The sequence below is a fragment of the Pinus tabuliformis genome, chromosome 4_2 (genome assembly GCF_031772625.1).
Source record: "Pinus tabuliformis cultivar Carrire ecotype Pingquan chromosome 4_2, CPIR1, whole genome shotgun sequence".
Lineage (NCBI taxonomy): Eukaryota > Viridiplantae > Streptophyta > Pinopsida > Pinales > Pinaceae > Pinus > Pinus tabuliformis.
The window spans coordinates 1,022,903,579-1,023,047,757 of NC_142304.1; positions in this window are offsets into that span (position 1 = coordinate 1,022,903,579).

Consider the following 144,179-nt stretch of genomic DNA (forward strand, 5'->3'; position numbering starts at 1 on the left):
TTCCTCCTACAAGTTGGTGCTTGCATAAATCCAAGGAGATGCAAGTCGGTGCTTGCAGCAAATCCATGAGGTTGGTTCTTCCGAGGGTGCCTATGGTAGGATGATTGGGTGTTTGCAACAGGAGGGAGTTGGTGCTTCCTGCTAGTGGATTCCATAAAATAATCGAAGGGAGTTGGTGCTTCTTGTGAGTGGTGGATCACAAACAAATTTACGTAATGGAGTAGGTGCTCTTATTTTTACATCAATAACAAAAACAAGCTTGGTGGTTTTTCTTGTGGAAGGGTTTCCACGTTAAACCTCTCTGTCATATCTCTCATGATGTGTATGCTTGTGTTGATTCATATGGCTATTGTTATGGTTTGTTAATGGTTTCTCTCGTTTAATGGATTCCAAGTTTGAATGAGTAAATATAAATTGGCATAGAAGTTTAAATTAGCCTTAATACTGATTCACCCCCCCTCTCAATATTAACATTGTTTCCAACAAGTGGAATCAGAACAAGGTTCCTTCAGGAATAAATTCATTGCTAGAAGGAAGATCCAAGGGAAACAATGGGTAATCAAGTTTGGCTAATAGTAGAAGGGGTACCATTTCTAAATGGATTAGACTATGAGCTCTTGAAGACTTCCATTTCTAAATGGATTAGACTATGAGCTCTTGAAGACCAGAATGTAGGCCTACTTGATGGTAGTCAATGAAGACATTTGGTTGTCTGTGATATATGGAGTGAGGAATGAGTTCTATAGAGAAGGCAAGGAAATCATCATGAAAGGGTTGTCTAAGTTACATGCTGATACAGTGAGGCATTATGAGTTAGAAAAGGAAATGTTGGACAAATTGTAATGTCTATATGGAGGATAAATCTACAAAACTCAAGAGGAAGCCGAAGAACCTTACTGCTCGAGCAGTGACCCTGAATCTGTGAAGGCTACTAAATAATGAGAAGAAGAGAAGGAAGAAGAAGACAAAGGCATCTCAAAGGAAATATGTTAAAAATATTGAAGATCCTTCTTCCAATAAGGAAGTTGTTGCCCATCACTCTTGAGTTGATGATGATGAAGAATCATATGAAATTCCATGTTGCTCAGGAGGTAAGTTATTTCTTTGTGATAAATGTAAAGAAATAGGTCATTCATTATCTATATGTTCATGTGAATCACTTGAAGATAGAGACAGTCATGAATCTAGTAGTAGTAATGAAGATAGACCCACTTTAGTAAAAATAGAAAATGAGGGATCCTCTAAAAAAGAAGAGAGTCATTAGAGAAATTTTGAGGTCTAAAATGGGCCTCCTAAGAAAAATGTACAACCAAAATAAACTTTATAAGAACCAATAGGATTCAAGATGATGATGTCAACCATCGGGGACAATTCACCATTTTTGGAGTAAAAAAGTAAACATATTAAAAAATAATAAAATAATAAAACTACTTTTTCAACTTATCTCCCTAAGGTTTACTCAACTTTAAAGCAGGAGTACTCTTTGGATGCAAAATTTATTTCCTCATCCAAGTAGTACCCATGTTGCATACTATCGATGGACCCTGCTACACGAAAAATGAGAAATACATGAAAAAAACATGATTACAATCACATTTTTCATGTATTTCTCCTTTTTCATATAGCACTGTCCATTGAAAGTATGCAACATGGGTACTCCTTGGATGAAGAATCAAATTTTGCATCCAATGAGTGTTCTTGCTTGAAATTTGAGTAGACCCATAGGAAGAAAAGCTGAAAATACGAGTTGAATTGAAATTTGAGTAAACCCATAGGAAGAAAAGTTGAAAATACGAGTTGAAAATTTATCTTTTCTTTTTTCCCTCTAAAATTTGATGATGTAATCTAATTTTATTTTATTATTTTCACTATTATTTTATAATTTACTTAGGAGGCCCATTTTAGACTTCAAAATTCCTCTAATTTATATCCTGTGAAGAGAATAGGGGTATCACTAGAAGTGATGAAGATGGAACACTCCTCATACTTGTGGAAGATTCCATGGACACAGACATGGGTATAGATCTCTGTGTTGGCTCAGCTAGCACCTTTGATAGCGAAGAAAAGGATCTATTTTATGAATAAGTTGATCTCTTCTCTAAAAGAGATCAAGGAGATATCAAAAGAAAATCTCAATCACAATTTTCATCCTTAGACTTCTAATTAATTTCTTTTACAACTTAGAGCCTCACTCTACTTATGGAATCCCATGGTCCGCAGACCATGGGTAGATATCTATAGCTGACCTTAGATTACAAAATTGAGGGCAGACAACCTTATGACTCATTTACAAGCTACGCACTCCGCGCCCACAAAATGCGGAGTCTTCACATCGAAGTTACAACTTCTGACCAAAATATGGGCTTTAAGCCCCAAAACTTCCCTTGGGGGATCCCGCACCCAACAGCTTGTGTTAATTCATATGGCTACTATTATGATTTTTTAATGGTTTCTCTCATTTAGTTGATGCCAAGTTTGAATGAGTAAAGATAAATTGGCATAATAGTTTAAATTAGCCTTAATATTGATTCACCCCGCCCCCCTCAGTATTAAAATTGTTTCCAAAATTACATACCCAATAGGAAAAACTTCCTAAAGGAGATGTCAAGATGTAAGGAAATACTAAAAATGTGGTGTAAATAAATATTGACGACCAAAATCTTGAATTTTCATCACCTCAATATTAACGTCATTGGAGATTCAATGTGGCACTATGGAACAACTTCAATCCAAATATCAATATGAGGAAATTTAATGGTAATGATGCTACAACATTGATATTCCAAATGGAGCAATTCTTTAATCTACACCAAGTGATCGCATTACAAAAGGTAAATATTGCATCCATGTTTTTAGAAAAAGATTGATTTTTATAGTGTCAATGGCTTTGTGAAAATAAAAAGAATTATATTGTATCTTGGTCCATTTTACAATGGAATTGATGGTACATTATGGGGATATTAAGAGCAATACATCTTTTGGTCAATTGGTAATCTTCAACAAAAAGGTCAAGTTATAGAGCACATTCAATAATTCCAAAAGTTGAGTCTCAAGGTAAAAAACATTTAAGAAGATAATTTTTAATACCTATTGATAGGAACTTTGAAGGAAAACATCCAAAATTAGGTGCATCCCTTTGATCTTATATCCCTAGAGCATGTTTTTAGTCTAGAAAGGAAAGTTGAATGTAAAAGTATGGCTTTGAGAAGAGTGGTCATTAATAACTATAAATAACATCATGCTCTCTCTCATAACCTCACTCAACTGAAAAGATTAACACCTCAAAAAATGGATGAAAAAAGAGCAAAGGAAATATGTTTCAATCATGAAAACAAGTATAGTAAGGGGCATAAATGTTGTGAGAAGAAATTATTCCACATAAGTTATGAAGAGAAATAAGATCAAGAATTAGAACCATCACAAGATATAGAGATAGAAGAGACTACTCCAACAATATCTTATCATGCCTTAGCCAACATTACTACTCCACAATGTTAGGTAAACTTGACTCCAGGAGGGAGTCAGAGTTGACTAGGTCAAATGCTAGAGGTTTTCGGCAAACATTATTTATTTGCCATGTTTTTGTGCCAATGGAACTCATTTACTAAAGTATTTAAAAGGATATGTGAATACCCTATTGTATGTAGGCCAAGGGATGTGAGTAGTGAAAGATCACTTTGCCATCTTGGCTGGATTTTTGGCCAAAAAATATAATGGAATTTCGTTAGCTGAGTTTTTCATTGGAGTTAGGGTTTTCCCAGTGTAATGCTAATGTTTGAATGTTATGTGTTATATTTTTGTGTTATTTTTTCTGTCATGGTAATGTTTTCACAATTGGTTTCAAAGTAAAATGTTGGCTTTAAGGGGACACATCTATTTCCAAGGGTTTATTTGGCTTGGCTGATGGAGATATTAACAAAAATCCTATTCATATATCTAGGTATAGGTAGTGTGGTGTGAGAAAATGACATCAAGGGGCAGGCCCAGGATGAGTAGCTATGGGCATGCTAGTTTGTGGAGTTATTTCATGTATAATAACAAAGAGGAATATGCTACCATGTAATCCCAAGCCTCATGCTTCCAAGTGAAGGCCACATAGAGGATGGAAGCCATATGGAGGTTGTAGAAATTGACAAGAAATAGTGCGTGGGAATTCCAAGCATAAGGTTGGTTTTAATGACAACTTGATATTTTTCTTGTGCCAGAAACTATGCTCATAAGAATCAACCTAATCCTAATAATGACGGGAAAAGATTGGTTAAGTCAAATGTGGATTCAAGGAATTTTGTCACTAATGGTTTCCCAGTGTCCATTAGAAAGTGCCACTCCTATGATTGGGGGAAGCTTCCATTGGAAAAAAATTATTCAAAATACATGTTTCTATATGGGGTTCTATTTTTGCTATGACAAACACCCTCCAAAAGTTTTCCTACGCTTGAATTTTGGAGCCTCCTTGTGATCTTACGATCTGTCATTTTGAATTGGTCATAGTCACTTCATGGTTAGTTCATGTTTTCAAAGTGTTTTAGTCTTATTTTGGTGTGCCCAACTGTCAAAACCACTTGCTTACACATCCATATCAGTGATCCTCTTCCTAGGAATCCCAGTAATCAATGTGTATCCTTGTATAAAAAAATTGTTTATTTCTTGAGAATAGTTCTTACGCAGTTCCTAATAACAGTTCCTCGTAGTATTAAGAAACTGCACATTGCGTAATCCTCTTAGATAGTGCACTGTGAAACCTATGCTGAAAGTTAATGCATAATATTATTTGGCAGAACCTCTCACTTTGGTTGCAATTGTACTACTATTACATTGAGTTCTCTCAACTATCTCTTTTGCGCACCTTTGCTTTTTTAAGTGTCGCTTTCACTTTCACGGTTGTCATTTTTTCTTGCTTTCACTTTAACAAGTGTCCTTTTCACTTTATCTTTGCTCTGGCATGTGTCGCTTCCACTTTCTTTAGCTTTTGCAAGTGTTGTTTGCACTCACTCGTTGTCACAAGTGTTGTTTTGATTGTTTTCACCCTTGCATGTGTCGCACTTTGGCATATTACTAGAGGAAACTCTAGCCCACTCTTTTTAATTTTTTGATCTTATATATCATAAGAATATGTGCTAGGCACTCTCTCAAATCTTATCGTACTTTCTAGTTTCATTTGACACTTGTTTCCCAACTTTTATTCTAAGTGTCACATTTCTACGTTTTAATTGTCGCACTTAGAAATAAGTGTTGCATTATCATCATTTCAAGGTACGCATGATGATTTCGAGTATTGTGAAATCTCTTGGATTGTGTTTGATGGTCTACAAGTGTGTGTTCATGTTCCATAAATTGTTTGAATGTCTTGTTTCCTCTTGTTTCACTAGCCCCACATTTAGCAATTTTGGGACTTCTCCTGTCCTCACATTTTTCACACCATGACTGTATAAATCCATCTGTATATTTGCAACTTCTCATGAATTTGTAATCAAAATCACTAGACACAAATCTACACTACTACTTTGCGAACATTAATTCACAATTTAGAAAAAAACTAGACATGCAAGAAGGAATAGCACACATGCAACAAGTATTTTTATTTGGGGAAAGAAATCTGCTAAAAACCAGAATTCCTCTTGCATTAAAAAAATGAAATATATATGTATTACAAATGCTTTTCTCAACTGAGATCACCCTGCAAGTGCACAACTTATCTGTCTTCTCACTAAAGGCCTCTGACCCAGACTTAGTCAACTTTTCCCTCAGCTTGAGCTGCTATTTCCTTGCATTGTGCCTTGAGGAATTAGCCCCTATTATTAAGGAAATTCCCTCAATTGAATTGCATAATTACTTTAGGTTGAACATATGACTACATGCAACACCTCTATACTCAATACTAGTCTACAACTGATGTGACATTTGCCTTGGAATCTCCACCTCAAATGGGTAACTCGAATTCTATACATGCACTAGTTATTTTGGGTTGATTGATCAGTCAACTGGATGATCATTGAGTTTGACTGAAGTCCCATTGTTTAACTGACCTTCCAATAGTTCCTCCAAAAGTTGGAACTAAACTTGAGATAACTAACCTTGATTGCTACAAATTAGCAATCACACATGTAGAATTGAACTCTAACTCCTCCAACTCGAATTTATTCAGTAAAATAGGTGAAAAAGGCCATGTCACACAAGTTGAAATCATCCAAGTTTTTTTCTAATGTGGGAATTCAAATTTTCTCAATTTAATAAAGACAAAAGCAAATTGAGAATTTCTTGTTGCATTTTTCAACACTCCCTCTCAACAAGAAAGGGATTATCAACCAACCCTATCCTGAACATGTGGAACTCAAACTTCCCTCTTGACAAGGCCTTTGTCAAAATATCAACATCTTGTTCCTCTCTCATAATGTACTACAAAAATATTATCCTCCTCTGTATACAATCCATTACATGGTGAAACCGAATATCCATATGCTTGGATCGGTTGTGAAAACTAGGATTTTCAAAGAGCTTGATGCAACTCTGATTATCACAGTAGATCATAGTTGGATCCATCATCTAACCAAAGAATAAAATAAGTATATTTCTCATCTAGATCACCTCACATCATGCTTGATTGGAAGCCTATATTATGCTTCTGCCAAACTAAGTGACACAGATCTTTGCTTCCTGTTATACTAAGAAACAACTACAGACCCAACACTAAAAATTCCACGTGATGTACTCTTTTGGTCTTATGGACTCCCAACCAAATTTTCATCTGTGAAGCCATATAGCTTCACTCCCTTTGTCCATATGTACCATATTCCAATCTGGGTAGTGCCTTTAAGGTATTGTAGAACATGCTTAGGTATCCTCCAAAATAATTTGGTTGGCCTAACCATAGCTTGGCTCAGCTAGTTGACTACATAGCACATATCTAGTCATGTGTTCATAAGATACATTAGTGAACCCACCAACTATCGGTAAATAGTAGAATCCACTTCCTCACCTGAAGTGGCATCCTCTTTCCTCCAGTTAGTTTCTAGAGGTGTCTCCATGGGTTTGCAACTATCCATGCAGAATATCTGAATTATCTCATTGGCATACTTTCCCTAAGAGATAAAAAATTGCCCATCACCTTGTCATACTTCCAATATCAGGAAGTAGTGCACAAGACCCATGTCATTCATTCTGAACTCTCATGCAAGGCCCTCCTTACAAGATCTAATAAGCTTCTCATCACTAGTTAAAATAAAGTCATCAACATATAAGACAATAATCAACAATTTACCTTCTACCAAGATATGATAGAGGTTTGCATCCACTTCACTTTTGGTGAAGCCCAAACTGGTGAGATAGTTATCAATCCTGGTGTACCAAGCATGACCTGCTTTCTTGAGACCGTAAAATGCTCGCTTGAGTCTACACACATAAGACTCCTGATCAAAAGTCTCTAATCCTTCTGGTTACTCTATGTACACCTCCTTGTCAATAACTCCATTGAGAAATGTTGTTTTCACATCCATCTAGTGGATCTTCCACCCATATCTGTAGCCAGAGAAAGAATTGATCTAATGGATGAGTATCGCGCTACATGAGAAAAGGTCTCCTCATATGCAATCCCCTCCACTTGACAGCACCCGTTGGCCACAAATCTATCTTTTTAATTTTCTATGCTTCCATCTGTTGCATTCTTTACCTTGAAGATCCATCTTGAACCCAAAACGAATTTATCTATTGGTATTACGACTTGTTGTAGTTGCTACAATGCACTGGAAAATGGAATTTTATTGAAACATTCAGCTAATTATTATCTGCAGGAGAATGGTCTTGTTGAATCCATGAATAAGAACCTAATTCACATTATCAAACCTTCCATAAACACCTCCCCTTACCTCCTGGTATACGAAAAAGAACCCATCCTCTCACCCAACTTCGACTTGTCTGCACTCTCAATAATTCCAAGGCAAGTCGTGTCTATTAGTGTAGCGTAGGATGGACACCTTTCATAAGCTATAGGAAAAATCGTTGAAATCAAAAGAAAAATTTTCACTTCACCATAATCGTATCTGTTAGGGTCCTATAATTCATAGGATCTCAAGGTGATTGAGCATTTCACAGTTTGCAAGTTTCAAATTGTTCATAGATTTCAATATTCAATTGATTTCACAAAAAAAAATAAAAATGAAAAGAGGGTATATGAAAAAAGAAGAAAAAAGAAAACCCCAAAAAGTTGTTCAAATCATATAGTCTAAGCATGATTGAACAAATTTCAATTTCTGTTGATAGGTTAGAAAAGAAAGATCTGCCAAACAGTTTAATCTTGGAAAATCAGTAGCTAGGTAGAAATAAAATTGGTTCAACTATTTAATATGGGCCAAGGGAGAAATAAGTGATAGAGTAGGTTAGAATTTAGAAGAAATAAAAAGAGATAAAAAAGAAAGGGTTTGCTAGTCCAAGTACACCCTGCATAAGAAAATGAGAAAGAAAATGCTAGATTAAAGAATAAGGGTAGGTAGATTGAAGAAAATTCAAAGAAAGAAAAAAGACATGAAAAAAAAACATTTTTAGAAAGGTTGAAAGACATTTTAATGTTGTCCTAAGGTAGGGAGAAAAAAATCAAAAGAAAAGGAAAGGTCTTATGTTACTTTCCAACATTATTTCTCCAAACCTTACCTCATACCCTCTTAACCTATAGTCCACGCCCCTCATTTATTCCCTACCCCACCACACACTCACCTGTCAAATCATATCTAATCTACCCATCATCTATTACTCCATCCCCACACACTCTATCTGATCAGACAACCCTTTTCCCTTTCCGACACCCCCCCCACCCTCTGAAAGTTAATTCCACTTGGGGGGGGGGGGTCCGAAGTGGGCGGTTTCCACCCTCTTACGTGTCACTCCCTCACGAGTTCACACCCCCCTCCCTCTCATACCACTTACCGCTCCCCAGGCCCCCCGAAAATATTTTTACTCCAACTAATCAAACCGCTCACCAATATGACCTTTGGATACTTCCGCCTCCTCATGGCGCCAACCCATCCCATCGCCCAATCATCTTTGTTCCCGACGTTGAGCAATCAATGGGTTGGAATGTTAGCCAATGGGCCCGTGCCAATTCAAACCAACCCAACGACATCATTCCAAAGTCATAAAACCACCAGTTCACGCCAATTTCAAATTTTAATTTCTATCTTCACTTGTAAGCGTCTTCCTATTCAGCCATACATAGAGAGTGTGCAGTGTAGATAAATAACAATAGTACTATGTAGGATAACTTATTTTCCTACAATAATCACAATTCCATTCTTGAATCCCACTTTTGATTAATCCCTTTTTCTTCCCCCCTCACTGAATTCCCTCTTATTCTCATCCCCTTTCTGTTTTAGATTCAAGGCAGGACCGCTTACAGAGATCAGTTTCAGAGAATACAACCATGGCAAGAAAGAAGAAGGAACAAGAATTCTTTAATCCAAAGGTGCAACCACCATTGAATTTAGATCACCTACCATTGGTTGACAAAGATTTTAAAATAAATGAAACACTATCAAAATTTGATTTGTTTGACATATATAGCTGGTGGCAGGACAAATTTGTAGAGGAAACGGATTACATAGGCCTCTGGGACACTAATCTGCCTTTATATATTTTTCCTAAGACAAACAGTTTCCTAGAACTAATCAAGAAATGTCATTCATGTTACAACCCACAACAAAGGGCAGTGATGGCCCCAATAGGACATATTTTGTTTACAATTGATTCCAAGTCCATCATGAAGATGATGCAGGCCTCGATTATTGAAGGAATTACTCCCTTTTCTAATGAGGTCCTCACTGAAATGTATCAAAAGCTTGATTTTTCTAAGAGAGCCAGAACATTAGAACTTTTTATGACTGAGAACACACCTCTTCCAAGAAAGAATCCTCCTTATTCCTCCTCCGTTTTCAATGAAAAAACTAGACACATTGTCATTATTCTTTCCTATTTACTTGGCTATTATTTAGATCAATGGCTTGATGAAGCTATCATAGCTTTCTTGTATATTTTGTCAACAGAATCCAAGCCCTCTATCCTCTTCAATTTCAGCCAATTTTTAGCAGATGCCATCCATGAGAAACTTGTCAATTTCTTCACAGATGAAGTGTTTCATTATTCCTTAGTATTGGTATATATGTTTGTGTATTTTCAGGTAGACAGGTTTTAGTTTTCAGTCAGAAAAATGAATGAAGAAGGTGAACCCCAATCAGTGATATTCTGGACAACATTGGTGATGAAAGAACCAAAATATTTAATCTAAAACACATTTGTGGAGATGTTTGTTCACCCAGTAATGAGCCTCTTCAGTGGGATTGCAGAACCTAGGATCAATGAAGAAATAAGGAGAATTATGCAGCTGTCAGACCAAGCCAGAACAGGTGATTTGTACTTGTACCAAAATTACACTGAAATAAGAGTGTATGGTTGTGAGTTGGCCCCATACAAGCTTCCAAAGTTCTTCCCCATGAGCATCTTTGCACTGGATTTAGACAAATGATTAATGCAGATGAACTGCATTTTGTATCAACTACGAAAAAAGTCCCAATTCAAAATCAAATCTCAGATTGGTCCCTTCATTTGTAACAAGAGAGCAGCAGGGGAGGAGGCAGATTAAAGATTGAAAGAAATGAACTTTACCCACATATTCACATGGTCTTATGATCCATGGGTATCATTTCCAAGGAGAGGCTAGAAAACAAGTCAACAACCTATATCCACACTCAAAGGCCTGATATTGAAAAATGCATGAACCAGATTGAGTGGATGCCTGATACATTGCAGGAGGCCAAGGTACAAACTCCAAGACAACAGGAAAAGCAGAAAACAAAAGACAGAATAGAAAAAGGAAAAGAACAAGAGCATGGAATAACAGGGAAAAGGAACAAAGAAGATCAGTCTCCAGAAACTGATACTTCTATAAGGGGATTCAAGTTGAAATATAGGAAAAAGTCCAGAAATAACATGGAAATAGACAAAGGATCACCACAGCCAACAACAATCAACATAATTGATATTCCAGATTCATCCCCAGTTGGAGGGAATTCTTTTCCTACCACTCCAATTTCAGAAAGGCAACAGCCTCTTCAAGTGTCCTCATCTTCAAAGGTGACTGAAGAAAAAGAAGAGACAATCTTTGATACATTTAGAGAGATCAAAATAAGAAATGAAATACTGAAAAAGAACACCTATAATCAATTTTGGAAGCAGAGTACAACTGCACAAGGCAGACTTCTCTCTGCCTTTGATTCAGAAACGAGAAAAATGCATATGGCATTTCTGGAGGTACAGACAACAGAGCCTAAAACTCCAGCAAACTATAAGCAAACTTATTTTGAGTTTGATGCCAGAAATGTCCATCCAATAGATCAGCTAGAAATTCACAAACAAATGGGGGAAATGATTTCATCTACTCTAACAAGCACTTCCGTGAATTTGTTTAAAATGCAGGTGGCACTATCAAATGCTCAATCCCAGTTGAAAATGGAAAGGACTTCATCACAGTCAAAGGACAATAAAATCAAGTCTTTGGAAGACTCAGTAGTGAAGATTGGGTATGATCCCTCAGATATAAAAGAAGCTGAAGAAGTGATAAAGAAAAAAGAGTTAGATATTGCAGCCCTGAAGATGCAACTCAAGATGCCTGCTACACATGACCCACTGATCAAGGAAATAGAGGAAATAGAGAACTTGAAGGTTGATATGATGAAATTAATAGTGGAGCAGTCTATCCAGATAAAAAACATGGAAACAAAGATGGAGAAGATGGTGCAAGAGAAAGAAAAGGCAACACAGATGGCCAACACAATAATGGAGGCCCTTCCCATAACAACCCTTCCCATAACTACTCCCTCAAGTACAGTCACAGGAGCACGAAGTAGTACAGAACAGTTGGCTAGATCAATGGAAGGCATGAATCTGCAAACTAAGGAGATAAAAAGACTGGAAACCCAAGTCAATGTGCTGCAAGACCAAATCAAAAGAGCTGAAAGCAATCACTTGGTGGAAATGCAAAGGGAAAAGGCATTAATTGAGGCACTACAAAAATCAAAGAAAGAATCATCTATTGGAAACACTCTAGGGAGAGTTAAGGAAATTATTTGGCACAATATAATCAATGGTATGAATGAAATTTGGCCTAGCATCCAAATTATCTTTGAGCATAAAGAATTAGTGGAGAAGGCTAAAGAAGCCATTTCAGCTACTAATGTAGAGTTGGGAGACATGCCAGCAACAACTAACATGATAATCAAGTTTTTGACTGTAAGAAACAAGTATGAGCTAGAAGAGTTTGAAGTGGCAGATAGAACAGAGACTATACTACAAGACAAGAAGGTGCTGACCAAGAAGAGCCTAAATGTGCAACTAGAAGAAAAATGTCAAGTTCTAGACCTGACATTCAATAGGTTCTTTAAAAGAATGGAACCTTTACATGAGAAAGGTCTACCCTCTCTATTTGTTATAAGTGAAAAACTCATGGACAGAGGAGATTATGCCAAGAGACTCCAGGGCATAGCCACAAATGCTGCAAATCTGTCCAACATCAAAGGCAGTATAACAGGAAAGGCATTGTTGGAAGCTATCAGCGATTTAATTTACATTGAGCATGAACTTAAGCACATATTTCTGGTCAAGCCAACATTTTCTAAGTACACCGAGGCTGACGAAATATACCGAAGATTAACTAAAAACAAAGTTCTAGATGAGGAAGCGTGGAGTGAGCTATGTGATTATCAAGAGGAACGAGACAAGGATGATTAGAGTGCCAACACAGACCTGAGTCAGCACCAGCCACATCAACAGAACCGTTGCAGTCAAATTAATGTTTCAAGAAATAGAATCCCTAAAAAAGAGGACCACCTGTCCCAGTTTTCTTAGCATGGCCACTTTGTGGTTACATTTGTCATTTTTCCTTTCACTGTAATAAATAATAGATTGCCAAGTGTACAAGGCAAATTGTTGTAGGTTTTGTTTAAATACTCCATGTATTGGGAGTATTAGGGGTTGGACCCTAGTCATTTTGAATTATCTTTTCTTTGGAGCATTGTAATTTCGAGTTGGACATCAATAAAAGGACCATTTGCAAGATACTTGACCTGTTTTGACCTGGTGATGTCCTTCTTTCTATGTTGAATGTATCTCTGTTTATCAATTCATACATCTTTGATTCTTATTGTAAAGCAGAAATTATAGTTTAAGATATGTTGTTGGAGCACCTTACTACTATATGTGTTTACAATCTAAATGTTTTCCTCTGAAGTATGATTAAAAATACTTAACTTCTTTTTAATCCTGACTAATATCACTTTTCTATCATTTCATTTCTCACTCTACTTTTAGATCCAGTAAAGACAGTTAGCTTTCCTTGCAAACGCTCTATAAAATTGATGTTACCACCTAGCTTTGACTCCATAGCCCAATGGAAAATATTCTATAACGAATTGCCCCAACAAAACAAACAAACAACCAAGCAACCAAGTTACAAATCTCTTTATTTTTATATCTAGCCTAACACATTAAAACATTGAAATTAAAGTTAAATCATAAATATACAGAGAGAGCCCTCTCTGAGTCTAGGAAGGCTAGGTCCTAGACTCATAAGCGATTTAATGTATCTTTTATGAATTTTGTCTTGCTGATCTTCAAAATCACAGAACGATAACTTAGTGTTGACCATACTAGGGACACATTGAAAAATTTATCTTTTCATTCGAATTCCAAGTACCTAGTTAAATAGCTTTGTATGATATTATAACTCCTAAGATTGGTTTATCTGTTGTTTTTTAATATTCAATCTGTCAGTGTGTTAGATATGAACACTTGCTCCTAAAAGAATCTCTACTAGATCCCATCTAGATCCAAATCCTCCTACCATGGTGGACAATCTTGAAAAGATCTCAAGGAAAACCCCTGGAACTGAGAGTCAGACAAGTCACAAATTTCTTCATAGAGCCAAATGACCAAGGATTATTCAGGACCAAATTAGAGAATTGGAAAGATCATATTATCTTTGATCTATCAATCTTCCCAAAAAGCCCAGCAAGAGAACTTTCCTCACAGGATGAATCAGATCTTCAGCTCTTACAACATTTTGATACATTGCAAGATGTAGTGATAGATATCACCTCAGAAATTGACGATGCTTACCTTAAACAGTTAGTAGAATTAACTGCTTTAAACCTATCAACCTCTTCTCTCACATCTCAGCCTGCACATATTTAGTCACCAAGTCCTACTGCCTCCATAATTCCCACCCCTTCCTTCATTCTTCAACACAAGGTTACTCAAATTCCTTTAATTTCATTTCCACCTAGTAGTCCAACCCATCCATTGTTTAGCTCCCTCCAACTGGTCCCCTGCCACTGCCAATCATGGCAGCCATATATGCTCCTTTGGTGTTGCTCGCACCATTGGCTAATATGCCACAAGACTTTCTATATAAAATCACCCTATTTGCTGGTATTGGGCCCTTGACAGCTCAACAACATGAAGATAAAATGAATGATTGTTTCGACTTACAAGAGATAGATGATGAAAGTATTAAGCTCAGAATGTTTGCTCAAAGTCTAGGAGGGGAAGTTAGAAAATGGTTTAAGTCTCTGCCTGCAAATAGTATAAATGACCTCCATGCATTTCACCAAAAAAATTTTAATAGATGGGAAATAAAAGAAGACACCTCTGCAGATTTTATCAGAATATGAAAATATTAAAAGAGAAGTAGGTGAAAGTGTTCATGACTATTGTGCTAGATTTAACAACACATACAATGCTATACCTATAAATCTTAAACCACCTCAGGACTTAGCTTTGATAAAATTCCCAGATGGCTTTGATATAGATATGTCTTAGTAGCTTAGAGAAAGGAATTCTCCAACATTAGAAGCAATGCAAAGAGATGTTGTGAGTGTAGAGGCCAACCTACAAGCTAAAAGAGCAAGGATGAGGACTGAAAAAAGAGTGACTTTTAGAGAAGAAGCATCAACTTCTGCAGCAGAAGCCAAGATTGATTCCTTAGTAAGGACTATGGAAATAATGATGGAAAGGATAGATATAAATGATAGGAATGTTCCTAGGGAGAACCCACCTGTCCAACAGAACTGAAATCCAAACCCTAGGAGAAACAATCCACAAATCAGACAAAGAGATCAAAGAGGCCCAAATCAACAAATTAGGCCACCATTTCAAGAAAATTATGTTGATGATACAAGTGTAGTTGAAGAAGTTGAGGAAAATCAGATAAATTTAATGGGTACAAATGAAGATAATTCTGTTTTTCTTACTCAAGAGGAGCAGGAACTATTTTTATTAACTCAAACAGAACTGGAATCTGAAGAATCTGATGACTATAAACATGGTTTTGAAAATGCTATCTTAGAAGTCCACAAACAATATAATCTCAAGAGCAAGAAAAACAATGATAACTTAAGCAAAAAGGATTCAAATAATTCTGCCAAGAAAACTTTAGAGCTTGATCCTAAGAAAACAACAGAAAGCTCTAAGAGAAATGACAACAATCAAGAAAGGAAGAATACAGAAAGTGTTGCTAAGAAGACCATTGATGTCTCAACAAAAGCTGTCCAAACTGAAGCGCCTACTACAAGTAAACAAACAGAGTTCATAACAAAGACCATAGCTGAAAAGATTGATTTCTCAAACCTGCTTAAAAACCAAGCACCCTTCAGCATTGAGAATGAAATTGCTAAACTCAAGATCTCTATTCCTCTTACTGAATTGGTAAACAAAAATGTGTATAGGTCCCAGGTTCTAAAAGCACTCAATGTAGGGGAAAACACTGATACAGTGAATTTGAATGATGACCAGCCTGAACTGTTGTTTGGGCTAGAAGTTGATGGAAAACCTCAAGAAGGGGGTGTTCCTCCATTTTATGTCAGCCTCAATATTCATGACAAGATCCTTCATAATGTTATGTTAGATTCAGGTGCATCACATAATCTCATGCCAAAAATTGTTATGAAAAAACTTGGACTTGAAATCACTAGGCCATACAAAGATCTATATTCATTTGATTCCAGCAAGATTAGATGTCTAGGTCTCATTTGTCAGGCTAGGCAGTAACTCCATAAGGCAAAAATGGTTCGTGTGTCATATTCCATCAGGTAGGTCTTCATTATATACATGAGGGAGAGACTATTCAGTTCATCTCCCGATGACTGTTCATATTTCTTATTTATCTATTTACATATATTCACCCAATCATAAGGATTAGGTGTCAACATTCCCCCCCTTAATCTGAAGGGATGTTGGTGAGTCCAAGCATCATTCTGAATCGTTCAAGATTTTCTCTTCCAAGCGCTTTGGTGAAGATGTCTGCAATTTTCTCATTTATGGAACAATGATGGAGATGGATTGTTTTGGCCTCAACATCATGTCGAATCAGATGATATTTAGTATTGATGTGCTTCATTCGATCATGGAACTTTGGGTTCTTGGCCAACTTTATTGCAGAGGTATTGTCAATCATGAGTGGAGTTGATTGTACTTGTTTTACCTGCAACTCTTCAAGAATTTTCCTGAGCCACACAATTTCTTTTGTTGCTTCAGCTGTTGCCACGTATTCTGCTTCTATTGTGGAATCTGCTGGAACTGATTGTTTGCGTGATCTCCAAGAGATAGCTCCTAATCCAAGACTCATAGCATATCCTGAAGTAGATACCCTAGTTTCTTTGTCTCCATCGAAGTCTGAATTAGAGTATCCAATCAAGTTGAAGTCGTCCACCTTTGTATACTTGATTCCAAAGTCTTGAGTTCCCTTCAAGTACCTTAGAACTCTTTTTGTAGCAGACCAATGTCCCTCACAAGGCTTTTGCATAAACCTGGAGAGGATTCCAACAACAAACGAAATGTCTGGTCTGGTAGTAGTTAGGTAGTTGAGACCTCCTACAAGCTGTCTATACTTTGTTGCATCCTCAAATTCTTTTCCTTCAATAGATGTGAGCTTTAAGTTTTGTTCCATTGGAGTAGTAAGAGGATTGCACTCTGTCATGCCAAACTTGTTCAACAGATCTCCAATGTATTTCTTTTGAGAAAGAAATATGGACTTCGGATGTTGGGTTACTTCAATGCCAAGATAGTAATGAACATAGCCCAAATCAGACATTTCAAAACTTTTCCCCAATTCCTTCTTTATGGATGCAATGTAGCTTTCATTGTTCCCTATCATCAAAATATCATCTACATATACCACAAGATATAAAACTGTTTTGCCAACTTTCTTGACAAATAAAGTTGCATCATCAAGATCATAATGTTTGAAATTGAGTTTTAGAAGATGCTCAATTAGTTTTTCATACCAGGCTCCTGGTGCTTGTTTGAGGCCATACAAGGACTTCGCCAGTTTGCATACTTTATGTTCATATCCTTTCATAGCAAATCCTTCAGGTTGGGACATAAAAACATTCTCTTTTAGATCTCCATTTAAGAAAGCAGGTTTTACATCCATTTGGTGGACTTTCCAACCGTTATGAGCTGCTAGTGCAAAGAGTGTCCGGATGGTAGCCCATTTTGCTGTGGGGCAAAAGTCTCCTCATAATCGAGCCCTTCCTTCTGTGCAAAACCTTTTGCCACAAGCCTAGCTTTGTGCTTGTCAAGTGAGCCATCAGCTTTATACTTGTTCTTGTAGACCCACTTGCAGGCAATTGGTTTGGTTCCTAATGGAGGATCAACCAGCTTCCAAGTGTTGTTCTTTATGAGGGAATCATACTCCTTTTGCATTGCTTCTTTCCATTCATCATGAGAAGTAGCTTCTTTGAAGGAAGTTGGTTCAAAATTTGTAGACAATTTCAATTCACAATCATAAGAAACATCCATATCAACAGGTGAATTAGAGTCATCCACATCACCTCCATTTTGTCGGTTTGAATTTATAGTTCCTGTCTTTCCAACCTCATCAGGATGAACACTTTCAAGTGTCTTTGTCAGCCACTTTAGGGGACCTTTTTCAGATGGTCTAGGATGTTTCGTTGATTGAGTTGGGACTGAATCAAGATTGAGTCTCCCAATTCTATCATGCACATCAATTAAAGCATCATCCATTGTCGGAGTTTCATGTGGGGGAGAGTGTTCTTCAGAATAAGATTCCACATGTTGATCTAGTATAGGGATCCCCCCTTCAAGATGTGGAATCTGATTATCAAATTCTTGAAATGATTTTTCTTTTGCGAATCTATCCAAACGATCAAGTTGCCGCTCAACAACATTGTCAGTTTTGGATGATTCAAGAAAAAATACATTTCTAGATACAACAAACTTCTTATTTACTTCATCATAGAGGCGGTATGCTTTGGAGGCGTTTGAATACCCTAGAAAGATACACTTACGACTTCTAGCACCAAGTTTGTTTCTATGTACCTTTGGTATCAAGGCATAACAGGTGGAACCAAAGACCCTAAGATGCTTTACTGAAGGAACATGTCCATACCACATTTCATATGGGGTCTTGTTTCTTATAGCAATAGATGGACATCTATTCTTTATATATGCAACACATAGAACAACATCAGCCCAAAACATTATCTTTACATTTTTGAAGAAGAGCATGGATCGTACCATATTTAAGATTGTCATATTCATTCTTTCAGCTACATTCTGTTGGGGATTATAAGGCACAGTTGTTTGATGTTTGATCCCATGTTGGTGAAGATAGTTTTCAAATTCATTTGATGTGTATTCTTTTCCATTATCAGTGCGAATAGACCCAATATGAGATTTTGCATCATTTTCAATCCATTTATGAAAATTATTGAATGTTTGAAAAGCATCATATTTTTTCTTCAATAAATAAACCCAACACATTCTGGTGTAGTCATCAATAAATGTCATGATATATTTATTTCCATTTGCAGAAGGAACAGACATTGGACCACATAAATCTGAATGAATGAGTTAAAGTTTTCTATGTGCTCTTGAATGTGAATCATGAAAAGATTGTTTGCTATGCTTTCCTAGAATGCAAGCATCACATTGCTTAAGTTTCCTAGGAATTGTAGGCAAACCAGCAACACCATTTTTCTTCAACAAGCGGAGACTGTCATAGTTCAAATGTCCAAATCTAGCATGCCATAATAAACTTGATGGAAGTGTACCTTCTTCATGATGAGAATTGTATGAGAAATGTTGTGCACGAGTAGAGGTTCCTTGCAGCTTGAGAAGCCTTTCTTCTTCTATTCCCCTCATGACAAGTGAGTGGTCAGATGCTTTTCTTACCTCAAGCTTGCCATCAAACATATGAATGGAGTGACCTTGCTGGCAGATGTGGACCAAGGACAACAAGTTTCTCTTGAGTTGTGGGAGATATAGAACATGATGCAGAAGAAAGTCTGGAAGACTAGGCAGTTTAAGCCTGATTGTGCCAAGCCCTGATGGCTTGATTTTTATTGGTCTGCAAAGTATACTGCTCCATCAACATTGTCAGTGAAATCTTCAAAAGAATCTTTTCTACGAGTCATGTAGCAGGTTGCTCCTAAATCAAGCAACCAATCATTTTTCCAAGAAGCAAGTGAAGCATTAAATAAATCTTCATTTACTCCAATGTTACATTGTGCCACAACATAGTGAGCGGATTCAGGTGCTTTACCTTTGTCTGTATCATCAGTTTTACCTTTTTGTTGGTTTCTTTTCTGCTCAATTTTTTCCCATGGTAGCTTGCATGTAGAGGCATCATGTGATCCATTTCTTTTGTAGCGTATGCAGTGCAAATCTGCCTTTTCTCCTTGAGAATGTCTGCCCCCTGCCTCTGAAATATCTTCCTCTTCCTCTTCGACCACCTCTTCCTCTTGTAGAATCTTGAGTAGGATGCTTTTCTTTATGAGCAAGGCACACAACCTCTTTAGAAGATTCAGGGGTTGTCTTCTTTCCAAAATATTTCTCTCTTTCAGCAAACTTTTTCACAAGAGAGTCAAAGGTTATATCTATGAGATTTCCATTTGCTTGCAATGACTCAAGATAATTGGAGTAAGTAGGATAAAGTGCCTTGAGAAAAGCGATAAGAGGAATATCCAATTCAACCTTAGTGGATTTGATATCATGCATTATAGACTTTACTTCAGATGCAAGAGCAAGAGGATCATTATTTTGCAGTTCAAGAGTGAAGAGTTTAATCATGAGTTGAAAAACTTCAAGTGCAGAATGTGAGTCATAGAGTTCTTTCAGCTTTTGTAAGGCTTCAAAGGCAGTTGAATATGACAAAATATGGTGACTCACCTCTTCATTTACAGATGTTGTGATTAATGCATAAGCTTTGTTGTTTTTGTTTTCCCAAATGACGAGCTCTCTCTCTGAGGTAGGCTGTACTGGTTCATTTTCTCTGTCTCCGACACACACTCCTTTCCACAACTCATTGAAAATAATGGTGTGTTTTATCATCCGAGACCATTCAGAATAGTTCTCCTTGCCAGTGAGAACTATTCCCACCATGGATATGATTGAATGCATTCTGTAAAAAAAAATATTTCTGTTGATAGAAAAATACTTCTGCCAATATACAGTAAAATTGTACTCAAAAGGGCATTCTCTCCATGTACTGTCTTTGTCTTTAATGAAAATATAAAACATAGATTAGCTATGCATTCTCAAAAAAAATTCAAATCTCTTCCTCATCATTTTTCTGCAACGTTGTTGAATTGTTTTACATGAAAAGGCAACAAAGTTATCTGAATTTGGTCTTCACCAATCTAATCTCAACATATATACTATAAAATTCAATAGAATACATGACATATCCATACTAGAAGTAGCACTCAGCTCCACCTATCACTCAAGATTCATGTCAGATTCATCTCCTTTGATATCGGCCCCCAAGGAACGCGTTTATTTGAATCGATGATAATATGGAACATCAGGCCGCGGTTTATTGTGTGGGCATTTTTTTTTTGTGCGGTGGAAGAAGCACACAGCCAAGGAAATAGCAGCAAAAATTGATGCAGCAACTACAAGCAGAGGGGGAGGAAAGGCGGGTTTAGTTGATCGGCCAATGTTATGTGAAAAACTTCAAAGCATCATTCACGCAGCAGCGTTCTGTCAGTCTAGCGTTAAAAAATACCGGAGCAGCATATGTGTGACAAACATGAAACAACGTTTATATGGAGCATTGATTCGAAAGTGTAAAGATTACCCAAAAAAGGAACCCTTTCCAGAATAGTTAGAACCTTGGCTGAGGCGATGGCTTTCAGTGGTGGCGGCAGCTCGACTCACGCACCAGCGTTCCTCAAATGGATTGCATGGGCTCACGATAATGGCGGAGGCGATGGCTTTCAGTGGAATAAGTTGCCCAGAAGGAACAATCCTGGTTAGGAGGACCACTGTTAATGACTTAATGTGCTTTGATTCCCTTGAACAGTATGGCAGAAAACGTTTATGGACAGTCCAGAGAGCCAGAGAGTGCAGGTAGTGTAGCAGACAAGCGTACAAGCACTGAATTATATGGACAACGAATTATATGGAGGAGCAACGCTTCTATATGGAGAGCAGACTAGGGAGTTACAAGGGACATAAAAGCTAAAAAAAGAAGGAGCTGGCTCTGATACCATGTCAGGCCAGGCAGTAACTCCATAAGGAAAAAATAATTCGTGTGTCATATTCGATCAGGTAAGTCTTCATTATATACATGAGGGAGACACTGTTCAGTTCATCTCCCGATGACTGTTCATATTTCTTATTTATCTATTTACATATATTCACCCAATCACAAGGATTAGGTGTCAACATCATTAAAGACCTTTGTGTCACGCTAGCTCAGATACCAACAAAAAGTCTAGTGATGGATATTGTAGTAGCAGACATCCCTCCTAAGTATGGTATGTTATTATCAAGATCTTGGGGAGCTAAGTTACAAGGGACACTTCAAATTGATATGACATATGCCACAATACTAGTATTTGGTCAAGAAAGAAGGCTGTATAGAGAAACCTTAATGAAGTATATGGTGAGTAGTCAAGAAAATCCTGACAACTACCCCCTCTACTCAGTCCATACTGATCTTGATTCCTTCATACTGTATAATGACAATGATGGAGACATAGATACACAGGTCAAACAAGAAGAAAATGAACTTGATGAAGAATAGGACACACAAATACCCATTAAGCAGTAGAACCCTGAAACAGAACCTCTTTGGAATATGAATTTTGATGGCTCATGTGGTAAAATAGGATCAAGAGCAGGAGTTTGGTTATATAATCCAATGACTAATCAGGCTCAAGGTTATTCTTATAAACTGAATTTTCTGTGTACAAACAACATAGCAGAATATGAGGCATTATTATTAGGCTTGAATTTGCTTTAAAAGGTAGGTGCTAAAAGAATTTCTGTCCAAGGAGACTCTGAACTCATCATCAAACAAATCAAAGGAAAATATTCTGCAAAACATCCAAGATTGAGAGAATACCGAAATGTTGTGATGGATTTTCTTAAAACCTTTGAAGAGTATGACCTTGCTATTATCCCTAGGCTCCAGAATGCCCTAGCCAATGGACTATATTTTTTAGCCAATACCTACAAGTTACCTCACCCAAATGTAAAACATCATCCTACAGTACTTGATAACATGAGATACTGGCAAGTTTTTGGAAGTGATAAGCAGATTGAAATTTTTTTGCAATCAAAAGACGAATTTGAACACAACAACATAGATTTGGAAGATGAAATAGATAGTCAAACTGATGTACATATTGAATTAGATCAAACTGTTGTTTCTGATGAGAAAATTTCTATAAATAAAATTGTACAAAGAACTGAAATACATAAAGATACAAAAAAAGAAGAATTCAAAATACTACAACTCAAAGATAATGTTTTACCTAGAGGGCTTGCCTCTTTAGAAGAATTGTTTGACTTTAATGATGTTGCTAGAAAGCCAAAAATGGAACCAATAGGAACAAACATTGAGGAATGCAACATAGGTAGTGAACTAAACCCCAAAATCATAAAATTGTCAAAATCACTACCTCTCATGGCTAAAAGAAAGTATATAGCTCTGTTCAAAGAATTCATAGATGTATTTGCCTGGAGCTATGAGGATTTAAAAGCCTATGATACTAGCATTATACAACACAAAATTCCGATCAAAGAAGACCAAAAGCCCTTTAAACAGAAACTACGTAGGATAAACCCTATCCTAATGCCTTTGGTAGAAAAGGAAATCAAGAAAATGTATGATGCTAAGATCATAGTCCCAATTAGATATTCTAAATGGGTATCCAATATTGTGCCTACAAGAAAGAAAAGTGGTGAGATAAGATTGTGCATTGACTTTAGGAATTTAAACAAGGTTTCCCTTAAGGACAACTATCCCTTACCAAAGATGGATCACATATTGCAAAGGGTAGTGGGTTCTAGTAGGATTTCCTTGCTAGATGGTTTTTCAGGCTACAATCAAGTTTTAGTACACCCTGATGATCAAGATAAAACTGCTTTTACTACTCCTTGGGGAACTTTCATGTATGTTAAAATGCCCTTTGGATTAATGAATGCAGGTGCTACTTTCCAGAGAGAAATGGACATTGCTTTTTCAGAAGAGATTGGATATTTCATTGTGATTTACCTTGATGACATCATTGTATTTTAAAAAACTGATGAAGAACACTTAGCACATCTGAGAAAAGTATTTGAAAAATGCAGAAAGTTTGGTATTTCACTCAATCCTAAGAAATCATTGTTTGGTCTTGAAGAAGGAAAGTTGTTAGGCCATATCATCTCCAAAGATGGAATTAGAATTGACCCCAACAGGATTGAAGGCATCCTGAAAATCAGTCATCCCAGAAACATGAAAGAACTTCAGTCTTTTATTGGAAAGATCAATTTTTTAAGAAGATTCATACCAAATCTTGTTGAACTACTCAGGAATATAACAAATATGCTCAAGAAAGACACATAAATCAAATGGAATATTGAAGCCAAACAATATTTTGATCTAGTCAAACATGCATTGCAAAAGCACCAGTTTTAATCAACCCAGATTTCACTAAAGACTTCATTATTTTTTCTTTTGCATCTGAACATACTATTGTTGTTGTGTTATTACAGAAAAACAATGAAGGACATGAACAACCAATAGCATTATTTAGCAAAGCTCTAAGAGATGCTTCCCTGAAGTACAATATCATGGAAAAACAAGCATTTTCTCTAGTTAAAGCAATAAAATATTTCAGGGTTTACGTTTTACATTCTCATATCATTTCTTATGTGCCTAATATAGTGGTCAAAGATATTCTCACTCAAAATGGACCAGATGGGAAGAGAGGAAAATGGATAGCTGTGATATTGGAATATGATATAGAAATCAAGCCCACCAAGTTGATTAAAGGACAAGGATTAGCCAAATTGATGGCTGAATCAAATTTCAATGCATTAGACATCAACATGGTGTTTGCTTTGGATGATCTTGAGGAATTGGTGACTCCACCAATCGATGAGGCATATCTAAATTCTCCTTGGTATGCAGACCTTTTATATGTTCTTTTCAATTTAAATTCTCCTCCTGGATTATCCAAAACAAAAGCTAGATTTCTTAAATTGAAAGCAGTCAAATTTTGTATTGTTGATGGTATATTATATTGGAAAGATGTTGGAGGTGTCTTACTCAGATGTTTGTTAAAGGATGATGCTGACAAAGTTATGTAGGAATTCCATGAAGGTGACTGTGGAGGCCATCTTTATTGGAAAAAACTGCTAATAAAATCCTTAGAGCTAGTTATTATTGGCCTACACTATTCCCAAACATCCATAAGATGGTAACTACTTGCCACACATGCCAAATCTTTAAAGAGAAGAGAAAATTATTACCTTTTCCCCTAAAACCCATCTCCGTTGAAAGTCCTTTCCAACAGTGGGGATTAGATTTCATTGGTCAAATTCATCCTCCATCCTCTACTCAGCACAAATGGATCCTAACTGCCACAGACTATTTTACCAAATGGATAGAAGCCACCCCTTCAAGAGCTACTACTGATTCTGTTATAATAAAGTTCCTTGAAACCAATATCCTTTCTAGATTTGGTTGTCCTAGGAAATTGATCACTGATAATGCTGCGACTTTCAAATCAAAGAAGATGGTGGATTTCTGTCATAAATACCATATTTCTTTGGGGCATTCAACAACTTATTACCCTCAAGGTAATGGGTTGGCTGAATCTACCAACAAAAGTTTGGTAAACATCATTAAGAAGATACTAGAGGACAACAAGAAGTCACGGCATAACAAATTGATCTACGCATTATACGCTGATAGATTGACTACAAAGAAATCAATTGGCATGTCCCCATTTCAATTAGTTTATGGAATAGATGCAGTTTTTCCCTCTTCCATGGGAGTGCCAGTTATGAAGATTATTCAGGAGGTACAAAGTGAACCAAATGATATTCAAAGAAGGATATATTAGACAATCCAATTGTAGCAGTCCAGAGAAGAGGTATACAACAAAACTCAAGTTGTCCAGGAAAATATAAAGAAAATTTTTGATAAAAGAACCAAAGATGATGGTTTTAACATGGGAGACAAAGTATTAAAGTGGGACTCAAGAAGAGAAGACAAAGGAAATCATGGTAAATTTTAAAATATTTGGATGGGTCCATATATTATTTAGCTTTCAAAGGAATAATGCATTTTTTCTGAAAGAGTTAGATGGAACAGAATTACCAGGAGGTCTTGTCAATGGTAGGATTTTGAAACATTATTTTTCATGAGAACACAGATCCCCTCACTCCATTGTAAATATCACAATTTTCAACTTTTAGTTGGTTAGTTCATTTGACAAAAAAGAAACCAGATGGAAGGCAAGGTAGATTTGAAGGACTCAAGGCTACTGGTCATGTGTTCTTGACATTTTAAGCTAAGAAGTGTCATCCCCAGCTATAGCCACTGTTAGGGTCCTATAATTTATAAGATCACAAGGTGATTGAGAATTTCATAGTTTGCAGGTTTCAAATTGTTCATAGATTTCAATATTCAATTGATTTCACAAAAAAATGAAAATGAAAAGAGGGTATATGAAAAAAGAAGAAAAATAACAAAAGAAAACAAAAAGAAGGAAAAAGAAAACCCCAAAAAGTTGTTCAATTCATACAGTGTAAGCATGATTGAACAAATTTCAATTTCTATTGATAGTTTAGAAAATAAAGATCTGCCAAATAGTTTAATCTTGGCAAATAAGTAGCTAGGTAGAAATAAAATTGGTTCAACTATTTAATCTGGACCAAGGGAGAAATAAGTGATAGAGTAGGTTAAAATTTAGAAGAAATAAAAAGAGATAAAAAGGAAAGGGTTTGCTAGTCTAAGTACACCCTGCACAAGAAAATGAAATAAAATGCTAGATTAAAGGATAAGGGTAGGTAGATTGAAGAAAATTCAAGGAAAGAGAAAAGACATGAAAAAAAACCTTTTAAAAAGGTTGAAAGACATATTTTAATGTTGTCCTAAGGTAGGGAGAAAAAAATCGAAAGCAAACGAAAGGTCTTATGTTACTTTCCAACATTATTTCTCCAAACCTTACATTATACCCTCTTAATCTATAGTTTGTGCCCCTCATTTATTCCCTACCCCACCACACACTCACCCATCAAATCATATATAATCTACCCATCATCTACCACTCCATCCCTGCACACTCGGTCTGATCTAACGGCCCCTGTCCCTTTCCGACCCCCCTCACCCTCCGAAAGCTAATTCCGCCGGGGGGGGGGTTCCGAAGTGAGTGGTTTCCACCCTCTTACGTGTCGCTCCCTCATGAGTTCACACCCACCCCCCCCTCATACCACTTACCGCTCCCCAGGCCCCCCGAAAAGATGTTTACGCCAACTAATCAAACCGCTCACCAATATGACCTTTGGATACTTTCGCCACCTCACGCCGCCAACCCATCCCATTCGCCCAATCATCTTTGTTCTCGACGTTGAGCAATCAATGGGTTGGACTGTTAGCCAATGGGCTCGTGCCAATTCAAACCAACCCAACGACATCAGTCCAAAGTCATAAAACCACCAATTCACACCAATTTCAAATTTTAATTTCTATCTTCACTTGCAGGCATCTTCTTATTCAACCATACACAAAGAGCATGTAGTGCAAGTAAAGAACATCAGTACTGTGTAGAATAACTTATTTTCCTACAATAATCATAATTTCCCATTCTTGAATCCCCTTTCTATTTCAGATTCAAGACAGGACCACTTATAGAGATTAGTTTAAGAGAAGACAACCATGGCACCGAAGAAGAAGGAATAAGAAGTCTTTAATCCAATGGTGCACCCACCATTGGATTTAGATCACCTGTCATTGGCTGATAGAGATTTTAAAATACATGAAACACTATCAAAATTTGATTTGTTTGACATATATATCTGGTGGCAGGACAAATTTGTAGAGGAAATGGATGACATAGGCCTCTAGGACACTAATATGCCTTTTTATATTTTTCCTAAAACACACAGTTGCCCAGAACTGATCAGGAAATGCCATTCATGTTACAACCCATAGGAAAGGGCAGTGATGGTCCCAACAAGACATATTTTGTTACAATTGTTGCCAAGTCCATCATGGATATGATGCAGGCCCTAGTTATTGAAGGAACTACTCCCTTTTATCATGAGGTCCTCATTGAAATGTATAAAAAGCTTGATTTTTCTAAGAGAGATAGAACATTATAACTTTTTATGACTGAGAACACACCTCTGCCAAGCAAGAATCCTCCTTATTCCTCCTCTATTTTCCCTGACGTAACTAGACACATTGTTATTGTTCTTTCCTATTTACTTGGCTATTATTTAGATCAATGGCTTGATGAAGCTATCATAGATTTTGTTGGGAACGGGATCCCCCAAGGACAGTTTTGGGGCTAAAAGCCCATGTTTTGGGTCAAGTTTTGTAATAAAGTTGTAAAGTCTCCGCATTTTGTGGTCACGGAGCGCGAAGGTGTCATGAGTCATAAAGGGTTGTCCACGCTTATTTTGTAAAGTATAAAGTCAGCTAAAGATCTACCCATGATCCGTCGACCATGGGATTGTATAAAAAGAGCTAAGTAAGCTCTAGGTAGTGATAAGTTTTTGGGAGTAGAATACAATGCTTGGAGTCTTGGTAGAGAAGTCTAAGTTTCGGTTCTTAGCATAGGTAGAGGCTCTATAACTAAGTGTGCAGAGGCCTAGGGTAGAAGTCCGCAGCTGAGTGCGTGGACCTTTGCAGCTGTGTGCGCAAGGTGGATAGAATCTATAATAATATGAAGATATCAATAAAGAGAAGTATTCCACAATTTTTGTGTATTTATTTCCTGTTAATACATCTTGTCAAATTGTGTATTGATTTCATTTACAATGCTTATGGGATGCACAAATGTATGTAATTATGTTGGTTAATTGAACACAAGTAAGAATATCTATTTACACGGTGCTAACTCTGATTGTTTAGTAAGCTAAGTAAAACTCCTAAGATGACTTGGGAACCTATACAATACTTTGTCATAGCAGCATGAAAGTACTTGGACCATAGGTTAAGGCTGCGTGAAGGTCAATCGTACTCCTTCCCAGAGGTACTGAAGGGCAGAATAAAGGGCTAGACTGACAGGGCCTGAGAGCTTAGCGACCTGTGTGAAAGTAGGAACAGAGGGTATAAACCAACATCACAACTATCTCAGGGTGCGGAAACTTGGTTCCAGCATCCCCCCCATACTGCTTCGAGTGAGACTTCGGTTTGTGCTCTATGGGATAATGCCTAAAGGGCCAGTAGTGTAGGGATTTATTGGGCTAACTAACGCTAAACCTGGGTTAGGCCCCACGCAGCCAAAAAATTGTTCCGTTGCCGGGACCAGAATCTGCATAAGAGATGTGTGATGTCGTATCACTGGAATCCAACTAAGAAAGAGATCAGAGATTGGTTGGATAGGAAGATCCATGAATTCACGGCGCAGGAGGACAAAAATCCGCGACTGACAAAGGAATAGTGGCTGGACAGGTAATTGTATACAAAAATTCACGAGATCTTTTTCTATTCCTTTCCAGTTGAGCTATACGATTGGATCACGAAGCTAGCAGATAGCTAAGGAAGGTGGAGACTCGATAGTCCTATTGTCTGGACCCCAGAGTTAGTACAGACACTAGAAGCCTATGAGGATAAAATTGCCCGCGTTGTTGATCATTGGCTCGATCGCATGATAGGAGGATTTGTGACTGAATTCATGGTCGATACCTCAGTTAGTTATAGTGAGGCGGCACGGTGCTTTTTCAAAGGTCCACGAGGTAAGTACTTGAAGTCTTTGAACACCTGGATTAAGATGTTATTGTGTGAAAAACGGGTTATGAAACTACCTTGATGTTCAGAGCTACGCGAAGTGGGAATACTTACAGGAACGAAGGAAGGAATGGTCTTGAATATAGTCCATTTATTTCACCTCCATTTGGTGATGAAGAGGGAGTAGCGCAGGCTTCTCCACGAAGTGAAATTTAGTCGATAAGACAAGGATTCCCATGACTGCCACCTCCACCCACACCACCTTTGACTTCACCACCATCACCTGCGACTTCACCCATACCACCACCACCTCCACTGCAGTTCAGAATGGAAAATTCAGTGAAGTTGCCTTTGTTTAAAGACATGGGAAATGAGGAGCCGAACCAGTTTTGGTTCGTTGTGAAAGATATATGGGAAGCTCATGGCGTTACAGATGATCACATGAAGAAGGCAACATTGCTTAATGCTTTGTAGGATGGCGCTAACCTGTTACATCAAGTACTCTAATGATAACCCAAACATTGGAGTGGCTGACATTCAGACTGTGCTGAATAAGGAATTCAGTAGGCGTAAATCTGAGGCATAGTTGATTGTGGGGTTCAAGGAAATCGCGATGAAACCAGGCAAGACACCTTGGGAATTGGATTAGAGGTTGAAGTGTAAAATCCGTGAAGCTAATATGAACTTAACAGATGGACAGCACCGCGAGTGGTTCGTGGCTTCGCTCCTACCACACCTAAGGGTTGCGCTGTCACAATAGAAGATAATGACTCAGGCAGAGGCCTTGGAGATTGCAATGAGATTGCATGAAACACCGATGTAAGATCCGAATCTGGGGGTTCAACAGATCCATGCGCAGTTGCAAAATATTTGCCTTGAAATGAAAAGTTTGAAGCAGGACTGAATAGTTTGACTGGAGGTGTGCGAAGAGGTATGGTGCCTAAAATGTAAAGGTTAGGGGCACGACAAAGACCATTGCCCGATATTTGCGAACTATATTACAAGAGGAGGGCTGATGCCTTTGAGGCTAGAGGCCCAAGCAGGACCAAGTGTCGGGCCTACATAGTGGTGCGCTATATGTCAGGTAGCAGGGAAACATACATGGATAACTGTCATTTGCTGCAGAAGTTTGTACAAACACCACAACAATTGTTCTGCAACTTCTGCAGGTCGGTAGGGCATGATGAGCGCAACTGCAGAAGTTATGAATCGATGATGGACAGAACACTCGCTTATAGGTTTCAGCCAGAAATGCGGCCCCCTGACCAGAGCGTAGGGATGGCGCGAATAGGCTTTTAGGGGCGCGGATGAGACCGAGGTGGAGGAGGACCTGGCAGAGGTTGGGGAAAGTTAATCTGCTACAATTGCAAAGGACCAGGACACTATGCCCACAATTGCACTAACCCTACGTGTCTGTCATGCAAATATTGCACTCTGTTTGATCATGAAACAGAGGACTGTCCTACATTGATAGCCAGGATACACGACAAAGGGGTGCTACCACCACAGTCGTCTCAGAACCTGTAGATGATGAGGGATGAGCCTCGTGAAGAGGATCCGAATGTGAATATAGTGCTCCAAATTGGAATTGCAACAGGGGATGATAAGGGAAAACAACTTGAAGACAACACCTAGGTTCATAAAGCTCAGGCAAAGGAGGCTGAATTTGGTTTGGAGTACGCACGCGAAACGTTCATGGAAGCAAAGAAGAGCTTCACTGAGGCCTCCACCTCAGGGAGCAAGGATAAACCTGATTAGGAGATAGACCCTTCTATGCTTACGACCTTTCTAGAAACATGCATGAAACTAGTGCATGATAGCAAGGTTGTGAAGGGATTACAGGAGCTTATAAATAGATGCATCAGAAACACTCTGGGTGAACCGCGCGTGGTACGAAAGATTGGTAAACATAAAGCAAGGACAGGACGAGAGATGAGACTGACCGTGTAGATAGGAGAATATGAAATGGATCAGGTTATTTTGGATCTGGGGTCAAATGCAAATGTCCTACCAAAGCAGACTTGGGAGTTGATGGGAAGACCCACATTGCAATGGTCTTCGATGCAGTTAAGGATGAAAAATTAGCAGAAGATCATCTCCATGGGGCGGCTGCAAGGAGTGACTGTAGATATTGAAGGCACAAGCACATTAGCTGACTTTAAAGTAATATAAATTGTGGATGACAGCAACCCCTACCCTGCACTCCTTGGCATTGCTTGGGCTACTGATATGAACGGGGTAGTCAACCTAAATAAGTGAAAGATGATATTTGAAAAGAAATCGCTTTGCGTAATAGTACCCCTAGATCTTGCTAAAGGATCACACTATATTGAACCAGTCTGCGATTATGAGAGCAATGATGATTTAGACTGTATATATAAGATAACAACGCAAGACCAAGATTGGATGAATCCGACAACTGATGGACAAATTACATGGGATCGCGAGAGTTCTTGCACCTTGGACTCTGATGAAGAAGTAGAGTGCTGGCAGAATTGATTACATGAAGTAACCACACTGAGTTGTAACATGATGACCCATTCGCTGCGTTGTGTGTCGTCAGAGGTAAGAAATATGTTCGCTTACGATGGCTTGAATGATGTAGATGTATTTCTGGATGCATTTGAGAGGGAAGTACCATAGAAGCAATGCTTCCAGGCTTTGGACTAGGCACTGTGTGCTACACTCGCCAGGTGGTAGGGTACACACAAGGGTAGCTTTGATGATTGACGCGAGCGTAGGAGGCTAATGAGAACACACTTCGAGAAGTCGAAGGTACGAATGACAGAAAAATTTGATGGGAAGGATGATCCGTGAGCACACTTGGCCAAATGGCTCAGGCTTATGGAGCGAAGCCCCAACTAGAATGGGCGCACTTGTTCTGCCACACCTTGGATGTAATCCCGATGAACTAGTACTTAGAAACAAAGCTCCGCCATGGTACAAGTAAATGGGATATTCTATGTGAAGGATTCATAATGAGATTCATCTTTGAATATGGGTGTGACTGTATTGATGAAGCACTACAAGAAGTGAAAGTAGCAATATTTAGGATACCGCAGGATCCATTGGATCTGATTCAACTCGATTAGACTACTCAGCTGAGTCGCATGCTAGAATGCTATAATGTGACCACTGAAGAAGAAGATGAGGATCCGCAAAAGATTAACATCCCTGAAACAGAGGGTCATTGTGAAGTTGAGGGATCGTAGATTGAGAATCTTGCTATAATCATGCCACTAAAAACGAAGCAGGTGAATATTGGTACGGAGGTGGAGCCCAAATTCGCAAAGATTGGAGATTACTAAGATGACACGATGATGGATAAGTTGTTGAATTGCTCCGCGAATACTAGGATTTGTTCCCTACCAATTTTACGGAGCTAAAAGGGATAATAGGAGACTTGGGCGTTATGAAGATCATGTTAAAACCCGATGCGAATCCAGTTAAGAAAAGACCTTACCACCTCAATTCGAAGTACAAGGAGAAGGTCTGCTTAGAGCTAGACAAGATGCTTGCGGCTGGCATCATTGATCCCGTAGAAGAATCTGATTGGGTAAGCCCAATGGTGGTACAGGGAATCAAAAGGATGAAATAAGGATATGCGTAGATCTCAGGAAGTTGAATGACACTTTCATACATGATCCTTTCCCAAATTCGTTCACTGATGAGGTATTGGATAATGTAGGTGGCCAGGAAGCATATTGCTTCACTGATGGGTTCTCTAGGTACCATCAGATCAAAATCATGCCAGAAGATAGAAGCAAGACGAATTTCGCGACTAAGTGGAGATGTTTTCAGTACATTGTAATGCCTTTCGGATTGAAGAATGCGCCTGCGATATTTTCGCCCGTGGTTATTGCTGCGTTCAAGGAATTTATTCATAAGTTTGTAGAGGTGTACTTTGATGACTAGACTGTGTTTGCGTTGGTAAAATGACATGTGGTAAGTTTGCGCCTAATGCTAGATACTTGTCGAAGGTACCAGATCATGCTCAATCCAAAGAAGTGCCTGTTTTGCGTTCCTTTTGGGACTCTATTGGGTCACTGGTTTGTAAACAAGGACTGATGGTAGATCCCGTGAAGACCATGGTGATACTTAACTTAGAAGTGCCTAGGAGTGTGAAACAGCTACGTGCCACCCTAGGACATACCGGATATTACAAAAAATTTATCAAGGGCTATCCCCATATCACTGCGCCTATGGAGAAATTGTTGAAAAAGGATGTCACATTCTGCTAGAACGAGGGCTGTAAGAAAAGCTTGGATGTATTGAAAGAAAAGATGGTCACCACGCCAATTTTAGTGTTCTCGGATTGGAAGAAGGAGTTTCATGTACATGTTGACGTGTCATGTATAGCACTGGGAGTAGTGCTGATATAGGCTGACGAAGGAGAATTGGATCATCCTATAATGTTCGCAAGCAGAAGGTTATCCAAGGTTGAGAAGAACTATTCCACCACCGTGCGCGAGGGGTTAGCCATGGTATACACACTCCAAAAGGTTAGACACTATTTGTTGGGTGGACATTTTAAGATGTATATGGATCATTTCGCATTACAATACCTGGTCAATATGCCTATGTTGGGAGAATATGTAGATGGTTTTTATTGTTCCAGAAATATTATTTTGAAGTTATCGTGAAGCCTGGATGATTGAACGGGGGACCAGACCATCTGTCGTGCATCGAAATAGGGGATGATATTGTGAAGCCTGGACGACTAAATCCTTCTTCTGCGGATGATTATTTTGAAGATATCATACACTTGCTAACGATAGGAACTGCCCCAGAAGGTTACATTGTCCAACATAAGAAGGAGTTAGCGGTGCGCATGACAGATTTTTTGTACCAGAGTTTGAAAGGAGAAGTATCCTTATGGATGCTCATGGGGGTGCTGCGGGAAGAAATTATCTAGGGAGAGTGACCACGCAGAAGATTCTACATGCAGGGTTGTGGTGGCCAATCCTCCATCAGTATTCAAAATTTTACTGCAAGGTGTGGGATGTATGTCAAAGGATGGGCAGGCCATCGCAAAGGGATGAGCTGCCTCTGAATCCGTAGATGATGTTACAACCCTTTGAGAAATGGGCAATAGATTTTGTGGGACCCATTCAGCCCTAAGGGAAGAAGACGGGACCACGGTACATTATCACCGCGACTGAGTATTTGACTTGATGGGTGGAGGCACAACCTGTGAAGGATTGCATAGGCGTGACTGCTGTGAAGTTCCTCTTTGAGTATGTATTGACACGATTTGGGTGTCCAAAGATTTTGATAAGTGAACGGGGTACACACTTTCTGAACGAGACGATTAACGTGCTGAAAGAGGAATTTCAAGTATATCACCAGAAGAGCACGCCTTGTCACCCACAGGCTAATGGCACGGTGGAAGCATTAATAAGGTGCTAAAAAACACATTGAAAAAATTTTGCAACGCTCACTAAAGTGATTGGGACCTACACATACCCGCAGTACTATGGGCCTATCGGACGACATGCAAGAAGTTGACTGGACAGACACCCTTTAGGCTTCTATATGGCATTGAAGATGTGATGCCCATGGAATACATTATGCCTAGTCTGTGCATAGCAACACTCATGGGTATGACGGATCGCGGAGCCCTAGATGAGAGGCTCGCGCAGCTGGTTGAGCTTGAGGAAGAGAGATTTCTAGCTGGATTTCACCAACAAGTCCAAAAGCAGCACGAAAAAGCATGGCATGATCGACACATTAAGCTATGCACCTTTAAGGTAAATGACCTGGTTTTCTTATATGACAGCAAGTTTAATAAATTTCCAGGGAAATTCAGAATGCACTAGTTAGGACGATATGTCATTAAGGAGATTACTGAAGGTGGAGCAGTTCAGTGGGTTAAATTGAATGGAGATCCCTTCCCAGGAAAGGTGAATGGCAGCCGACTAAAGCCATACACCGGTGGTCTAACCATGTGACTATATGAGGGTAGCACAGTCTTAGCGCTCCAGGCAACTGAAAGGAGGCAAGGGACTATAAACTACACTGCCTGGGTTGGGGAGCTACGTGATTGGAGGATTGTGCGAAGCAAGGAAGTGTCACAGGGTTCGTAACAACGCGAAGGGAGTTGCGCTACCTAGGGATAAATTGCATAGGTCAGTCAGAAAGTGACCGTTAAAGTCAATATTCATGATTTGACAGTAGAAATGCAACCAAATGGAGTGGGCGACCTAAATTTAAGAAGGAATTTATGGGTAAGATCCTTGAAAATATTTCGCCAATCCGACATTAATGAAGAGAATGTGGGGGGAATGGTCAGATTTGAATTCAAAATTCCCTATAAATTACAGGTGGCTGCCTAGCAAAAAACACTTGGCATTTTGAGAATTGAGTTGTTGAGCTCTCAGGCACACATGAACCGAGAATTCTTTGAAGCTCTGATAGCGAGTCCGACGATTGAGTAATTACCAAAGGCAACATGAGAACTGTTGAATACCATTATGTTGACACCTGCCAAAGTTATGGACGTTGAAGCAGTGACAGCCGAGGAGGTTGTGTCGGAAGTTGTTATGGAGGCAGAGGAAGCTGCTCCAGAGGTTGCCGAAGTATTAGCGAAAGTTCCCAAATCGCCACAGACCAAAACCAACCCCAACCAAGGAGAGCACGAAGGATAAGAAAGGAAAGAAGCCTGTAATACTGGTGTGTGCCTCACCGAAATGAAACCCGCTAAAGGACAAGCCCTCCACACAAGAAAAGGGCAAAGAAATCAATATAGAACTGGAGGAGGAAGAAATTTAAGACATCCCGATGGACGATGAGGATGTGGGGATAGATGTGGAGAAATTTGAAGTCTAGGGTGCTGACCCTATCACTCGATTGCTTGAGTATGTCCCTCCACACAAGGGAAAGACCAAGGTGCCAAAAGATATCGATGAGAGCAAGGTCCCCTTGCAAACCCCTCTGCTTCCAGATGAGATTGTCTTCGAAGGACCGCGCTTGGGGTAGGTTCCTCTGTTAAAGCTCAAAGACGAGGACTTAGCTGACCATGAGAAGTTCCCACACTTGGCCAAGCAGTTGAAAAAACCAATAGATGCAGCGCAGCACAAGGAGGCAGTGCCGAAGGCACGACTGAAGCCATAGTTGGATGAGGCTTATGTGGTTACGGCCTCTATTGAAGGAAATCTTGTGACTCTGCAGGCAACTCAGCAAAATCCTTAGGCCAACAGTTCAGGAGCAGTGACCGAGCATATGGTTGAATAAGCAAAGCAGGCGGCCGCACAATGCACTGCCGAGGTGGCGGTCATACAAGTTGAGCTGGGAGGTATTCGCGCTAAGATCTCCGCACCCGCAAAGTGACTCGAGGGCGAGTCACGATGTTTGTGTTGGGGGCTTGTTGGGAACGGGATCCCCCAAGGACAGTTTTGGGGCTAAAAGCCCATGTTTTCGGTCAAGTTTTGTAATAAAGTTGTAAAGTATTCGCATTTTGTGGTCACGGAGCACGAAGGTGTCATGAGTCATAAAGGGTTGTCCGCCCTTATTTTGTAAAGTGTAAATTTGGCTGTAAAGATATACCCATGGTCTGTAGACCATGGGATTGTATAAAAAGAGCTAAGTAAGCTCTAGGTAGTGATAAGTTTTTTGGGAGTAGAAGACAAGGCTTGGAGTCTTGGTAGAGAAGTCTAAGTTTCGGATCTTAGTGTAGGTAGAGGCTCTACAACTGAGTGTGTAGAGGCCTAGGGTAGAAGTCCGCAGCTGAGTGTTTGGACCCCTGTAGCTCTGTACATAGGGTAGATAGAGTCTGTAATAATCTGAAGATATCAATAAAGAGAAGTATTCCACAATTCCTATGTATTTATTTCCTGTTAATACATCTTGTCATATTGTGTATGGATTTCATTTACAATGCTTATGTGATGCGTGAATGTATGTAATTATGTTGGTTAATTGAACGCAAGTAAGAATATCTATTTACACGGTGCTAACTGTGATTGTTTAGTAAGATAAGTAGAACACTTAAGATAACCTGGGAACATATAAAATACGTTTTCATATCATCACGAAAGTACTTGGATCACAGGTTAGGGCTACGCGAAGGTGAATCGTACTCCTTCGCAGAGGTACTAAAGGGCAGAATAAAGGGCTAGACTAATAGGGCCTTAGAGCTTAGTGACCTGCGTGAAAGCATGAACAGAGGTTATAAACCAACATCACGAACATCTCAGGGTGCAGAAAATTGGTTCTAGCATCCCTCCATACTGCTTCGGGTGAGACTTCAGTCCACGCTCCAAAGGCTGATGCTGAAAGGGCCAATAGTGTAGGGATTTGTTTGGCTAACTAATGCTGAACCTGGGTCAGGCCCCAGGCATCCAACAACTTTCTTGTCTATTTTTTCAATAGAATCCAAGCCCTTTATCCTCTTCAATTTCAAAGAATTTTTAGCAGATGCCATCCATGATAAGCTTGTCAATTTCTTCACAGATGAAGTGTTTCATTATTCCTCAGTATTGGTTTATATGTTTGCGTATTTTTAGGTAGGCAGGTTTCAATTTTCAGTGAGAAAAATGAATGAAGAAGGTGAACCCCAATCAGTTATATTCTGGACAACATTGGTGATGAAAGAAACAAAACATTTCATCTACAAGACATTTGTGGAGATGTTTGTTCACCCAGCAATGAGCCTCCTCAGTGGGATTGAAAAACCTAGGATCACTGAAGAAATAAGGAGAATTATGCAGTTGTCGAACCAAGCGAGAACAGGTGATTGGTACTTGTACCAAAATTAAACTGAAATAAGAGTGTATGGCTGTGAGTTGGCCCCATACAAGATGCCAAAGTTCCTCCCCATGAGTATCTTTGCACTGGAGTACATTAGACAAATGATTATTGTAGATGAACTACATTTTGTATCAGGTAAGAAAAAGTCTCAATTGAGGATCAAATCTCAGATTGGTCCCTTCATTTGTAACAACAAATCAGTAGGGGAGGAGGCATATAAAATATTTAAAGAAATGAACTTTACCCACAACTTCACATGGTCTTATGATCCATGGGGTATCATTTCCAAGAAGAGGGTAGAAAACAAGTCAACAACCTATATCCACACTCAAAGGCCTGAGATTGAAAAATACATGAGCTGGATTGAGTGGATGCTTGATACATTGCAGGAGGCCGAGGAACAAGTGATCTCTTCTTCCAGCATACAACTCCAAGACAGTAGGAAAAGTAGACCACAAAAGACAAAACATAAAAAGGAAAAGAACAAGAGTTGGGAATAACAGGAAAAGGAATAGAGAAGACCAGTCTCCAGAAATTGATACTTCTATAAGGGGATTCAAGTTGAAATATAGGAAAAAGTATAGAAAGCACATAGACATAGACAAAGGATCACCACAGCAAACAACAATCAACATAATTGATATTCCAGATTCATCCCCAGTTGGAGGGTAATCTTTTCCTACCACTCCAATTTCAGAAAGGCAACAGTCTCTTCAAGTGTCCTCATATTCAAAGGTGACTAAAGAAAAAGAAGAGACATTCTTTGATACATTCAGAGAGATCAAAATAAGAAATGAAATACTAAAAAAGAACACCTATACTCAGTTTTGGAAGTAGAGTGCAATTGCACAAGGCAAACTTCTCTCTGCCTTTGATTTAGAAAAGGGAAAAATGCATATGGCATTTTTGGAGGCATAGACAACAGAGCCTAAAACTCCAGCAGACTACAAGCAAACTTCTTTTGAGTTTGATGCCAGAAATTTCCATCCAATAGATTAGCTAGAAATGCACAAACAAATAGGGGAAATGATTTCATCTACTCTAACAAGCACTTCTATGAATTTGTTTAAAATGCAGGTGGCACTATCAAATGCTCAATCCCAGTTGAAAATGGAAAAGATTTCATCATAGTCAAAGGACAATAAAATCAAGTATTTGGAAGACTTAGTAATGAATATTATGTATGATCCCTCAAATATAAAAGTAGCTAAAGAAGTGATAACGAAAAAGAGTTAGATATTGTAGCCCTTAAGAGGAAACTCAAGATGCCTGCTACACATGACCCATTGACCAAGGAAATAGCAGAAACAAAGAACTTGAACGTTGATATGATGAAATTAATAGTGGAGTAGTTTATCTAGATCAAACAAATGGAAACAGAGATGGAGAAGATGGTGCAAGAGAAAGAAAAGGCAATGCGGATGGCCAGTACAACAATGGAGGCCCTTCCCATAACTACTCCCTCAAGCACAGTCACATGAGCAGGAAGTAGTACAAAACATTTGGTTAGATCAATGGAAGGCATGAATCTGCAAACTGAGGAGATAAAAACACTGGAAACCCAAGTCAGTGTGCTGCAAGACCAAATCAAAAGAGTTGAAAGAAATCACTTGGTGGAAATGCAAAGGGAAAGGCATTAATTGAGGCACTACAAAAATCAGAGAAAGAATCATTTGTTGGAAAAAATCAAGGGAGAGTTAAGGAAATTATTTGGCACAATATAATCGATGGTATGAATGAAATTTGGCCTAGCGTCCAAATTATCTTTGAGCAAAAAGAATAGTGGAGAAGGCTAAAGAATCCATTTCATATACTAATGTAGAGTTGGGAGACATGCCAGCAATAGCTAACATGATAATCAAGTTTTTGAATGTAATAAACAAGTATGAGCTGGAAGAGTTGGGACTGACGGATAGAACAGAGACTATACTACAAGTCAATAAGGTTCTAACCAAGATGAGCCTAAATGTGCAACTAGAAGAAAAATGTCAAGTTCTAGATCTGACAATTAACAAGTTCTTTAAAAGAATGCAACGTTTACATCAGAAAGGTCTCCCTTCTCTGTTTGTTATAAATGAAAAACTCATGGACAAAGGAGATTATGCCAAGAGACTCCAGGGCATGGCCACAGATGCTGCAAATATGTCCAACATCAAAGGCAACATAACAGGAAAGGCATTTCTGGAAGCTAATAGCAATTTAATTTACATTGAGCATGAACTTAAGCATGTATTTCTAGTCAAGCCGACATTTGCTAAGTACACTGAGGCTGACGAAATATACAGAAGATTAACTAAAATCAAAGTTCCAGATGAGGAAGCATGGAGTGAGCTATGTGATTATCAGGAGGAATGAGACAAGGATGATTAGAGTGCTAGCACAGACTTGAGTCAGCACCAGCCACATTAGCAGAACCACTACAGTCAAATTAATGTTTCAAGCAACATCATCCCTAAAAAAGAGGACCACCTGTTCTAGTTTTCTCAGCGTGGCCACTTCGTGGTTACATTAGTCATTTTTCATTTCACTGTAATAAATAATAGATTGCCAAGTGTGTAAGGAAAATCGTTGTAGTTTTGTTTAAATACTCCATATATTGTTGGACCCTAGTCATTTTGAACTATCTTTTCTTTGGAGCATTGTAATTTCGAGCTGGAGCATCAATAAAAGGACCATTTTCAAGATACTTAAACTGTTTTGACTTGGTGATGTCCTTCTTTCTATGTTGAATGTATCTCTGTTTATCAATTCATGCATCTTTGATTCTTATTGTAAAGCAAAAATTATAGTTTAAGATATGCTATTGGAGAACCTTACTACTATCTGTGTTTATAATCTAAATGTTTTCTATTGAAGTATGATTAAAAATACTTAAATTCTTTTTAAACGTGAGTGGTATCACTTTTCTATCATTTCATTTTTCACTCTTCTTTTAGATCCAGTAAAGATAGTTAGCTTGCCTTGTAAATGCTCTAGAAAATTGATGTTACCACCCAGTTTTGACTCCATAGCCCAATGGAAAATATTCTATAACGACCTGCCCCAACCAAACAAACAAACAACCAAGCAACCAAGTTACAAATCTCTTGATTTTTGTATCTAGCCTAACACATTAAAACACTAAAATTAAAGTTAAATCATCAACATACAGAGAGAGCCCTCTCTGAGTCTAGGAAGGCTAGGTCCTAGACTCATAAGTGGTTTGATGTATCTTTTGTGACTTTTGTCTTGCCGATATTCAAAATCATAGAACGATAACAGTATCAAGAGGTGGTTCAACAAGAAGTATGTAGGGAAGAACAACTTTAGTGTGGGTGACTTAGTCTTGAACTGGGATAAAAACCATGAGGACAAAGACAAACACGCTAAGTTTCAACCCCTACGGATTGGGCCATTCACAGTGCACAAAAGGCTTGGTCGACACCTTTATCATCTTCAATCACTTGATGGGATGATTGAATCTCTCCCTGTAAATTGTCCAAGACTTAAAACATTACTTCCAATGAAGATCTAGGGCAGTGCCCTTAACTGTGTACATAGTCTTTTCTTTCTTTTTTTCTTGAGTTTTGTTTTGTTTTCGTTACGTCAATAAGTGTTGTGTGTGTACATGTTGTGGCTTCTAAGTATGTGTATGGCCAAACTATAAAGAGTCTTGTGACACTTCAACATTTGGCTAGCCTTCTATACATCTTCCTTGTGTTGTTTATATCTTTTGGTTGATGAAGTCCTAACGAAAAATACATTATGTGCGTAAGGAGAGTTTTGGTCCAAGCATGAACTCATGTCTATTCCAGAAACCTCATGCCTACACTCGGTATTTATGTTTCGACGTCTTCATGCTTATCCTACTAGTAGAAACACAAAAAGTGAAAAATCTAAATGAGAAAACCTGGATTAGAGGTCTCTATATGCTTCTATGAAGGAACAACCTCTTTTTCTCTCAATAAGTTGGGATCCCTCTTTTTTCCCAAAATAAATAAGTGTTAATGCATAGTTCCCTTTAAAATAAATAAATAATGGCGAAAGAAGAGAAATGAATTTTGCCAGAGAGGTGAAGTAAGAAACTCCACTGGGGTACTGTCCAGGCTCTCTGGCAGTGAATAAATGTTTATGTTACTGGGCGACTCTGTAGGGCTACTGTCGAGTCTTACTCACATTGGAGCAACACCAAAGATGGCAATTTATACCCTAAAAATCTTAAGCTTGTGAGCTACACATCCCTTCCCAACTCGAAACATTGTGATATTGTTGATTATTTTGTTGTGTTCAACGAAGAAGGCATAAAGGGGAACGGGTCTATTCATTGGGTAAGTGGGAAGACCAAAGTAATCTGCACGATGAATCAATACTCCCTGAGATAGAGAATTTGGAATTCAACCAGTGTGTCGCCAAGTGTTGTAGCCACTACAAAATCCTTCAAAACTTTGGTTTACACTCAATTTCAGAGCCTTCCTTGGTCTTATACATTATTGTCACAAACATTAAAAATTATTTCATGAGCTTTCTTGAAGTGTTTTGTTCCCTTTTGCATGTTGGGTAAATCTTCATCTTTTGGCATGTTTAACTGTCATGCAATGTGTACAAGCCGATTTTGATGTTTTCAAAGGTCTGCCTTTGTGTATATGATTTTTTCTAACTATGTAAACATTGGTCGCCCTCATTTGCAAAGTTCAGAGCATTATCGCACAAGTGTCGCCATGGTCGTCCTAAAGTTCATCTTAGGTGTCGCACTTGTCATAACTTGTCATAAGATTGTCGTGCTGAGGGAAATTATTTGTTCATGTGTTCACAATCAAAGTTCATCACTATTTAAACCAATGTTAATGATCCCACACTTAGCTATTTTCGAAAAAAAATCTCGACTAAGAAACCTAGCTTCATTGGGCCTCTCCTAAGCTGTGCACTATGAAATATCAATCCTCTAACTGTGACCATGTTGCTTGGCACTACATAATGTGCAATTCATGCTTCCCATGACTATTGCACTACACAGTTCTATGCCTAAGCCTCGACGTTGATCTCAAGAATTGCACAATCATGTCCCATTCCATCCTAAACTACGCACTTCAAATCCTCAAGCATCAAGATCATCCCAAAAGTCCTTAAAATCTGCATCTGCACAGTATCCCAAACTCCCTCGACTCCCAAAAATACACAATTAACTCTCTTAGTGTCCAATCAACTAGCTCCATAAACTGCACAGTCTTGTCCCTCAGACCTTCCTAAGTTGCGCACTGTGCAGTATCAAGGCTCAAGATTTCCCCCTGGCTACTGGAACTGCACACTACACAGTCACTGAGTCCCTCTTACCAGCTTACACCTTATTCCGGGCTCATTTGGTGGATCAGAATGCATCATCTTAGAATAGGGGATTTTTGGATTCATGTCGTCTGGTCATGAGTGAATTGTAGGAATAGGTACCCTATCATGTCATGGAAAGATGATGAAAAAGGATAAGGAGGGAAGCATGTGTAAATACTCTCTTGTACTTGAACTTACAAGTTGAACGATCAAGAGAAAGTGAAGGGACATTAGTTTGAGACCACTATCCAAGACTTGAGACCATTGAAGATTCCTTATCACCAAGCCATACAGAGGTGAAAATAAAACATATTCAAGAAGAAATCCAGCACTCAGAAACAGTGGCTTGACATTTCCAGATCATCAAGTAGTCCATGTTAGTAATGTCATGTCATGTTATGTCATGAGTGGTCATATGCCACATCACTATTATGGATCATGTATATTGTATTCAAAATGTATTGTAAAGTGGAAGTCTAAAGGACACACATGGAATGTAAAGAGTCATGGAAGTTGAAAAGTCATAGGAAGTCAAACCTTCATGAGTGTAGTCAAAGAGTCACCCTTGGTTATATATACTCCTTCATTGTATAAGCAAAGGACTTTTCACCTTGGCTCCTCCCGTAAGGCATTAGAGAGATAAAATTGTTCTTTGAGGAGCAAGGAGTGGCTCCAATGCTCCACTACTGGAGCTAGTAATGTACATTATAAACATGTGTCTTCAAACTTTTGCTTAATAATATAATCCTTCAAGGCTAGCATGTTCTTCATGCATGGATTATCAATGTTTTTAAGATGATTATGCGGATGTTTGTATTTCATGTTTTCTTTCACATGTGCTAAGATAGTTGAACTATTTTAGTCATTTTAGTACTTATCTTATTGAGAATGTGTTGTAATGGTTGTTATTGTTGTCCCATCCTTGTGGACTATTCCACAGGATATTAGGCATATATTTCTTCATTTGTTGGTTGTAATGACTGTCACATCCTCTATGGACTATTTTGCTGGATGTTAGACGGATCCTTCTGGTTCATTTGTGTCTCTTATTGGGTGGTACTATTACCTCTCACTTAGAGGGTCACTTTTCTCCCCACTCCATAGTAGAAGATCCTTAACACATTTGCAATTGAAAACTCACCAGGAACACCTTCTTACTTTTTGAGGACACCATTGCTTCCCTCTCTCTTGTTGACAATTAGAGCCAAGGAAAATATTTAAGGACTCGGAAACCATGCCTTTATACCGGATGGGACTCTTAAACCAAATTGTGTGAGATCTAATTGGGACTTCACATTAAGGAGATCCCATAAATGTTAGCAGGTCCAACACCGTCAACATTTATGGCACTAGGAGGAGGGAACGAGAATTGTATGGTTGATAACCCCACCAACCCCAACCTTACTTCCTCTGGTCACGATAATCATATTCCTAGCAACTCCCCTACGCTTGTTCCTGAAGTTGGAAATTCTTCTTAGCCTGAGACTGCATAGAATTACGAACTCACATAGGAACAGCTTCGGGCCATATGCCCCATCACCTGAACGTTTATGAGAGTTAATGGACTGATACCTGGAATAGAGACTCTTCCTTATTTTCTGAAGAAGAATCAAACCAATCCTACTGGGATAGAGGTTTCAACAGTAACTGCAGAGTTGGTTCTCGCCACCCTTGAAGAGTTAGTAGACTCAAAAGAAAACAAAGAGAAACTAGAACAACTTGTAACCTTCAACGATGGTGATGGTGACAACGTAGTTCTCTCAGTCGATACTTCCCATGGGTTGGGCAGAGAAGAAGAAGAAGAAGACCAATCAGACTTTGAAGTAGAAGGGGAAGACATACAAGATTACATGGCAGACCAAGATCTAGATTGGATGACTCAGGGCCCACTTGCACTACCGGGTGTGTTACACAACATGCCAAGGCATCTAGAAAAGCTCCTAACAAAGAATGACCCTGACAGAGTAGTAAAGGCAGATGACTATCTAGACATATGCAAACACCTGAGGTACGATATGATGATGTTGTTGGAAATAATACTGAGAAGGGGGGGGTGAATCAGTATCAAGAATATTTCTTTTTCATAATCAGATTTATATATGCTACTTCAGAGAGGGGAACTAGCGTGTACATGCAACTGTCTTTAAGGCAACCAACGTTTATGTAGTAAACTTATGATTTAGCTAATTCATCATTTGTTTATCTTTAATCAGTGCATCAGTACTTCATCAATCATTAAATAGTGACCATGTGTAGTATAAACATAATAAACCATTACACATAAGAAACACACATGAACACAAATATTTAAGGTGGAAACCCAATGTGGGTGAAAACCACCTGCTGCTGTCGTCTCTGTCTTCTTTTAATAATAAGAAAATTTGTTTACAATCTTGTACTGGTGCAGACTCATACTAGTACGCAGGCTTCTACCTGTAGAAGGTTACAACCTTCTCTCGTTCTCTAGCTTCTACTAGTAGGGAGCTACAACCCCCTAGCTCTTATACTAGCTAATAAGTTTACTAGTACGTAGGTCCCAGCTTACAGAAAACTCCACTCTTCCACCAGGGACCATGTTTCATGAATTTTCAGAATGGATGCTCCTGGCACATATCAAAACATATGAAGACCTTGACTCATCAATAACTCGTCAGAAATTTAGAGACTCAAGCTTCATCAACCAACATGCAGTTAATCTGAAACAATCAGATCACTGTCATCAGAACACTATGTTGAACCCAGAAACCTGTATCAACATTCAGAACCAACTGAAACCTCAAAAATTCATTTGTCAGACTATATACACTACTTCAGTGAAGAAAACCTGCGTGTATACGCTACTTCCTTCAGCCCAACCTGCGTATACCTCTAAATATTTTGAATCATAAAATCTCTGAATCACAAACTGTACCAACCAGTAGTGTACTGAAAATCTACTGTCAACTTACAGAACTTTACATAGGCAGGAAACAAAAAACACTTCTTCTCACTTATACAATCAATCAAATATCAACCTCCTTATGCATTCACATTTACACCAGTTCTAAGAAGACTTCATTGACAGACAACAGTAAAATAGTAGGAGCAATAAATCAGCAATACTGATCTGATAGATCAGTCATCTCTGAACATCAAGTCTTTCTTTTGCATACGCTACTTGAAATAATAAAACCTGTGTGTATACGCTCTTTTGCTGAGACGAACCTGCGTACATATATGCAAATATTGACTTATAACTTTGCTGCAATTCTAGACTTCAAATAAACCCAGATCGTGATAGATAACAAATAAAACAGACACAAAACATCAGATCTAGCCTCAACCAATATCAGATCATTCAAGAATAAGTCATTTTAGGACCCATGGTCCTGATCCAATATTAAACTCAAGGTGCACATAAATATTTTAGACCTACCCCCAGACATAACCCTGCAACATAAAATATACTTTAGATAGAAGTATTCCTTAGAATCTTATTCACTTGCACATCTGGCCTTATGATACTCTCTTCTTTATATAGTTTTTGGCCTTTCTCAATACCATGGACCGAATCCACTTATGACCAATACCTTGGATCAAATACGACGGACCGAATACCTTAGACTAAATACCTAGGGTCAATATCATGGTCCAAAGATACCTTGGACCAAATACCTCATACCAAAACCATGGTTTTCAACATGTACGCGCTTTTCCTTTTGTGGGAGTGTGTGTGTACATTATACGTTATTTCTGTTCTGAGTACCTACGTGTATATGTTGCTTGGACTAAGTGAACCTGCGTGTATCTCGTAAACTGCTCTTACATCATCTTCTTCCTTCAACTTCTTTATTCTGATCAAAAGACCTTAGTTCCATCTTCCTGATCCTCTTTGCCACTGCCCTATTGCCTCTGAATATTCCTATTAGCCTCTTATCAAAACTGAGTTAACCTGTAGAGTTGCCATCAAGGACAATACTTGTATCATATTGCCAACAATCTCCCCCTTTGGACTTGACGGCAACCATGATGGTGTTGACTACTGCAAGTTGTAAAGACTATTAGAGATACCATACAACACCAAAACACCAAAATACTCTCCCCATTTGACATCAAGGGCAAAGGGCGGACCACTCTACTCTCCTCCTTTGCATGATGCTATCCATACTCCCCCTAAGTGCATGACGAGTCTGCAGAGGGATGATTCAATATAATAACATGACACTATAACTCAACAAAGTGAGTATGACCTCCCTATGACCATGAACTCATACATACATCAATCACCCAACCAAGTGGGGATACACCATAATTGACTCATCTACCGAACCAAGTGGGGATATACCAAAGTCTATACATGATAGAAATACAACAATTATTACATCATCCATCCCAAGGATATTTGGGAAATAAATTACATCATATGACCAATAGAACTCATTGAAATACAGACCATGATAGAAGAAGTTATATCACACTAATGACTGATGCAACTAAGAAATAGCTAAGTTCAGCAACCATAATGCCCACAATGTGGAATGTGAACACTCCCCCTGAACCTGTGCTACCACTGTTTTTTTTGTTAGAAAAACATATAAGCGCTTTCATCTAAGGCAACCCGTGTGTACCCACGTATATACTTCATGAAACCAGCATGTAGTAAAATTCATCTGAAAAACTGGATTTAACAATAGGATGATGCAACGAAAACTCCAAGCTTTTGTCTGAGATATTCAAAAGTTTCTCTGGGTAGTGGTTTAGTGAATATATCAGCAACCTATTCTTTGCAGGGGACATACTACAATTTGACCTTTTGTTCAAGCACTTTTTCTCATAGAAAATGGTACTTGATGGGTATGTGCTTGGTCTTGGAGTGCATGAATGGATTCTTTGAAATCCTGATGTCACTTGTATTATCACATAGAACGGAGATGGGTGGAGGACATGTGATCTAAATGTATTGTAAAGTTTGCATCATCCAAATTAGTTGTGTGCAGCAAGATGCAGCAGCCACATATTCTGCCTCAGTTGTAGATAAAGCAATTGAACTTTGTTTCTTGCTGAACCAAGACACTAACTTGGAACCCATATAGAATGCACCACCACTAGTGCTTTTTCTATCATCAACACTTCCTACCCAATCTGCATCTGTATATGCATGAAGAGTAAGATCTGCATCTCTAGGATACCATAGTCCAAAGTCTTGAGTTCCTTGAAGATATTTGAAAATTCTTTTGACTGCCTGAAGGTGTGATTCCTTTGGATTTGCTTGGAATCTTCCAACTATTCCTACTGCATGCATGATGTCAGGTCGAGTACCTGTTAGATAAAGCAGACTGCCAATCATGGATTTGTAAGTTGGTTGATGTACTGTTGTTGATTCATCATTTGAGCTTAGACTGCATCCTGTTACCATTAGAGTACATACAAGTTTAGAATCTTCCATCCGTACTTTTTCAAGATCTGCTTGAGATATTTGGTTTGGGAAAGAAAAATACCATCTTTAGTTTATTGAACTTGTAGACCAAGAAAATAGGTAGGTTCACGAAGCAAGGGCATTTCAAATTCTTGCTGCATTACTGAAGCAAAATTCTGACTCGTGGATTCTTCATTGCTACCAAAAATGATATCATCAACATAAACAATAATAATTAGCAATTTATCATTTTCAATCTTTGTATATAAATTGCTATCTGCAGAACCTTTTGTAAAACCTTATTGGTGTAGATATTTTTCAAGGCGGTAATACCAAGCCCTTGGAGCCTGTTTCAGACCATAGAGAGCCTTTTTGAGTTTGCATACATGTTTGGCATCATTTCCAAGAATGAATCCTTCTGGTTGTTCAATATAAACTTATTCTTCTAAATCTCCATTAAGGAAGGCTGATTTTACATCCATTTGGTATACTTTGAATTTCCGAAAATTGTAAAGAGCAAGAAACATTCTTATGGCTTCAAGTCTGGCAATAGGTGCAAAAGTTTCTTCAAAATCTATAACTTCTTGTTGAGCATACCTTTTACAAACAAGTCTGGCCTGGTTTCTAATGACTTCTCCATTTTCATTTAGCTTGTTCTTGAATATTCATTTAGTTCCTATAACATTTTTATCATGAGGTCTAGGAACTAATTCCCAAGTGTCATTGTTTTCAATTTGCTCAAGTTCTTCATCCATGGCCTTGACCCAATGTTGGCTTAGTGGGGCCTGACCTAGGTTCGGAAGTGATTTAGCCAAGCAAATCTCAGTACTACTGGCCCTTTCGACAATAGATCGCGGAGCGCAAACTAAGGTCTCACCCGAAGTAGTATGGGAGGGTACTAGAACGAAGTTTCCACACTCTGGGGATGTCTGATATGAGGTGATTGATACGCGGTCCAACCTTTGCACTTACTGCGCTACGCGCACCTGTGGGTACCCTGCACCCTGTGATACTGTCTTCGTGCAGTTCTAGCCGCAGAGCGACCTATGTTATTTGCCCAAGTCTTCCTTAATTAGTTTTCCTTAGCTGATTACTTAGATTAAATTCACATATAAGCATTCATACGAGTATTCATCAAGTGCGTGCAGTAAATAAACAGAGTAAAAGTAATGAATAACATCAACATAAAGATTCCAAAACAGATGCATAGAATAAACTTCTCTTTATTATCTTTCAATCCCAAGTATAGACCCGACTCCGCCCTGCACACTCAGCTGCAGGGGTTCGTGCACTCAGCTGCGGACTCTACTAGGCCTCTGCACACTCAGCTGCAGAGCCTCTTCCTACTATTACGACCCAGTACACTTCAACTTTCACTTTGTGCTCTTACCATGCCTTCACTATTCTATCTATTCTCTACTAAGCTTCAAAGTATCTTTACCCTTAGAGCCTCGCTCTATTTTTACAATCCCATGGTCCGCGGATCATGGGTAGGCCAACAAAACTTTACATTAAACTACAATATTTTAGGGCAGACAACCCTATGACTCGATTGTACACTTCGTGCTCCACGCCCGCACTTCGCAGAGTTCTACACCATCTGTTAGGGTCCCACCCTAACCCCCTTATTTATGTAATAGGATTGAGTCATAGTTATAGTTAAGTAAAGAGTCAATAAAGCCCATATTAATAATTGTATGTGGTTAACCCGCATTTAATGACGGGATTATAGTTAGTTGCAAATGGGCCATGGTATTAGATAGATGGTATTAATAAGAACCATGGTATTTCCCCATGGTATTGCATGTATGAATCCTATATAAAGGATAGAGACTACCTACGAGGAGGATCGTGTCATATTTTGTAATCGAGCTCAGCTCTATTGGAGGTTGCCCCCTCGAAGAGGCAAGTGAAATTTGCTTTCTGAATAATAAAATACTTGTTGTTATTGCTCATTGTTCTATGTTCTAGGTATATTTCTTCGCATATTTGGTATTCTGGTATCATCTTGCAAGTTAAGAGCATAACAAGTGGTATTAGAGTGCTTTCCAGGGCTGGTGGGATCTCCAATTTTTAGCAATTTTTTTTTTTTGGCTAGAGACGTGTTCTGGCATCTTTAAACCATGGGATCTATTGTTGAGCACATAAACTTGCGGATTTGGGGAGGCATGCATGCAGGAAATACAAGAGGTGGTCACTCTTGTTGGACTCCCTTGTAACCCCTGTGAGTACCCCTTCGAGTAGTAGCGCATTAGACAGAACCGCGCATGGATTGTCTTCCAAGTACCCTCTGGGTATATCAAAAGCCCCCTAGCTCCCTTGAAACCTCGCCATAGATAAACCGTCAGCCATCTTGCTGCTACAGTACAGCGAGAACAACACTCGAAGAGATTACTCGCCCGTACGATAGGGTAGTCGGGTTGTACGGCTAAGGGTACGGTTGATCCTCCTTAGTTAGCGCCCTGAAAAATTGGGCTGAGTACTACTATCAGACCCTTATGTATATTGCGATCTGTAGCACCTGACACTCCTGGAGACCATAGTTCCCTTCTCTATCTCGGGATCATGTATAATCTTTGCTAGATCAGATCTCATAAGTGGGGTTTTGCAGTAGTAGCAGCAATCAGTTCCACCATTCAGATTTATCCGAACAACCATTCAGATCTATTAGATCCATCAGATCCACAGCAGCAATCAGTTCCGCCATTCAGATCTATCAGATCAACCATTAAGATTTCTCAGATCCATCAGATCTGCCATCTAGATCTGAGTAAGTTGTGAGGGTTCCTATACCGGGGTGCGATTTTCGCAAGACTTTTGGCAACATTGACATTTCCGGGATTCGGCGACTTTAGTATTCCTAAGCAAGGAGTAAAACTCCGTTAGGAGTAAAAAAAAAGTCTGAGACCCCCCGGGGTGCTTATTGGTGATTTAGCCCATAAGAATCAGGACGACGAGCTGAGCAAGGTGGTACCATTCAATTATTAGCGCCAAAAAATTCGGGCAGTCCCAAATTTCAAGTAAATCAGCTCGGTGCATGGTACAAACTAGAAATCAAGCTATGGAAAATGAGAGGATGGACAGCCTTGAATCATCCTTGAAAGACATCCAAGTGCAGCTGAAGGAAATAACTACAGCACTCTCTAAGGGCAAGGTGGAGGCACGCGAGGAGGCATATATTGGCAATGAAAACAGTGAGGGTGAGTCTAGCCAGTCTCTTCACCTCTTTGGCACCCCCCAACCATCCCATCCGCGACCTCCCAAGTTGGACATGTATAAATTTGATGGCTCTAACCCGGCCGCATGGATAGCACAAATGGAGCAATATTTCACACTGAATTACATCCTGGATAATGCGACTCAGCTTAGTGTGGGTATCATGTACTTGGACAATGAAAGATGGCAATGGTGGCAATGGCATCAACGTTGCTATGGAAGGCCCTTGACGTGGGATACATTCAAAAAATCTCTTATGGATCACTTTGACCATGAATCTAACTTTTTGGGCCGTCTCACTAAGCTCAAACAGACAGGAACATTGGATGAATATATTGCAGCCTTTGAAGCCTTAGCTTTCCGCACTGGAGGTCTACAAGATGAGTTCTACACAGAATGTTTTGTCAGTGGTCTCAAAGAAGCCATACAAGCCCATGTTCGACTGCACCACCCTCCCTCATGGATGCAGGCTAGTAGGATAGCTCGTGAAGTAGAACGTGCGTTAGCGGCCCAGTCCAATCGCCCAAATTTCACCGCCAAGGGTCGCCCCCCACAGGCTCACAGCACTACCCAAACACTCAAGGTTCAAAAGGTGTCACCTGCAGAAATGGTGGAAAGAAGAAAGCAAGGATTATGTTACTACTGTGATGAAAAATACTCCCCCGGGCATAAATGCAAGGAGCCCAAATTCTTTCAAATTGATGCTATTGAACACAGTTCATCAGAGGAAGCCCCGCCACTTGAGGAACCAGAGGAGGAAGAAGAGGACAACCAGAATGGCAATGTACCTGAAGAACCATTTATTTCGCTGCATGCTTTGGCAGGGATTTCTTCGCCTCAAACTCTCAAAATCAGAGGTTTTATTAAGCATTTCCTAGTAGTAGTCTTGATTGATAGTGGAAGTACACATAATTTTATCCATCAAAGAGTCGCGGAAGCAGTGCATTGTTTTGTACAAGCAGTTTCTAACTTCCAAGTCCAAATTGCTGATGGGGGAACAATGAAACGTGAAGGCCGTTGTGAAAATGTCAAACTTCAAATGGGGGATTATCAGTTAAATACCCACATGTTTGCCATACACATGGGAGGGTGCGACATTGTCCTAGGTGTTGAATGGCTTCGCACACTTGGCCCAATCACAATGGATTTCCAGGAGTTATATATGAGCTTTAAGTAGAACAACCACACACATACCCTCCGTGGACTCCAGGCGGGAGCTCCCTCTATCATCAGCTCACATCGGATGGAAAAATTGTTAAAAAAGGGCCATCATGGAGTTATAGCTCAATTTAATGCCATCCAGGCCTTCGAACCCCATTCTCTTCAGATTCATCTGAGATGCAACAGATCTTAAATAACCATCTGCCAGTCTTTGACAAGCCTCATGAGCTTCCACCCTCGAGAGGGGAACATGATCATAGCATCACTTTGGTCCCAGGGGCCCAACCACCAAATGTGCGCCCATATAGATATCTGTTCGCCCAAAAGAATGAAATAGAAAAAATAATCAAGGAACTTTTGGAAGCAGGCGTCATTCGTCCCAACATTAGTCCTTATTCATCACCGGTGGTCATGGTGCTCAAGAAAGATGGGGAATGGCGTATGTGTCCAGACTTCAGGGCCCTTAATAAGTTGACAGTCAAAGATAAATTTCCCATCCCGGTTGTTGATGATTTGCTGGATGAACTAAATGGGGCTCAATTCTTCACTAAGCTAGATCTTTGCTCAGGCTACCACCAAATTCGCATGAAAGAAGTCGACATTCCAAAGACTGCTTTCCAAACTCATGAAGGCCATTATGAGTTCCTGGTCATGCCCTTCAGTCTTTGTAATGCCCCATCCACTTTTCAGAGCCTTATGAACCACCTGCTCAAACCATATCTCAGAAAATTTTTCCTTGTTTTCTTTGATGACATCCTCATCTACAGTCGCACTTGGGCCACACATCTTTAGCATGTCGATCTGCTCTTGCAACTGCTCCACGAGAATAAATTATTTATTAAGATGTCCAAGTGTTCTTTTGGCATGGAAGAAGTTGAGTATTTGGGCCACATTGTGGGGTGTGAAGGTGTCAGGGTGGACCCCAAAAATATCCAGGCAATGCAGGATTGGCCTCAACCTAAGACCTTGAAGAGCCTGAGAAGATTTTTGGGTCTCACGGGCTACTATGGCAAATTTGTTCGCAATTATGGTCGCATTACGAGGCCCCTCACTCAACTCCTCAAGAAAAATTCATTCCTTTGGAATGATGAAGCACAACAGGCCTTTACAGCTCTCAAAAATGGCATGTGTTCCACTCCAGTCTTAGCACTACCTGACTTCACCAAATCTTTTGTCATTGAATGTGATGCTTCAGGTACGGGTATTGGGGCGGTCTTAATGCAGGAAGGTCGACCCTTGGCCTTCACAAGCCAACAACTAAGTGGGAAGAATCTAGGACAATCTACCTATGAGAAGGAGATGATGGCCATCTTACATGCAGTAGATACCTGGAGACCATACTTATTCGGGCGACGCTTCCAAATCCGCACAGACCATCGAAGGCTTAAATATTTTTTGGAGCAATGCCTATCCTCACGACAACAAAATAAATGGCTCGCCAAAATGTTGGGATATGATTATGAGATAATTTACAAGAAAGGGCGTGAAAATATTGTAGCAGATGCATTATCTCGCCAATTTGAGGAGGAAAGTACCCTGCTCGCAATTTCTCTTCCCATTCCAAAATGGATTGAAGAGGCTCGCAAGGAATGGTTTTCACATCCCTGGCTCTCCCAACTCATTACTCAATTGCAGGCGAATCCAAATTCCACCGAGGGCTACTCGTGGCAGGATGAGATTCTTCGCCACAAGGACAGAGTCGTAATATCACCAACATCCACCCTCAAAAGCCGCATTTTGGTGAAGTTGCACTCATCTCCCACTACAAGACATTTAGGCTTTCAGAAGACGTATGCTCGCACTCGAAGATCATTTTTTTTGGACAGGCATGAAAAAGGACATTCTTACTTTTGTAGCTGAATGTGACGTCTGTCAGCGCCACAAAGGAGAGACAGTCAAAGCACTAGGCACATTACAACCATTGCCCATCCCGACATCAATATGGATGGAGGTTTCTATGGATTTCATTACAGGTCTTCCAAAGTCAGGAAACAAGTCAGTCATCATGGTGGTTGTGGACAAACTTTCTAAGTATGCTCATTTTTGTGCCCTACCCCACCCTTTTACATCGACTTTGGTCACTCAATATTTCATGGATCAGATCTTCAAATTGCATGGCATGCCCACTTCCATTGTGTCTGATCGTGACCCGGTCTTCACCAGTAACTTTTGGCAGGAACTCTTCTGGCTACAAGGTACCCAACTACAACTCAGTACTTCCTATCATCCACAAACTGATGGTCAAACTGAAGCAGTCAACAAATGTCTAGAAACCTACCTTAGGTGTTTCACTTCAGAAAAGCAACATCTCTGGGTACAGTGGTTACCTCTAGCTGAATGGTGGTATAACACCAACTATCATGCCACCACCAAAATGACTCCATATGAAGCAGTTTATGGTCAATGCCCTCCTTCCCCTACTTCTTATATCAAGGGGTGCTTGAAGGTACAAGAAGTGGATCAACTCCTACAGAACCTCACAACCATGCTGGCCCATCTTAGAGAGAATCTTCATCAAGCTCAAAACCGCATGAAGCAACAGGTAGATCAGCATCGCTCAGAATGCCAATTTCAAGAATGGGATCAGGTATTTTTGAGGCTGTAACCATATAAGCAAACATCACTCAAAGACAAGGGTTGTTAGAAACTATCTCCAAAATTCTACGGACCGTATCAAGTACTTCAGCATTAGAGAAGTGGCCTACAAGCTAGCTTTGCCACCCACTGCAAAAATCCATCCAGTTTTCCATGTCTCATGCCTCAAGAAAGTGATTGGGAACAATTGCGAATTCAAACCAGTCTACCTAAACTGGATGAAGAAGGGTCAATCTAGCTCCAACCTAAATAGGTCCTGGACACATGAGAACAACACCTGCATGGCCGCATGATCAAGGAAGTCTTCGCCAAATGGAAAGACACCTCTCCGGAAGATGCAACCTGGGAACCAGCCACTATTTTTCAGCAGTTTCCGCAGCTTCAGCCTTGAGGACAAGGCTATTCTTATGGGGGAGGGCATGTTAGGGTCCCACCCTAACCCCCTTATTTATGTAATAGGATCGAGTCATAGTTATAGTTAAGTAAAGAGTCAATAAAGCCCATATTAATAATTGTAAGTGGTTAACCCACATTTAATGACAAGATCATAGTTAGTTTCAAATGGGCCATGGTATTAATAAGAACCATGGTATTGCCCCATGATATTGCACGTATGAATCCTATATAAAGGATAGAGACTCCCTACGAGGAGGATCGTGTCTTATTTTATAATCGAGCTCAGCTCTATTGGAGGTTTCCCCCTCAAAGAGGCAAGTGAACTTTGCTTTCTGAATAATAAAATACTTGTTTTTATTGCTCATTGCTCTATGTGCTGGGTATATTTCTTTGCATATTTGGTATTCTGGTATCGTCTTGCAGGTTAAGAGAATAACACCATTTTTTACCAAAACTTGGGCTTTGAGCCCAAAAACCTGTTGCAGGGGATCCCATGCCCAACACCCAACATTCATCTTTGCATGCTTCATTTACATTTTGAGGTTCGATGAAGGATAGTAATGCTAGATAGCTTGAGGTCCCTGTAATAGTTCTTCTTGTCTGTACACCAACCTCCCTTTCTCCTAAAATTTGAGTTTCTAGATGATTTTTCTGAACATACCTGGACGAAGTCTTTTCTTCTACCATTATCTCTTCTTCTGGTGCTTCATTGGTTTTTTCTTCAATATAATTTTGATTTGATGTGGGAAAATAATCCCCGTCTTCCTCATTGTCATAATCTTCTGTTGATTTTATCTGTTTTGGATTTATGCATGCTTCATCAACTACAACATCAATGCTTTCAACAATTTTCCCAAGTCTTTTATTATAACATTTATATCCTTTACTTCTATAAGAATAACCAAGAAGAATCCCTTCATCTACTCTGGGTTCAAACTTACCAAGCTTTTCATCCGTCCTTTTGATAAAACATTTGCTTTCAAAAACTTTAAAGTATTTTATAGTAGGAGTCTTACCATACCAAAGTTCGTGTGGAGTTTGAGTGCTATTTACCTAAACATTTTCTTTGTTGAGAATAGTCATGGTAGCGAATGAAACTTCACCCTAGAAGGTTGCAGGAGTTCCAGATTGATCTAGCATGGCTCGAGCCATTTGTTGAATTGTTCTGTTCATCCTTTCTACTACACCATTTTTATAAGGTGTTCTTGCAGTGGAGAATTCCCTTTTTATTCCATGTTGTTCACAAAAGTCAAAGAATTCATCTGATATGAATTCCCCTCCCCGATCAGATATGAGGCATTTGATTTTTCGATCGGATTCATTTTCAACCAAAGATTTGAAGGCTTGGAACTTTTCAAATGCTTCATCTTCTTTCTTTAGAAGACCTATCCAACACATTTTGGAAAAATCATCAATGAACAAAATAAATTATTCTTCTCCACGAGGTGACTTTTTCCTTGTTGGTCCACATAAATCAGTATGAATAAGTTCAAGAGGCTTACTAGATGACCCTTCTTTTTCCATGAAGTGAACTCTGGTTTGCTTACCGATTTGACATGGTTTGCATATTGTATTTTATGGGATGCTGATATCTGGAAGATCACGAACAACCTTGAGTCTGTATGCTTTTCTTATTTGAGAAAAGCTTAGATGTCCCAATCTTCTATGACACAGCCAATTTTCATCATTTTTTCTTAGTAGCACTATTGTTCTCCTTTGAGTATGTATAAGTTTTTTGGAGTTCTTGTACCTTTGATCATGGTATCTCCTGTATCAAGCTCACGAACAACACATCCGTTTGATCGAAACACCACTTCATTTCCTTGATCACACATTTGACTGACACTCAACAGGTTATGCTTTAAACCATCTACATACATAACATTTCCAGCTTTAACATTTTCGTTCAAGAAAACAAAACCTTTACTTTTTATGACAGCTGGAGTGTCATTTCCAAATGAGACATTCTTTTCCTTTTCTAAGGCATTATATGAGTGAAGTTTCTCTTTGTCACCTTTTCATATGGTTGGAGCATCCACTGTTGATGTACCACTGATTTTCTTGTTCTTTTGCATACAAGGCTATACCACATCTTTCTGTTTGAGATTCTTTCCTTCTCCATATCTTGGGTTTTAATGGTGTTTGCTCCTTTTGAGGTGTTTCCTGAAATTTGCTCCTGCATTCAGATTCTTCATGACGAAAGTTGTTACAAATTGAGCATTCTATTTCATTTTCAAGAGGAGAAAAGTTATTATAGGAACTTATCTTGATCCCTGTTACGTTCCTTTGATTTTGTGCTTCTCTAGTCATGATGGTTTTGTAAGCAACGCATTGAGTAGCGTTGTGCCCAAAATTATGACATGAAAAACATTGCCCATTAAAGAAGTTTCTGTGACTATCGAATATATTTACCTTTTGATTGTAGTTTCTATTGATATTCATCTTTGGAGCAAATTGATTATGATTTGCCTAAGGTTGGTTGTGTCTTCTATTGATATTCATCCTTGGAGCAAATTGAGTATGATTTACCTGGTGATAAGCTTTATGCCTTTGCTGACGATTGTCATACTGTTCACTGGTATTTGCTGCATCAAGATAGCTTTTGGTGGAGGTTGACGGCTTCTGTGATTGAGATGCTTCTTCAATATATCTCAAAAGTAGTTAGGATTCCGTGAAGTTGTGTCATAGTGATATTCTGCAGATCTTGTTTTTCTTCTATGGCAGACACTTTTGATTCAAATTTAGTAGACAAGGATCTCAAAATTTTCTCAACTAAGGTAACTTCCTTTAATTCTTCACGTAGATTCTTCATACAATTAACAACCTCATCTATACGTAAGAAGTAACTAGCTATATTCTCATCACTATGCATCTTAAGAGTTTCATACTAAATTCTGAGAGTTTGAAGCTTAGCACGTTTTACCTAAGAGTCTCCTTCGTAGCTCTGAATGATTTTGTCCCATATCTCTTTGGCTGATTTGAGCTGCATGACTTTGACAAACTCCGATTGTGACAAACTTCCCAAGAAAGTATTGACACTTTTGGCATTAGTTTCAAATTGCTTTTTATCTGCAATGTCTGTAGGAATTGTTCTTGGAAATTTATATTCTCCTTCCACAATTCCCAGACATATGTTCCAATAGATTGTAGATAGGCTGTGGTTCTTATATTCCAATAGATTGGTGGTCTGATGGATACCATGCTTTCATGATTATTCATCTTGATGGATCTTCCTTCAAGTGATCAAGCTTCTTCTGAAGGACCTGCTCTGATACCAATTGTTGGAAATAATACTGAGGGGGGCGGGGTGAATCAGTATCAAGAATTTTTCTTTTTCATAACCAGATTTATATACGCTACTTTAGAGAGGGGAACTAGTATGTACACACAACTATTTTTAAGGAAACCAACGTTTATGCAGTAAACTTATGATTCAGTTAATTCATCACATGTTGATCTTTAATCAGTGCATCAATACTTCATCAATCATTAAACAGTAACCATGTGCAGTATAAACATAATAAACCATTACAGATAAGCAACACACATGACACCAAGCTTTAAGGTGGAAACCCAATGTGGGTGAAAACCACCTGCTGCTGTCATCTCTGTCTTCTTTTAATAATAAGAAAATCTGTTTACAATCTTGTACTAGTGCAGACTCATACCAGTACACAGGCTTCTATCTGTAGAAGGTTACAACCTTCTCTCGTTCTCCAGCTTCTACTAGAAGGGAGCTACAACCCCCTAGCTCTTGTACTAGCCAATATGTTTACTAGTACGTAGGTGCCAACCTACAGAAAACTCCACTCTTCCATTAGGGACCACGTTTCATGAATTTTCAGACTAGATGCTCCTGGCACATATCAAGACATATGAAGACCTTGACTCATCAATAACCCATCATAAATTTAGAAACTCAAACTTCATCAACCAACATGCAGTTAATCTGAAAACATCAGATCACTATCATCAGAACACTGTGCTGAACCCAGAAACCTGTATCAACATTCAGAACCAACTAAAACCTCAAAAATTCATGTGTCGGACTATATATGTTACATCAATGAAGAAAACTTGCTTGTATATGTTACTTCCTTCAGCCCAACCTGCGTATACTTCTAAAGATTTTGAATAATAAAATCTATAAATCACAAACTATACCAACCAACAGGGTACTGAAAATATACTGTCAACTTACAGAACTTTACAAAGGCAGGCAACAGAAAACACTTCTTCTCACTTATACAATCAATCAAATATCAACCTCCTTATGCATTCAGATTTATATTCAGATTTAAGAAGACTTCATTGACAGACATCAATAAAATAGAAGCAACAATAAATCAGTAATATTGATCTGATAGACCAGTCATCTCTGAAAATCAAGTCTTTCTTTTGTATATGCTACTTGAAAGAACAGAACCTGCATGTATACGCTCTTTTTCCAAGACGAACCTGCATACAAATCTGCAAATATTGACTCAGAACTTTGTTGCAATTCTAGACTTCAGACGAACCCAGATCATGATAGATAATGAATAAAATAGACACAAAACATCAGATCTAGCCTCAACCAATATGAAATCATTCAAGAATAAGTCATGTAAGGTCTTATGATCCTGATCCAATATTGAACTCAAGGTGCACATAAATATTTCAGATCTAGTCCCAAACATAACCCTGCAACATAAAATATACTTCAGATAGAAGTATTCCTTAGAATCTTATTCACTTGCACATATGGCCTTATGATCCTCTCTTCTTTATATAGTTTTTGGCCTTTCTCAATACCATGGACCGAATCCACTTAGGACCAATACCTTGGATCAAAAACCATGGACCAAATACCTCAGACTAAATACCTAGGGTCAATATTATGGTGCAAAGATACCTTGGACGAAATACCTTGGACCAAAACCATGGTTTTCAACATGTACACGCTTTTCCTTCTGTGGGAGTGCGTGTGTACGTTATACACTCTTTTTGTTCTGAGTACCTGTGTGTATATGTTGCTTAGACTAAGTAAACCTGTGTGTATCTCTTAAACTGCTCTTACATCATCTTCTTCCTTCAACTTCTTTATTATGATCAAAAGACCTTAGTTCCATCTTCCTGATCCTTTATGCCACTGCCCTATTGCCTTTGAATATTCATGTTGGCATCTTATCAAAACTGAGTTGACCTGTAGAGTTTCCATCAAGTACAATACTTGTATCATAATGCCAACAATCTCCCCCTTTGGACTTGTTGGCAACCATGATGGTGTTGACTGTTGCAAGCTGTAAAGACTGTTAGAGATACCATACAACACCAAAATACCAAAATACTCTCCCCATTTGACATCAAGGGCAAAGGGCGGACCACTCTACTCTCCTCCTTTGCATGATGCTATCCATACTCCCCCTGAGTACATGCCGAGTCTGCAGAGATATGATTCAATATAATAACATGACATTATAACTCAACAAAGTGAGTATGACCTCTCTATGCCCACGAACTCATACATACATCAATCACCCAACCAAGTGGGGATACACCATATTTGATTCGTCTGCCCAAACAAGTCGGGATATACCAAAGTTTATACATGACAGGAATACAACAATTATTACATCATTCATCCCAAGGATATTGGCAAAATAAATTACATCATATGACCAATAGAACTCATTGAAATATAGACCATGACAGAAGAAGTTATATCACACTAATGACTGATGCAACTAAGAAATAGCTGAGTTCAGCAACCATAATGCCATAAATGTGGAATGTGAATGCTTCCCTTGAACATCTGTTTCCACTGTTCTTTTTTTTTAGTTAGAAAAACATATACACGCTTTCAGGCAAGGCAACCCGCGTGTACCCGCGCATATACTTCATGAAACCAGTGTGTAGTAAACTTCCTTGAAAAATTGGATTTAACAGCAGGATGATGTAGCGATAACTCCTATCTTTTATTTGAGATATTCAAATGTTTCTCTGGGCAGTGGTTTAATGAATATATCAGCAACCTGTTCTTTGGAGGGGACATACTCCAATTTGACCTTTTGTTCAAGCACTTGTTCTCGTAGAAAATGGTACTTGATGGGTATGTGCTTGGTCTTGGAGTGCATGACTGGATTATTTGAAATATTGGCACTTGTATTATCACATAGAATGGAGATGGGTGGAGGACATGTGAGCTGAATGTCTTGCAAAGTTTGCATCATCCAAAGTAGTTGTGTGTAGCAATATGCAATAGCCACATATTCTGCTTCAGCTGTAGATAAAGCAATTGAACTTTGTTTGTTGCTGAACTAAGACACTAACCTGGAACCCATATAGAATGCACCACCACTAGTGCTTTTTCTATCATCAACACTTCCTGCCCAATCTACATCTGTATATGCATGAAGAGTAAGATTTTCATCTCTAGGATACCATAGTCCAAAGTCTTGAGTTCCTTGAAGATATTTGAAAATTCTTTTGACTGCCTGAAGGTGTGATTCCTTTGGATTTGCTTGGAATCTTCCAACTATGCCTATTGAATGCATGATGTCAGGTCGGGTACCTGTTAGATAAAGCAGACTGCTAATCATGGATATGTAAGTTGGTTGATGTACTGCTATTGATTCAACATTTGAGTTGAGACTGCATCCTGTTACCATTGGAGTACATACAAGTTTAGAATCTTCCATTCCATACTTTTTCAAGATCTGCTTGAGATATTTGTTTTGTGAAAGAAAAATACCATCTTTAGTTTGCTGAACTTGTAGACCAAGAAAATAGGTAAGTTCACCAAGCAAGGACATTTCAAATTCTTGTTGCATTACTGAAGAAAAATTCTGACTCATGGATTCTTCATTGCTACCAAATATGATATCATCAACATAAACAATAATAATTAGCAATTTATCATTTTCAATCTTTGTATATAAATTGCTATCTGCAAAACCTTTTGTAAAACCTTGTTGGTGTAGATATTTGTCAAGGCAATAATGCGAAGCCCTTGGAGCCTGTTTCAGACCATAGAGAGCCTTTTTGAGTATGCATACAAGTTTGGCATCATTTCCAAGAATGAATCATTCTGATTGTTCAATATAAACTTCTTCTTCTAAATCTCCATTAAGGAAGGCTGAATTTACATCCATTTGGTATACTTTGAATTTTCAAAAACTGGAAAGAGCAAGAAACATTCTTATGGCTTCAAGTCTGGCAACAGGTGCAAAATTTTCTTCAAAATATATACCCTCTTGTTGAGCATACCCTTTACAAACAAGTTTGGCCTAGTTTCTAATGACTTCCTCTTTTTCATTTAGCTTGTTCTTAAATATCCATTTAGTTCCTATAATATTTTTATCATGAGGTCTAGGAACTAATTCCCAAGTGTCATTCTTTTCAATTTGCTCAAGTTCTTCATCCATGGCCTTGACCCAACATTCATCTTTGCATGATTCATTTACATTTTGAGGTTCAGTGGAGGATAGTAATGTTGGATAGCTTGAGGTCCTTGTAATAGTTCTTCTTGTCTGTACATCAGCCTCCCTTTCTCCTAAAATTTGAGTTTCTGGATGATTTTTCTAAACATACCTGGATGAATTCTTTTCTTCTACTATTATATCTTCTTCTGGTGCTTCATTGGTTTTTTCTTCAATATAATTTTGATTTGATTTGGGAAAGTAATACCCATCTTCCTCATTGTCATAATCTTATGTTGATTTTATCTGTTTTGGATTTATGCATGCTTCATCAACTACAAAATCAATGATTTCAACAATTTTCCCAATTCTTTTATTATAACATTTATATCTTTTACTTCTGAAAGAATAACCAAGAAGAATCCCTTCATCTGTGTTGGGTCCCTATAATACTAGTGATTACCCCATTACTATTGTAGTTATACCCCTTATTTATATTGTTGTGCCCCTATTACCCCCATATTTTTATTTCTGTGCCCCATAGAATCCCTCTATTGTTATTTTTGTGGCTTTATATTATTATTGTTATGTCGGCTAGATTATATTGTGACTCCTTAGACTCCTATATATAGAAAGGAGGTTTTGTCATTTGAATCATCCAAGAATTGTTCATTTATGTAATGTAAAGGAGGTTGCCCCCTCGAAGAAGCTGAACTCTAAGGTGTTGATCTATCTTTTCTATCTTCTCTTGAGCTGGTTTCATAACATTTGGTATCAGAGCTTTGGATTCTAGGGTTTCGTTGCTCCAAACAGGTCATCGTGGCATTTTCACTATAACTTTTTTTCTGTGATGTTTCAGAAGTCGCAAAAAAAACCCATTTGAGAAAAAATCGCGCTAAACCTTGGGTCCAAATTTCAGAGCTTTTCGCGTGATATTTGCGGAGATATGATCTGAGGAAGTTGGTCTTTTTGCTGACTCCTGAATTACATTCAAAACAGGTGACCTGGGGAAAATCGTCATAACTTTCTCTCTGGGAATCAGATTGAAATCTCATAAGAAGGTACAGAAAGAGGACGGACCGTAGTTTCTTGTATATCTTTTTCAGAACCAAATATCCAAAATTGTACACGTGGCACTTCATACAACTTCGCTCTTCTGGAAAGGTCTATAATCAGGTCATCTTGGGGGATTGTGCATAACTCTTCCTTGGAGAATCCAATTTGGATCAGACTGGTGGCATTGGAAAGAGGACACAAAGAGCTACTACAGGTCACAAATTCAGAACTAGATGATTGGAAAGTACAGAGATACATCAGAGGCAATATCGAGCTCCTACAAAGAGAAAAAAGGTGGTGTAGATTTTTTAAAATTTTTGCTTAAGCTTGGTTTGAAAATTTATTTTGAAGGAATTCAAAGGGCATAGTAGAGCATTATTATCGGTAACTTATGCCCCAAGGAAAGAAAATGCAAACACCTAGTAAGGAACCTGAAAGCTCTAGCATGACTCATGAAGAAGAGGAAGAAATGCTACATGATATATCAAAATTACAAGAACAAGTGCAACAAATGTCACGCTCACAAAAGTTAACAGAAGCTAAGATAAATGGCGTGGAAGCTAAGATGAATGGCATGGAAGCTAAGATGGAAAATTTGAAGATAGATTTCAACACAAATTTGAAGACAAACATGGCAGATTTGAAGACAGATTTGACAAATTTTCTACAAGAAATACTTACTAATGGTGAAAAGGTAGTAAAGGAAACTCATGATGAGAACAAAAGAAATGTTAATCATGATTCCATAGACGCTAATGTTGGATCAAAGAATCACCATATTCCAAAAATCAATATGAGGAAGTTTGATGGCAAGGATCCCGCCACATGGATATTACAGATGGAACAATTCTTCGATCTCAATAATGTGCAAAAACGCACAAAAGGTACGTATGGCAACTGTATATTTGGAACCAAATCAGTTTGTATGGTATCAATGGCTTTTTTCTCGTAAACAATTTATCACTTGGGCAATTTTTACGGAAGAATTGATAGCACATTATGAGGATACAAAAAGCAACACTTTTTTAGCCAATTGATAAGTCTCAAACAAAAGGGTTCAATAATGGAGCACATTGAGGAGTTCTAAAAATTGAACATAAGGGTAAAAGATATTCCAGAGGAGCATAGGATTGATGTGTTCATAGGGTCTTTAAAGGATAATATCCAACATGATGTTCGCCTTTGGGAACCTGATTCATTAGAGAAGGCATTCAGGTTAGCAAGAAAAATGGAAAGCAAAATTATGGCAACTAGGAAGCATACCACTCACAACTATAAAGACGGAAGTGTTGTTGCCCCTAGTCTTCCACAACCTACAAGGTTGACACCACAACAATTGGAAGAAAAAAGAGCAAAAGGGCTTTGTTACAATTGTGATAGAAAATACACAAAAGGTCATAAGTGTGCTGAGAAGAAATTATTCTACATAGATTGTGAAGAGGAAGAAGAAAAGGAGCAAGAAAGGTCAAAAGAAGAGGATATACTCCAGGAACAAAGCCTATATGAAGAACAAATAAATCCGACCATATCTTGTAATGCATTGGCGGGAATTACCACTCCTCAAACCATCAAGATAGAAGGACAAATCAAGAAGAAAAAGGTAATAGTGTTGATTGATTCAGGAAGCACCCACAATTTTATTCATTGTAGGGTAGCAAAAGAATTGAATTGCTTCCTATATCCAGCACCAGAGTGTCAAGTGATGATTGCAAATGGAGGAACAATAAATTGCTCTGGAAAGTGCCATAATATCAAGCTATCCATGGGAGAATATGTATTGACTAGCCCAATGCTTTCCATTCCAATGGGAGGTGCTGATGTTGTACTAGGAGTCCAATGGCTACAATCCTTGGGTACAATAGCTTTTAATTTTCAAGAACTTTTCATCAAATTTTCTACGGAAGGAAAGGAAGTTGAATTAAGGGGTATTGCAAGGAAAACAGGAAAGATAATCAACTCTAATGGCATGACTAAGCTTCTAAAAAAGAGCAAAGAGGTGTAATTGCACAATTATGTTCGCTAGATGTTTCCACATTGGAATCATCTATTTCTCCAGATCTCCAAAAAGTCCTGGACAATCATTCCAAGGTATTTGAGACTCCCAAAGGTCTCCCACCTATGCGTGATCATGATCATGCTATTCATCTGATTCCAGGAAGTGTTCCTCCAAACATCAGGCCGTACAGATATCCCTATGTCCAAAAAAGTGAAATTGAACGTATGGTTGCAGAAATGCTAGAGGCTGGTATAATTCAACCGAGTCAAAGTTCTTTCTCAGCTCCAGTAGTATTGGTGCACAAGAAGGATGGATCATGGCGCATGTGTCCAGATTATAGGGAGCTCAACAAGCTCACTATTAAAGATAAGTTCCCCATTCCTGTCATTGATGAATTACTGGATGAATTGCATGGATCAATTTACTTCACCAAGTTGGATCTTCGTTCGGGATATCATCAAATCAGAATGAAGATTGAAGACATTCTAAAAACGGCATTTAGAACTCATGAGGGTCATTATGAATTTTTGGTCATGCCTTTTGGCCTTACCAATGCACCTTCAACATTTCAAGGTTTGATGAATTCAATTTTCAAACCATTCCTTAGAAAATTTGTGTTAGTATTTTTTGATGATATACTAATCTACAACAAGTCTTGGAAGGATCATGTTGAACATGTTGAAAGGGTGCTACAACTATTGGAGGAGAAACAATTATATGCAAAAAGATCCAAATGTTTCTTTGGAGTCCAGGAGGTGGAATATTTGGGTCATATTGTATCTCATGAAGGAGTTAAGGTAGACCCTAGCAAAATTAAAGCCATTAAGGAATGGAAAATCCCCACATCCATAAAGCATCTGCGAGGATTTCTTGGGTTGACAGGGTATTATCGCAAGTTTGTTAAGAATTATGGGAGAATAGCAGCACCTCTAACAACATTATTGAAGAAAGATTCATTTTCATGGACTCCGGAAGCAACAAAGGCCTTTGAACATCTTAAAGAGGCAATGTGCCAAGCACCGGTCTTAGCTACACCAGACTTCACAAAAACCTTTATTGTGGAATGTGATGCTTCAGGAAATGGAATTGGTGCTGTTCTAATGCAAGATGAAAGACCCATTGCTTTTGAAAGTCGTCCAATCAAGGGAAAGTTTTTAAGCAAAGCTATTTATGAGAAGGAAATGTTGGCAATACTCCATGCACTTAAGAAATGGCGACCCTACCTAATGGGAAGACACTTCAAGGTAAAAACGGATCATGATAGCCTTAAATACTTTTTAGAACAAAGATTATCCTCTGAAGAGCAACAAAAGTGGGTCACAAAGATGTTGGGTTATGACTTTGAAATCATCTACAAAAAAGGGAAGCAAAATGTGGTGGCAGATGCACTCTCAAGAAAGGATGAGGATGTGGAAGCATTGTTGTGTGCCATTTCTATTATCCAACCAGATTGGATAAACAAAGCAAGGGAGGAATGGAAGAATGACGAAGAAGTGTGGGCACTTATTCGAAAGCTACAACAAGATTCCAGTACTTCTGATACATTTAGCTGGAAAAATGATTCGTTATGGTACAAAGATCGCTTATACCTCTGTAAGAATTCCCAGCTAAAACAAAAGATTCTTATGGAATTGCACACTTCTCCCTTAGGAGGGCACTCAGGATTTTTAAAAACTTACCACAGGGTTAAGAAGGAATTTTTTTGGGATGGCCTTAAATCAGATATTCAAAAGTTTGTGGCGGAATGTTTGGTTTTCCAACAAAATAAAGTTGAAACAATTAAGACACCGGGTCTATTACAACCTTTATCCATTCCAAGCCAACGTTGGGAGGAGGTTTCAATGGATTTTATCACAGGTTTACCCAAGTCTGAGGGAAAGAGTGTCATCATGGTGGTAGTTGACAGACTTACCAAGTATGCACACTTTTGTGCATTATCACATCCATTTAAAGCCAGTACAGTTTCTACTGCATTTATGGAAACAGTTCAAAAGCTACATGGAAACCCAAAGATTATTGTAAGTGACAGAGATCCCATTTTCACTGGAAATTTTTGGACAGAATTATTTTCTTGTCTTGGTACTCAGTTAGCTCATAGCTCATCTTATCATCCTCAATCTGATGGGCAAACTGAGATAGTAAACAAATGTTTGGAAGGATATCTTCGTTGCTTTGTATCTGATAAACAGACACAATGGGTCAAATGGTTGCCTCTGGCTGAATGGTGGTATAACACTTCCTTCCATACAACAACAAAAATGACCCCATTTATGGCACTTTATGGGTATCAACCACCATCCATCACATCATATTTAAGAGAAAATTCTAAGGTTCAGGCAGTGGAACATCACATCGAACATAAACAACAAGTCCTCCAACTCTTAAAGGATAACCTCGTGTTGGCACAAAATAGAATGAAACAACCATATAAGAAAATATTGGGTTGTAGGTGATTGGGTATTCCTATGGCTACAACCATATAAGCAAATGTCCCTAAAGCAAGCTAAGAAGGATAATAAATTATCACCAAAGTATTATGGTCCGTACAAGGTGTTGCAAAAGATTGGTACTATGGCATACAAATTGGAGCTTCCTGCAGCTTCTCGATTGCACCCAGTTTTCCATGTTTCATGTTTAAAGAAGGTTATAGGCGACAAGCTCCCAATTCAAACAATATTGCCAGAACTTGACGAGGAAGGAAAAATTATATTGGAACCAGAAGCAGTCACAGAAACAAGAACTCGACAGCTACGAAATCGATCAATTTCAGAGTATCTTATCAAGTGGAAGAACTTATCCGCTGAAGATTCCACATGGGAGGATGAGAATTTTATGCAGAAGTATCCAGAACTACTCAAGCGTTGAGGACAACACTTTTTTGAAGGAGAGGGGCATGTTGGGTCCCTATAATACTAGTGATTACCCCATTACTATTGTAGTTATACCCCTTATTTATATTGTTGTGCCCCTATTACCCCCATATTGTTATTTCTGTGCCCCATAGAATCCCTCTATTGTTATTTTTGTGGCTTTATATTATTATTGTTAGGTCGGCTGGATTATATTGTGACTCCTTAGATTCCTATATATAGAAAGGAGGTTTTGTCATTTGAATCATCCAAGAATTGTTCATTTATGTAATGTAAAGGAGGTTGCCCCCTCGAAGAGGCTGAATTCTAAGGCGTTGATCTATCTTTTCTATCTTCTCTTGAGCTGGTTTCATAACAATCTGCTTTGGGTTCAAACTTACCAAGTTTTTCATCAATCCTTTTGATAAAACATTTTCTTCCAAAAACTTTAAAGTATTTTATAGTAGGAGTCTTACCATACCAAAGTTCATATGGAGTTTGAGTGCTATTTACCCGAACATTTTCTTTGTTGAGAATAGTCACGACAGCAAATGCAGCTTCACCCCAGAATGTTGCAGCAGTTTCAGATTCATCTAGCATTGCTCGAGCCATTTGTTGAACTGTTCTGTTCATCCTTTCTACTACACCATTTTGCTGAGGTGTTCTTGCAGTGGAGAATTCCCTTTCTATTCCATGTTGTTCACAAAAGTCAAAGAATTCATCCGATATAAATTCCCCTCATCGATCAGACCTGAGGCATTTGATTTTTCGATCTGATTTATTTTCAACCAGAGATTTGAAGGCTTGGAACTTTTCAAATTCTTCATCTTTATGCTTTAGAATACCTATCCAACACATTCTAGAAAAATCATCAATGAACAAAATAAAGTATTCTTCTCCATTAGGTGACTTTTTCCTTGTTGGTCCACATAAATCAGTATGGATAAGTTCAAGAGGCTTATAGCTTACCCTTCTTTTGCCATGAAGTGAACTCTGGTTTGCTTACCGATTTGACATGGTTTGCATATTGTATTTTTTGGGATGTTGATATCTAGAAGATCACGAACATCCTTGAGAATGCGTGCTTTTCTTTTTTGAGAAAAGTTTAGATGTTCCAATCTTCTATGCCACAGCCAGTTTTCATCATTTTTTCTTAGATAGAACTATTGTTGTCCTCCTTTGAGTAAGTATAAATTGTTTTGAGTTTTTGTACCTTTGATCACAGTCTCTCATGTATCAATCTCACAAACAACAAATTTGTTTGATCGAAACACCACTTCATTTCCTTGATCAAACATTTGACTGACACTCAATAGGTTATGCTTTAAACCATCTACATACATAACATTTCCAACTTTAACCTTTTCTTTCAAGAAAACAAAACCTTTTACCTTTTATGACCGCTGGAGTGTGATTTCCAAATGAGACATTCTTTTCCTTTTTTAAGGCATTATATGAGTGAAGTTTCTCTTTGTCACTTGTCATATGTTTGGAGCATCCACTGTCGATGTACCACTGATTTTTTTGTCCTTCTGCATACAAGGCTATACCACATGTTTCTGTTTGAGATTCTTTCCTTCTCCATATCTTGGGATTTAATGGCGTTTGCTCCTTTTGAGGAGTTTGCCGAGATTTGCTCCTGCATTCAGATTCTTCATGACCAAAGTTGTTACAAATTGAGAATTCTATTTCATTTTCAAGAGGAGAAAAGTTATTATAGGAACTTCTCTTGAGCCCTGTTACATTCCTTTGATTTCGTGCTTCTCTAGTCATGATGGTTTTGTAAGAAACGCATTGAGAATATTTGTGCTTAAAATTATGACATGAAAAACATTTCCCATTAAAGAAGTTTCTGTGTCTATCGAATCTATTTACTTGTTGATTGTAGTTTCTATTGATATTCATCTTTGGAGAAAATTGAGTATGATTTGCCTGACGTTGGTTGTGGCTTCTATTGGTATTCATCCTTGGAGCAAATTGAGTATGATTTACCAGGTGATCAGCTTTATTCCTTTGTTGACAATTTTCATACTATTCACTGGTCTTTGCTGTATCAAGATAGCTTTTGGTGGAGGTTGACGGATTCTGTGATTGAGATGATTCTTCAATATATCCAAGACCTGTCTTTATCAGAGGAGAACACTGAACTTTGATAATTTCATTTAAAGTTTCTGATCCTTTAGCAAATCTAAGATTGAGAGATTTTGTTTTCTCAAGATCTTTTCTTAGACCCACAATTTCACATTCTAGTTTTTCATTGTGTTTTTCTTTTTTAGCAAGTTGGTATGTCAAGGTATCTATGATCATATTCTTTTCTTCTAAACATATTTTGAGTTTAGAGATTTCTTCATGAAAGTTTTCCTCTTCTAAAGCATCCCAAAAATCATCATTGTCATAATCCATGAGAAGTCTATAATCATCACTATTAGATAAACCATCACTATCCTCTTCTAAACTATCCCAAAAATCATCGCTATCATAAGCCATGAGAAGTCTGTAATCTTGACCAGTTTCATCTTCATCACTATTAGATAAACCATCACTATCTTCATGAGTATAGTAACTCCTTCTATTCACAACTTGTTTCCTATTCCCTTTTGCATATTCCTTTCCTTTTTCATATTTATCTTTATGAGGACATCTGGCAGCATAATGACCAACTCTACCACAAGCAAAGAATTTGAAAGGTAGCTTACCTCTGAACCTTCCAGAACCCCATTGAAGCTTCTTGACAAAATTTACCTCATCTTCTTCTTCTTAAATGTGTCCTGATTCGTTGAGTTCTTCCTTTTCTTTTCCTTTCGCTAAAGCTTTAAGTGTGGCTTCTCTCATATCTGATAGACCTCATTTTCTCATCTCAAAAGCAGTTAGGATTCCGTGAAGCTGTCATATTGATATTCTGCAGATCCTATTTTTCTTCTATGGCAGACACTTTTGATTCAAATTTAGCAAACAATGATCTCAAAATTTTCTCAACTAAGGTAATTTCCGTTATTTCTTCACCCAGATTCTTAATACAATTAACAACCTCATCTATACGTAAGAAGTAACTAACTATATTTGTTGGAAATAATACTTGGGGGGGGGGGGGGGGGTGAATCAGTATTAATCAAGTCAATAATCTTTTTCTTTTAATACTCAAATTTCTATACGCTACTTCCATGTGGGTAACCCGCATGTACACACAACTGTGCTTAAGGAAACAAGCGTATATCCAGCAGACTAATGATTCAGTTAATTCATCATATATTGATCTTTAATCTGTGCATCAGTACTTTATTAAACATTAAATAGTAACCATATGCAGTTAATAATAGAGTGAACCATCACACATAAGCAACACACATGAACACCAAGATTTAAGGTGGAAACCCAATGTGGGTGAAAACCACCTGCTGTTGTCGTCTCTGTCTTCTTTTAATATTAAGAAAATCTATTTACAACATTGTATTGGTGCAGACTCATACCAGTACGCAGGCTTCTACCTGCAGAAGGCTACTACCTTCTCTCGTTCTCCAGCTTCTACTGGAAGGGAGCTACAACCCCCTAGCTCTTGTACTAGCCGATATGTTTACTAGTACATAAGCGCCGACCTATAGAATTCTATGACCTTCTCTCTTCCTCCAGGGACCACGTTTCATAAATTTTCAGACTAGATACTCCTGGAACATAATAACATAATCCAAAGGGCCACGTTTCATCCAATTTTCATACTAGACCCATCAACAACATTGAAGTTCAAAATCAATCACCACTGCAATACAACTATCAAATACATCTACATCAACCAATCACTGAAACTTAATCATTACTTTCTGAATCAACCAAACTCAATCAATCAATGACAACCTCTGAACCCTTGACACAATTGAATCAACCATTCGTTCATACTTTAATCAAATTCAACAAATCAATTGGAACAAAGAGATCATTGTAGCCAGTACACAAATTTGTACCCAGAACACTGCATCATTATTCAGAACTAGCTGTAACCTCAAAACCATGCATCAGATTGTATATGCAACTTCATCAAGGTGAACCAGCTTATATATCTGCAAATACTTATTTATAACTTCGCTGCACTTCCCAACTTTAGACATACCTAGTTCATCATATATAAAGGGTAATACATGTGTTAGTAGCCAGATCTAGCTCACCAGATCACATAATGATAAGTCATTATGATTCTGATCCATTATTTGATCTCAAACATCATTACTGAAGCAAATCACAATCAATCAATCTGAACACTGTTACCAGAATGTAGTCATTAGAACAAAAGGCAAAACCCAAAACTTTGCATCAACAATCAGAACCAATTGCAACTTCAACAATCATAGTTCACAAGGTATACGCAACTTTGATGTGTCGAACCTGCGTGTTTACGCACTTTTACCAAAGTCAACCAGCGTATACATTTGTAAATATTCATTCATAATTTTGCAGCTATTCCAGACTTCAGTTATAACCAGATCATAGTATTTACAAAAAAACACATGCATCAGTATACAGATCTAGAATAAACATGATCAAACCATATAAATATTATTCATTCCAAGCCTTAAGATTCTAATCCATCATTAGATCTTGTCGTTCATCAACCGCTAAGGCTCCTCCTTGGTTCAGATCAAGAAGAGCATCATAAACCCATAACCTGCATACTAGATCTCATACTTCATCAGATATTCGATACTTGCACACCTTGACCTAATGATCTTCTCCTCGTTTTATAGTTTTAGGCATTTCTCAATACCATGGACCAAAACCACTTAGGACCAAATGCCTGGGGTCAATACCTCAGATTTGATACCCTGGACCAATACCATGGATCAAAATACCATGGACCAAATACTTTGGACCAAATGCTTAGTTTTCCAAGGTATACACGCTTTTCCTTTTGTGAAAGTGCATGTGTACGTATACGCGACTATGTATACATTGAACCCGCGTGTATACGCGGCTTGGTCAATGGTGAACCTGCGTATACTGCTATTTCTTCATTCTGTGAACACTGATCTGTAATTATTTGTTGTTTACCTGCTATACTGTGATCTTTCAAATGAGTGAGTTGCCTTCTGAACTGATTCCTTGAAGTTGCCCTGCAATTCATCACATCTATAAATACTACTACCATGCATTCTTAAAAATTTGATATCTCTTCTGTAGATTCATCTAGTTACCATGTATTTCATCACATCTATAAATACTACTGCCATGCATTTTGTCACATCTGATATCTCTTCTGTAGATTCATCTAGTTACCATGTACAAGTTAGTTGTTCTGCTACAAGTGGGTTGCCATCAAGTACAACACATGCATCATAATGCCAACAATATTCTCATCACTATGAATCTTAAGAGTTTCATACTGAATTCTAAGAGTTTGAAGCTTAGCATGTTTTACCTGAGAGTATCCTTCGTAGCTTTGAACGATTTTGTCCCATATCTCTTTGGCTGATTTAAGCTGCATGACTTTGACAAAGTCTGATTGTGACAAACTTCCCAATAAAGTATTGACAGCTTTGGCATTGGTTTCATATTGCTTTTTACTTGCCGTGTCTGTAGGAATTTTTGTTGGAAATTTATATCCTCCTTCCACAATTTCCTAGACCTCTGTTCCAAGAGATTGTAGATAGGTTGTGGTTCTTATTTTCCAATAGATTGGCGGTCTAATGGATCCCATGCTTTCGTGATTATTCATCTTGATGGATCTTCCTTCAAGCATTCAAGCTTCTTCTGAAGGACCTGCTCTGATACCAATTGTTGGAAATAACACTGAGAGGGGGGGGTGAATCAGTATCAAGAATTTTTCTTTTTCATAATCAGATTTATACACGCTACTTCAGAGAGGGGAACTAGCATGTACACGCAACTGTCTTTAAGGCAACCAGTGTTTATGCAGTAGACTTATGATTCAGTTAATTCATCATATGTTGATCTTTAACCAGTGCATATCTACTTCATCAATCATTAAACAGTAACCATGTGCAGTATAAACATAATAAACCATTACACATAAGCAACACACATGAACACCAAGATTTAAGGTGGAAACCCAATGTGGGTGAAAACCACCTGCTGTTGTCATTTCTGTCTTCTTTTAATAATAAGAAAATTTGTTTACAATATTGTATTGGTGCAGACACATACCAGTACGCAGGCTTCTACCTACAGAAGGTTATAACAATCTCTCGTTCTCCAGCTTCTACTAGAAGGGAGCTACAACCCCCTAGCTCTTGTACTAGCCAATATGTTTACAAGTACGTAGGTGCCAACCTACAGAAAATTCCACTCTTCCACCAGGGACCACGTTTCATGAATTTTCAGACTGGATACTCCTGGCACATATCAAGACATATGAATACCTTGACTCATCAATAACCCATCAGAAATTTAGAAACTCGAACTTCATCAACCAACATGCAGTTAATATGAAACAATCAGATCACTATGATCAGAACACTATGTTGAACCCAGAAACCTGTATCAACATTAAGAACCAACTGAAACCTCAAAAATTCATATGTCAAACTGTATACACTACTTCAATGAAGAAAACCTGCGTGTATACGCTACTTCCTTCAGCCCAACCCATGTATACCTCTAAAGATTCTGAATCATAAAATCTCTGAATCACAAACTATACCAACCAGCAGTCTACTGAACATCTACTGTCAACTTATAGAAACTTTACACAAGTAAGCAACAGATAACACTTCTTCTCACTTATACAATCAATCAAATATCAACCTCCTTATGCATTCATATCTAAGAAGAATTTATTGACAAAGAACAGTAAAATAGCAACAGTAATAAATCAGCAATATTGATCTAATAGATCAGTCATCTCTGAAAAAAAATCCTTTCTTTTGTATACGTTACTTGAAAGAATAGAACTTGCATGTATACACTCTTTTTCCGAGACGAACCTGCATACAGATCTACAAATATTGACTCAGAACTTTGTTGTAATTCTAGACTTCAGACAAACCCATATCATGATAGATAACAAATAAAACAGACGCAAAACATCAGATCTAGCCTCAACCAATATCAGATCATTCAAGAATAAGTCATTTCAAGTCTCATGATCCTAATCCAATATTGAACTCAAGGTGCACATAAATATTTCATATCGAGTCCCAAACATAACCTTGCAACATAAAATATACTTCAAATAGAAGTATTCCTTAGAATCTTATTCACTTGCACTTCTCGCCTTATAATCCTCTCTTCTTTATATAGTTTTTGGCCTTTCTCAATACCATGGACCGAATCCACTTAGGACCAATACCTCGGATCAAATATCACGGATCGAATACCTCGAACTAAATACCTAGGGTGGTCCAAAGATACCTTGGACCAAATACCTCGGACCAAAACCATGGTTTTCAGCATGTACGCACTTTTCCTTCTGTGGGAGTGTGTGTGTATGTTATATGCTATTTCTATTCCGAGTACCTGCGTGCATACGTTGCTTGGACTAAGTGAACCTGCGTGTATCTCTTAAACTACTCTTACATCATATTCTTCCTTTAACTTCTTTATTCTGATCAAAAGACCTTAGTTCCATCTCCTTGATCCTCTATGCCACTGCCCTATTGCCTCTGAATATTCCTATTAGCCTCTTTTCAAAACTGAGTTGACCTGTAGAGTTGCCATCAAGGACAATTCTTGTATCATAATGCCAACAGATGTTTCATGCAGACTATTTCTATGTACCTTTGATGGTAGAGCAACTGTGTGGTATCATGGTATTCCTCTGAATTCCATCCAAAACAGGAGGGGGTTTAAGAAAATTTTCCTTGAGAAATTAGTTGATGACAAGACCCCTGCCATGTGATTGAAAGAGATGAGTAGTCTCAAGATGGAGAAAAAGGAAAAAGTGAAATAATTTAATTGGAAGTTTAACTGCATTTTGAGCAACTTATCAACAAACACTAAACCTCATGACTCCATCACCATTGATTATTACATGTTTGGCTTCCTGACCAACATTGCATAGTTTATAAAGAGAACTGCGAAACAAACACTAACCGAAAATTATGAAGAGGAAATTGTGGTTGAAAAATACTTGTGTGTGATTGGAGTCATTTCAAATGATTAACCAGCTAAAGACTCCAAGAACACCGGTAAAAGGTATCGGGTTTCTATAAGTAAGGCCAAAGAGAAAGAAATTGTTGATCTTGAGAGCTTGACTCGTATTGTTAAGACTCTATCAATTTAGTTGGTAGAACTGAAGCAAAGGTCAAGTAAGATCACCGTGAGCAACAAGGACTGCAACTTTCGAAAGAAGAAGAAACCAACCCACTAAGTCTCCACAAAGCTCCAATGTTGTATTGAATTTTGAAAACTTGGGCACAGATAAATATTGTTTGTATCATTAAGAATATCATTCCGAGAAAATGTGCCCACAATGGAATCATACCATGAGAATTATTGTTACGAATCTTGTTGATGTGGTAATGAAAGAGGATCAGACTGAGCCTACAGAAGAAAAGCCAGAATCTACTGCAACTGAAGACACTCTGAGTGTGGGGCACGTAGTAAACATGTTCAACTGCATACTCACAACCCAAAAGAGTATTGCTGATAAAAATCCTCTGAGTGATGGTATGACCCAAAAGAAAACTAAGAGATACAATTTGAGAAGCCAAGGGCTGGCGACTGCACCAGAGTTGACGAAGTATAAAATCAAGGAAAAATTGTTAATGAAGATAAGTCCACCTGTCAACTCAACACATAACATTCGGAGAAATTATAGGAGCTTAGCTACAACGAAAAGTGCTTCCTTAAGTAGTAAGAATAAGGTTGGCATTCTGGAAGTCTCAAACCAAGTTAAATCCCCAAAAATTTTGGCAGTCCTTCCCACTGTAGATTACAACATAGTTGACGACATGAAGAAGGTTTGTGTGAACATTTCAATGTTTGAGCTAACAAAGATCACGAGCCAGCAGAACATCCTCTTACGCGCACTTAGGCAGTGCACTGCAGGTAATGATACTTCCTCTAACAAGGGATATGGTATGTCTTTTGGTTCCCTCAAATTTGTACTTAATTCTTTAACAATGGATGCAAATACACTTTGCCCTCCTTTTCTGTTAACTTTTGAAATCTTTAATTTCAATGTACACAATTGCTTGGTTGATTCTGGTGCATCGGTGAATGTAATGCCATTATCGGTTGCCAAGAAGATTAATGCAAAACGGGACAAAACGAACGCCCAAATTATTCATATGGATAGAACTCATGTTCATGCAATTGGTGAACTCAGATATGTGATCATCCGTTTATCGTCTGATGGTTGAGTCCACCAATGTATCAACATAGTGATTGTGGACATTCTAGAAGCATATGGAGTGTTTTTAAGAAGAGACTGGTCCAACAAGATACAAGGGTACTTTGCTACAAACTCGTCACATTTATTGCTTTTGTATAAGGGCAGAAATAATCAGATTTAGGCGAATTTAGAAAGATACATGAAACATATTATCACTCCCTTGAATGGACCAAATGAACCGATGGATTTCGCAGAATTAATATTCGACAATTTCTTCTTGGAAACTCAACTGGGGTGTTATCTTGCACAACCATCCCCAATCCCACTAGATATACAATTGGAGTTCCTTTCTAGGCCAACTCGTGAAAACGACATTTGTACAATTAGCAATTGTAGTAATATTATTAGTGTATTTCCTAGTCCTTGTACATATGATATGTGGAATTTGTACTTCACTGGTTCCAAAATGCGAGAGGACTCTGGAGCTAGTTTCATTTTAATAGACCCACTACAAAGAAAGCATTTGATCTCTAGTTGCTTGGAATTTGAGTGCACAAACAACATTGCAGAATATGAAGCACTCATCTTGGGCTTGAAAAGAGACATTGACCTCAACGTTGTCATCCTGAAAATAGTAGGTGACTTATAAATTTTGGTGCGATAGGTACACAATACCATACATTGTGTGTCACCTCCTCTTAGAAGCTATCAACAAGAGGTATGGCGTCTGATTTCACATTTCCACGATTTTAATATTATTTATGTTCCAATAATGCGTATGTTGGGTGTGGAGCCTGATTATCTTCTGTATTCAAAGGTATTGCCGCATTGGACCCCAGTTCGTAATGGGGTGGCAACGCCACCCGTAAAATATTCATTGCAGGGGGGTCCAGGGGGGTTAGCTACGACCTTTGGGAGCCCCTCCCCCTGGCAGTGGGATCAGTGGCAGCGCCCCTGAAGCTAAGAATAGATGTAAAATTGCCTTGTAAAATGTTGTAATTTCGTAGTCAATCTGGGCCGTTCATTAGGCAGAGATTGGACGGTAGAAGTTATGTTTAATTTAGGGTTTTTTGCCCTATAAGGCAACCCCTCGCTATATATGAGTGAATTGTATTGCGTCTATGTAGATCTGTATACTGAGTGAGGACGAGATAGGAGATTGAGAGCGAAGAGGGAATTATAGCGGATCTGCTATAGGTTTTATCTCTTTAGTTTGCTGGATAATATAAGAAAAAGGACTCGTTGTTTCTCCGTGGACATAGCCCAAACTGGGTGAACCACGTATATCTGTGTCTCTCTTGTTTTATGCGTTTTCAGTGTTTATATTTCTGCAATATTTTATGTGTTCCATTGCTCTATAATATATAATTTTCTAGCAACTGGTATCAGAGCCGAAGGTATTTTTTGGCTAATAAACTCGCAGGAGAGAAGGGTTCCTGGTTCAAGTGGGAGCAATGGCAAAAGATGGTAGGTTTAGGGTTGAAAAATTTAACGACCAAAACTACTAGCTGTGGAAGATGCAGATGGAAGATTATCTGTATCAGAGAGATATGTACCAACCATTGAGCGGAAAGACAAAGAAGCCGACAAGTATGATAGACACAATGGGATATTCTTAACAGAAAGGCACTTGGAACAATACAGTTGTGCCTAGCGGCATTGGTATAATTTAATATTTTAAAGGAAATGACAACAGAGGGTTTGATGTTGACATTGGCCAAACTATATGAAAAACCCTCAGCGTCAAGTAAGGTATTTCTTATGAAGCGTTTATTTAATATGAAGATGTCAGAAGGTGGATCTATTTCTGATCATTTAAATGAGTTTAATGCAGTTACCAATTAGTTAAGTTCTGTAGGGGTAACTTTTGAGGATGAAGTTAGGGCTCTGTTATTTATGTGCTCATTGCCAGAAAGTTGGAATGGTTTAGTTATGGCTATTAGTAACTCTGTCTCTGGATCTAGTACTTTAAAGTTTGATGATGTTGTCAGTGCAATCCTTAGTGAGGAAATGTGATGGAAAAGCTCCGATGAGACATCAGGTAATGCTTTGACTGCAGAGACTAGGGGAAGAAAATGGAAAGAGGAAAAATCCTTGGATATCGCAGTAAGTCAAGAAAAGGCAGATCCAAGTCCAGAACGGGGATAGTGTGCTGGAAATGCGAGAAGAAAGGACACCTAAAGAAAGACTGCAAGTCTCGAAAGGGAAAAGGAGGAGACGCGCAACAAGAAACTAATCATGAAGAAAATGTAACAGGTGATGTGTTGCAAGATGCTTTGATTAATTCATTAGAAAATATTATTGATGCCTTGGTGGTAGATTCAGGGGCCTCATTCCATGCCACACCTGATAGGAAACATTTTTATGATTATGTTCAAGGAGATTTTGGATAGGTTCGATTGGGTGATGATAAACCCTGTAAAATCATTGGAATGGGTACATTTTTCATAAAACAACAAAATGGAAATCAACGGCTATTGAAGGAGATAAGGTATGTTCCAGATCTGAATAAAAATCTGATTTCAACAAGGCAGTTGGGAGGTGAAGGTTGTATAACTGCTTTCAGAGATAAAACCTGGAAGGTCATTAAAGGATCCTTAGTAATAGTGAAAGTAGGAAAGGTTGGTACATTGTATTTATGCAATGGTATTTCTAATTATGTTAATGCTTTAACCTCTACAGGAGAAGATACGGCATTGTGGCATCATAGGCTCGGGCACATGAGTGAGAAGGGGATGCAAATTCTTCACTCAAGAAATTTTTTGCCAAGTTTGAGGCATGTTGATTTAAAATTTTGTGAGAATTTTGTTTATGGAAAACAGAAGAGAGTCAGATTCCTTAGAGTTGGGAAATAAAATAAGAGCGAAAAATTAGAGCTTGTGCATACAGATGTATGGGGACCTACTCAGGTATCATCTCTTGGTGGCTCTCGTTATTACGTTACTTTTATTGATGATGATGAGCCCCATAAATGGGTAATTATATGGGCTCATTTTGCCTCCTAACATAGTTAAATCAACCATTCTCTTAGCTTATTGCATATTTTTTTATTATATTTATGCTTATGGAGTGAGTTGAGTTAGTTATGATGCCATGTGGTCTAATATGTGGTTAATGCAGATTTTTGTTGAATTTTGAAGACAAAGTCAAAGATTCAATGGAGAATTGGCAGCAGTAATTCGAAGTGGACAAAGGAGAGGATTTATAGGAGGCAATCCCCCTTATTTATTACTCCCCACTTCGATTTCCCCTTCATGCAGCTCGGAGTACAAATAGCCAAATCAATGCACTAGGAGGCAGTCGAGCAAGTGGAGGATAACTGATGGTTATTTCGAGTTTTGGGAGCTAAGCCTCCTTGATTTTAAGGAAGTTGTTGGGAGCTTCAGTTGTATAAGTAGAGAGGCCTAGGGCCTCATTAGGGTCAGATTTTTGTTGTACTTTTTCTATTGTAAAACTCTGCTCAACTTCGAGCTTACTTTTCTGGACAGTTTCATGTAATCTTATTACTGTTTTGATATTAAAGATGAGATCCTTTTTGAGCTAGCATTGAGTTACCTCAGAGGGCTAAAGCTCTTGGGTTAGGGCCCAATCCAAGCAGCCAAGCTCCTCTTTGTTTGTATTTATATGCTTTGTTTCAGTTTATGGATTAGTTGCTATTAGATGAATTTCTTTCTTCGTTAAGAATATGTTGTTTTTGATGGTCTAGTAGTTTGCTTTCACTTGTGTTTTCTATAGCAGGTTAAGTAGTGATAGAAAGAAGATTCAAAAAGCTAGCAAGAGTGATCCGAATTGGATCCATGAAGATTATCACGACACCATGACTGTATCAAATCAGGACAAAACTTCAAATTCAAAGAGCACAGAGCGATCAGGAAGACCTCTAAACAGTGGGAGTTGGCAGCGAGCGAGGAACGACGAGGACCTCGGTCAAAGCCCGTTGACCGAGGCCCATGGAGACTGCGCAGGAGGCCAAACTGCACTTAGGAAGCTCGGATCGGGAAAAGGAAGCTATTTCTGATTAATCGCGCATCGCTGGGCAAAAACCCTTGAGAAGGAAAGCCCCGAAGTGCTCGGTCGCATGGAAACCGGCAAAACCATGGGGAAAGTGCTAAAGGCTAAAGGCGGGACCCGCACTCCAAAACCGGCAATATATTGGGGGCACCCTTGGCCGGTAAGTGGATTTGGAGAAAAACGAGCGATTCAATTCAGTGCCTGATGCGTGGCAGGTGGATGAGAGAGAAAACCACCACTCATCGCACGCTAACGGTCGAGCAAGTCAACCGCGCAAAATGAGCTAATGACGTTGGATCTGGGGGTTCCAGATTTAACGGCTGAGAACACGCCCGATGAAAGAACCAGATTTGACAGGGGATTAAGCTACGATCTATAAGGATTTGAGGTCTGATTTGACCACTAAGGTGGTGGATGAGTCATTTCCCGACGTAACTAAAGAACCAAATCGACGAGGAAGAGCTAGGGCAGTTCGCGAGAGGAAAAGTGGCCACTCCCTGTGAGCCAATGACCATGACGCAGAGACAGGGAATTCCAAGTGAATAGCAGCAGACGATCTGACGGAGGTGGAAGGGGAATCAAACAGTCCTGATATCGATTGGCCTTAAAGCCATGAACAAAGAACAAAAAAGACAGAGAAGACTCCGAGAGGAAGAACCAGAGAGAAGAAGACGAAGTCAGAGAAAGAAGAGACAATGAAGCAATAAACAAAAAGACAGAGAGCCGAGCTGACCTGCAGCACAAGGCAACATCGAGCAATTCCTAAGAGGATCGGTCGGGAACTGAGCACCATATTGAGCTCCTCCTATTAAAGACCAAAGAGGTCAAGACTTGGATAGGAAAAGAGTCTGTGCACTCTAGTGGCTTGGGGAATCCAAGGACCACCCCGCCAGGCAATTCTATTTTAGGAGACTCAAATTGAGCTCTTCATTGTAATTCTCTGCTTTAAAGATACAATAAAAGAAGGCCACCACTGAAATCTGGACCGGAGATGTAGCCCTGGAGAATAGGGTGAACTCCTTATTAATTGTTGTGTTCTTGTATTTGCTTACTGTGTTTCTCTGTTGTTTTCAATATTTCCAGTGTCTGTGTATTTCGCAATCTGATCGATCCATTGCCTAAATAACATAGACACACACCAACACATGAGTCTATAATACCTTCACTCATTCAATAAATTAACTGAGGTCACTCAAGGGTGATTTTCAGATCAAGTGGTATCAGAGCTTTAGGTTGTTAAGGTTAGACAAGCTTGTGTTGGTTTAGCTGTGAATGCTCACTAGATCAAAGCTCAAATTAGGAGAAGGAGAGTTGGTCGAAACTAATCCTGAAATTGGGAGAGTCTATACTCGGAAGAAAATGTCAGAGGAAGGTTCTATGGGGCTAGACCTTCAATTCATAGAAAGTTTCATAGCCATAAAGTCCATGGTAGAAGAAATGTATAGGGACTTTAGAAAACATAAGGATGAAGATTCATCAGGATCTAAACAAGACAAAGGAGAAGATGAATCACATTTCCGTGACCACTCAAAAGGAAAAGGGCAAGAGGAAAGCTTTCTCACACCTCCTAATAACTTTGTACATAACAAGAAAGCATCTTTGATCAAGATAGATGTTAAATTTGATTTTCCTATATATGATGGAGAGTTAAATGCAGAAAAGTTGGACAATTGGATTAGACAAATTGATGTGTATTGCAGAGTGCAGAAAATCAACTCAAACAAAAGCAAGATTCAGCTGGCAAGCCTATGCCTTGGAGGCACTGCCTTGGTTTGGTGAGAAGACAGAACCCAAGCTGACATGAAAAGACACAGTAAGACTATCTCTGTCTGGAGTGAATTTGTGTCTGCAATCAAAAAGCAGTTCTATCCATTAGTCTACATGCAACAAGCCTGTTATGAAACCAGCCTAAGAAAAGATAGAAAAGATAGATCAACGCCTTAGAATTCAGCCTCTTCAAGGGGGAAACCTCCTTTACATTACATAAATGAACAATTATTCGATGATTCAAATGACAAAACCTCCTTTCTATATATAGGAGTCTAAGGAGTCACAATATAATCCAACCGACCTAACAATAATAATATAAAGGCACAAAAATAACAATAGAGGGATTCTATGGGGCACAGAAATAACAATATGGGGGTAATAGGGGTACAACAATATAAATAAGGGGTATAACTACAATAGTAATGGGGTAATCACTAGTATTATAGGGACCCAACATGCCCCTCTCCTTCAAAAAAGTGTTGTCCTCAACGCTTGAGTATTTTTGGATACTTCTGCATAAAATTCTCATCCTCCCATGTGGAATCTTCAGCGGATAAGTTCTTCCACTTGATAAGATACTCTGAAATTGATCGATTTCGTAGCTGTCGAGTTCTTGTTTCTGTGACTGCTTCCGGTTCCAATATAATTTTTCCTTCCTCGTCAAGTTCTGGCAATATTGTTTGAATTGGGAGCTTGTCGCCTATAACCTTCTTTAAACATGAAACATGGAAAACTGGGTGCAATCGAGAAGCTGCAGGAAGCTCCAATTTGTATGCCATAGTACCAATATTTTGCAACACCTTGTACGGACCATAATACTTTGGTGATAATTTATTATCCTTCTTAGCTTGCTTTAGGGACATTTTCTTATATGGTTGTAGCCGTAGGAATACCCAATCACCTACATCAAAACTTCTTTCGCTGCGATGTTGATTCGCCTGTTGTTTCATTTTATTTTGTCCCAACACGAGGTTATCCTTGAAGAGTTGGAGGACTTGTTGTTGATGTTCGATGTGATGTTCCACTGCCTGAACCTTAGAATTTTCTCTTAAATATGATGTGATGGATGGTGGTTGATACCCATAAAGTGCCATAAATGGGGTCATTTTTGTTGCTGTATGGAAGGAAGTGTTATACCACCATTCAGCCAGAGGCAACCATTTGACCCATTGTGTCTGTTTATCAGATACAAAGCAACGAAGATATCCTTGCAAACATTTGTTTACTATCTCATTTTGCCCATCAGATTGAGGATGATAAGATGAGCTATGAGCTAACTGAGTACCAAGACAAGAAAATAATTATGTCCAAAAATTTCCAGTGAAAATGGGATCTCTGTCACTTACAATAATCTTTGGGTTTCCATGTAGCTTTTGAACTGTTTCCATAAATGCAGTAGAAACTGTACTGGCTTTAAATGGATGTGATAATGCACAAAAGTGTGCATACTTGGTAATTCTGTCAACTACCACCATGATGACACTCTTTCCCTCAGACTTGGGTAAACCTGTGATAAAATCCATTGAAACCTCCTCCCAACGTTGGCTTGGAATGGATAAAGGTTAATAGACCCGGTGTCTTAATTGTTTCAACTTTATTTTGTTGGCAAACCAAACATTCCGCCACAAACTTTTGAATATCTGATTTAAGGCCATCCCAAAAAAATTCCTTCTTAACCCTGTGGTAAGTTTTTAAAAATCCTGAGTGCCCTCCTAAGGGAGAAGTGTGCAATTCCATAAGAATATTTTGTTTTAGCTGGGAATTCTTACAGAGGTATAAGCGATCTTTGTACCATAACGAATCATTTTTCCAGCTAAATGTATCAGAAGTACTGGAATCTTGTTGTAGCTTTCGAATAAGTGCCCACACTTCTTCGTCATTCTTCCATTCCTCCCTTGCTTCATTTATCCAATCTAGTTGGATAATAGAAATGGCACACAACAATGCTTCCACATCCTCATCCTTTCTTGAGAGTGCATCTGCCACCACATTTTGCTTCCCTTTTTTGTAGATGATTTCAAAGTCATAACCCAACATCTTTGTGACCCACTTTTGTTGCTCTTCAGAGGATAATCTTTGTTCTAAAAAGTATTTAAGGCTATCATGATCCGTTTTTACCTTGAAGTGTCTTCCCATTAGGTAGGGTCGCCATTTCTTAAGTGCATGGAGTATTGCCAACATTTCCTTCTCATAAATAGCTTTGCTTAAAAACTTTCCCTTGATTGGACGACTTTCAAAAGCAATGGGTCTTTCATCTTGCATTAGAACAGCACCAATTCCATTTCCTGAAGCATCACATTCCACAATAAAGGTTTTTGTGAAGTCCGGTGTAGCTAAGACCGGTGCTTGGCACATTGCCTCTTTAAGATGTTCAAAGGCCTTTGTTGCTTCTGGAGTCCATGAAAATGAATCTTTCTTCAATAATGTTGTTAGAGGTGCTGCTATTCTCCCATAATTCTTAACAAACTTGCGATAATACCCTTTCAACCCAAGAAATCCTCGCAGATGCTTTATGGATGTGGGGATTTTCCATTCCTTAATGGCTTTAATTTTGCTAGGGTCTACCTTAACTCCTTCATGAGATACAATATGACCCAAATATTCCACCTCCTGGACTCCAAAGAAACATTTGGATCTTTTTGCATATAATTGTTTCTCCTCCAATAGTTGTAGCACCCTGTCAACATGTTCAACATGATCCTTCCAAGACTTGCTGTAGATTAGTATATCATCAAAAAATACTAACACAAATTTTCTAAGGAATGGTTTGAAAATTGAATTCATCAAACCTTGAAATGTTGAAGGTGCATTGGTAAGGCCAAAAGGCATGACCAAAAATTCATAATGACCCTCATGAGTTCTAAATGCCGTTTTCGGAATGTCTTCAATCTTCATTCTGATTTGATGATATCCCGAACGAAGATCCAACTTGGTGAAGTAAATTGATCCATGCAATTCATCCAGTAATTCATCAATGACAGGAATGGGGAACTTATCTTTAATAGTGAGCTTGTTGAGCTCCCTATAATCCGGACACATGTGCCATGATCCATCCTTCTTGTGCACCAATACTACTGGAGTTGAGAAAGAACTTTGACTCGGTTGAATTATACCAGCCTCTAGCATTTCTGCAACCATACGTTCAATTTCACTTTTTTGGACATAGGGATATCTGTACGGCCTGATGTTTGGAGGAACACTTCCTGGAATCAGATGAATAGCATGATCATGATCACGCATAGGTGGGAGACCTTTGGGAGTCTCAAATACCTTGGAATGATTGTCCAGGACTTTTTGGAGATCTGGAGAAATAGATGATTCCAATGTGGAAACATCTAGCGAACATAATTGTGCAATTACACCTCTTTGCTCCTTTTTTAGAAGCTTTGTCATGCCATTAGAGTTGATTATCTTTCCTGGTTTCCCTGCAATACCCCTTAATTCAACTTCCTTTCCTTCCGTAGAAAATTTGATGAAAAGTTCTTGAAAATTAAAAGCTATTGTACCCAAGGATTGTAGCCATTGGACTCCTAGTACAACATCAGCACCTCCCATTGGAATGGAAAGCATTGGGCTAGTCAATACATATTCTCCCATGGATAGCTTGATATTATGGCACTTTCCAGAGCAATTTATTGTTCCTCCATTTGCAATCATCACTTGACACTCTGGTGCTAGATATAGGAAGCAATTCAATTCTTTTGCTACCTTACAATGAATAAAATTGTGGGTGCTTCCTGAATCAATCAACACTATTACCTTTTTCTTCTTGATTTGTCCTTCTATCTTGATGGTTTGAGGAGTGGTAATTCCCACCAATGCATTACAAGATATGGTCGGATTTATTTGTTCTTCATCTAGGCTTTGTTCTTGGAGTATATCCTCTTCTTTTGACCTTTCTTGCTCCTTTTCTTCTTCCTCTTCACAATCTATGTAGAATAATTTCTTCTCAGCACACTTATGACCTTTTGTGTATTTTCTATCACAACTGTAACAAAGCCCTTTTGCTCTTTTTTCTTTCAATTGTTGTGGTGTCAACCTTGTAGGTTGTGGAAGACTAGGGGCAACAACACTTCCATCTTTATAGTTGTGAGTGGTATGCTTCCTAGTTGCCATAATTTTGCTTTTCATTTTTCTTGCTAACCTGAATGCCTTCTCTAATGAATCATGTTCCCAAAGGCGAACATCATGTTGGATATTATCCTTTAAAGACCATATGAACACATCAATCCTATGCTCCTCTGGAATATCTTTTACCCTTATATTCAATTTTTGGAACTCAATGTGCTCCATTATTGAACCCTTTTGTTTGAGACTTATCAATTGGCTAAAAAAAGTGTTGCTTTTTGTATCATCATAATGTGCTATCAATTCTTCTGTAAAAATTGCCCAAGTGATAAATTGTTTACGAGAACAAAGCCATTGATACCATACAAACTGATTTGGTTCCAAATATACAGTTTCCATACGTACCTTTTGTGCGTTTTGCACATTTTTGAGATCGAAGAATTGCTCCATCTGTAATATCCATGTCGCGGGATCCTTGCCATCAAACTTCCTCATATCGATTTTTGGAATATGGTGATTCTTCGATCCAACATTAGCGTCTATGGAATCATGATTAACATTTCTTTTGTTCTCATCATGAGTTTCCTTTACTACCTTTTCACCATCAGTAAGTATTTCTTGTAGAAAATTTGTCAAATATGTCTTCAAATCTGCCATGCCTGTCTTCAAATTTGTGTTCAAATCTATCTTCAAATTGTCCATCTTAGCTTCCATGCCATTCATCTTAGCTTCCACGCCATTTATCTTAGCTTCTGTTAACTTTTGTGAGTGTGACATTTGTTGCACTTGTTTTTGTAATTTTGATATATCATGTAGCATTTCTTCCTCTTCTTCATGAGTCATGCTAGAGCTTTCAGGTTCCTTACTAGGTGTTTTCATTTTCTTTCCTCAGGGCATCAGTTACCAATAATAATGCTCTACTATGCCCTTTGAATTCCTTCAAAATAAATTTTCAAACCAAGCTTAAGCAAAAATTTAAAAAAATCTACACACCTTTTTTCACTTTGTAGGAGCTTGATATTGCCTCTGATGTATCTCTGTACTTTCCAATAATCTAGTTCTGAATTTGTGACCTGTAGTAGCTCTCTATGTCCTCTTTCCAATGCCACCAGTCTGATCCAAATTGGATTCTCCAAGAAAGTGTTATGCACAATCTCCCAAGATGACCTGATTATAGACCTTTCCAGAAGAGCGAACTTGTATGAAGTGCCACGTGTACAATTTTCGATCTTTGGTTCTGAAAAAGATATACAAGAAACTACAGTCTGTCCTCTTTCTGTACCTTCTTACGAAATTTCAATCTGATTCCCAGAGAGAAAGTTATGACGATTTTCCCCAGGTCACCTGTTTTGATTGTAATTCAGGAGTTTGCAAAAATACCAACTTCCTCAGATCATATCTCCGAAAATATCGTGCGAAAAGCTATAAAATTCGGACCCAAGGTTCAAAGCGATTTCTTCTCAAATGGGTTTTTTTTTGCGATTTCTGAAACGTCACAGAAAAAAAGTTATAGCGAAAATGCCACGATGACCTGTTTGGAGCAGCGAAACCCTAGAATCCAAAGCTCTGATACCAAATGTTATGAAACCAGCTCAAGAAAAGATAGAAAAGATAGATTTGGCCTTAGAATTCAGCCTCTTCGAGGGGGCAACCTCCTTTACATTACATAAATGAACAATTGTTCGATGATTCAAATGACAAAACCTCCTTTCTATATATAGGAGTCTAAGGAGTCACAATATAATCCAGCCGACCTAACAATAATAATATAAAGCCACAAAAATAACAATAGAGGGATTTTATGGGGCACGGAAATAACAATATGGGGGTAATAGGGGTACAACAATATAAATAAGGGGTATAACTACAATAGTAATGTTGTAATCACTAGTATTATAGGGACCCAACATTTCTGTGACCACTCAAAAGGAAAAGGGAAGGAGGAAATCTTTCTCACACCTCCTAATAGCCTTGTACATAACAAGAAAGCATCTTTGATCAAGATAGATGTTAAATTTGATTTGCCTATATATGATGGAGAGTTAAATGCAGAAAAGTTGGACAATTGGATTAGACAAATTGATGTGTATTGCAGAGTGTAGAAAATCGACTCAAACAAAAGCAAGATTTAGCTGGCAAGCCTATGCCTTGGAGGCACTGTCTTGGTTTGGTGGGAAGACAGAACCCAAGCTGACATGAAAAGACACGGTAAGACTATCTCTGTCTGGAGTGAATTTGTGTCTGCAATCAAAAAGCAGTTCTATCCATTAGTCTACATGCAACAAGCCATGATGAGTTGGCAAACTCTTCGACAATTGAAAGGGAAAAGTGTGCAAGGGTACACTCAATCATTTAGAAAGAGAGAATTGATTCTAGGAATCTCATTAGACTCACCAGAGACTCTGTTGAAGTACATTGGTGGTATACACAGCTACATGAGGCACACCATCCTCATGTTTAATCCCACTAGTATAAATGAGGTATCTGTACAAGCTACTCATCTAGAAGCCAGAGGAAAGAATGGAAATCCAGAAGTTGGGGGACCATCCCAACCCACTGCAAGCAAGAGCAAGGAGAAAAGAAAGCAGAAGTGGAAAGCAAGGAAGGCTAACACTGCATAGAAGAGCAAAGCTTCATGCACTTACTGTAAAAAGGATGGGCGTGATGATGAGCATTGTTGCATTCTGCATCCAGAGCTAAGACCTAAGAAGTTCGAGGGCAATAAGAAGAAGACTGATGCAGCTATTCAGAAAGATTTGGGGTCAGACTCGGGAGATGAAACAACCATTGCGGCCACAGGTATAAAAGGTAAGAATTCTGAAGCATCTACTAGTAATTCTACACAATATCTTACTGATGAAGAAAATGAGAGAAAAAACATGAGCTTTTCCATATTCGAGTTATTTCCAAACATCAAAATATTGATACTTTGTTTGATAATGGATCACAAGTAAATTTAATTTCTGAAGTAGTTGTAAAGAAATTGGGATTAGCAACTACACCTCACAAGAAACCATACCCATTAGGATGGTTGAATGATAAAGCACAACTACAAGTGAATAGACAGTGCAAACTCAAGTTTTCTTTTGGGTCAGCATTTGTAGATGAGATTGAGTTAGACATAATTCCTTTGGATATATGTGGAATTGTTTTAGGAAGTCCTTACTTGTATGATAGGAAAGTTATTTTCTATAGAGCCGAGAACAAGTATCTACTTGTTAAAGATGGAATCGAATACTTTGTAAGAGCCCATAAGCTCAAGAATAATCATACTCTCATAAACTCAGTGCAGATGAAAAGAATGATAAATTCATGCAAACAATTCTTACTGATGGTTGTAAAGGAAAAGAAACCTGAAAAAACCAATGTATTTGAGGGTTGTGATGCTAAACAGTAAGCTGATTTAGAAAAGGTTGTTTCAGAGTATGATATCTTGTTTCAAGAACCTAAAGGTCTGCCACCCAAAAAGGAAATAGTACATGATATTATTTTGCAACAAGATGATCCTTTGCCTAACATTAGAATGTCCAGGTTGTCTGCTTTAGAAAATGCGAAAATCAAGGAGCAGGTGCAGGAGTTTCTCGAGAAGGGATTTATCAGGCCTAGCACATCACCATGTGGGTCACCAATCGTTTTGGTGAGAAAGAAGGATGGCTCATGGAGAATGTGCATTGATTACCGAGCACTCAATAAGATAACAATCAAAAATCATTATCCCCTTCCTCGCATAGATGATCTTTTATATCAATTGAAAGAAGCTGTTTATTTCACCAAGCTAGACTTGCACAGTGGATACCATCAGGTCAGAGTTGCAGAACAAGATGCATGGAACACTACTTTCAAAACAAAGCAGGGATTGTATGAGTGGTTGGTTATGCCTTTTGGCTTAACTAATGCTCCTGCTGCTTTCATGAGATTAATTAATGATGTACTTAGACCTTTTCTTAATGATTTTGTTATTGTGTATCTGGATGACATTCTGATTTTTAGTAAAACGTGGGAAGAGCACTTAAAGCATGTTAAGTAGACATTAGATGTTTTGAAAAGAGAAAAACTTCATGTCAAACTCTCAAAATTTGAATTTGGCAAAACATCTCTGAATTATTTGGGTCATATAGTAGGGGGTGGTGAATTGAAAATAGATCCCTCTAAGGTGGCAGTCATTGTAAACTGGCCTAAACCCAAGTCTGCTACAGAAGTGAGAAGCTTCTTAGGGGTAGCACAATATTGGAGGAAGTTCATTTCTAACGTTTCCTCAATTGCAGCTCCCTTACATGCTTTAACATGATTGAACAAGGTGTTTCAGTGGGGAGACAAACATCAGAAAGCCTTCGACACCTTGAAAGAAAAGATTAATACAACACCTGTAATAGCACTGCCTGATCTGCAAAGACCATTTGAAATCCAAACAGATGCCAGTGACTATGTCATGGGAGCAGTATTGACACAACACGATAAACCCATATGTTATCATTCCGAGACTTTTAATCCTGCAGTAGTTAACTACCCTACATATGATAAAGAATTATATGCATTAGTTCAGAGTGTGAAAAAAAGTGGAAACATTATTTAATGGGCAAAGAGACAGTAACACATACTGATCATTAACCACTTCACTATCTACACTCCCAAACTAAGTTGCAGTAATCAAGACACTATAGATGGATGGGTTTTCTACAACAGTTTCATTTAGTCATCAGATATAAAAAGGGCATACACAATAAAGTTGCAGACATGTTATCTAGACCTATTATAAATGCATCTACTATACTTAAGCATAATTCTGTGCTACATGAAAGCTACATTGAACAATATGCTCAAGATATAGACTTTAAAGATGTATATGCAACTTTGAGTCAAGGCAAATGGGTAGAAGAATTGGATTATCATGTGAAGGACGGACTCTTATATCATTGTGGGAAGTTATGCATTCCACAAACTGAGAGAGTAAAGATAATTAGAGAAGCACACACTTCTCTGATATTAGGTCACTTTGGTGTAAGTAAAACAGTTGCACAGCTGCAAAGATTTTGTTGCTGGCAAAAAATGAATGAGACAGTTTCTAGATATGTAAGAGGGTGTACTGTGTGTGCTAAAAGCAAGACTAGCAATAGAAAACTAGGCTTATACACTCCATTACCAGTTCCTTCTCACCCTTGGGAAAGTATTTCCATGGATTTTGTTGGAGGACTGCCTAAATCTAGGAAAGGTCATGATTATCTATATGTTGTTGTGGATAGGTTCAACAAAATGTGTATTTTGATACATTGTAATAAGAAGATTACAGCTGAACAAAATGCAAAACTGTTCTTTGAACATGTATGGGTTCATTTTGGATTACCCACTTCCATTGTATCTGATCCCGATTTGTGGGAAAGTTTTGGTCAAGTCCGTGGGAACTGATGGACACCAAACTGAAGAAAAGCACAGCTTTCCATCCACAAAGTGATGGCCAAACAATAGTAGTTAATAGGAGGAACCCTTCCCATGGGCCATGGATATGGCTATGATCTTCCCCTTACTTTGAGAGTGAACCAAAAAGAAAATGAATTTCCTAGGCTCTGAGATGATCGTACTACATTTCTTAGTAGAGATCAAAGAGGTGGTGGTACGTGGGGCTACCTACGATATGTTGTATAATGAATTACCCAAAGAAATAATAACAGCGCGAAGCCTTGACTCATACACAGCATGTCACTTCCACAAGTATGTTTGGCCTAATAATACATCACAAACATCAAGAGATGCAACATCACACAATACCTCATCTGTGAAGGGCTTGATGTTGTAGGGAAGGCAGCACTGTTGGGGGACTCGGAGATCTCGTCCTTGGTAAAGCCACCCGATGTTGTATGGTTGTGGGTGTCGAATGGTCAGTAGGCCTAGCCTTCACAATCTCTGTTGAAATGAGGTTCTTTTGGCTCCCACTGTTGACAATGAATTGCAGCGGCGAAACCTTCACCCACATTTGTGAGTGGAAAAGACGCTCACCCTCCTCTGGATCTTCAAGCTAATTCTTATCGATCTTGGCGGTGGAAACAGTGGCATTGGGCTCGGCATCAATGATCTTCTTCCCTTTGTCATTCATCTTGTCGAGATCTGACTCAAAGTCAAAACATGCATCTGATTCTGAAGCCTTCAACTTGGCCATTAGAGACTTCTTGGCCTGACACTCACTTGTGTTATGAGTGGGGCTCTTATGGAACTCACACCACTTTCTTGTGTCCTTCTTTAACTTCATGGTGTTCTTATTTTATTGCGGCTTCAACGGGTTGTCTTAGGTCACACCGTCTTAGCTTTGTCCTTGGTTTTGCGGTTTGGGGCAACCTTTCCCTTGCTTTGGATTCGTGGATCCAAAGTCTCGCGTCTTATGTTTAAACTTTTTCTCGATTTTGAGAGTGCATCTGTACGTCATGCCAAGCGAGGAGATGTCCAGGAACTCCATCATCATCTTGGATCTACCTGTGTAGGAAGTCACAGTATTTAAGTACCAAATGCCACTCAGAATCCTTGATACCCAACTTTGTGCGAAGGGTATGAAAAATATTGGTAAACTCCGACACGTCTTGGTCCCTTCCCTGCCGTCGTGTGGTCCACTTTATGTATTTATCCTTGTTGACACCTAATCATAGGGATTGGGTGAACAACTACAATTAGTGTAAATAAATAATAGAGAAAATGAAGAGTCATCAAGAGATGAACTGAATAGTCACTCCCTCTTGTATATAATAATGAACAACCTGAATGAATTATACGATTACATTTGAGGAGTTACCTCCTAGTCTGACATGGTATCAGAGCTAGCGCCATTTTTGGCTTCCCTCTCTGCTTTGTAACTCCTCTCTGGCAACTGCTGCCCCTCTTTGGCAACTGCTACCCCTTTCTGGCAATTGTTGCCCCTCTCTGGCAACTGTTGCAGACGTTCGGATGGTTATGTGAGGCAACTGCTCCACAAGCACAGTTGAGGTATCACTCTCTTGGTTTCATAGTGTTAAACACGGGTATTTTTATCTGTTTATACATTTTATTTATAAATCACAGTCAATTAGTCTTAAGCATTAACACTAAGTTTAAGCGCTAAATCTTTTCTTAAGCATCTTTATTAAAATATGAGTTAAGCACATGGGTAGTCTTCGACAAGTGGTAAGCGGTATCTCACACGCCCTAAAGGCTGGAAGTGGTATTCCTAAATTTTATGCGATTAACCTTAATGATTGACACGTAGCACAAGAAAACCACTTTTCTCACGCAGACTCGACTTGTTATGCATCGTGAAAAATTTCACGCGAGATTACGCGATAGCCGTTGGATCAAGTGGGATTGATCGATGGTGGAGATCGGCCAAGCTAGTTGGTGAGCAGATGACGCGACAACCGTTCGATTAGTCAGGTCAAATCTGACGGTGATCGCGTCGGAAGATGCATGTGAGTTAATTTAAATTTTGGACGCGATCTGGTTATTAAAAGGAGTTTAAGGTTCAGAGTGATTGAACCATCCGTTTAATGGGTGATCAAACACATATCACTTCCGAAAGTGTGCGTAGGTTAATGTTAGAAATGGACGTGATAAGGTTACGAACTGAGGTTTTTATTCCTTTTGGTTCCGTTATGAGATCGTGCGACAACCGTTCGATTGCACGGGTCACATTGACAGTGGAGATCGTATGGGTTAGTTGGTGAGCAGACGACGCGATATCCGTTGGATCTGGAGAAGTGAGATCAACGACGTGGATTGAAGCACTTGATAAAAGGAGAATTCAACCAGGGACCGACAGTGATTGGTCAGATAAGCAGGACCCTCAAGGGAAAAATCCATGAACATAACCAGATTTAAGCGTATCTGATTGGTTACAAAGTTAACCAGTAGTTGAATTACAGACCACCACTCATTGATATCTATTGTGGGAGTGGTTCTCACTGGGAAGGAGAACTATCTTGAATGGTCATGGAAAATCGAACACACTCTCATTTATAATGAGTTGTGGAAAGGAGTGTGTGTTGGAGACGGAGATAAAGAGCCAGAACATCCTACCTCAGACAAAGAATTCACCATTTGGGAAAATAAGAATAGCAAGGCTTATGCATTGATTGCAGCATTAGTAAATGAAGAGGTGAGTCGCCATATTTCACCATTTTCAAATGCTTTCGAAGCTTACAAAAACTTAAGGAACTCTATGACTCACACTCTGCACTTGAAGTTGTTCAACTCATGATTAAATTGTTCACCCTTGAATTACAAAGTGATGATCCTCTTGCTCTTGCATCAGAAGTAAAATGTATTATGCATGATATCAAATTCACTAATGTTGAACTTGACATACCTCTGATAGCTTTTCTCAAGGCACTTTATCCCACTTACTCAAATTATCTTGAGTCATTGCAAGCAAATGGAAACCTCAAAGATATTACCTTTGACTCCCTTGTGAAAAAAATTGTTGAAAGAGAGAAAGTTTTTGGGAAGAAGACAACTCCTCAGTAAACTGAAAAGGTTGTGTGCCTTGCACATAGAGAGAAGAATCTTGCTCAAGATTCTTCGAGAGGAAGAGGTGGTCGAAGAGTAAGAGGAAGAAATTTCAGAGGTAGGGGGGGCAGACACTCTCAAGGAGAAAAGTAAGATTTTCACTGCATATGCTGCAAAAGAGATGGATCACATGATGTATCCACATGCAAGTTGCCTTGGGACATAATTGAGCATGAAAGAAACCAACCCAAAGGTAAAACTAATGACAAAGAGAAAGGTAAAGCACCTGATCTGCTCACTGTGTTGTGGCACATTGTAATATTGGAGTAAATGAAGACTTATTTAATGCTTCACTTGCTTCTTGGAAAAATGATTGGTTGCTTGATTTTGGAGCAACTTGCCACATGAATTTGAGAAGAGATTTTTTTGAAGAATTTTCTGACAATGTTGATGGAGCAGTATACTTTGCAGACAAATCAAAACTCAAGCCATCAGGGCTTGGTACAATCAGGCTTAAATTGCCTGGTCATCCAGACTTTCTTCTGCATCATGTTTTATATCTCCCACAGCTGAGGAGAAACTTGTTGTCCTTGGTCCACATCCTCGAGCAAGGACACTCCATTCATATGTTTCATGGCAAGCTTGAGGTGATAAAAGCATCAGATCACTCACTTGTCATGACGGGGATAGAAGAAGAAAGGCTTCTCAAGTTGCAGGGTACCTCTGCTCGTGCACAAAATTTCTCATACAATTCTCATTATGAAGAAGGTACATTTCCATCAAGTTTATTATGGCATGCTAGATTTGGACACTTGAACTATGACAACCTTCGCTTGTTGAAGAAAAATGGTGTTACTGGTTTGCCTACAATTCCTAGGAAACTTAAGCAATGTGATGCTTGCATTCTAGGAAAGCATAGCAAACAGTCTTTTCATGATTCACATTCCAGAGCACATAGAAAACTTGAACTCATTCATTCAAATTTATGTGGTCCAATGCCTGTTTCTTCTGCAAATGGAAATAAATATATGATGACATTTATTGATGACTACACCAGAATGTGTTGGGTTTATTTATTGAAGAACAAATCTGATGCTTTTCAAACATTCAAGAACTTTCATACATGGATTGAAAATGATGCACAATCTCATATTGGCTCTATTTTCACTAATAATGGAAAAGAATACACTTCAAATGAATTTGAAAACTATCTTTGCCAATATGGGATCAAACATCAAACAACTATGCCTTATAAAACCCAAATAACGGAGTAGCTGAAAGAATGAATAGGACAATCTTAAATATGGTACGCTCCATGATGTTTTTCAAAAATGTAAAAATGATGTTTTGGGCTGATGCAGTTCTATGTGCTGTATATATAAAGAATAGATGTCCATATAATGCTATTAGAAACAAGACTCCTTATGAAATGTGGTATGGGCACATTCCTTCGGTAAAGCATCTCAGGGTCTTTAGTTCCACATGTTATGCCTTGATACGAAAGGTACATAGAAACAAACTTGGTGCAATAAGTCGTAACTGTATCTTCCTGGTGTATTCAAACACCTCCAACTCATATCGTCTCTATGATGAAGTCAATAAAAATTTTGTTGTATCTAGAGATGTAATCTTTCTTGAATCATCCAAACCTGACAATGTTGTTGAGCGACAACTTGATCGCTTGGATATATTCACAAATGCAAATCATTTCAAGAATTTGATAATTAGATTGCACATCTTGAAGGGGGTATTCCTATACTAGATCAACCTCTGGAATATTCTTCTGAAGCACTCTCTCCCCCGCATGAAACTCCAACAACGGATAATACTTTGAGTGATGTGATTGACAAAATTGGGAGATTCAATCTTGAATCAGTCCCAACTCAATCAACGGAGCAGCTTGGACCATCTCAGAAATGTCCCCCAAAGTGGCTGACAAAGACACTTGAAAGTGTTCATCCTGATGAGGTTGGAAAGACAGGAACTAGAAATTCAACTCGACAAAATGGAGGTGATGTAGATGACTTTGATTCACCCGTTGATATGGATGTTTCTTATGATTGTGAATTGAATTTGTCTACAGATATTGAACCAAATTCCTTCAAAGAAGTTGCTTCTCATGATGAATGGAAAGAAGCAATGCAAAAGGAGTATGATTCCTTGATAAAGAATGGCACTTGGAAGCTGGTTGATCCTCCATTGGGAACCAAACCAATTGGTTGCAAGTAGGTCTACAAGAACAAGTATAAAGTTTATGGATCACTTGACAAGCACAAAGCCGGGCTTGTGGCAAAAGGTTTTTCACAAAAGGAAGGGGTCGATTATGAGGAGACTTTTTCCTCCACAGCAAAATGGGCTACCAACCAGACACCCTTTTCCCTAGCGTCTCAGAACGGTTGGAAATTCCATCAAATGGATGTAAAAACTTCTTTCTTGAATGGAGATATAAAAGAGAATGTTTTTATGTCCCAACCTGAAGGATTTGTTGTAAAAGGACATGAACATAAAGTATGCAAACTTGTGAAATCCTTGTATGGCCTCAAACAAGCACCGCGAGCTTGGTATGAAAAACTAACTAAGCATCTTCTAAAGCTCAATTTCAAACATTATTATCTTGATGATGCAACTTTGTTTGTCGAGAAGGTAGAAAAAACAATTGTATATCGTGTGGTATATGTAGATGATCTTTTGATGCCAGGGAACAATGAGAGCTACACTGCATCCATAAAGAAGGAATTAAGGAAAGGTTTTGAAATGACTCATTTGGACTATGTTCATTACTATCTTGGTATTGAAGTAACTCAACATCCGAAGTCCATATTCCTTTCTCAAAAGAAGTACATTGGAGATATGTTGAATAGGTTTGGCATGATTGAATGCAATCCTCTGACTACTCCAATGGAACAAAAATTAAAGCTCACATCCATTGAAGGAAAAGAATTTGAGGATGCAACAAAATATAGACAGCTTGTAGGAAGTCTCAACTACCTAACTACTACCAGACTAGACATTTCGTTCGTTGTTGGAATCCTCTCCAGGTTTATGCAAAAGCTTTGTGACAGACATTGGTATGCTGCAAAAATAGTTCTAAAGTACTTGAAGGGAACCCAAGACTTTGGAATCAAGTATACACAGGTGGGCGACTTCAGCTTGATTGGATACTCTGATTCAGACTTCGATGGAGACAAAGAAACTGGGGTATCTACTTCGGGTTATGCTATGAGTCTTGGATTAGGAGCTGTCTCCTGGAGATCACACAAACAATCAGTTCCAGCAGATTCCACAACAGAGGCAGAATTTGTGGCAGTAGCTGAGGCAAAAAAAGAAATTGTGTGGCTCAAGAAAATTCTGGAAGATTTGCAGGTAAAACAAGTAAAATCGACTCCACTCATCATTGACAATACCTCGGCAATAAAGTTGGCCAAGAACCCAAAGTTCCATGATCGAACGAAGCACATGAATAAAAAACATCATCTCATTCGACATCATGGTGAGGCCAAAACAATCCATCTTCGCCATTGTTCCATTAATGACCAGATTGCAGATATCTTCACCAAAGCGCTTGGAAGAGAAAAGCTTGAAAGATTAAGAACAATGCTTGGACTCACCAACATCCCTTCAAATTAAGGGGGGGAATTTTGACACCTAATCATAGGGATTGGGTGAACAAATATAATTAGTGTAAATAAATAATAGAGAAAATGAAGAGTCATCAGGAGATGAACTGAATAGTCACTCCCTCTTGTATATAATAATGAACACCCTGAATGAATAATACGATTACATTTGAGTTACCTCCTGGTCTGACAATCCTCATAGCTTCCGACAGGGTAGTACTTCTCCTTGATGGCATCTCAGAATGAATTCCAAGTGGGTGCGAATGAAAACAGTTAGGTCATAATTTCATCCTTCTGCTCGCAGTAGGTTTCCCACCAATCCTTGACGTGGGGGCGGCTTTAAGAAGTGCAAAAGTGATCTTTTCCCTGCAGGAAAAATCATGAACAAAAGAATATCCTTCTAGTAGATTTAACCATTTAGATACGGCATCCACATCTATCTGACCCTCAAATATGGGAATGTCAAAATTAACTTATACCTTAAAGGGTGTGGTGCTTCCAGAGTAGCTGCTAGAAGTAGATGTATCGCCCTTGGGTAGCCGCTGAAAGATCTGGGCAAAGTTGTCCATCATCGCGTTCCTTTGTCGCTCGAGGGCTTCTTCGAGCAAGATTTTGATAGGATCTCCTTCCCCCTCGTCTTTCTTTTTGTCCGCCATGGGAGGCCGTCGGTATTTGCAAGGCTGACCTTGCAAAGGTTCAACCAGATCGAGCCCTAACTCCTTATATCCCGACCTCATTGGGGACATGCAAAGAAAAACAGAGAAAGAGAAGACTGCTCTGATACCACTGATCCGGATTTAAACAGGAACGCAAAAAATTACAGAAATAATATTTCATTTCATTAATGTAAAACACTGAAATGTGCTTACAAACAGAAATGAAAATAAACTAGCTCGGGCAATGGTAGCTTATCTCTGAGGAGGGATGTGGTGGCTACATTCCTCTTAACTGTGTTACAATGAGGCTCGAAGTCCTATTTATTTTTTAGAAACAATGGAAAACCCTAAACATCCAAAAACCTAACCCTAGGAGATGAAGCACCAAACTATGGGCCCTGTTTGGGTAAATTAGTACATCAACTTCCCGGGGTCGTAACTTTGGCATATGATCTCCTTTTGACACGCACAATACCTCGTTAGAAAGATCTATCTGAGGAATACAACTTTTGAAAGGAAAATTTCAATTTATTACCCATCTTAGCCCCCGTTTTCCCAAAAAACGTCATTTAGGGCCTCAAAACGGCTCTAGAAGTTCAACCCAAAATAGTAAATTGTGGTATAATTAACTAAACTGAAAATTTGAAAGACACAGTTGTGGGGGTCCAAGTGGGATAGGTGGGTGGCCACCAACATCCACCTGCATCATTCCTCCCCCCCTTAGGAAGCAATGGTCCCCATTACATTGAGTGCCTCCATGAGATGGGGAAACTTCTGCTGAATTTGATCCCTAATGAGTTGTTCTGCAATCTCTAATGTGTCTAGTAATGGTGGGAAGCATGGTTGAGGGTAGTCCACATTGAACACTCGGTGCAAGTCAAGGAATGGGGAAATGTTGTGCTCCAAAGCATTGTTTCCCATAACCTTGGTAATGGTGTAATGGCCATATCAGAGTGGTCTGAGCTTTCGATGGGCTCTTGTAAGGCGTTCTTTCTGCAAATGCAACCAAACTTTGTTGCCCACCTGAAACTTGTGTGGCACCCGATGTTGATCATGTCGTTGCTTGTACTTGGCATTTTCCATAATGGAGCAGCGATATATCGGCATGTTGGGTAGTGGTGTTCCAGGAGTGAGATCGAACGAATGCTTGACCTAACAGTGCAATGGTACCCTTGTGGGTGAGGAAAAGATGTTCCTGTATTCTTTCATGACCGTATCCACCTGCTAATGCTGCATGGAGGAACCCTTCCCCGAGGCCATCGATGTGGCTACGATCTTCCCCTTACTTTGAGAGCGAACCAAAAAGAAAATGAATTTCCTAGTCTCGGAGATGATCTCACTGCATTTCTTAGTAGAGATCAAAGAGGTGAAAGTAGGTGGGGCTACCTCTAGTATCCCGTATAATGAATTACCAAAAGAAATAATAATAGTGCAAGGCCTTAACTCATACATAGCATACCGCTTCCACAAGTATGGTTGGCCTAATAATACATCACAAACATCAAGAGGTGCAACATCACACAATACATCATCTATGAAGGGCTTGATGCTGTAGGGAAGTCAACACTGTTGGTGGACTCGGAGATCTCGTCCTTGGTGAAGCCACTCGATGTTGTACGGTTTTGGGTGTGGTATGGTCAGTAGGCCCAGCCGCTTCACGACCTCTGCTGAAATGAGGTTCTTTTGGTTGTCACTGTCGATAATGAATTGCAGCGGCCAACCGTTCACCCACATTTGTGAGTGGAGAAGATGCTCGCCCTCCTCTAGATCTTCAGGCTCATTCCTTTGGATCTTGGCGGTGGCAACATTGGCATTGGGCTCCACATCAATGATCTCCTTCCCTTTTTCATTCCTCTTGTCGAGTTTTGACTCAAGGTAAGAACATGCATATGATTCTGAAAACTTCAACTCAACCACCAACGACTTCTTGGCCCAACGCTCACTTGTGTTATGAGTGGGGCTCTTATGGAACTCATACCACTTTCCTGTGCCCTTCTTTGACTTCGTGGTGTTGTTATTTTCTTGTGCCTTTGACGGGTTGTCTTGGTTCACACCTTCTTGGCTTTGTCCTTGGTTCTACGATTTGAGGAATCCTTTCCCTTTCTTCGGATTCACGGATCCAAAGTCTCGCTTCTTCTGTCTAAACTTATGATTGATCTTGACAGCGTATCAATACATTTTGCCAAGAGAGGGGATGTCCAAGAACTCCATCGCATCTTGGATATACCTATGTAGGAAACCGCGGTATTCGAGTACCAAATCCCACTCAGAATCCTTGATACCCAACTTTGTGCGAATGGTATAAAAAATATTGGTAAACTCTGGAACGTCTTGGTCCCTTCCCTCCTGCAGCGTGGTCCACTTTATGTATTTATCCTCATAGCTTCCGACAGGGTATTACTGCTCCTTGATGGCATCCTGGAATGAATTCCAAGTGGGTACGTGTGAAAACAGTGAGGCCATACTTTCATCCTTCTGCACGCAGTAGGTTTCCCACCAATCCTTGACGTGGGGGGCAGCTTTGAGAAGTGCAAAAGTGATCTTTTCCTGGCTGGAAAAATCATGAACGGAAAAATATCCGTCTAGCAAATTTAACCATTTACCAACGGCATCCGCATCTATATGACCCTCAAATATGGGAATACCAAAATTAACTTGTACCTTAAAGGGTATGGTGCTTCCAAAGTAGCTATTGGAAGTAGATGTCTCGCCCCTGGGTAGTCATTGAAGGATCTATGGACAGTTGTCCATCATCGCGTTCCTTTGTCACTCGAGGGCTTCTTCGAGCAAGATTTTGATAGTATCTCCTTCCCCCTCGTCTTTATTTTGGTCTGCCATGGGAGGTCGTCGGGATTTGTGAGGTTGATCTTGAAAAGGTTCAACTAGATTGAGCCCTAACTCCTTATATCCCAACCTCATTGAGGACATGAAAAGAAAAACATAGAAAGAGTAGACCGCTATGATACCACTGATCCAGATTTAAATAGGAACGCAACATATTATAGATATAACCATAAATACAAAGATGCAGTAAATTGTGCTACAATTAATGAAACTCAAACTTTGAAAGAGACAGTTGTGGGTGTCCAAGTGGGATAGGTGGGCAGCCACCAACATCCACCTAGATCATTTCTCCCCCATTAGGAAGCAATGGTCCCCATTGCATTGAGTGCCTCCATGAGATGGGGAAACTTCTGTTGAACTTGGTCCTTGGTGAGTTTTTCTGCAATCTCTGATGTGTCCAGTAATGGTGGGAAGCACGGTCGAGGGTGGTCTATATTGAACACTTGGTGCGAGCCAAGGAATGGGGAAATGTTGTGCTCCAAAGCATTGTTTCCCACAACCTTGGTAATGGTGTAAGGGCCATATCGGAGTGGTCTAAGCTTTCGATGGGCTCTTGTAAGGTGTTCTTTCTGCAAATGCAACCAAACTTTGTTTCCCACCTAAAACTTGTGTGGCACCCGATGTTGATCATGTCGCTGCTTGTACTTGGCATTTTCTAGAATGGAGCGGTGATATATCGGCCCGTTGGGTAGAGGTGTTCCGGGAGTCAGATCGAACGAATGCTTAACTTGACAGTGCAACGGTACTCCTGTGGGTCAGGAGAAGATATTCTTGTATTCTTTCATGACCATATCCACTTGCTTCTGTTGCATGGAGGAACCCTTCCCGAGAGCCATGGATGTGGCTACAATATTCCCCTTACTTTGAAAGCGAACCAGAAAGAAAATGAATTTACTAGTCTGGGAGATGATCTTACTACATTTCTTAGCAGAGATCAAAGAGGTGGCAATAGGTGGGGCTACCTCTGGTATCCTATATAATGAATTACCCAAAGAAATAGTAACAGCGTGAAGCCTTGACTCATATACAACATGTCGCGTCCACAAGTATGGTTGGCCTAATAATACATCACAAACATCAAGAGGTGCAACATCACACGATACCTCATCTGTGAAGGGCTTGATGTTGTAGGGAAGTCGGCACTGCTGGCGGACTCAAAAGATCTCGTCCTTAGTGAAGCTACCTGGTGTTGTATGGTTGCGGGTGTGGTATGGTCAGTAGGCCCAACCACTTCATGACCTCTGCTGAAATGAGGGTCTTTTGGCTGCAATTGTCGATAATGAATTGCAGCGGTGAACCCTTCACCCACATTTGTGAGTGGAGAAGACACTCGCCCTCCTCTAGATCATCGGGCTCATTCTTCTGGATCTTGGTGGTGGCAACAGTGGCACTGGGCTCCTCATCAATGATGTGTTTCCCTTTTTCATTCCTCTTGTCATGTTCTGACTCAAGGTCGGAACATGCATCTGATTCTGAAGCCTTCAACTCGGCCACCAATGACTGCTTGGCCTAACACTCACTTTTTTTATCAATGGGACTTTTATGGAACTCACACCACTTTCTTGTGCCCTTCTTTGACTTCGTGGTGTTGTTATTTTCTTGCAGCCTCAACGTGTTGTCTTGGGTCACATCATCTTGGATTTGTCTTTGGTTCTGTGGATTGGGGAAGCCTTTCCCTTGCTTCGGATTCGCGGATCCAAAGTCTCGCTTCTTCTGTTTAAACTTCTGCTTGATCTTGACAGCATATTCGTACATCATGCCAAGCGAAGAGATGTCGAGGAACTCCATCTCATCCTGGATATACCTTTGTACGCAGCCACAATATTTGAGTACTAAATTCCGCTCATAATCCTTGATACCCAACTTTGTGCGAAGGGTATGAAAAACATTTGTAAACTCTGGCACGTCTTGGTCACTTCCCTGCTGCAACGTGGTCCACTTTATGTATTTATCTTCATAGCTTCCAACAAGGTATTACTGCTCCTTGATGGCATCCTGGAATGAATTCCAAGTGGGTGCGGCTAAAAACAGTGAGGTTGTACTTTCATCCTTTTGCTCGTAGTAGGTTTCCCACCAGTCCTTGACGTGGGGGGCATCTTTGAGAAGTGAAAAAGTGACATTTTCTTGGCTGGAAAAATCATGAACAAAAAATATCCTTCTACCAAATTTAACCATTTATCTACGGCATACGCATCTATCTGACCCTCAAATATGGGAATGTAAAAATTAACTTTTACCTTAAAGGGTGTGGTACTTATAGAGTAACTGCTGGAAGTAAATGTGTTGCTCCTGGGTAGCTGATGAAGGATCTGGTCAACGTTGTCCATCATCGTGTTCATTTTTCGCTCGAGGGCTTCTTCGAGCAACATTTTGATAGGATCTCCTTCCCCCTCGTATTTCTTTTAGTCCGCCATGGGAGGTCGCCGAGATTTGTGAGGCTGATTTTGCAAAGGTTCAACCAGATTGAGCGCTAACTGCTTATATCCCTACCTCGTTGTGGACATGCAAAGAAAAACATATAAAGAGAAGATCGCTCTAATACCACTGATCTGGATTTAAAAAGGAACACAACAAATTACAGATATAACCATAAATACATAGATGCAACATAGATAATACTTCATTTCATTAATGTAAAATAATGAAAAATGCTTACAAGCAGAAATGGAAATAAACTAGCGTGGGCGATGGTAGCTTATCTCTGAGGACAGATGTGGCGGATACATGCTTTTGAATTGTGTTACATTGAGGCTCGAAGTCCTATTTATTGTTGAGAAACAATGGAAAACCCTAAACATCCAGAAACCTAACCCTAGGAGATGAAGCGCCAAACTATGGGCCTTGTTTGGATAAATTGGTACATCAACTTCCCGGGGTCGTAACTTTGACATACGATGTCCGTTTGATGCGCAAAATACCTAGTTATAAATATCTATCCAAGGAATACAACTTTTGAATGGCCAACATTAGTTGAAAATGCACGTTGGCCTCCGTTTTCCCAAAAAATGTCGTTTAGGGCCTCAAATCGAATTCAGAAGTTTAGGACCCGAAAAAACTGCCAAAAATAGTAAATTGTGCTACAATTAAGGAAACTGAAAAACTAAAAGAGACAATTGTCGGGGTCCAAGTGGGATAGGTGGGTGGCCATGAACATCCACTTGGATCATTTCTCCCCCTTTAGGAAGATATGGTCCCCATTGCATTGAGTGCCTCCATGAGATGGTGTAACATATCTGACTTGCAAGTATATGATAATATAAATAAACCCAAGAAATAACAAGATCTAAATATAGAAATGCTTCTTTATTGATCAAACGCTTGAGGTAGGGTAACACCATACAATCCCTCCTTAAGGAAGAAGAACACTCCATAAGCCATATGCTTGTCCATATAATAATTCTTGACATATCTCAATGGGGAGTCTCTAGCCTCTATATAGACCTCATACATACAATACCATGGGTCATTACCATGGTTCTTTCAATACCATATACCTAATACCATGCGCTTACCAATTAACTATGGTCCATCCCATTATTACATTATTCCCTTGTGTACCTTCCTCTGTACCCCATACTATCCCCCCTAGGTATACTACATTCCACCCCCCTTAAACATGTTTTGTCCCCAAAACATAAGAAGAACACAAATAATAAGATTCACTCAAAAGAGTAGTCCACTGGTACCATCCACGCGCGTCTAACCATCCAAGAGAAAGGTGAACCCTTGATCTAGCTAGTGCCTCGCTCGCTTGAGATGGAAGTTGACCCTGGCGGTTCTTCTGTGTTGATGTGTTGTGGGTGGATCTTCGCCCCTCTCTATCTATCGTGTGAGGGTTTTTGTCCTTGTGGCTAATTTTTTGCCATCGTGTTGGTTGTTTTCTTGTTGGGAGATGTGGGTGTTGATATGTTGAAGTTTTAACCAATGGTATATCTTTCTTTAATTCACCACCTAATGGAGCCTAATGGGTATATGGTACATGTTGTGGCACCTGCAATTATTGCTTATCTTCCAGTATTACTTCAACCACTGATTCCTCATCTGATGTGTTTGTACCTGCAACATCTTCTGCTTCAGCCTCCTTGAACTCTACTTGTTTATTGACGGAAATATCCTGGAATGTAATTTTCTTCTTTTTATACCAGAGCTTAAGGAATTTCTTCTACACATTAATATTGATAGCACCCACAGATTCCATCCAAGGCTATCCTAAAACAACATCCACATTATCCATATTTGAAACATAAAAATCGGAATACAATACATACTTATCCATAGAAATCCTTAAATATTTATAAACTTGAACATCCTCATTATCAACCTGTGTGTTTTCCATGTGTTTTGTTGGAACTTGTAATTTTTTTTCCAAATTAACATTTATAAGATTTTGTTTGCAACTAGGATTTATAGAAACAATGATTTTCTCCTTCTGAATACATCCATGAACCTATAACAAGGGGATATCAGTAGAAAATAACCCTGCATGTTTCTCATTAGCTTATTTTCCAGCATGAGACCATTTGTCTAAAATGAGTTTTTCAAATTCTTCATCTGAAAAGTTATACTTCTTGCTGTCACGTGAGCTCCACCATATGGCATCTTCATCTTGCAAACCCCTCCATACGCAACCTTCCCAATGTTTTGGCCATAACCAATTTTGGCTGTCTATGAATTCTTCAATAGTAGGACCATTATCGTTTCCTGTAAAAAAAAATTGGCTAGAAGCCATCAAGAGAGTTTTGAAAAAAAATCACTTACTTGGCGAAAAAATTACAATGGCCACAGTTTGGCCAATATTGCTCAGAATATTTATTATGACCTATTCTTGGAAATGGAATGACCATTTTGCATTTTCTCGTGTGATAAAAATCCCAATCTAGGCAATCTGGAGTTCAGATTTGTGTTGCAACTGTCCCGCCGTCCCCAAAAAAGTCTGAAAAAAGAGTTGATTTTAAATCAGCGATATCTTCCTCATCCGGACTCCGATTCGACCGATTTGTTTTTTGAAATTGGGTAATTTTTCAAGAGGATCTCACATCTACAGTTAGTTTCTCAAAATTCCCCACAAAACAACAAAAATTAACTGGAGATCCGCTATCCACAAATTTTCGTCAAAACAATTCTGCAACACAGGTGATTTTTAAATCAGCGATATCTCCCTCATCCAGACTCCGATTCGACTGATTTTTTTTTTTGAAATTGGGTATTTTTTGCAAAGAATCTAGATTTTCAATTTATTTCTTCAAATTTTGTACCAGAAGTTACATATCTGATATGCAAACTCGCCGACCCAAAAAATTCCTGCAAAAAAAAAAAAAATCTCCGCTTTGTCCAAGAAAGTGCTCTGATACCACTTGTAATAGATCTTACTTGAAAATATATGATAATAGAAATAAACCCAAGAAATAACAAGATCTGAATATTGAAATGTTTCTTTATTGATCAAAACTTAAGGTAGGGTAACACCATAAAATCACTCTTTAAGGAAGCAGAACACTCCACAAGCCATATGCTTGCCAATACAATAATCTTTGACATCTCTCAATGGGGAGTCTCTAACCTCTATATAGGCCTCATACATACAATACCATGGGTCATTAACATGGTTCTCTCAATACCATATGTCTAATACCATGGGCTTACCAATTAACTATGGCCCATCCCATTATTAAATTATTCCATTGGGTACCTCCCTCTGTACCCCATACTATCCCCCCTAGTAAATCCAAAAAATTCCTGATTAAAAAAAAAAAAAACTTCCGCTTTGCCCAGAAAAGTGCTCTGATACCACTTGTAATAGATCTAACCTGCAAATATATGATAATAAAAATAAACCCAAGAAATAACAAGATCTGAATATAGAAATGCTTCTTTATTGATCAAACCCTTGAGGTAGGGTAACACCATAAAATCACTCCTTAAGGAAGGAGAACACCCCCCAAGCCATATGTTTGTCCATACAATAATTCTTGACATATCTCAATGGTGAGTCTCTAGCCTCTATATCCATGATTCTCTCAATACCATATATCTAATACCATGGGCTTACTAATTAACTATGGCTCATCCCATTATTACATTATTCCCTTGGGTACCTCCCTTTGTACCCCATACTATCCCCCCTAGGTATACTACATATGGGGAAACTTCTATTGAACTTGGTCCCTAGTGAGTTGTCTACAATCTTTGATGTTTCCAGTAATAGTGGGAAGCATGGTCGATGGTGGTCCACAATGAACACTCAGTGAAAGCCAAGGAATGGGGAAATGTTGTGCTCCAACAAATTGTTTCCCACAACCTTGGTAATGGTGTAAGGGCCATTTCAGAGTGGTTTGAGCTTTCGATGGGCGCTTGTAAGGCGTTCTTTTTGCAAATGAAACCAAACTTTGTCACCCACCTCAAACTTTTTTGTCACCCAATGTTGATCATGTCACTGCTTGTACTTGGCATTTTCCAGAATGGAGTGGTGATATATCAACTTGTTGGGTAGAGGTGTTCAGCGAATCATATCGGACGAATTAATGAGCTGACAGTGCAACGGTACCCCTGTGGGTGAGGAGAAGATGTTCTTGTATTCTTTCATGACCGTATCCACCTGCTTCTGCTGCGAGGAGGAACCCTTCTCAGGGGCCATGGATGTGGCTACAATATTCCCCTTACTTTGAGAGCGAACCAGAAAGAAAATGAATTTCCTAGTCTCGGAGATGATCTTATTGCATTTCTTAGCAGAGATCAAAGAGGTGGCTATAGGTGGGGCTACCTCCAGTACCCTGTATAATGAATTACCCAAAGAAATAATAACAGCGTGAGGCCTTGACTCATACACAACATGTCATTTTCACAAGTATGGTTGGCCTAATAATACATCATGTTGTTCCTTAAGAAACCAATTTCCTGGATGTGGGGAAATTATGCTTAAGACATTAATAAATATTACTTACTGTCACTTATTGTTTGTTGCGTTCTCAAATGAAGAACCTAGAAAATTTAGTCTTTTAACTCTTAATACATGTATGACCAGAACATCTCAGAATGCCACTTGTTGCTAGATATAAATGATGAATAAAGAAGGTTTAAAGGGGAAGTTAAAGATAATATGCTGATCTTTTACAGAAACTACTATCTGTAACTTAGAGGAATTATGATAATGAGAACTGAAACATAGACAATATGCTGACCTTTCACATAAACTACTATTTATAATTTAGAAAGGAAGTGAGGACTTCAAGTATAGGAGTGCTCTTTTAAGGAATTTATCCTTATCTACATAAGCAAATAAAAACCTGCAGCTTCATTACTATACTTGAAAAGAAGAAAACATAGCATGACACATGACAGAGAAGCTTACAAAACTATAGGCAACAACTGATGGAACTTCTGATTCTTTCATTAATCAACGATGATATCAGGAATACAGTGGCCTAGTCTCTGGATTCTCCAAAATTCGAACCCTTTCTTAGTAAAATTTCCTCTTTTTATACATTGTGGAACAGTTGTTGATTTCTAAAACTACCCAAACTATCTAATTGTTTTTCTAACTATATGAAGTAAAAACTATTACAAAATTTTACAGAGGGTAAAATACACCTCCAATAACATGAAATAACAAAAACATAACTGGATTTAGAAGGGAAAGATAATTGCTAGCCTGTTCTGTTGATTCGCTGCCAAATTCCTCTATAAATGCCCTAATGATGCTTAATTCATTTTAGCAATAATAAAATACATTTAGTTTGTGTAATCCTGGCTTACATGGGCATTCTGATTGGCCAAAATACCAAGAAACATATCAGCTTATCTTCCTCTTCATCTTCGGCTCTAACCCTGTTTTTCCACTTTACACAGCGAAATTAACACGACCTTTGATTAATACAAAACTCAAAAGAGTTAATCCTGCTTCATAAACCTGTCAAATCTGCCCATTCAACGCTTCGTTGACTTCCATCGCAAATCGCCATTGGCCCGAAAATCATTGTAAAACCTTAACTTATGTACCCTTAGGCCGCATAACTATGGAAATATCGGACTTTGGCGTAAAACCTTTATATCTACGCTTTCTATTGTAAACCTTTTATAATGAAAATATATGATAAAACACGCTTTTTTCACCTTCGCACAATTTTCAAGGAATACTTCCTGCCGATTCATCCCCACCATTGATCTATGCTTTTCATATCGGACAGTCTGTAAAGGTTTCAGGCGATACATAATCCCGAAGAATACCTGCCCGAAATGGGCGGTTTCCTCTCTCCGCTTGACCACTATGTGTTGAATGCTGAGTGAAATCGGGTAAATTCCAAATAAAACCATCTACTGCTCTTGCTCTACCCGAAAACTCGCCTTTTCTTCGAATTCGGCTTTAACACTAATTTTCCATTTATACAGCAAAATCGATGCAAAACACATAAAGCAGAACTGAAAAGGAATTATCGCAATTTAATAAACATATCGGGTCTGGAATCCAATCGCAAACCGCAATCGGTGCTGTGGACATATACATAAGGCACTTAACGGACCCGCTAGAGTTATTAAACACATTATATATCATTTCGGGTCTGGCCCACCCATATCGCAATCAGCATAGCCACACATATATATATCAAGAGTTATGCAATATCGCGGACCCGCCGAAGCTTATAAATCATAATGTATATATTTTGGGTCCGGCCCGCAATCGCAAATCGCAATCAGCGGTGTCCAACGTTCATAGTTCTACAGTGCAGCGGACCCAATGCGCTTTATAAAGCATAGTGTATATATTTCAGGTCCGGTGTTACTGTTTAACACTTGCTTCCTTTGTAAAACTCGATATATTTCTTCATTTCTTTTATATTTTGATTTCCGATATACTTGCCTTATCTTTTCCAAAATATTTTTCAAGTGATTTTGAATGGAACAATGAATAAAACAAACAACAAAATACATGTTACAACATTTGGCTCCACCTGGGGATAGTGCTTTTGCCACAGAAGCGCTAAGAACCACAGATTAGTGCCTTCACCTCGGGCATGGAGTCATATATTGCTTTGCATAAACTGAAATACTATGGCATTTGTACGATGATTTCACTCCGGTATTCACAATGAAATGATGCTTATTCTTTAGAACTGGAATTAGTGCTTTAAGTATTGCCCATTTACAGGCAGCTATAGAGTTTTCCCATCAAGATTCTCAAGAATGAAGGTATTATTGGATCTCACTTCAAAAATTCTAAAAGGACCATACCAGAGAGGATCAAACTTCCCATGTTTTCCCTTATCTTCTCTTCTGGTATCCCATCTCAATGCTAAATCTGCAACTTTGAAATCAATTTCCTTGGCTTTCCTGTCAAAAATATTTTTCATCTTGGATTGATACATGATCAAGTTGTCTCTTACTTTGTCCCTGTTCTCGCTTAGCTCCACCACTTTGTTCATTCTTCTTATCAAAGCATTTGGTTCTTCTTTCGCCTCTTGAATCATTGCAATCAATGGCTTTACAAGTTGACTTGGAAACAGAGCCTGAGTTCCATATACTAATTCAAAAGGTGATATCCCTGTAGATCTTCTTGAAGTTACTCTAGCAGCCCACAGAGCAAACTTTAACTTAGAATCCCAATCTCTTTGATTTTCTATAATGGTTTTCTTAAGGATCTTCATCAAAGTTTTGTTAGTAGATTCAGCTATTCCATTTCCCTGAGGATGGTAAGTTGTTGAATGAGACAAAATAACATTATATTTGTGACAAAAATCAATTAACTTACTTGAGTTGAAGACTTGAGCATTGTCTGTTATAATTTTAACGAGACATCCGAATCTGCTGAAAATATTTTCTTCCAGGAACTTCATTACTATCTGATCATTTGCTCTCTTAGTAGGAATTGCCTCTACCCATTTGGTGAAGTAATCGGTTGCTGTGAGAACTCACCTGTGTTGTCTGCTTAAAGGTGGATTGATTTCTCCAACAAAGTCCAATCCCCATTACCTAAATGGCTCCTCTATGAAAACTGGAATCAAAGGTAAAGGAGCTAATCTCTTTTTCTCAGCAAAAAGCTGGCACTTCTGACAACTTCTAACAAACTTATATGTATCACCAAATAAAGTAGGCCAATAAAATCCTACCTGAAGGATATTATGTGCAGTTACTTTCCAACTGTAATGTCCTCCACAAAACCCCTCATGATAATCTTTGATTGTTTCTGTAAATTCATCCTCCGTTAAACATAGCAATAGGATTCCAGCAAGATCCTTCTAGTACAATCTCCCTTCCACAATTACATATGGTTGTGCCTTGATCTTTAGTGCCCTATACTTTGTTCTATCTAAGGATTGAGGACAAGAAAGAAAGCACAAATAATGAATTATATGCTTATACCATTTTAACACAAAAATGTGTACCTGATCTTCATACCTAGATCTTGCTCCCCTTCACTTTCTCCAGCTACTTTTTCATCCACAGGTGCCAACAAATTAATCCCCAATACCTGAAAGTTTGATTCTGTTAACCTTTTTTCCAATCCTTGTCCTTTCACCAACTTTGTAAGTTTTACGTCCAAATCATATTCTTGGATCTTGGCAATCCACTTTCCTCTTCTGCCTTCTACATCTCCCTGTAATAATACATCTTTCACTGCAACATTTGGCACATAAGCAATGATTTGGGACTGCAACACATAAGTTCTAAAAGCTTTTAGGGCTTTTACCAAAGCATACACCTATTTCTCAAGAATATTATATTTCAGCTCAGAATCCCTAAGAATCTTACTGAAGAATGCAGCTGGCTACTCTCTCTCTTCATCATTCTTCTGCAGTACGACAGCAGCTATTGAACTTGATGAGGCAAATGAAAAAATTTGGAAAGGCCTCTAGTAATCGGGGCTAATTAAGACTGGAGCTACCTGTAATGCCTCTTTAATCCTGGAAAATGATTCTCTAGCTTATTTGGTCCAACTCACTTCATTCTCCTTTTTTAGCATATTAGTAATTTCTTTTAAAATATATGCATAGTTGGATACAAATCTTCTCAGGAAGTTTATCTTTCCTAGAAACTTTTGAATATCCTTTTTACTCTTAGGTAATGGTATTTTCTGCACAGCTTGTACTCTGGCTGGATCTATCTTCACTCCTTCTCTGGAAACAATGTGTCCCAATAGTTTTCCTTCTTCCAAAGCAAAAATGGATTTCTTGGGATTTCAGGAAAGTCCAAATCTTCTACATTTATCGAAAGTTCTCTTCAAATGATCCACATGTTCTTCATCAGACTTTGAAAAATAGTAATATCATCCAAATATATTACTAAAAACTTATCTCCAACAAAAACATTGTCCATAGCCCTTTGAAAAGTAGCACCTGCATTCATCAATCCGAAAGGCATTCTGGCATACATAAATGTTCCCCAGGGGGTTGTGAACGTTGTTTTCTTCTGATCCTCCTTATCCACAGCCACCTGGTTATAACCAGAAAATCCATCTAGCATTGACATTCTAAAAGATCCTGTTACCTTTTGCAGCACATGATCCATCTTAGGCAATGGATAGTTATATTTCAAAGAAGCCCAGTTGAGATTTCTGAAGTCCACACACAACCTTATTTCTCCATTTTTCTTTCTCATAGGTACTAGATTAGCCACCCAATCAGAATACCTGAGTGGGACTATGATTTTGGCATCAAGCAACTTCTTGACCTCCTTTTCAATAGATGGTAGAAGTAGAGGATTTATCTGTCTAAGCTTTTGTTTGTAGGGTTTAACCCCCTCCTTCAAAGGAATCTTATATTGAATAATATTTACATCATAGGTTTTGAGATCTTCATAATACCATGCAAAAACATCAACATAATTCTTGAAAAGTTTAATATATCTTTCTTGAAAATTAGGTGAAACTCCAGCGTATAATTTGAGTAACCTGGGATTCTCCTGAGTTCCAATGTTATGATCTTGAATATGTTCATCCTGTGAGATTTTCCTTGAGTCCACAACCACATCATTGGAATTAAAAAGCCTTTCAAGAGGAACAAGTCCCTTTGGCAGAATATTATCTTTTAATTGAAAGATCTTCTGATTTGTTATTGAATCTTTTAAACCACTGGCTCCTGCAATTTCTGTTGTCTCTTCTTCGTCCCGATCAATTTCTGTGCCCTGGAACTCTTCAACCATAGTCAAAAACTCCTTAATCTGCTGGTCATCTTCAAAAACTTGCCGGTTCTTAACATTATTAGGAATAGAAGGTCTGTGTCTCATTTCTACCTCATATCTTAGTCTTGGATTAATAGGAGGCTTGAAAGTGCTAGCAGTGACAGCCAATGAATCTGCCAATCTATTCTCATCTCTTGGAATGAATTGAATGTTAAAAGCTTCAAAGAAGTTTTCAATCAAATCCCATACCTCATTTCTGTATGCACGGAGCTGCTTTGTTTGGCAGTGATCTTTTATCTGCTTAATAATTAGCTCCAAATCTCCAAAAGCAGAAGTTGACTTGACTCCCATCTGTTTGGCTGTTTGTAGAGCAATAATCAAGGACTCGTATTCTGCCACATTGTTAGTTGCCTCAAACTCTAACTTGAAAGAAAAAGGGAACATATTACCTCCAGGTGCAATTAGAAAAAAACCATCACCTATTCCTTCTCTAGAATAAGCTCCATCAAAGAAACATTTCCACACTTCTTTCATTTGTAGCTCTGTAATTACATTGGCTGAAGCAAGCTTCTTCTGATTATCTTCAGCCAGCTCTACATTATCATGCAGTGTGAAACAAGCAAAGTCATCCTTCTCCTGACTATATACAGGTGAATTGCTTGCTCCATTTTTTGTAATTGTTTTTACAAACTGTTATAGACATTTTTGTGCCTTACAGCATTGAGCATGAAATGTCCATAATCTAAGGGATCCAAAGTCCCTAAACATGTTGTTCCTACCCCTAGAGGAACAAGGCTAACAAACCACAGCAATTCACAGAAGTTCTCCACCAGAAACTGCTCAAAAACAAGTCAATTCAGGATCAATTCAGTGGCTCCACTAGCTGTCTGCGTTGAATGTCAAGGCCAACACTGGCTACCTGCACTGCAACGCAGGTAGAAGCACTACCAGGGTGCGTTGAGCGAGAATTGCCAAATGGCAAGTTCATTCCAAGAGGTGTCAAGACCCAGGAAGCTTCCAGAATCTTCCTCAATGACACTTGCCTCAGTGAATTCGACTGGTGATGAGTAAGGGGTTCCAAATCTCCAAGTGGAAGCAAGAACCTCCAAGTGGAATCAAGAACTGACAGAGGGAGAGGACACTAGTCAGATCTCAAGCTGACTCATCCTCTCTCCAAACATATATATATGGATCTCTCCTCCATGAGATCCAGAGGCTGGAATTTTGTTATTGCAAAGAATTGTTGTTGGTTTGAGATTGGGATCATTGGGTGCTTAATGCTTTGAAGGGGGTGAAGATAGGAATTCCATTTGCTGGGAAGGAGATGCTGGATTGGAGCCCTCTGGGTTGTATCTCTTCCTGAACCTTGTTATTCATCAATAAAGCTATCTTGGTTTCTCCTATATACTGATGTATCTTTGATGTATGATTGCATTAGTATGTTTAGTTTATTTCTAATCCTGAACTAGTTATGAATATGAATCCATGTCTTGTGTAGTGTTCTCTTCTTGTGATCTTGCAGAAACCTCTTGAAGCTGGGTGAGCGAGAAGGCAAGTAGCTGGGAACCCTCAAAGAGAAGAGAGACCAGATCGAGGGACAAACGGAAGACATCGGTTAGTCCATCTATCTCTCTTCATTCTTAATTCATAAAAGAAGAATACTAGAATAGTTGTCTCTATTTGTTGCTAAGGCACTGTCACACCTTAGGTGGATAGGATCGTCCTGCATAGGCATTTTTCCCCACAACAATTTGGCGACTCCGCTGGGGAAGATCTGTTTAGTCATTTTATTTGTGTTTCTATCATTGTTTGTTTCATAGACTCGACAGCAACTATCGAACTGCACCTGCTATTCCCAGATGCAAAGTAGACAGTTGCTGCTTTGATCCAACCACTGGACTTGTCTATGATCTGAACAATGGACTCACAAATGATTTGATGATCCTTTGTGATAGATCTTAGTACCCCCTCAAAGCATCCCTTTGATTGTACCTTGCTTGTTGCTTTGATTTGGCCTGAAACTGTAGATTAAATAGCAATCTGTGACCCAGAACCAGTGAGAAACTCTCGTTTCTCCTTCAGCGCGACCCCTGTGAAGAGGTTCTGCATTTCAACGCAGGTCCCGTGAAGGCTACCTGCGCTGAATGTCAAAACCCCTGTGTTGAGGTTGCGCTGATCCAGTTAGGCCTTGTGCAGCTGGGGTTCTCTGCTCTGTTTTGCCTTGTTTTGATCTCTGATTTTTGCAGCCTGTAACCAGCATAGGTACCAGTCTGATAACTCCTTTTCTCTGCTTAAATTCCGCCTCCTTTTGTACAAAAAGACTGTGAGTGTTTTTATGTGTTTTTGGCGTCATTTGCAGTTTTCCTTTGCAAGAGTGAAATAGTCATCCTGTAGCCCTTGATTCAGATCTGTTGATTGTGATCTTAGAAGAGATTTCATTGGCTGTTTGCAGTTGATTATACATTTACTTTTGCATTTGGTTTGAGTTTGTCTCTTTTAAGTGTCGAAACAAGTATTCATTTCGAAAATCGTTAAGTGTTGTAATCTCTTCTACCCTCTCTGATTTCAAAAAAGTAAACTTGTTTGTACTTGTCATTTAAAAGCAAATTCAAAGTTGTACAAAAAGCTTTCTTTGTAGGCATCAATACTAAGAAAGCGGAAAAACAAACACCTGCATTGTGCATTTGCATCTTGATAGTTTGCATGTTTGATTTAGGAAAAGTGCATTAGAGTGTGTTGATTGCTCTTTGAGAAAAGATGGTGTCTTTCTTTTCCCTTAGTAGCTAGGATTTTCAAAGTTGAAAAGATATAAAGCTTGCTTATCATCTTTAGACTGCATTTAGGAATTGTATCATACATCTCGTGGTGAACCTCAAAAGGCAAACTTCTAAAAAGATCAACCTAAAATAAATTGAATGAACTTAACAACGCTTTGTAACATAACGCACAACATAGAGGTCTAGGCTAGAGACGTATTCCGGCGTCGTAAAGCCTGGTGACTGTCGATCTCGTTGATGGTGGGTGATTCCTCCTGAGGGACGATAGCGCAAGTACAGATTGTGCTCCCACGTACCGTCGCGTATATATTGGGAGACCCCTATAGGCATAAAACCTTTATCCTTAGGAAGCCGTGTCGGCCGCCCTACTGATCGCAATGCACTGAACACAGCATTCAGGAAGATCGACCGCCCGTACCCTAAAAAGTATTCTGCGGTTTTGCGAGAAGTTTGGCACACCCTCTGCCTAGAACTCCAGAGCAGTTCCTTTTGGCCTTTTTCAGACTCTATAACGGAAAAAGTCCATCCGAGCATTTGTCACTTCGGGCTCGTTAAAACATCGAAGGAGACTAGAGTCATCTTTAGCTTTTTCTCGACTCTTTAAAATTGAAAAAGCAAGTTGTGTCTAAAGCGTCGTTAAAATTTATTTTAAACGGAACAATCACCCTTTATTCTTGCGTTGATCTTTAGGTTGAAAAAATGGAGCACACCAACCAAGGAATTCCCCTTGGTGGAAATCCTAGTCCCTTCTCCTCTTGGGGAGATGTTGGTGCGCCCCATATGGCCACATTGTCGCTTCCAGGACTGACAATTGGCCTGTCGGTCTGGCTCTTTTCAACCAATGTCATTCAGAACACCACCATTCCTGAACAGTCGAATCAACAGTTAGACCAGACCAGAGTTGCCCACCAGCCTTCTACTTCATCTAATTCTTCCTCTCCTCCTTCCTCTTCGCTTGACGGAACTGGTAAAACAAAAAACCAAGTTCCTAAGGAGAAGAAGGAAAAGTGGAAGAAAGAGAAGAAGAAGAAGGATCCAAAAGCGACTGGGGGCAAACAAGTGTCGTCTGACAAAAATCCACACACAGCACTGACTAGGCCTAAATCGCCATGTGTCATATGCAAGGGAGACCACTTCCACAGAGATTGTCCCTGCATCCCTCGGATACTAAGGGACTGGTCTCCCCGTTTGCACAATTCGGTGGCGTCAACCTCTGATAACCATGTTGACAGCACACCGTCAACTAGTGGAAGTGAAGCCCCAGGACAGAGAGGGAAAGCTAGATTTCCCTGCAAACTCTGGGAAGGCGACCATGCCATCCACCGTTGTCCCTTCTTAGACGAGGCTAAAAGAGTTTTGGAAGATCGCCCGATTTTACGAGCGCAACTTCCTCCTGGATATCAAAAACTCCTGCCAAGTCCTTCACTAGTTGAGAACCCGGCTGGCCCGCCCAGGTGGTCAGCCGAAGCACCTATCATTGAGGATGAACCGTCTGAATCCATACCTGACGAAAGTCAAAAGGTTGAGGCGGCAGTTGACCCGGTTTTGCCTTCAGAGGCTCTATCTTCGAATGATACCATCACAGAGGAGAATAAAGACGACACCGTCCAAATTCTCTTCATCAACACAGACTCCGACAAACAAGGGGGCAATTTGCCCATTCCTTTATCGCAGGAAGGAACTTCGTCAGAGTCATACCCGGCCGTCTATTCGGTCCCACCACCAAGCAACCTAGTTGTCTCGTTCGACTGGAACCAACTAGGCAGACCCCGGTTGCCAGCAAGCATACCATTCAGAATTATCGTTCAAATATACAGAATGGTAATGGCTGGCACTATCATTGATGAGGGGGCATCTGTGAGTATCCTTTCCTCTATTGCTTGGAAAGCGCTTGGTTCGCCAGCGCTTTTGCCTGAAATGAGAAATCTATCAGGCTTTGATAAAGGAACCAGTCGACCTTTAGGGATCCTCCCCAATGTGCCAATAACATTGAAAGGGAAGACCGTTCAAATGAACGTGATGGTCGTTCAAGGACCCTTGGATTATAACCTACTCCTTGGACGAGACTATATATATTGCATGGGAGCCATCGTCTCCTCACTCTTTAGAGTAATGTGTTTTCCGCATGAAGGAAGAATGGTCAAGCTCGTAGACCAACTTTCATTCCCCGGATCACGCATCGCAAATAGCCATATACCATCCCTAAATGGTCTCTTCACGCAAGAAGTGTCTCAACCCACGGTCCGTCCTCCTGATGAGCGCGAGTAATCCGGGAGGATATGACTGGAACCCAGGGGGCATGCGTCCTGGTCTGCTTCGGCAGGAAAACTTTGGGTATAGGGTAGGTTTCCGCGGGAGAATATGAGTAGTCCGTACCCCGTCCGTCTAGGAAGAGGGGTTGTTCTAGAATAAGATTCTTTTGTCAAAGTTATGTGAGTTGGCGGGCATCGTCGCTCACCTTTGTCTATTTCGGTAGACATTGCCGAGGAAGTGTCTTGTTTGAAAGATTAACGAGATAATCTTTGGGTAACCTGAAAGAGGTAAGCCTCTCTCGTTAAAACAATTGTTTTGACGGAAAAGAAGTAGAGGTAACCTTGAAATCGTACTTTATGCCTGGGGGCATGCAAACCTTTTGGAGTGCAAGCAAGGGGCGGCTATTTATTTTTTAAATTTTTAGGTCCTCCCTTTAAACCTGTAGGTCTAACCCTTTAAACTCGTAGGATTAGTCGTTTCCGAACTTGCATAATGAAAGGATGCGGGGCATAGCTTTATAAGATGAAGCTCCATAAAAAATAGAATCTTAATGAGACATTCTTATCATATGACTGGGTAATTGAGCAGTTTTAGCACACAGTTCATGCTCATTAAAAAATAAACGCAAGATCTGAGAAGTTTTAGCAAATAGTTCATGCTCGTTAAAAAATAAACATAAGACCGAGCAAATGTTTCCACCCGCGTTTAAGCTCGTTAAAAAATGAACTATCCCGGTAAATAACCACTGTGAATGTAATATCATCAGCCATTAAATCCTTGGTCGTGTTTGCCCGTCACCTCCACTTTTCCATTGGCCGATCGTTCACCTCCATATGTTTGTTTACCCATTTTGAGGAACAGCTGCGAAGAGTGATTTCACTAGCCATCCTTGTGACACTGCCGTGATTGGAAAATTCCAACCTGTACCTGGAATCAGCTGCTAACCTGTTTCATCACTCGTTCCTCAAAAGACGAGTCTTCTTTAAGCTCTTTTCATCTGACTCGTAAAATATGAAAAGATTGCCGAGTCCTTGGCCTTCCAGCTCGTTAAAGGGACAGGAAGTGCTATCCCTCCTCTAGATTTTAATTTTTTTGGACCTGAGGGATTATTGCACAAAAAGATCGAGCGCTTGTTTTATTCGGCTCGTTAAAACTATCGAAAACTCATCCCTTCTGTATTGTTTTATACTTTTTCGGACCTAAGGGATTAGATGACAAAAAAGGACTTTTGGAGTTAACTTTATGTACCTTTTCAGACTCTCTAAAAATGAAAAGGACCGAGTTATCTTTGTCGTTAGACTCGTTAAAATCATTAAATAGCGACAAACTTGTCTTTAGACGAGAACGAGTTTCACTATCGCTAGGCTCGTTAAAACATAGCGATGGGCTTGCCCGAAGGGTAGGTTATAGAACAAGCATATGTTATCCTCCTCAAGCTTGACAAAAATAAAGAGGTACTGGTCAGCAATGACTGGGGAAAAATTGGGAGAAACTCAAGAAAGCTTTGATGGTAGCAAGTCGCTCTTGAACATGACACTTTTCCTCCGTACCACAATCGGGTTGGGTTGTTTCATTCACCGGTCACATCCATGGTCTCGCCATACCATCCATATTTGGGGTAATGCTACCGATCTATCGCATCAGTGTCGCCATATGTTCAAGAGAAGTCGTTCAGAAAAGTCAACCGTGTCCCATCCACTGCCGTACATTATCCTTCATCCTTTCATGACCGCCACCTTGAATCATATGTCACAGATCGTTTTCACCTCCATCAAAATCATTAGCTCCGTTCCGTGTCATTGATGTGGGATTCATTAAGGCCCTCCTTTGACGGATCGCTTCTTGTCGACATCAGCTCATTATCCAAGAAGTTGATCTAGGAACAACCCCTTTAGTACTTTGAAGCTTGCATGCCTCAATGGCAAGTTTCTCACTTCCGGCGACAGGTATACATCAATGACCTTCGACCGAAAGATTTTGCGTGGTGTTCGACGCCAAGTCCTTTATTCACACCACGTGAATTGTACTGCAGTACCTTGAGGGTCATTATCATTATCGGTGATTCCTCTCGCGCTTGTTAACGGTTTACGTCATTGACCGGTAATCAAGCGATGTCTTTCCATGTTCGACTTCAGAACATTTCTCACATGGATCGACTTGTACTTAGAGTGAAGATCAAACGAGTTTGAAGACCCCGGATCTAGTTTCATCCATCCGGGCTGCGATATATATTCAGAAAGATAAAGACATTGACATGTACACCATTGCAGCAGATAATCATCCTACCCAAAGGATGATAATTTCATCAAAATTATCAGTCTACCATCAGACGATTGTCTGTTCTATGTACAGAAAAATGAATTTATAAAGCTGAGCATGGGAATGCCCGCCTCAGCTAGATCATGAAAGCAGTATGAAAAATAATGTATTGTATTGTATCTTATTACAGGTCTCCTCCCAGCATTGGATGAACTTCGGATCCCCCTGATAAAGCATTTCACCCGATAAACGGCCTCATACTTTAGGGGGCAACTGTTATAGACATTTTTGTGCCTTACAGCATTGAGCATGAAATGTCCATAATCTAAGGGATCCAAAGTCCCTAAACATGTTGTTCCTACCCCTAGAGGAACAAGGCTAACAAACCACAGCAATTCACAGAAGTTCTCCACCAGAAACTGCTCAAAAACAAGTCAATTCAGGATCAATTCAGTGGCTCCACTAGCTGTCTGCGCTGAATGTCAAGGCCAACACTGGCTACCTACACTGCAACGCAGGTAGAAGCACTACCAGGGTGCGTTGAGCGAGAATTTCCAAATGGCAAGTTCATTCCAAGAGGTGTCAAGACCCAGGAAGCTTCCAGAATCTTCCTCAATGACACTTGCCTCAGTGAATTCGACTGGTGATGAGTAAGGGGTTCCAAATCTCCAAGTGGAAGCAAGAACCTCCAAGTGGAATCAAGAACTGACAGAGGGAGAGGACACTAGTTAGATCTCAAGCTGACTCATCCTCTCTCCAAACATCTATATATGGATCTCTCCTCCATGAGATCCAGAGGCTGGAATTTTGTTATTGCAAAGAATTGTTGTTGGTTTGAGATTGGGATCATTGGGTGCTTAATGATTTGAAGGGGGTGAAGATAGGAATTCCATTTGCTGGGAAGGAGATGCTGGATTGGAGCCCTCTGGGTTGTATCTCTTCCTGAACCTTGTTATTCATCAATAAAGCTATCTTGGTTTCTCCTATATACTGATGTATCTTTGATGTATGATTGCATTAGTATGTTTAGTTTATTTCTAATCCTGAACTAGTTATGAATATGAATCCATGTCTTGTGTAGTGTTCTCTTCTTGTGATCTTGCAGAAACCTCTTGAAGCTGGGCGAGCGAGAAGGCAAGTAGCTGGGAACCCTCAAAGAGAAGAGAGACCGGATCGAGGGACAAACGGAAGACATCGGTTAGTCCATCTATCTCTCTTCATTCTTAATTCATAAAAGAAGAATACTAGAATAGATGTCTATGTTTGTTGCTAAGGCACTGTCACACCTTAGGTGGATAAGATCGTCCTGCATAGGCATTTTTCCCCACAACAAAACCTAGTTTCTCTGTACAATCTCCTCTCCTCCCCACCAAAAACCGGTATAACAACATATGTAAAATCTAGTTTCAGAATAACTCCCAATTTAGCCCCCCAGGACCTAGATAGAAGCATTCCAAATCTAGCAGGAATATCTGCTACTACAACATCCATGACCAAGCTTCTAGCTGGAATTTGGGCTAGTGACATTGCCAGATCCTTAATAACTCCCAGACACTTGACCTTGTTTGAATCAAAAGAATACAAATCCCTGTAAGGTTTGGTCACTTGTAGATTTAGTTGCTTCATCACTGACAGAGGCATAAGATTATGTGAAGCTCCCGAATCAAACATACAATTATGCAGGAGGAAATCATGAACCAATAGGGAAATATAAAAAGGAGGTATTGAAGAATCTACTTCCTCTACATGTGGACCAAAAACCACTACTGGTTTATCTTCTTGTAGATTTACAGTGTCACTCTCATTTTCTTTTAAATTAATAAACTCAGCAATCTCCTTTTGATAAGTAGGTGTTTTTGCCAATTCTGTAAGAGGAAATTGTGTTCTTACCTTTTCCAACTCCTTGGTAAGACTAAATAAGTGACCCTGTTTAGCAATCTTTTCATTCTTATCTTCACCTTTCTTCATGACTAGAATTATTTGAGGAATTGAAACAAGTTTCTCCAAAGGAATTTTTCCAGTTTGATCTTGAGAAGACTCACCTCGAAGTATCTGTGTCTTGTCATTTGCATTTTGTTGTTGCTTTCCTTTATTTACTTGTTTTGCAGGCTAAGATTCTTGTGGAGTCGCCCTTGGTGAGGAAGTTGAAACTTGCTGCTCACTTTCATTTTCTTGATTTCTTGATCTTTTCCTAGATCTCAAGTCATATTTCTTATGTAGTTCAGCCTGCATAAAATCAGAGAATCGTTTCCAGTATTCATCAATTTCATTTTCATCATGAATAGCATTTGCTTCATCATACACATACTCTTCTCCTTCAATGTCGTGTTCATCTTCATCAACTGCATATAATGTAGAATTTTGATCTTCGGGTTGTTCTTCACCAAGATCTACTTCTATATATAATGGTGCTTGAATTTGATTTTGATATTTTCTTTCCTTTTGCAAGATTTGCAAAGGTTGTTTTCTGAATTGTGGATTAAAGTTCTTATTATACTGTGTTTGTCTCTGAGAGTTCTTATTCTCTAACTCTAACCTATTTAACTTATCTGACATAGTTTTAATTACATTACACATATCCTCCAATGATTTACTTTGAGAGGATTCTATCTTTGCCTTTCCCTTGTCTTGGGTAGGCTGTGTTTTTGGTACTTTTCCTGTAGCCACTAGATTCGCTTCTATCTCTAAAGCATATATTTGGATTTGATAAAGGGTTGGAGCTCTTCTTTCCCTTAATGTGAATCCAAAATTTGATTCAAAAGCCCCTGCAAAAGTTATTTTTGCACCAGCAGGAGGAGGCTTAATCTCTGCTGGGAGACTATTGTACAATTTGTTAAATCTTCTGACAAATTCGGTCATAGTTTCATCAGATTTCTTCTTTATGGCATTAAACTCTGTTAATGAATATCCATGGTCTCTTTTTTCTCCCCATCTCTGAATAAACAAATGTTCCATCGCTTCCCAAGAAGGAATGGTATTATTGGGAAGTCCTTTGAACCATTTCCTTGCTTCTCCATCCAAGGTCTGAACAAAAAGTCTTAGAACAACATCTAAATGTTCAACATTTAGGCTTTCTGCAAAATTACAAAATACCACTACATGATTCTCAGTTGTTTGTTCATCTTCTCCTGAAAAACGTGGAAGAGTTTCGAGGTAATCCTGTGGCATTTGATTGAAAGGTTTTGGTAATTGAAGAGGTGCATACCTATTCACTAAGAATGCAGGTGTTGCCATGTTTGCTGAGCTTTGATTACCAACAGATGTGGAACTTGATTGAGAGGTAAATGGAATGTGCAAAGGAGGTAAGGTAGTTATTGGTTGAGGTTGAATAATTACAGCAGGTAAATGAAAAGTAACAGACTCAAAAGATTGGTCTTGATAGCTAGGTTCCTGAAATGAAGATGATGAAAAAGATTACTCTTTATCAGATGAATGTTCAAGTGAATTGTTGCCTGATGTAGACAATGTAGGAATTGATGTAATTGGAATCTTAGACCTTCCAACCCTCTTAGAAAATAGCCTTTCAGGATCTGAAAGAGCTTGAACCTTCTGTTGTGAAGTGTCTAATCTTGTATGGGGTCTTCTTAAAGCCAGAATTATTACTTTGATTCAAAACAGCCAAATATTTCCTCCTCACTGAACAACCAAAGGAAAATATTGAAAACCCAGGGAAAAGTATTCTTGTCTTCTCTCCTCGGCAACGGCGCCAATTAATGTTGTTCCTTAAGAAACCAATTTCCTGGCTGTGGGGAAATTGTGCTTAAGAGATTAATAAATATTACTTATTGTCACTTATTGCTTGTTGTGTTCTCAAATGAAGGACCTAGAAAACTTGATATTTTAACTCTTAATACATGTATGACCAGAACATCTCATAATGCCACTTGTTGCTAGATATAAATGATGAATAAAGAAGGTTTGAAGGGGAAGTTAAAGATAATATGCTGATCTTTCACAGAAACTACTATTTGTAACTTAGAGGAAATTATGATAACGAGAACTGAATCATAGACAATATGTTGATCTTTCACAGAAACTACTATCTATAATTTAGAAAGGAAGTGAGGACTTCAAGTATAGGAGCGCTCTTTTAAGGAATTTTAACCTTATCTACATAAGCAAATAAAGACCTGCAGCTTCATTACTATACTTGAAAAGAAGAAAACATAGCATGACACATGACAGAGAAGCTTACAAAATTATATGCAAAAATTGATGGAAACTTCTGATTATTTCATTAATCACGATGATATCAGGAATACAGTGGCCTAGTCTCCGGATTCTCCAAAATTCGAACCCTTTCTTAGTAAAATTTCCTCTTTTTATACATTATGGAACAGTTGTTGATTTCTGAAACTGCCTAAACTATCTAACTGCTTTTCTAACTATATGAAGTAAAATCTATTACAAAATTTTATAGAGGGTAAAAGACCCCTCCAAGAACATGAAATAACAAAAACATATTTAGAAGGGAAATATAACTGTTGGCCTACTCTATTGATCCGCTGCCAAATTCCTCTATAAATTCCCTAATGAAGCTTAATTCATTTTAGTCGTAACAAAATACATTTAGTTTGTGTAATCCTGGCTTACATGGGCATTCTGATTGGCCAAAATGCCAAGAAACATATCAGATTGTCTTCCTCTTCAGCTTCGGCTCTAACCCTGTTTTTCCACTTTACACAGCGAAATTAACACAACCTTTGATTAATACGAAACTCAAAAGAGTTAATCCTGCTTCATAACCTTGTAAAATCTGCCCATTCAGCGCTTCATTGACTTCCATCACAAATCGCCATTGGCCCGAAAATCATTGTAAAACCTTAACTTATGCACCCTTAGGCCGCATAACTATGGAAATATTGGACTTTGGCATAAAACCTTTATATATGCGCTTTCTATTGTAAACCTTTTATAATGAAAATATATGATAAGACATGCTTTTTTCACCTTTGCACAATTTTCGAGGAATACTTCCCACTGATTCATCCCCGCCGTTGATCTACGCTTTTCAGATCGGACGGTCTGTAAAGGTTTCGAGCAATACATAAGCCTGGAGAATACCTGCCCGAAATGGGCGGTTTCCTCTATCTGCCTGACTGCTACGTGTTGAACGCTGAGTGGAATCAGATAAATTCCAAATAAAACCATTTACCGCTCTTGCTCAGCCCGAAAACTCGCCTTTTCTTCGGATTTCGCTTTAACACTAATTTTCTGTTTATACAGCAAAATCGACGCAAAACACATAAAGTGGAACTAAAAAGGAATTATCGCAATTTAATCAATATATCGCGTCTGGAACCCAATAGCAAATCGCAATCGGCACTGTGGACATATACATAAGGCGTTAACGGACCTGCCGGAGTTATTAAACATGTTATATATCATTTTGGGTCCGGCCCACCCATATCACAATCGGCATAGCCACACATATATATATTAAGAGTTATGCAATATCGCGGACCCGCCGAAGCTTATAAATCATAATGTATATATTTTGGGTCCGGCCCGCGATCGCAAATCGCAATCAGTGGTGTCTAACATTCATAGTTCTACGGTGCAGCGGACCCGATGCGCTTTATAAAGCATAGTGTATATATTTCAGGTCCGGTGTTAATGTTTAACACTTGTTTCCTTTGTAAAACTCGATATATTTCTTCTTTTATTTTATATTTTGATTTTCGATATACTTGCCTTATCTTTTTCAAAATATTTTTCAAGTGATTTTGAATGGAACAATGAATAAAACAAACAACAAAATACATGTTACAACACATCACAAACATCAAGAGGTGCAACATCACACAATACTTCATTTTTGAAGGATTTGATGTTGTAGGGAAGCTGGCACTGCTGGTGGACTCGGAGATCTCGTCCTTGGTGAAGCCACCCGATGTTGTATGGTTGCAGGTTTGGTATGGTCAGTAGGCCCAGCCACTTCACGACCTCTATTGAAATGAGGTTCTTTTGGCTGACACTGTCAACAATGAATCGTTGTGGCGAACCCTTCACCCACATTTATGAGTGGAAAAGACGCTTGCCCTCCTCTGGATCTTCGGGCTCATTCTTTTAGATCTTGGCGGTGGCAACAATGGCACTGGGCTCCACATCAATGACGTGTTTCATTTTGTCATTCCTCTTGTCGGTTTTTGACTCAGGGTCAGAACATGCATCTGATTCTCAAGCCTTCAACTCGGCCACCAACGACTGCTTGGCCCGACACTCACTTGTGTTATGAGTGGGGATCTTATGGAAATCACACCACTTTCTTATGTCCTTTTTTAACTTCGTGGTGTTGTTATTTTCTTGCGGCTTCGACGAGTTGTCTTGGGTCACATCATCTTGGCTTTTTCCTTGGTTCTTTGGTTTGGGGAAGCCTTTCCCTTACTTCGGATTCGTGGATCCAAAGTCTCGCTTCTTCTGTTTAAACTTCTGCTCGATCTTGACAGTGTATTGGTACGCCATGCCAAGCGAGGAGATGTCCAGGAACTCCATCTCATCCTGGATATACCTATGTAGGCAGCCACGGTATTTGAGTACCAAATTCCACTCATAATCCTTGATACCCAACTTTGTGCGAAGGGTATGAAAAACGTTGGTAAACTCTAGCACGTCTTGGTCACTTCCCCGTCGCAATGTGGTCCACTTTATGTATTTATCCTCATAGCTTTTGACATGGTATCACTGCTCCTTGATGGCATCCAGGAATGAATTCCAAGTGGGTGCCACTAAAAACAGTGAGGTCGTACTTTCATTCTTCTGCTCGCAGTAGGTTTCCCACCAATCCTTGATGTGGGGCCAGCTTTGAGAAGTGCAAAGTGACCTTTTCCTGGCTAGAAAAATCATGACCAGAAAAATATCCTTCTAGAAGATTTAACCATTTATCTACGGCATCCACATATATCTGACCCTCAAATATGGGAATGTAAAAATTAACTTGTACCTTAAAGGGTGTGGTACTTCCAGAGTAGCTGCTGGAAGTAAATGTGTCACCACTGGGTAGCCGATGAAGGATCTGGGCAAAGTTGTCCACCATTGTGTTCCTTTGTCACTCGAGGGTTTCTTCGAGCAACATTTTGATAGCATCTCCTTCCCCCTCGTATTTCTCTTGGTTTACCATGGGAGGCCGTCGGGATTTGCGAAGCTGATCTTGCAAAGGTTCAACCAGATCGAGCCCTAACTCCTTATATCTCGACCTCATTGGGGACATGCAAAGAAAAACAGAGAAAGAGAAGATCGCTCTACTACCACTGATCCAGATTTAAAAAGGAACGCAACAAATTACAGATATAACCATAAACACAGAGATGCAACAAAAATAATACTTCATTTCATTAATGTAAAATAGTGAAATATTCTTACAAATAGAAATGGAAATAAACTAGCTCGGGCGATGGTAGCTTATCTTTGACGAGAGATGTGGCGGATACATGTCTCCGAATTGTGTTACAATGAGACTCGAAGTCCTATTTATTTTTGAGAAACAATGGAAAACCCTAAACATCCAAAAACCAAACCCTAGGAGATGAAGCACCAAACTATGGGCCCCGTTTGGGTAAATTGGTATATCAACTTTCCGGGGTCATAACTTTGGCATACAATCTTTGTTTGACGTGCACAATACCTCGTTAGAAAGATCTATCCGAGGGCAGTCCACATTGAACACTCAGTGCAAGCCAAGGAATGTGGAAATATTGTGCTCCAAAGCATTTTTTCCCATAGCCTTGGTAATGGTGTAAGGGCCATATGAAGCGAACAAAGTTCCTTCTACAGATTAATTACTCCAAAAGACTTGGAATATCAAATTATCCATTAAAGATATAAATATTATATTAAATTAAATGAATAAGTATAAGAATGTTGATTTACAAATGAGAACGAGAGGCTTGCTTATATACCAAGCAAGTGTCTCTTCATGAAGAGTCATGTCCTATTAGACATGCCTCTTCAACCTAATTACTAGCTTAATTAACTATTATTTATGATTATTATCTTTTACATTATATTTATATTATTTATATATTTTATTCGTTACATTGCCTTCTTCCTCAAAAAGCTTTGTCCTCAAAGCTTGTTGATGAAAAAGACTTGATCTCTTTTTTAGCTTTGAACGTCTTTTTCTCTCAGAATAGTCATCCTCGTTGATACAAGTTGATATGATCTTCTTAGTGACAAACAAAATTATCGCACTGAGAAGGGATCAGACCATCCCAGATTAATCTTCTATATCGTACTCTGATCACTAGAATTTTGTAACGATTTGTTAACATAAGACTGGATTGATTTTACGTCATTATTCTGTGAAACATCAATTTGTTGTTTCTGGTCTAAATGGTCCCGATACGTAGCATGGTTGAGTTGTCTACTCTCATGATTCAAATGTCGATATAAAGTTTTTAGATTTTCTTATGGCAAAGATGTTGTTGAATTGGTTATGGAACATTCACTTGGGATGTCTATTATTTGAACTGCAACATCTACGTGTGTCGTTTCTTCAATTGAATTGTCTTCTTGAGCTGTCATATTCATAGGATCGGTATTCGTTCCCTTATTTTCAACTTGAACGGTTGCGACTGGAGATTCTGATACTTCTACTTGAGTGACTTGTTCCAACTTATCTTTTAATGCTTTCTTATCCTCCTTAAGTTTCTTAGTTTGATTGAGCAGACTTTGATTATGGTTTCTCAAACGTATAAGTTCTTTGGTTTTTTATTCATCAACCTTATTTTCAGTGTTTTGAATTTTAAGTTTTTCATCTTTTAGATCTCTGATTTGTTCTAATAAATTTTTATTAAGGTTCTTTAAACGTAAATTTTCCTCTTCTTGTTCTGATAAATGCTGCTTGAGTTCTTTCTTTGAGACTTTAGTCTTCTTCACTTGTGCTAGTAATTTTTCGACGTGGTCCTTGAGACGAGAAATTTCTTCATCTTTTTCCATTATTTCTTTGTAATGTATATCCACAAGATTTTTATGTTCGCATTCTAACACTTCCTTGCTTTGTTGAATTTTGGCTATTTTGTCATTCTCTTGATCTTTTAGATGCACTTTCTCGGTACACTAGATAACATCATTTTGTGGAAGTGATGATGGATGTAGAGAATCGAAGAAGGAATCCATTCTCTTTCTCTTCTCAATCTGTCGCTCAAATATTGTAATTAATTGTTCTATATCTCTTGCGATTGCTTGTTTTTGTTCCCAACTCAGGGATTCCATATTTTTTTCTTTTTTTCTTTTTAAATTTATTTCTTTCTTTTAAAAATCTAATATATATATATATATATATATTCAAATATTCTCTTCTTCTTCTTCTTCTTTTGTTCACTCTTTTAATAAATTTTTTATATAATAATAATTTTTTTAAAATATATAATTATAAATTATATATATTATATAATTTTAATTTATATATATTATAAAATTATAATTATATAAAATTTATATATACATTTTTGAAACCCGCTTTTCCTTTTATATGTAACTATATAAGGTTTATATAGTATCCCTTTTTATAATTATAATAATTTTTTTTTCTCAGAAAATTTGGATGAGACGTGACTCTTGGTACGGTCACAATCTTTAGATTTGAACGATTAAAATTATTTAAATGACACCTTTTTCTCCAATGTTATCAAAATATCTTTTACTTTTTAAAATACCATGGGCTATTACCATGGGTTGTTTTTAAAACCTCTTGTAAAAAGTAATATTTACCTTTCACGTAAGAGTTTTTGTATCCTTGTTTTTCTTTAACTTTTAAAATACCATGGGCTATTACCATGGGTTGTTTTAAAACCTCCCTTAAAATGTTCTCCACGTAAAAAGTAAAACATATTCCTTTTGTTTTTTGTTTTTCCTTTTTTTTCTTCTTTTAACTTTTTAAAATACCATGGGCAATTACCATGGGTTGTTTTTAAAACCTAGAGCACCGAACTGCTCTGATACCACATGAAGCAAACAAAGTTCCTTCTACAGATTAATTACTCCAAAAGACTTGGAATATAAAATTATCCATTAAGGATATAAATATTATATTAAATAAAATGAATAAGAATAAGAATGATGATTTACAAATGAGAACGAGAGGCTTGCTTATATACCAAGCAAGTGTCTCTTCATGAAGAGTCATGTCCTATTAGACATGCCTCTTCAACCTAATTACTAGCTTAATTAACTATTATTTATGATTATTATCTTTTACATTATATTTATATTATTTATATATTTTATTCGTTACACCATATCGGAGTGTTCTGAGCTTCCGATGGGCTCTTGTAAGGCGTTCTTTCTGCAAATGCAACCAAACTTTTTTTCCCACCTGAAACCTGTGTGGAACCCAATGTTGATCTTGTCACTTCTTGTACTTGGCATTTTCCAAAATGGAGCAGCAATATATCGGCTCGTTGGGTAGAGGTGTTTCGGGAGTCAGATCAAACAAATGCTTGACCGACAGTGCAACAATACCCCTGTGGGTGAGGAGAAGATGTTCCTGTATTCTTTCATGACCATATCCACCTGCTTCTGCTGCATGGAGGAACCCTTCCCGAGGCCATGGATGTGGCTAAGATCTTCCCCTTACTTTGAGAGCGAACCAGAAAGAAGATGAATTTCTTAGTCTGGGAGATGATCTTACTGCATTTCTTAGCATAGATCAAAAAGGTGGTTGTAGGTGGGGCTACATCTAGTATCCTGTATAATGAATTACCCAAAGAAATAATAACAGCGCGAGGCCTTGACTCATACACAGCATGTCACTTCCACAGCTACAAAAGTTCAAGACCCAAAAAAACTGCCAAAAATAGTAAATTGTGCTACAATTAAGGAAACTAAAAACTGAAAGAGAGAGTTGTGGGGGTCCAAGTGGGATATGTGGGTGGCCACCAACATCCACCTAGATCATTCCTCCCCACTTAGGAAGCAGTGTTCCCCATTGCGTTGAGTGCCTCCATGAGATGAGGAAACTTTCGCTGAACATGGTCTATGGCGAGTTGTTCTGCAATCTTTGATGTGTCTAGTAATGGTGGGAAGCATGGTCGAGAGTGGTCCACATTGAACACTCGGTGCTAGCCAAGGAATGGGGAAATGTTGTGCTCCAAACCATTATTTCTGACAACCTTGGTAATGGTGTAATGGCCATATCAGAGTGGTCTGAGCTTCTAATGGGCTCTTGTAAGGCGTTCTTTCTACAAATGCAACCAAACTTTGTCGCCCACCTAAAACTTGTGTGCCTCCCAACGTTTATCATGTCGCTGCTTGTACTTGGCATTTCCAGAATGGAGATATGATATAGCGGCCCATTGGGTAGAGGTGTTCTAGGAGTGAGATCAAACAAATGCTTGACCTAACAGTGAAACCGTACCCCTGTGGGTTAGGAGAAGATGTTCCTGTATTCTTTCATGACCATATCCACCTGCTTCTGCTGCATGGAGGAACCCTTCCCAGGGGCCATGGATGTGGCTACGATCTTCCCCTTACTTTGAGAGTGAACCGGAAAGAAAATGAATTTCCTAGTCTGGGAGATGATATTACTGCATTACTTAGGAGAGATCAAAGGGGTGGCAGTAAGTGGGGCTACCTCCGGTATCATGTATAATGAATTATCCAAAGAAATAATAACATCGTAAGGCCTTGACTCATACACAACATGTCACTTCCACAAGTATGGTTGGCCTAATAATACATCACAGACATCAAGAGGTGCAACATTACACAATACCCAATCTTTGAAGGGCTTGATGTTGTAGGGAAGGCGACACTACTGGTGGACTCGAAGATCTCATCCTTGGTGATGCCACTCGATGTTGTACGGTTGAGGGTGTGGTATGGTCAGTAGGCCCAACTGCTTCACGACCTCTGCTGAATGAGGTTCTTTTGGCTGCCACTGTCGACAATGAATTGCAGCGGCGAACCCTTCACCCACATTTGTGAGTGGAAAAGACACTCACCTCCTCTGGATCTTCGGGCTCATTCATCTAGATCTTGTCGGTGGCAACAATGGCATTGGGCTCTGCATCAATGATTTTCTTCCCTTTGTCATTCCTCTTGTCGGGTTCTGACTTAGGGTCGGAACATGCATCTGATTATGAAATCTTCAACTCAGCCACTAGCAATTGCTTGGCCCAACACTCACTTGTGTTATGAGTGGGGCTCTTATGGAACTCACACCACTTTCCTGTGTCCTTCTTTGACTTCGTGGTGTTGTTATTTGCTTGCGGCTTCGATGGGTTGTCTTCGGTCACATCGTCTTGGCTTTTTCCTTGGTTCTGCGGTTTGGGGAAGCCTTTCCCTTGCTTCAGATTCGCGGATCGAAAGTTTCACTTCTTCAGTTTAAACTTCTGGTTCATCTTGAAAGTGTATCGGTACACCGTGCTAAGCAAGAAGATGTCCAGGAACTCCATCTCATCCTGGATATACCTGTGTAGGAAGCTGGGGTTTTTGAGTACCAAATTCAGCTCAGAATCCTTGATACCCAACTTTGTGTGAAGGGTATGAAAAATATTGGTAAACTCTGGCACGTCTTGGTCCTTTCCTTGCCGCAGCATGATCCACTTTATGTATTTATTCTCATAGCTTCCGGCAGGGTAGTACTGCTCCTTGATGGCATCTTGGAATGAATTCCAAGTGGGCGCGGCTGAAAATAGTGAGGTTGTACTTTCATCCTTCTGCTCGCAGTAGGTTCCCCACCAATCCTTGACATGGGGGCCAGCTTTGAAAAGTGAAAAAGTGATCTTTTCCCGACTAGAAAAATCATGAATAAAAAATTATCCTTCTAGTAGATTTAACCATTTATCTACGGCATCCGCATCTATCTGACCCTCAAATATGGGAATGTCAAAATTAACTTGTACCTTAAAGGGTGTGGCACTTCCAGAGTAGCTACTGGAAGTAGATGTGTCGCTCCTGGGTAGCCGCTAAAGGATCTAGGCAAAGTTGTCCATAATTGTGTTCCTTTGTCGCTCGAGGGCTTCTTCGAACAATATTTTGATAGGATCTCCTGCCCCCTCGTCTTTCTTTTCGTCTGCTATAGGAGGTCGTTAGGATTTGCGAGGCTAATCTTGCAAAGGTTCAACCAGATCGAGCCCTAACTCCTTATATCCCAACCTCATTGGGGACATGCAAAGAAAAACAGAGAAAGAGAAAACAGCTCTGATACCATTGATCCGGATTTAAACAAGAATGCAAAAAATTACAGATATAACCATAAATACAGAGATGCAGCAGAATTAATACTTCATTTCATTAATGTAAAATACTAAAATATGCTTACAAACAGAAATGGAAAAAACTAGCTCGGGGGACAATAGCTTATCTTTGAAGAGAGATGTGGCGGCTACATGCCTCTGAACTATGTTACAATGAGGCTTGAAGTCCTATTTATTGTTGAGAAATAGTGGAAAACCCTAAACATCCAAAAACCTAACCCTAGAAGATGAGGCGCCAAACTATGGGCCTCGCTTGGGTAAATTGGTAGATCAACTTCCCAGGGTCATAACTTTGGCATACGATCTTCGTTTGATGGGCATAATACCTTGTTAGAAAGATCTATCTGAGGACTACAACTTTCAAATGGCCAACATCGATGACTTCCACATGTTGGCTCTCATTTTCCAAAAAAAATGTCGCTTAGGTCCTCAAAACAGCTCTGGAAGTTCATGACCTAAAAAAACTGCCAAAAATAGTAAATTGTGCTACAATTAAGGAAACTGAAAAACTGAAAGAGACAGTTGTGGGGGTCCAAGTGGGATAGGCAAGTGGCGACCAACATCCACCTAGATCAACCACATTATGTTAAAAACTATCCCTACCTTAAGGGAGCATAAACGGTAGCCCATATTCAAGAAGCGTCTACAGTAGGAGATGTAGCGAGAAGCCTTCCCATAATTAATGTGGCATTGGAGGAATATCAGGCGGAGTATCAACCAACTATGATAGAATTCGAAGGTACAATTTTTAACCATGATGTGTCTATTTTAATTGATCCAGGGGAAAGTCTAAGCTATGTCAGCCCCAAGATAGTGGATAAATGTCAATTACAAACAATAAAATTTAAGAACCCATGGTTGGTACAGCTGGCTACAGGGGATAAGAGAAGGGTGACAACAAAAATAGATAATTTTCCAGTGGTATTGGAATATCAACCAATAACTGCAAACTTAAATATTCTACCCCTAGGATCATATGATGTTTTAATCAGCATGGATTGGTTAGAAAAGCATTGGTATCTTGTAGATTGTAAGGACAAAATGATTAGTTATCTAAATAAAGAAGGTAGAAGATAGGAGGTGCAGGGAGTAAAAATACCTCGAAAGTTGAGACCTATTACAACATCACAACTGGAAAAATGTATAAGAAAATGGTGTCAAATTTATGCAGTGTAGGTGGGATATACCAATTCAAAATAAAAGACTGCTACCTTAGAACTTGCCTATTGTGTAGGATTTTTCATATGTATTCCCTGAGGATATCCCAAGACTACCCCCTAAGAGAGACATAAACTTCAATACTGAACTTATTCCTGGAGCTGCTCTTGTATCCAGAGCACCTTATCATATGAGTGTCCTAGAATTAACTAAGTTAAATATGCAACCGCAAGAATTATTAGGAAAAATATATATTCGTCTGAGCGTGTCACCTTCGGGAGCTCCAGTGCTATTTGTTAGGAAGAAGGATGGCACTTTGAAGTTGTGTATAGATTATAGACAGTTAAATAAATTAACGGTTAAAAATAAATATCCCTTGCTCTGCATTCATGATTTATTTTAGTAGTTGAAAGGGGCAACTGTATTTTCCAAAATTGGCTTATAATATGGTTACCACCAGATAAGTATAAAAGAGGAAGATATTTACAAAACGACCTTTAGGAATCGGTATGGGCACTACAAATTTGTGGTGCTACCTTTTGGGTTGACTAACACTCTAGCAACGTTCATGTGTCTCGTGATCAATATATTTCACCAGTATTTGGACAAATTTGAGTTGGTTGATTTTTATAGATGATATCCTTGTTTACACCAAGAACATGGAAGAACACAAAAAACATTTGCAGATTGTTTTACAGACCTTGAGGGAACATCAGCAGTATGAAAAATACAAGTGTGCGTTTTTCAAGGAGCTAATTCAGTACTTGGGCCATGTCATTACTAAGGATGGAATATCAGTTGATCTGTAAAATATAAAATCCATAATGGAATGACCTATATCCAAAAATGTCGCTGATATAAGATCATATATGGGTTTGGCTGGATATTATAGGTGGTTTATTGAAGGATTTTCAAGGGTAACATATCCCATTACTTCTCTGCAAAAGAAAGGAAGAACCTTTAAATTGATTCTCAAGTGTCAAAATAGTTTTGACCAATTAAAACACTTGCATACCACTACTCCTATTTTAAGGATTGTTGACTTAAGCAAATAATTTATTGTTTATATTGATGCCTGCAAGGAGGGAGTGCGAGGAGTTCTAATGTAATAAGACAAGGTTGTAGCCTATGAATCCTGGAAGCTTAAAGAACATGAGCATAAGTATTCACCATATGACTTGGAAGTAACGACTGTAATCCACGCCTTAAAAATGTGGTGACATTATTTACTTGGGAAAATATTTACACTTATGATTGATCATAGTAGTTTAACGAAATATTTTAAGTAGCCCACTTTGAATGCTTAACAGGTGCACTAGGTTGCATTTTAAAGTGAATTTGAATTTGAGATTAAACATCTGAAAGGTAGAAAAAATCGTGTGGTGGATGCTTTAAGTAGGAAAGTGAACTGTGTTTATCAAATTTTGTTTTGTAAAACAGAAACTATTTTTAAAGAACAGATTACAGAAGCTGCTAAAGCTTATCTAGAATATCAATTCTTGTTACAACAAGAAAAGGACCCAAATAGCATTAAACGATGACTCCGGTATGAAATTAGTGATGAAAACATGTTATTATACTAGGTTCAAATGTGCGTGACCAATAAAGGAAGTATTAAACGTGTTATATAGATGAGTATCACAATAGTCCTTACAAAACTCATCCAGGCTATCAAAAGATGATCACTTCTTTAAGAAAAGAATATTTCTGACCAGGCATGAAGAAAAAAGTGGCTGAATATCTAGCTAGATGTTTGGAATGCCAGCAGGTGTTAGGCTCTAGAATTGGCACATTTTCTTACTCTGTTTCCTTATCCTTTTATTAGTTTTCAGAGTCTTTTATGTATATAATATGGTAATTTGTGTGTTGTGAACTTTAGAAAGCAGTTAATAAATAATTCATCATTTTATTCTCTAATGAATTGATTTGACCATGAAAAGATGAGTTATGCGTACAATTCAAAATGATAACTGACAGGGATTCTGAAATGCAGATGTTGTTCCTTGGATAGTTGGAGAAGAGCGAGTTACATGGAGTTGCTCGGGTTAGTTGTGACCTGGATAAGTAAAGGTTAATGATCATCAAGGAAAGACCAGCTGTGAACGAGATTTTTTCCATCTATTTCGAGGGAACTTGAGAGATTTTGTAACTCGTCCTGAGAATCTTTAGATTCTTAATTATAAAAGTGAGGAATAAAACCTCGCTAAGGGATACTTTTTACTGTTACTCTCATGCATATGCTTTGAAGTTTTACAAATATTGTAATACTGTTGTTGATTAATATAACGGAGACTTATAGGATTTAGCTTTCATTCTTGCACTAATTTCACTCTAAGGCGATTGAATTCCAGTGATCGTGCGCCTAATCCTAGAGTGACTACTGCCCTATTTGTATCATTAAATTTAAATTTCAACATTTTCTTTCTTGATCTACAATTATTTGATTTCCAGAATTAAGCATTGATTTACTGAGTTGTTCATTACAACGATAGTTGCTACAACAGTTTGAGTAAATATCATTAGGATTAGATTTAATAGTTGATTTTTTGAAGCATTATTCATTTTGTCACTTCTTATGATTGATAAATAGTTGTTAAGAGTAAGGTGTGATATTTCCTTCAATAGATTTCATTCTAGTCAAGTGTGTTGTTTCTTTCCTGTAGTTGCAGTTTCCTAGGAAACAACGTGTGCTTAACAAAATTGTTTTTAGAAGGTTTAATGTTTTGATTATCTTGAATAAGCTTTTTGATTGCTTTGAATTTATGAAGTTGTGTGTAAAGTGTTCTTTTAAGAAATTCTAGTTGTTTCTTGTAGTTTCATGCATTTACCTTTCAATAAGACTAGACAGACTAGGTTACATCAAAATTATTCTTTGCACACACAGTGTGGACAACCTTGAAATAACTAGACAAGTTCCGGGTTGACAATTTAAGGTTTGTTGGTCTTTTTAAAGAGAAAATAAATAACACAACATTTTGGCATCATTGCTGGGGAGGTTTTCAAATAAGTGTTAGTTGTATCCCTATAGGGTTGGTATTAAATACGAAAGGTAAGAACTTGTGCACGTACCAAGTAAAAATCTTGTGCCAGTGCCTACCCTCAGCTGATACTTTTAGAATTGTTTAGTGTGCATGACTAGGAAAAAGCATAGGACTGTAAATCAAGAAGTTATAGATTCAAAACCTATTTCAAAAACCACCAAAACTCAAGGTCACTCTGGCCTTGGAAGAAATACCTTTATAGACGAAATCATTCACCATTCGGAATCTCAAGCATTGGTATTTCCCCGAACAACATCTAGGAAGGGTTTTATTGTTGCCTCTCAAGCGGCAAGATCATCATTTGTAGCTCACGCTGAGATTCACGATAAGATTGTGAGGTCTAAGGAGAGTTTCCAAAATACATTTATTAATAACCCCAGTCCTTCCAGTAAAAGAGAGGGGCATTCTTGTAACCTAAGAGAGGGAGGAGGTGAAACAAGTGAGCCACAGCTACAATCTTCTGAATTTCTAGCAACACCTGTTGCAAAGGGGGAATCTGAAATTCCTGATCTAAGTAGTGTTGTAAGACCTACTCAGAACCTAGAACTTAGCTAGCACATTGTTATTTGGATAATATCCCTAACCACGAAATACCTAAGGATTATTGGAAAAAAATTTATTAAATGGAAAATGCAGCACCAGGAACCCATAATTCGACCATAGAATACCCTATTGTCAATATGTAGGCTAATGCACCAACGAAAGATATCCCATTACAGAATCTTCCAAATTTTCATGGAATGGCTTCTAAGGAACTTGATGCATTTCTGTTTGAATTTTACTTCTGATGTCAAGGTTATGACTATACCACTAATCCTCAAAAACTGAAATTATTTCCTTCCACTTTAAAGGGAGCAACTCTACGTTGGTTTATGGGATTAGGGGGAGGTACCATAACTTCGTGGGATCAGATGAAAAATGATTTCCTCACCAAATACCAAAACTATTGTTGATCTAGGGATCTGAAAGAATAAATAATTAAAATGATGTCTAAAGAAGATGAGACTTTAGAAGCATATGTTGAAAGATTCCAATACAACTTGCAAAGATCACCTTATACCACTCTACCTAAAGAAGTCTACTTCTTTAATTAGAGGAATGAAAGATGAATGGATATAGACACTTAATTTAATGGTAAAAGGTGATATTTCTAATGAAGAATATGATGACATTGTAAATTTGTGTAACAGGTGCTCGCGAGGAATTACATGAACCAAATCCGAAGTTTGGTACCACCTTAATAGAACTAGTAGAACTATGAGAGGAGGGGTGAGTCGCGCAGAGGGTAAAATAGAAACAAGCAGAGGAAAAAAAAACCTTAGCTATTTTTTTCCCTCATTTTCGGAAGAAGCATAGTCGCAAAGAGTGCCCGATGGATGCAGTCGAAATATGTGCCATATGTGCCAAAGATCACTCCACAGAATGTAGTCCCTTTCTCTCAGGATTGAAAGTCGTGTTCAAGGAGGCAAATGAAGATCCTGAGTTGGCATACCTTATGGTGCAACAACGACAGTGGGAAACACGCCCTCCAAGTATGATCAAAGATCATGCTTTGTTTCATTTTGGACAATATACCCAACAACATATTCCTAGATCATAGTGGAAACAACCTTTTAATACCTCTTGGCAATCCCAATCATACTCTGCACCTACATGGGCACATTAGCAATTTGCTAGACCTTCATGGCCTAATCTACAATATCCAACACCCCCATGGAAATCTTCTTCAAATAACCAATACCTGTCCCATTGGGAAAATTCCTCCACGTAGGGATCAATGTGGTCCCAGAATTTGAAATTCCCTACGGGACCAGTCAACCCATCCATCGAGTCATTGCCTCAATCGCAAGCACCATTGCAAACTCCTCTCCAATTACCCCCAAATGTTCCACCTCCATTGCGCCCTCAGCTACCTACCCAGCCAAATCCTAATCCTAATAATAGACTTGTCCAGTATGTGGAACTTATCAAAAATCCACAGTATGACTCTACTTCCTTCGAATGTAATGAGTTGCGGTTAAGATCTGGACGAACAATCTTCCCAGAAGATGATGTAGGGAAACAGGGGAAGGTAGGCAATGAAAACCTCACTGAATAGAAACCTTTAACAAAACACTCTTCATCACCCATAGTTATCACTAAAACAGAAACGCCTAATAAATTAGTGAAACAACAAGAGTCTGCTACAACTACAGATGTTGCTCCACCATACCCCGAGAGACTTACTGTAATTAAACGGTCGATTTATTTTGATTTTGATCTCTATGGGAATTGAGAAATTTATGCATTAAAATTCTTTTTCTCCGGGTTATTCGAGATGTTCCCATTTATGCCAAAATTATTAAGGAACTGTGTGTTAAGAAATCTGGGAGAAAACCAAAGGACACTCCTATAGTCCATGTGTTAGGAACATTTTCTGACCTTATCATAGGAAATAAAGTACCTATTAAGTATGACAATCTTGGAAAGCTAGTAGTTATCATTCAAATCCAGGGGCATAACTTTTTGAACACCCTTGTGGACTTAGGATCCGCAATAAATATCTCGACTATAGAAAATTGTGGGATCCTTCGAATTACAGCATGTAAACCAACCACCATTATGCTGGAATTGGCCAACATATCGATAGTCATACTAGAAGGCACTCTGGAGGACATTATCATCTCTGTGGATTCCTGGGAATAACCAGTAGACTTCCTGGTTATTAACCCTAGAAATCAATTGGATGGACACCCTCTGATACTAGGAAGGCCATGGTTGGAAAATGTGGATGTGTATATCAGGTGTCAAACAGGAAATATGACAATTTCAAAAGGGACTTCTATTAAAAATCTCATCCTATATCCACCCACCAGACCTATCCTATCCATTAATAATTACCAATCGTCTCCTCCAAAATATCAAGAAGAAAAGTTGTGTCCTCCTCTTACTTTAGATGAAGCTCTTACTCTTAAAAGGAAAATTGAGGATGATGTGATTAGTGGTTTTATTAACCATCCATCTACTCTTGGGAATCTAGCGTGCCAAATGTTAAAATATATGTTCGATAATGAGGCCATGGGAGACCCATTAAATGTTCAAAATAATGATCATATACTCACAACTATGGTTCACAACAGTACTCCCATTGAAATTGAACCAGGGAAGACTTTGAACATCAACGCTAATCTGGATGAACGACAGCGTGAAAAATTGATTCAGGTCCTCCAAAAATATAAACATGACTTCACTTGGGAGTATTCTCACATGAAAGGCATTGACCCTCAATTATGTACACATCATATTTCCATTGAGAAATATGCCCGTGCCATTCGCCAACCATAAAG